We start from the raw sequence: 144,179 nt of genomic DNA, 5'->3' as shown, positions 1-144,179 counted from the left end.
AAAATGGGGGTGTTCTGAGGACGCTGTCCGTATTGTTCTCTTGCAAGTTGAATGTGTTCTAAGAACACTTGTGGTGTCCTGAAATGTTCGTAAAATAAACAAAATGGGGGTGTTCTGAGGACACTGTCCGTATTGTTTGTTGTCAAGTTGAAAGTGTTCTAAGAACACTTGCGGTGTCCTGAAATGCTCGTAGGGGGTGTCCTGAAGACGCTGTCCGTATTGTTCTCTGGCAAGTTGAATGTGTTCTAAGAACACTTGTGGTGTCCTGAAATGTTCGTAAATAAACAAAATGGGGGTGTCCTGAGGACGCTGTCCGTATTGTTCTCTGGCAAGTTGAATGTGTTCTAAGAACACTTGCAGTGTCCTGAAATGTTCACAAATAAAAAAATGGGGGTGTTCTGAGGACGCTGTCTGTATTGTTCTCTTGCAAGTTGAATGTGTTCTAAGAACACTTGTGGTGTCCTGAACTGTTCATCCTGAAATATGTACATGGCGCACAGGCCATTGGACCAGCATACAGCCCCCCAACCACGAAAACGCAGTTAAAACTCCCTGCGCACCCCTCCGAATACATGTACACCCCGGCGCGGGGAGTTTCACATGCGATTGGCCCTGTACGAGCGGGGTACTTGTATTACTGGGGTGCGCGGGATGTTTCACACGCGGTTGGCCCTGTGTGAGCGGGGTACATGTATTACTGGGGTTCGCGGGAAGTTTCACACGCGATTGGCCCTGTGTTAGCGGGGTACGTGTATTACTGGGGTGCACAGGAAGTTTCACATGCGATTGGCCCTGTGCGAGTGGTGTACGTGTATTACTGTGGTTCGCGGGGAGTTTCACACGCGATTGGCCCTGTTCGAGCGGGGTATGTGTATTTCGGGGGTCGGTGGGAAGTTTCACATGCGATTGGCCCTGTACGAGCGGGGTACGTGTATTACTGCGGTGCGCGGGAAGTTCCACACGCGATTGGCCCTGTGCGAGCGGGGTACGTGCATTACTGGAGTTTGCGGGAAGTTTCATACGCGATTGGCCCTGTGCGAGCGGGGTACGTGTATTACTGCGGTGCGCGGGAAGTTCCACACGCGATTGGCCCTGTGCAAACGGTGTACGTGTATTACTGGGGTTCGCGGGGAGTTTCACATGCGATTTGCCCAGTATATTTCGAGGGTGCGCATGAAGTTTCATACACGATTTCGCGATCAGAGCGGGTTACATGTATCCAGTGGGGTGCGCGGGGAGTCCCACACGTGAATTGGCAGTGTGGGTCCTCCCAGGTGTCCCCTCTATCCCCTCTACAGCCCCTGCAGGCAGCCCACACCACAAGGGACTCCCTTGCACCCCTGGTCATGTCCCGTAGGCAGCCCATCCACCATGGGCATGCCCTCCAGCAAAGCCACATGTCACCCTGCAATATGATCACCAACTCATGTCCCCTAGCACCCCCACCCCCCAGTAGTGAGGAGCACCTGCCAGGAGGCCCCCACTCATGTCCCACTCATGTCCCCCAGCAACCCACCCCCCAGCAGTGAGGGGCACCTGCCAGCAGGCCCCCACTCATGTCCCCCTGCACCCCCAACCCACAGCAGTGAGGGGCACCTGCCAGCAGGCCCCCACTCATGTCCCACTCATGTCCCCCAGCACTCCCACCCCCCAGCAGTGAGGGGCACCTGCCAGCAGGCCCCCACTCATGTCCCCCAGCGCCCCCACCCCCCAGCAGTGAGGGGCACCTGCCAGCAGGCCCCCACTCATGTCCCCCAGCAACCCCACCCCCAGCAGTGAGGGGCACCTGCCAGCAGGCCCCCACTCATGTCCCCCTGCACCCACATCCCCCAGCAGTAAGGGGCACCTGCCAGCAGGCCCCCACTCATATCCCCCCCGACACGTCTACATGACCCACAATCATGACCCTCATGGCCACCCAAATCCCACGTTACGCCACCCCTGCCCAAATAACCAACCAAGCATAACATACACCCCACATTGAAATGCCCATTACATGAAACAACCCAAATGGCATGTATGTACATCAACACATGTCCGTCACACACACACAATGGGTGCCAGTGAATGTGAAAACCCACATCGTGACATGCATGAAACCAATGAGAGAATACCACACATTGAAGTACGGGAAAAAATGTATTGAACAAAAAATGTGGTGAAAGAAATTCAAAGACCAAACAATGGACATAAGAAAACCAATGCAGAATTTCACATAATGATAAAAAAGGAAATCAGAATCCAAAATATATGAAATCAAAAATGTGTCCAAAGTCTCCTTCCAACAAAGCAAATCCAAACAGAAATGAAAAAGTAAAATCCATTTCTTCATGGAAAAATAAAAAAAGAAAATGCCGACAAATCCACACTCCAACTATTTACAAGGATGAAATCCTGGGTCCATGAGCCCAACTGTCCAAATGAAACCTACAAAAATACACTAACTAATGAAGAACTATATACAAAAATGTGGGGTATTGTCCAAGTGCCCCAAAAAAAAAATGAAAACAAAAATGAAACCTAACACTAACTAACTAACATTTACAATGGCAGCGGGCTAGTCCGACGGCTCACTTTTTGATGTCCCGGCCCAGGGCATCATCGAACGCCTGCTCAATGTCCCCTCCCTGAAAATGGGTCTGGGCGTAGGCATCCCTGCTGGTGTCAGATGATGCAGTCACAGGATCAGGGACAGGATTACACACAGGCTACTCCGCGGCAGCCTGTTCTGCCTCCTGTCCCTGCCCCTGCATTGTACCACTGGCACCAGTGGAATCCCCACCTCCAGACCCTGTGTGTGTCCCTTCCACGGCCTCCTCCTCCTCCAAACCCCCACCAACCTGGATGACTCCATGCCATCTTCCTCCGTTGGACCCTGTGGGGTCTCATCTGCCCCTTCTGCTGCCGAGGAGTCCATCTCCAACCTGCGCCTCTTGGACCTACCCTCGGCAGCTGCGGCCTGGGACGCGGCACCAGACTCCTCACTCCCCAAAGAGATGACAATCTGGGAGGGGAGCCGGGCCTTGCGTCTACGGCTGGTGGTGCGATCCCTGCCGCTTTGCTCCACAGCACCCTCTCCGCCCTCTTCATCAGCTGACGCTGCAGACAGGGAGAGATAGACACAGGCATCAAGGCACTGTACAATGGACTGATACACACATGACAGTTGTACATGAGTGGCAGTGTCAAACTTCAGACATGGCATCACACTCCCTAACTCACATGTCATTTCTACTAACACACATGAGCAATTCCACAGCAATATTTCACCAGGCAGCACCATCCATACACATACAACAGCATCAGCATCCGAAGGTGAGCCTGATGTCACATGAAACACGGGGAGTACACAACACATGCACACACACCAACACACTTACATGCATGTGTACATGTCCACCAACTTTCAGAGTGATGAGATCGCCATCCATGTCACATCTGGCATTCAGCCTTCTACATGTCAGTGCCACATGCATCCATGTTGCATCACAGTTGCTCACTTGTCAAATACACACATGTGCACATGTACACAGTGCAGATACATGCAGCTGGAACCAACATCCATGTGTGACACCACAACCATGCCAACGTACATACACAGTAATACAAACATGTGTGCTCCCACATCTGCATTTGGCCTGCATGCTTACCCACACATACACCATCCATGTGTCTCACACATGAGAGGACTCGCATGTGTCAGCCTCACGCCCCTGTACAAGCACATCCATACGTGGCCCTACAGAAACACATGTGTAACCTGCAAACTACTGGCACACCACGACACACACAGCGTCCAACCAGTATGCATGTACACTTACCGCTCGATTCCAGATGGGTCTGCCTCTCAAGGACCTGGACGTGGAGCACTGGGCTTATGTGTTCCAGGACCCTCATTTGGTGGTCGGACAGGTGGCCCCTGCACCCCTTGGCATCCGCTGCCTTCAAGAGGCGCCGGGCCTTGTCGAGGATTCTGGACCTGAAGTCCTCCCAGCGCTTCTTGACATGTTTGATGTTGCGGACTGCCACCCTCTCCTCGGTGATGGCAGTCACGATGTCCATCCAGATCCTGGTGCGTCCTTCATAGTCGGCGTGCGAACTTCCAAAGAGGACATCATACTGCCCCAGGACTTGCTCCACCAGGACACCAACTTCCCTGGCACTGAAGCTGGTGGCCCTCTGCCTATCAGGCTGGGGGTTGCCAGTGGTGCCAGATGGTGTTGTGCCCGACATGGCAACCCCAGAGGCAGGTGTGGGTGGGCAACTGGGTCCTGGGGCTAGGCTGTGGAGCGATGGTATCCCAATCGGGAGTCTTCAGTTCCAGCAGGGGTGGTCACAGCAACTGCACCCCTGGCTGACGTGCAGGCAGCAAATAGCAGGGCACGTGGGCAGCAGGCAGGCAGGCAGCAGCAGATGGCAGGTGGGAGCATGCTCAGGGCTCTTGGGGGCAGTAATTAAGCCTTCTGGGCAGGAGCGTGGTCTTCTGTGTGTTGTCGCGTGGCCAGCTTGATACGGAGTGATTTGGCACGTGAAAAAATTGCACGCGTAAGTGACGTTGTACGTGTGGGCCGATTGAAAAGGTACGTGTAGCACGCCATTTTCTTGTACGTGCTTTTCGTGGAGAGCGAGTGGGTGAATTTTGTACTTCTAGTCAGTTCACACGCGACTACTTTACAACGGTTCAAGTTCGTACTCCCTGTTACCTCTGACAGCGTTCAATTCTTATTTTGGCCTGTTTCCTCAAACAACGTTCACTTCTTATTTTGTCCTGTTTCCTCAGACAGCGTACAATTCTTCTTTTGGCGGGGGTGTTGCCAACGTGAACATGTGCGTCTTTTTCACATTCTTTTTCCAGGCATACGGTGAGTCACGCACGTATTTATCAACTGTGCGTGCCCTGTATGTTGCGTACCCCTTCAGAGGTCAGTGTAGGCTGTGTGTATTACGTGTATGCTTATTTTTGTGTTTCTGGGTACCACAGCGTAGTGCGGGTTAATTTTTCCACGCACGTGGTCTACGAGGGGTTCCGTGCACGTTCATTTTTGTTTTCGGGGTGCCTGTGCGTTGCTTGACCCGTCATCTTCCCCCAGGGGTCACAGACAGCCTTGCTAGAGCACTAGGGTACGAATCCCATCTAGTACCCTACCCCTTTCACCCCCAATTGCCCAGGACAATTGTTTACTGCTACTCCCATACGCACAACAACATCAGTGCCATGGTTGGGAGGCGACCAAGTGAAAGGGAGGCAAAGGTGGCCGACCTCCAAAAGGTGGACATGGTGTGCGCGGTAGGGAATGTGGCCAGGATTTGCAGGGTGCCCCTAGACCCCCGTGTGTGGAGGACCAATCAGGGACACCCATGCCCCCCCCATGGTTGTGGGAAACATAGCTCACACCATCCCAGCTCAGCCCTTGTTGGACCAGCCCGTTTTGGCACCAGAACCGGCACAGGATGACTCCCCGGGTGACTTCCAGGTCAGCAAGTCTAAGCCACGTGTGGTGGTGCGAGTTGCTGTCACCAGGCCACGTGGATCTGGGGCAGCAATGTCATCTGCTGCCCCAAGTAGGCAGGGTGGGGAGGCTGCAGAGGCAGCTGCAGCTCTATCCACCCCAGCTCTGAGTTTCCCAGCCGGGACAGTGTCGGTCCAGGTCCATCAAACCGACGTTGGCCCTGCCAACATCACCCTGCAGCCAATGCCTGCACCAAGACCTATGGTCATTGTGCATTCGCACACTCCTAGTAACCAGTCCACTGGTGCTTCTGCCCCTACTGACCAGAACGGCATAAGCCACTCAGGATCCGCACCACCTTTGAAAAAGAAGAAGAAGGGTGCTCTGGCAGTACAGGCTGAGACCCCAGACACGGCTACACACTCCGGCACGTCAAGGAAGCCTAGCTTTAATGACGCCAAACTTGATGCACTTGTGGCCTATGTGTCAGCAGATAGCCGCGAAATGGTGGTGACTGCAGGGTGCAAGATCACACCTGGTCAACGTAAGGCACACTGGCAGACCATCGCCGACATCATTAGTGCCCTTGGATTTGTGAGGCGCACAGCTGATGATTGCTACAAGCGGTGGAATGACCTGAAACGCAGAGCAAAGAACAAGCTGGCCTCAAATCATGCCTCTACTCTGGTGACTGGCGGTGGGTCTCCACCAGAGGACAACAAACTCAGTGAACATGAGTCTGTTGCTGGAACCTTCATCACAGAGGAACAGATCCAAGGCGTGGGAGACCTACCAGATTACGACGCATTGTCCGGTGAGTGCCCATGCATGTGTGTGTAATCCATGTGTATGTTGTTTGGGTGACGGGTTCTGATTGAGTGCCAGGTGATGGTGTGTACTCCTGAGTGGTATGGGTCACCCATGTGCTTCCTCCAAAACATTCACCGGCCTTGAATTTGGGTATGACAGTATCCCTTCTGCCCACAGTAGCCAATTAGCACAACATTACTGCAGTTGCCCTTGAACTGTCATCTTGCAACAGCATTGTTCAGATTTTTTCAGGATTCATTCATGCGGATTGTTTCAATTCTCCAATTTTTGCAACAAATTGAACATCCCTAATGCCACATATGTGATATGCTTCTGTCATTGATTACACCCCACATTGGGCCACATTTGTTACCTTGTCATGTGAATGGTTAGACCATTCAGGCTGATTGAGTATTGGCCTGCTCACATTGATTTTTGGTGCCTGTTTGAATTTGGTACATGATAGTTGTTTCCTGTCATGTTGAAGTGACCAACCATTGATGTGTACATCTGCCTGCCATCACTGTATTATTGTACACTGGATGTGTTGCAGTGTGTGGCACATGCATATTTTGTCACACTATTTTGCATTTTTCATCTCATCATGCCCATCTCACATGGATGGGTGACAGTACTCATTCACTGACATATGGCTGTACTTGTCAAATGTACCATGGCTTTGCTACATGGCACACTATGTGCTGGCTTGTGTCATGTATGTGTATTGGACATGCCACTCAAGGCTAATGTGTGATGCAGTGCTACCCAGCATGCAGCAAATGTGTTGCTTTTCCATCTTGGTGTCATCAGCATCTGCTTTTTGCCTCCCCTTCTAGGTCATTGACAGTGCATGCATGCCAGAGTTATAATCATGTGGGACATGCGTAAATCATGTACTGGATCTCTGGCTTGTCAGGCCTATGTGTGTGCTATGGTGCTAATGCCTGTTTCCATATTTTGTCTTTCATGTTTTTGCAGGTGATGACGCACTTGATGCTGTTGAGGTTGAGGAGATGGTGCAGACCCAGGAGGAACCTCAGCCACGACCGGGCACCAGTGGGGGACGTGATGTGGTGGTGGGTGAAAACCCAATCTTACTGCTGACCATTCTGTCCAGGGGTGTCTCTGGGTGCACCTCCCCAGACCTCTATTCAGGTGCTGAATCAGATGATGAGACATGTGTGCCATCGCAGGTGAGTGTTTCTCGCAGGGATTCTGTTCTGTCCAACCCACCTGCACCAGGGGTAGAACCCTCTATGGGGATGTCAGTGTTGGTAAGTCCGCCTTTGGCAGTTACGGATGCAGGGTCACACTCAACAACATCTGATCCTGTTCCTGGGCCAGCAGATCAGAGGGGGAATGCAGTCCTGCAGCCTCAGGCAGTGCCAGCACAGCAAGGTGCAGATCGCCTTGCCCCAAACAGGTGTGGTGCCTGCCGACGCGGTGGCCGTACGCCACCAGGCAATACTGTATGGGAAAACTCCATGTACAGTATAGCAGCCCAACAGGGAGCATCGTTTGAATTTGATGGCTCAGGCAATGGAGAGGATGGCCACTTCCATTCTCCCACCTGAAAGGCAGATGGAGCAACAACAGCAGGCAACAGACTCCATTTGCCAATCACACAGGGAAGACATGTTGGTGTCCAACAGGTTCGATGGGCGGCACTGGAGACTCTGCGCAAAGCCATATCTATAGAGTCACTGGGCTACAGAGAAGCCCTGAGGGTAGAACTCCATAACCTCAGGTAGACTCTGGGTGAACTTGAGGCTTCCTGAATTTTAAGGTCAGAACAGCAGCTGGAGCAGCTCACACGTTCGCTCTCAGCTGAGCTGCAGGCAACTCGGGAGGAGATCCGGGCATCATGGGAGGCCATGCATGCAGAAATGCAGGCAACCCGTCAGGTGCTGCATGGGGATCTTGTACAATCACCCTCCAGAATGAGACCTTCCACACCTGCATGCTTGCTGCCATGGAGGACCATACCAGGGCTTTATGTGGGCTGCCTCCCATAGCACCACCACCTCCTGATGCAGCAGCAGAGGGTGATGAGAGCGACAGCAGCACTCCTCCCACACTAGCGTAGCCGTGCAGGCCATGAGCCCATGGAGGTATTTTTTTTTCACAACATCCACACAGGTGGCTGTTGGTGTGCACCCTGTCCTCGAAACTCCTGCCCCCTCCCCCCACCGTTCCCCACATGGCCATTTTTGTTTTTTTTTGTTTTACAGTGTATTGCCTTGTGTGGCTCCCGTGGGCATCCACTGTGTATTCCAGCTGGGCACATGCAGGCTTGTCCTGTGTTTGAGTTAGATGCTTGGGTTCCTGACACACACACCCCTCCTGCTTCCCTTTCCATGGGCTTTCAAAGGGTGTGACCAAGTGACAGTGACTTACACAGTGACATTGGGCTCCCATGAGCTGTGTGGGCAGTCTTTAGTCAAAATTGTGTGTACATCCCTAGTGGGGATTGTTGTTGTATTGAACACTGCATGGTGTATTGATATGTGCTTATGCATCCATGTCTTCCTCCTTATTCACAGGTACCTTCTTCATGTCTTCACAAGGCCGTCTCCTTTGCGGAGGCAGTTCATGTTGTATGCAGTACACTGACACATTTGCCTGACGTCAACACTCTGCAGTTGGAAGGGGTGGTTGTGCTGGCTTATTCAGGTTGTAAAACTTGCACTACTTTAGTTTGGTACTGTCATATTTTGGCAATGTTTCATCCTGTGTTGCTGTATTGTGTTGCTGGTGAGTATTTGGTCATGTGTGCTGTTTGTTATTGATTACTGGGAGAATAATGTCTGTGTCCTATTTCCATTTGGGACAGTGCACTTTGTGACATTTGTGTCATGTGTTGTGCATTCCTTTGTTTGCTTTCACATTGCATGACATGCCATGCTGTGTTGGGTAGCGGAGATGGGGAGGGGTTGGGTGACATGGCGCTGTTTTCATGTTGTATTTTGCAAGGGGGTAGTCATTCATGCAGCATGAATGTGTGTCTTTTTGTGACACAGCATTGGTTGTCTTTCGGTAGGTAGGGATGCACACAATGTGACACTTCCAGGTGACCAATCTCAGGCTGGTATGGTTGTGACAGTTGACTGTCCCTTATGTCATCATCATTGATTGTCAGCTGGTATGTACCAGGGCTGTGTGCACTACACAGGGGTGTGATTTTAGTTGAAGTCATTGGCCACCACCTGCGTACGGGCTGCCTCACCACGTGCCCTTTCCCCTCCATGCACAGCGGCCGTGCATGTGGTTGGGGATGTGGGTGCACCACCATGTCCATCGGCAGGCCCCGGCAGGTTGCATCATTGTGCAGGACACATGCTGCCACTATGATCCTGCACACTACTGGGGACGCGTATAGCAGCGGCCCACCAGAGCATTCAAGGGAGCGTAAGCGTGACTTGAGCACTCCAAATGTGCGCTCCACTATGCCCCGGGTTGCAATATGGGCTGTGTTGTATCTTACCTCGGGTGGTGTGGTGGGGTTCCGAATTGGCCTCATCAGGTGGGTGCTCAGAGGGTAGGCCCTGTCTCCTGGGGAGGTGATGATGGGTATCATTAGTGGGGTTGTGACATTACTCAGTATCTGACATGCATGCATGTGCAGTGGCATTTATACTCACCAAGCAACCATGTATCGCCATGCAGCCCAGCTTCTAGGTCCCAGTTTAGGGTTGACATGCTGTAAATGAAACTGTCATGGGTGGACCCTGGATAGTTGGCATATACTGAGGTGATGATTCCATTGGCATCACATACTACCTGCACGTTGATGGAATGCCAGTGCTTGCGGTTTCTGTAGATGTGCTCAGTTGCCCTGGGAGGACGTAGAGCCACATGGGTGCAATCAATGGAACCTAGCACTTTGGGGAAGTGTGCCACCCAGTAAAAATCCTGGACGGCAGCCTGCCTTTCTGCAGGTGTTCTGGGCAGGTGTATGTGCCTGCGGACTGATGTGTGTGCAGTCATGATGGCCAACACCTGGTGTAGGCAGCATGAATGCATGGCCTGTGACCCCCCCACTATGGCACTTGTTGCTTAAATGAACCAGTGGCCAAGAAGTGCAGTACATTGAGCACCTTTTCCAAGGGGCTCAGTGCTAGGGAGCACAGGGTGGGTGATGTGAGGTCATCCTCCCACTCACTCACCAGGTCGAGTATTATGTAAGGTGGAAACCTGTACCTCCCATACACCTGGTCATCAGGCATCCCAAAAAGGCTGGTCATGGTTGTAAAAATTCTGGGCCTGACTATCCTCCTCCTCCTGCGGTGTCCCACAACCACTGCTGCGAGGAACGGTATATTCATCATAGTGTCTGAGCTTGTTTGTTGTTTGCTCACACTTTTATGGTGTGCGGGTCCGCGTATGCCTGCTTCCTGCTGGCGTACGTGTTTCCGGATTAATGCGTCTTTTTTGGTGCACGCATTTGCCCTGTTCGATTCCATGAATATGTGTTGTAGGCGCGTGTGTGGGCGTTCCGAGCATTTGCCTCCTGTACTTCACCCGTAACGCCCACATTTTCACACATTGTTCCCCATTCCAAGTGTTACGCCACGTGTTACGCCTACTTTTGTTGTGTGCGCTGCGCTATGTGCACTTTCGCTGTGCGTGTAGCGCAGGCCGTTTGATGACATGTGCGCCCGCATGCGCCACGCAGAATTTTAGCGCACATTCCAGATTTTACACGCGCATGGACTTCCATGAATCGATGTGCACGGATTTCGCATGCTTGCACTGCGATTTTCGCACTTGCGCTGCGATTCGCACACTTTCGCACGCTTGCGCAGAGATTCTCGGCGCACATTTATTCCTTGAATCGGCCAGTATAAGTTTCCATAGGCCATAGTTGAAATGTTTGACTCTATGGGTGTGATATGCTGCGTTGGTTGTGGCCAGGGCATAGAGTCTTGGGTGCATGGCCATTTGGCCATGCACCCAAGACTCTATGCCCTGGCCACAATCACTGCAGCATATCACACTCATAGTTCCTTATAACTTTGAGTCAAAAACAAATTTATAAGGAACAAAGTTATAAGCCACTATGGGTGTGATATGCTGCGATGTTTGTACTTATTATAATATACTTACTGTTTGGTTTAGTAACTGGAGTACATTCATTTCTTGTTCATTTCTGTGATAAAAGAAAATAGCATGTTAGTATTAGTATTTTGTAATGACTTATTACATTGTATAATCAACCTTTTTTTTGGACCCTCATATTTATTAGATCACAAACCAGAGTACTGTGCAATTTGCTCATTTTCTGTGTTTGTTGCTAAAATCATTGGGTCTGTGGGAGAAAAAAAATCCATGTTGGATTAAAAAAAAACCTTTTTCTGTTATGATACAGTTTATTTTTTTGTTTGTTTTCAGTGTTCACTTGTTGTTTCTGGCTATTACTTTATACATTGGCTTGTTGCAGTTTTTTGGAGCAGTAACATATTTATTTGTTTGGATATTGTAATATTTTGGGACAGTTAGATACCAATTGGTGTATTTTTGCTGTAACTTAGTGGTATTCATTTATCTGATTAGTTGTTGTAGACTTGTTGGGGGGAAATTCTGCCGGGGTCGGCCGGGCCGTCCGCAGACCTCCGGGCAGGGAGGCCCCAACTCCCCCCGTATATCCCAAAAGAGATAGAGTATGAGACACACACAAGAAGCAAGGTGACTCTGCTGTTTATTAAACACAAACGGCAGGGATGGGTCAAGGATCATACGCGTCTGACCTGACACACACACAATCGTGGGGCTCGCAGGCCCTTTTTACTGTAGTATGACGCGCTACTTGCGTCACTTTAGAAAGTTAACAAAAAACCTATTGCCACTCTTAATTGGTTGCTCGAGTGGTAGGGTTACTATAGCATACGTATAGAGAATAATATGAGTGGACAAGGGTTAGTCAGGTGATATATCTGGGTTGTCCCTACAATTAGATACATGAGAATTGTTACATGAAGACTCCTAATGATTGGTTAATGTTAATGGCGTCAGTGATAAGAGCCCCATGTTCTGATTGGTGCGCCCGTGAGCTTCCCAGCCTGGGACCATCGCTGTTCCCAGCTCTCGGTGTACCTGCAATTTGCAACAATGTTTCACTATGGGTACATGCAGACAATGTGAAGACTTATTCATGAGCTGGACGGCCGACTACTCCCATTGTCGCAGATGTCCATTGATCCTTTCAAGTGTATCTGCCTGTGTCTTGTAACGAGGGATCCAGACGCCTCCTTCCTCCTGAGCTTGGCATCTTGTCAGGTTCGGCTTGGTCACGTGAGGTGGGACCGTGTTTGAGGCAGAATTCTGCACAATTAATATTGTTTTTCCACTGTGTGCCTGGTTTAATTTGCAGGTGCGACTTTGATGTTGGTGCACGGCGTGTGAGGTTGCAACATCGTGCCCTTGATGGTCTGCTTTTGGAATGTGGGTTTGCAACATTACGACCTTGGCTGTCTGCTTTTGCCAGGCTCATTCTGCAGGATTAGCAACCTGACTCTTGTTCTGTTAACGTCCGCGGGAGCTCTTGCTTGCGGCCTACTTAGGCCTGGTGTATAGGTGGAACCGTTTGGTGCACAGGCGCTTTAGGTTATAGTCTCATATGGTCTTATGACCAGTATCGTGTCTTCGTTATAATTCTCATTATGGCACCTAGGTTTAGAAGAAGCATAAGCAAGCTCTTAAGATGAGTTCATGGTGCGTCTTGCGTTTCTGCATTTTGAGAGCCTATGTGGAAAATAATAAAGATGCACGTCCGTGAGTATGTCTGTCGCCTACGTCATAGCACTGAGTATATTCTTCGTGTAGATTGGTGCGGGAGTGTCCAGTGTGTATATTGGCACAGGTGTGCTATCTGTTGGCTAGGTCGTCATGGCATCTCTAACAACGTATAGGTTTTAGTCTAGTTGATCCATGCCGCAGGCATCGGCATGGGCAGGGCGGGCTGATGGGCAGGCAGATGGACACATCCTTATGTTCCTGTACCAGGGTATCTGGTCGTCTGGTAGATTGGCAAACTCTTCTCGTGGCGGGTGCTTGGGCCGTGAACCTTTAGGCCAAGCGCGAGAGGGGGAAGATGGGAGCCTGTTTTTCCATTTTCCCACTTCAGTCCCCCCTCTGGTCGACTTGTCGACCACAAACATATCCTTTTCGTTATCTCCTCTTACTCTCCATATTTTAGTTATTCCTCCTAAATGTCCATAATGGTTAACATGATCTTCAAATGACCAATACATATATTCACAGGTTCCTCCAGGAGTACAGTATACCCATTTCCCTATGTAACTCCTGGGGTTTCTTGGGTTCTCGACCTTCACCGATGGTGGGTCCAGGTGGTTGGTGATGATCTGGTTGCGTAATTTCTCTCTCTCTTGTATGATTATGCCTGTGTGTTGGCCGTCATCTGCTGGCACCAGTGGGTGCATACCGACCATTTCAAGCAACTCGTCAGTGGTGCGTGCCTTCCGGGCTTTCCAAAATCTTATTATGATCAATGTAGCTCCAGCCAAAATAATACAACCAACTATAATTTTCAGTCCATCTGACAGCCAAGATGACATCCATGACCATAATAGCGAAAACCAGCTCTCATCCTTTTTCACACCTTTACTTTCATCCACCATTTTGGAGTGCAACTGGGCCAATTGTAAAACTGCTTCTGTCAGTGTACCGTTGTCAGCATCGTTGGCAGGAATGAATGTGCAGCATGATTGTCCTATCTTTGCGCAAACTCCTCCTTCCATGGCAGTGAGGAGGTCCAATACATATCTGTTCTGCAGTGCTACCATCCTTATTGCTCGCAGCTCCTCTTTTATCGCGTTGAATCCGTTTACTGTAGAATTGATGGTCATCATAAGTTCCCATCTAGTTATCTGGAGCCATTTTGCGTTTGTGTAAGCCTGTAGTCCTGGATGGATTATTGAGGAGAAGAACATTGCTGCTCTGCTGAATAATCTGTGTTCTGGCGGGATTGAAGTGAGTGCTGTTTCCGACCTTCCCCATAGGTAATTTCCTGTCAGAGGTTCTCCTTGTCTTTTCCGTCTATTTAGGACAGTATCATTGCCGCTGGTCCTGTTCCCTGGCCCCTCCTGAGGTGGTGCAGATCTCTTATTTCTCTTGTCCCCTTCATCCATTTTGGGAAAGTTCGCCACATTCACATGCTTCTGGGGTACCACTAGCGATGGTACATTGACGTGCACCATCGTGCATACACCATTCCACAGAGGGGGCAGTGTGTGATATGCCTTTTCTCCACAGGCTCAGTAATGGTCCATTATCACTGCTGTTCCTGCTCCCCCCTCAGGTAACTCCATCACGCTTCCACAATTGGTGTTGTATCCTACGTCCACCTCTCCTTTATGTTGGTAGCAAAGTTTAGGCGCAGTCAGCGGCAGTATTGTTATCGGGTCTTCATCCGTTTCTATCCATGTGAGCATAGGCACGTATTTGATCCAAGTCGTCCAACATCTGTGGTTGTGTGCATCAATAGTTGAAATAGTTTCTTTTGTTACCATGTTGCTGCCAACCACTCCTATCTCCCATTTGTTGTCCGAGTACACTTTCCCCGTTATCGTCACCAGTGGCCTCTCCCAGCATCCTAGTTTACCAGGAACTTCAGTGGCGTACCAATCACATGATAAATACTGCAGTGTTACTTTCTTTGTTTCTCCTTTTGCAGGACCACTTGTTATGTATCTGAATGCTTCAGCATGTAAACTGCTCTTGTGGTAACTCAAATAAGTCTTGAGGAAGTTGTTTTCGTATGGGTATGAGTCTCGTGTTTTCCACGTCATATGCACCACTGTTCCTTGAAATCTTCCTTTCGTTTGGAACAGTGCCAAGTATATTATGCATCGTGCTGTTTTTTCGTCTATTTCTGTGCTAACAAATGTTCGAGAAGCGCTCATGGCGTATGGTTTTAATGAGCAAACGTAGCAGCTGTCTTCTGTTGTCTGTTTACCAATGCGGGTCATGTGTTGATACCATATGTTTGAGACGTGTGCTGAATCTTGTATATAATTGTCAATACCTTTATTATCTGAGTATGTGCTGCGTTGAACTCTATTTTGCTTGTGCGCAATTTTACTAATATCATCTGACGTAACACCTGTTGCAGCTGGGGATGGGGGTGTGTTAGGTTTGGGTACAGCAATAATATTGATAGCACAGCTGTACTGCCATACAGAGGCAGCTACGAACCCGGTGATTATCAAAATCCCTATTACTTTTATTACATATGCTAATTTCACCGGCATTTTGCTCTTACCTTGCTGCAGTCCGGCAGCGTATACTTGCGACGTTAGAGTTGCCCGCCTGAAAACTCTCAATATGCTGGTTATTAAATGTTAGTTGTTGTTTTTTAAGCTCTCCCTATCAAATAATCATTCAGTGCCCAGGCGAAGAGCTGTTCCCACGCTAATCTAAGCGATCTATATCTTAGGGCAGGCAAGTATGGGTGGAGGTGGGGCATCGATTATTCTATGGCCAAAAGGAACGCTGTGTAGTAGACAAGTACCCTTTTCCTTTTCAGGTACATTGGCCTTTTTATTTCATATACAAATTGGTGTGGCAATTCTTCTGGGTAATTATCGTCTGAGGGTACCATCTACTCCTGGGCAGTGAATTTGTTAGTTATCTACTTTCTTAGCAATACAATAATACGCGGTTCCTGCATGTGCGAGAGAAAAGAAAAAGAGAGCATTCACGTGTTTACATGTGTATTTGTGTAAGGCAATGTCCCTCAGTTCAGTTACTACTGTAATGGGGACAGGGGTCAGTGGATGGTGGGCAGGGGGTTTTTGGGCTCAACTGGTGGGCATGGCTTTTACTCTTTGAGCGTGTGATCATGGGGTGGGCTGTATGGGGATCACCCCTTTCTTCTTCAGTTATTGTCTCTGGGGAGTCTGGGGAGTGACAAGGTATGGCTGTGGTCGAACTTTCTTCCTCCGTTGTCGATGTTGTTGCTGTTCTCTCAATGGACCTGTCGATGGCGCTGGGGCGGGTCTGTAGTTTGTAGATCTTTACGTCGTGTAGGTGGTTCCAGGCACGCTTGTCCTGTAGCTTTACTGCTCTTGTTGATACCTCCTCTACCAGATGGGGACCGGTAAAGCGTGGGCTGTTCCACTTCCTATTGAAGTTGCGAAGTAGTACGTGGTCACCTTTAGCAATCTTACACAGTCCTTCCTTTTCCAGTTCTTTATCCGCGTCTTCTTGTTGGCTTCAATTAGACCCGCCCCGTGTGCGCTCGAGCTGTTGAGACACAAACACTACACTAGTAATCAAAGAAGACACATATTGGTACATTTCATCACCAAGGACACTTGCTGTGCTTTCGTGGTAAATGCTCTTGACGTTGGCGTTAGGGGAAGGCGCATTTGACGTCCGGTAACCACCTCATGGGGAGTGAGGTGGTGGTTGGACCCTGGCCTATTCCTTAGCTCAAATAGGGCTAATGGAAGGCAATATAACCAACTCCTCTTTGTTGTTTGCTGTATCTTTGCAATTGCCTCCTTTAATAGGCCATTCAGGCGTTCACATACACCGTTGGCCTGTGGGTGGTATGCACATGCAAATTTATGTTTAATGTTCAGCAGTGATGTAATGTGCTGAAACATCTCGTTTGCGAAATGTGGGCCATTGTCTGACCTTAACACCTCGCACACTCCCCACCTGGGGAAGACCTCCCTCACTAGGAATTTAGCTGCTCTAAATGCATCTGGGTGTGAACAGGGCCCTGCCTCAATCCACCTAGAAAATGGGCATACTACTACAATCATATACCTATTTCCTTGACATATATTGATCATATCAACATAGTCAATATGGAGATGCCGGAAAGGTCCCTCTGGCTGGGGTATAGTACCTCTTATCACCTTTAGAGTGTGGCCGGCCGTAAACTGTTGACATGTGAGACAATTACTGATAAAATTTGACACATGCGAATTTAACTCAGGGCAGAACCAGTCTTCCCTAATTCGTGCTGCAATTACTTCCTTGCCTGTGTGGGCTGGATGATGTAGTTGGTTCAGGGCGGTGTTCAAAAGTGCCAATGGTATTACAACCTTTCCAGTGCCACCCTGGCGCCATAGTGCGTCGGTTGGTGACATTGTACATCCTCTTTTTACCCATATTTCTTTTTCGGCCATTGGTGCAGCCGCTTGTAACTCCATTATCTGTGTGGCTGGGAGATGGGTATACCCTTCTCTTATCAACATCTCCTTAGCCATTCCCCTCCCTCTCCCTCTCTGTGACTCTGGGGGGTTCCATATCTCACCAAAGTATGCAGCATACTTCGCATGTGCGTCCGCTGCTGCATTTCCCTTCGAGACGTGGTCCTCACCATTGGTGTGTGCGGTGCATTTTACTAAAGCTAATTCTTGGGGGTCATTAATTACTTCAATTAATTCAGCCAATAAGAGGACATGTTGCACTGGAGTGCCATCAGCTCTCCTAAACCCTCTTCTTCTCCATTTCGACAGCCCTGAGTGTACAGTGGATGTAACATATGCGCTGTCGGAATATATGGTCACCCGTTTGTCAAAGCTTTCCTTCAACGCCAAGATCAGTGCGACCAGTTCAGCTGCTTGAGCGGAGTAATGCTGTGGTAATTGTACACATTTCATTGCAACACACACCGGTACCTCCATCATTTTTACCACCGCAGCCCCAGTTCTCCTCACACCATCCTTCTGATCGATAGTTGATGACCCATCAATAAATAAGAGCTCACCCCCATCTAGTGCATTTTCCTCAACTTTTCTAGTACATGAGTACATTTCAGTTATTTGTGTACAGTCATGGGCATAATCTCCCTCCTCAATTACTTCTGCTAGGAACCTTGCAGGGTTGACCGTGCTGCATCTAACAAGTGATAGTTCGGGTCTGGATAGAATGATCTCATAACCTGATGCTCTTTGCGTGGTTAGGGTGGATTTAGGTTTATTTAATATCGCAAAAAGTGCATGTTCCACAAATAGTGTAGTCGGGCACCCCATGGTGATTGCTGATGCTTTTTCCACCGCAAAAGCAGCTGCGGCGAGACCTTGTTCGCAGGGGAAGTGGCCTAACATTACAGGATCTAAGTGGCCACTGTAAAATGCTACTGGTTTGTAGCCCATGCTTGTTTTTTGAGCCAACACTGCTTTCATTACTGCTGAGTCGCAATGTGAAAATATAAAAAATTGCCGCTCATAGTCTGGGGATGCCAGTACCGGAGCAGTTGATATCGCATCTTTTAATTCATCAAAAGCTTCTTTCATTTCCATCGTCCACCCCAGTTTTTTCTCCCCTTTATTAGCTTCCCGTAACGCCTCAAGCAGGGGTCCTATGTACGAACTGTAATCAAATACCCAAGCTCTACAGTAGTTGCAGAGCCCCAGGAACTGCTGCAGTTCCCTTACAGTTTGTGGCATTGGAGTGGTCGAAATAGCTTGTGCTCTTTGTGGTGCGATCTTTCTTCCATGTTGGGATATAAGCTGACCAATGTAAAGTACCTGTTCTTGACAGTACTGTATCTTTTCCATGTCTACCTTGTAACCTTTGTCAGCCAATATTGTCAACATCTTTAAGGAGTCCTCTCTGCATGTTTTTTCGTTTTTACTGCACATTATTATGTCATCCACATACTGCAACACCGTGCTTTCTACTTCAATGTTACGCAAATCCATCTGTATCACTCTATTGAAAATTGAAGGTGATTCACAATACCCTTGAGGCAATCTGGTGTGCTTCCACTTAGTGTTTCTGTAAGTGAAGCTCGTCAGATCTTGTGAGTCTGGGTGTAATGGTATTGAGAAAAAAGCATTTTTAAGGTCGATCACTGTAAATCGTGATGCTTCTACTGGAATGCTACACAAGATTGTGGCCGGGTTTGCAGCTACGGGATATTCCGCTTCTACTATGTTGTTCAAGGGCCTGAGATCCTGTATAAAGCGCCAAGACCCCCTTTAGCCTTGCACACTGGGTACACAGCCGTATTACATGGTGATTCTGAGGGGACCAATATACCATTATTTATAAGGGCCGTTATGGTTTCATATATGCCCTCATCTGCCTCTTTTGATAGTGGGTACTGTTTTACTCTGGGGAGTATTGCACCTTTTTTCAATTTTATTTTTACTCCCCCTATACATTTTATGCAGCCCACGTCATAGGGGCCAGTAGTCCACAATGATTTGGGTACTTTTGACATATCGTCCTTAAAGAAAGGGACCGGGGTGCATGCAGGTGCCTCAAGTGCCATTGCAATTTTCTGTGCTACTTGTTTGTAGGCCACTCTTAGCCATATTTCCACACTCATCATAAACACCATTTCACCTTCCTCCTTTTCATCTGAAAACAGCTCCTCATCTGACACCTGGGTGAGCCTACATCCTTCTGCTAATGCTATCACTGCCCTCCATGCTCTTCCTTCTCTGTCTTGGGCATGTACAGCAATATAATCAGCTGTTGCAATAATGCTCTCAATATCCATTGAAACCACCTTCCCTTCTTGTTCATTAACAGGTGTTTCTGGTCTGAGCAGATAGGCTGCTGGCCTTCTCCATGTTTTCCCTTCTATCCCTGGCATCCATGCAATTGTCATGTCCGTTCCATACTGGAAGAGTTCACCATCTACTGGCTCCGCCCTAATCGCTGTCTGTCCACAGTATGCTTGCATAATCTGTCGTGCTGTGAGCATGTTAATCCCCGGAGTAGAGCAAATTATGCCGTTCTCAGTAAAGGAGATCGTCATATTCAACCTGTTCATTATATCTCTGCCCAGTATATTTACTGGTGAGGCACTATAATATAAAAGTGGAACTGACAGATCGTAATCTCCAATAGATAAGGGAATGTTATCAGTAAAGGGAACCAACCCTCTAGCCCCAGAGAATCCTTGGGTGTTCATGGTCTCGCCTGACATCTTAAATTTACCTTCCTTTATGCAAGACCGGGTCGCCCCGGTGTCAACAAGGAATGATAATTTTTTGTCACCTATCGTTACCTCTATGCGTGGTTCCTCCGCACTATTAGGTGTTACTGACAGGATGGGACACACCAAGGCCGTCTGTGGGCTGTCCTATTGGGGGTACAACGACTGGCCATTTCGGGTATAAGGGTTGTGTCCCAAAACCGTCACCCTACCCAGTTGTGTTTGTGGTATTTGGGGTTGTTGTGTCATCGCTACCTGTTGTTGTGGCAGTGTTTGGGGCTGTTGTTGTGTTAATTGTTGTTGTTCATTTCCTTGTTGCAACATTTGCTGTTGTGGTATGCCCTGCTGTACCTGTGAGGGCCTTGGTTGTCCCTGATCACTCCATGATGGTGTTCCTGGTCTAACTCTACACGTGCGTGACATGTGCCCCAATAGTGCACAGCTCCAACACACCGGTGGTTCCCTATTCTGCCATGGAAAGCTCCCTGTGTTGTCCTGGTATACTGGTTGCCCTGTGGGGTAGGAATTTCTAAGTCCTCCCACCTGCGGTTGGGTGCCATATACGTACCCTCTCCCTCTCATAATTCCTCCTCTCCCCCTGTAGTAATTATAATACCCAGCTCCTGGCATTGGGTACCCTCCTCCCATGTTGGGCGTGTATGGTTGGAGTGGCGGCACCTGTTGTGTTGTAGTCTGTGAAGGTGGTATTTGGGAGGAATCTTGTGCAGCCACTACTTGTGTGGGGCTTTGGGTCATTGTTGTAGGTGTAGTTATTAGTGCCCCTTCCATTGTGTATTTAGTAAGCTTTTTCTGTACTAATTTAGCCTCTTCCGTTTTCCTGTCCTCTTCCTTTTGTTTCATTTTTCCTTGCCATGTCCTACAATGATGCACTATAGTCAGTTGTATTTCGGGCCATGGTTTTGCTTCCATTCCCACTACTTTCTTTAGTTGTTTCTGAACTCCTTCTGGGAGCCCTTGTACCAGTATATGGTAAAATATTGCTGGTGTTTTATCCCATTGTTCTCTAGTTTCCATGCGCCACTTCTCTTGGATTTCCTGGATATAATCAACAGGATCTTCGTTCTCATGCATCTTGCGGGATGTAATTGCTCCTATATCTGATGTGTCTGGGTACTGTACCCTCAGTGCCTGCCATAGTGCATGTCTGCAGTTTGCAAACGGTGCCCCATCATGCGATGTATTTGTTATTGTTACCCCATGGAATCCCGCTCTCTTCCAGATGTCATCCGCTCTATCCCCTAATATTGATATTAAAAGGCCCTTTAGATCTCCTACTGACAGCGTCTGTCCTGCGGTGTGTTTTTCCATTTCATATATCCATTTACCCGCACCTCCACCTAATGATGGGAGCCTACATTTTATATTTTCTTTATCGGTATGCTTCCAAGGAACATACTGTGGTCTAACCCCACCTCTCTCCAAAAGTGGCATTAAATTATGTTTCGTTTCACCCTTTGTGTTCCATAATATTGAGTCCTCACACCCTTCCTCCTCTTCCCTTTCTTCCACATTTTCACTTTCGTTTGTATTTCCCCTGCTCATACCTCTTTCTTCTCCATCTTTTCCCCTTCTTCCATCTTTCTCTGTATTTAATGTGGGCATGTGTATACCTCTTTCTTGCCTGCGACTAGGGAGGTCTCTAAGCCGCCATGTATAGGGTGTCAGTTTGTCGGTGAAGGGCGCTAGTTTTATTTTGCGTAACGAACGTGAGGTGGTTGAGCATGTAGGGTGCGATAGGGGAGGGCGTGATGGGGATGTTGTGGCCTCATGTGCCTGTCTTTCCTCTATTCCTTGCTTTCCCTCCTCACTTCTCTCCATCTCATCCTTTCTCCTACTGATCCATGGTGAGTCTAGGTTGGTCCGGGTGATGTATAGTTTATCTAAGCTTTCCCTTTCACTGTTTCTTCCTTCATTTTCCGCTCCCTCTTCCTCACTACAAAAGCTAGTCATAAACGGAACCCCCCACTCGGTCTTTTTCCCCTTGATCGTTACTGTTTGTAAATCTATTAGGTCCAGTTCTCTTCTTTCTCCTTTATCAACCGCTCCCCTTTGTGCTGATGTTGTTGCTACTTCTGTGCCATCATATACATCCCCCCATGCTCCACTCTCCCTTCCCATATCTCCTCTTTCTCCTTCATACCTTTCCTCCATCTCCTTACTATTTTCCTCCCTTTTCCTTTTCAATTCCTCCATCACTTCACTTCTCATCTGTTCTAATATTCTTTCATCCTTTTTCTTCCTTTCCCATTTCGCCCTTTCTTTTTCTACTATACTCTCCATCACCCTCCCTTCTTCATATTTCTTAGTTGATTCTGATAGTAACCTTCTCCTCCATATTGCCATTTCTTTTTCTTTTTCTTCTTCTTCCCTTTTCTTTTCCCGCAGTACTACTCTTGATACCCTTTCTGCTGCTGCTTTTACCCTGTCAGCTTCTCTCCTTTGCTCCTCAGTTCGCTCCCTTATTTTTTCCAATTCGTTCTTACCTTCTTTCCTTTTCCTCGCTCTCTCTCTCTCCTCCCTCTCAAGCTGCTTGATCAATTCATTCTGTTCATCCCTTAATTTTGCTAATCGTTCCTCCAAAATCTCTTCGTTTTGTCTTAACAGCTCTTCCCCCCTCAATTCACTCTCCCTGGCATTATCCTTGTCTGTTTTCTTTACTACCTCCTTCTCTTCTCCTGTTAATGAACCTCGTAATTTTAATAATATCTGTGCAGCTACCCATTCATCATTTCCTATTTCCACAGTCTGGTCTTCTCCAGTCCTCCCCTCCCATGCTGGCATTTTCCTATGAGCAACATATGGTGGAGGGCTGTATGCCGGGTTCGAGTATCCCTCAGCCGCCCTTAACTGTCCTCTTTCTATTTCTCCCAATTCTCTTAAAGGGTACAACCCCCCTCCCTCTGTTTTTACTCCAGTTGCTAGGGGTATATCATTGCTCGGTTCCTTTTTTATTTCATCTGCTTTATTATTCTTTTCTCCTCCCTCACCTCTGTTTCCCGTGTTCTTTGGGTCCTCATTCCCCTGTTTCCCATCCTCTCCTTCCTCCTTAATCTCTGTTTCTTCTTGTATTTCCCCCATAGTGAATATTCCATTTGGTCCTGGTCGGGACACCTGGAACATCCTCCATAAGTTAAACACCTCCACGTGGTTTGCCAACTTCTTCCCTTTATATGTATTGTGCAGATGATTTAATAGTGAATGTTGGGCATATGGATCGAAGCTACCGTTAGGCTGCCACGGTGTTAGCATTTTGTTATCCGTCCCCTGGGTCCATTCTATGCTATACTTAATCAGTTTCTCCCTATGGGGTGGCAGTGTTGTGCATATGTATTGTAGTGGCGTGGTGAGGGTGTTCCCCCACCCTCCCAATCCTGTTCCGTATGACATAGTAGCGCTCCACTTGCTACCCTTCCCTAATCTGGTATCAGTTTATCCCATTAATAGTTTACAATATGCAGCCTTATATCGTTACCTGGCCCCGTAAGTTTGGGGACTTACGATAGTCCGCTTAAGGAAAATTATAAAAATATAGTATGTTACATTTGTAGATTTTCCTCTGCCTTTCTTCCTTTATACAATACCCTTACGGCCCCCTGCGGCCGAGGCGTACGCAGCCCCCTGCGGCTGCGTACCCCTTATTACGTTCTTATACAGTCGTCCTGTTTTCACGTGCTCCTCCCCCTCCTACACTTGCCGTGGCCGGCGTTCTCCGTGCGCAGCCACGTTCCCTGTTTCGCCTTTCCTCGATCAACTCGTTTACCGTTTATCTCCGTTTCCACTCCCTTACCACAGTTCTCTTCCCCACCACTCTCAAAACGAGGATGCCTCGTGCTTGCGATATTCTATTAAAACCCTACTGGTGACGTCAACGATCTCTTAGAGCTACTGGTAAGTTCTTCATATATTCTTTAAATCCAAAATACACCTCCAATCTACCCCCGTTAACCCCACAGCTGTCTTCCTGTCACTCCTGGAACAAGGTAATCAAATCAACAATATAATCGGACTGCGCACGCTGCGTCGCCTCGCGTGTGATACGCCCCTCGACAGGAGGGCTTAACCAGCCAATTATCTTCCGTATTGGGCAACTAACTAGCTACCGCCTACAGGGAAACGTCATCTACCTATCGAGTGTCTTGCTCGAACAATAGGGATCCTCATCTACTCATTGATCAATAAATGCCAAATCGTAGGAAACCACACACACACACACCCTTACACGTAGTCGCGACCTAGGCCAATCAGTTTCTACGAGCGGCCACACGTGATGTTTTCATGCTCCGCCCCCTTCCCTCGCGTTACGTAACCAACTGCTCTCGCGCTTGTTCAACTACCATTCATTCTATTTCTAACACTAAATTGTCAAACCTTCGCCGTTCACCTGTGCAACACCTCCCGCCTCCCGTATTTAATTCCTCCCCCCTCCCTCACAATTTCACAATGTTTGTTGTGCGTGGCATGCTCACCAAGTTCTCTTGATGCGGGGCCGCTCGACTGCGTGCACCCCTCCGAGCGGCTCGTCACCTCCCCTCGTCTGAACCACTCTGGACACTCGCCAACCGCGGGCGGGATACTTCTCAACCGGCTCCCGAGGGCCAATATCCGGATTGCGCTGTCCGGTCTTCTCGCAGTTCCGCGATGGTCCTGTAGTCCTCAGAAGGGGGCGACGGCAGAGGGGGCCGCGCCGCCGGGCCTCTTCGCAACTGGAGTGCCTGGAAAAAGTAAAAATAAAAATGCCGTTCTTAAACAGATCTCATCAGTGCCTCCAACTTGTCGGGGGGAAATTCTGCCGGGGTCGGCCGGGCCGTCCGCAGACCTCCGGGCAGGGAGGCCCCAACTCCTCCCGTATATCCCAAAAGAGATAGAGTATGAGACACACACAAGAAGCAAGGTGACTCTGCTGTTTATTAAACACAAACGGCAGGGATGGGTCAAGGATCATACGCGTCTGACCTGACACACACACAATCGTGGGGCTCGCAGGCCCTTTTTACTGTAGTATGACGCGCTACTTGCGTCACTTTAGAAAGTTAACAAAAAACCTATCGCCACTCTTAATTGGTTGCTCGAGTGGTAGGGTTAGTATAGCATACGTATAGAGGAATAATATGAGTGGACAAGGGTTAGTCAGGTGATATATCTGGGTTGTCCCTACAATTAGATACATGAGAATTGTTACATGAAGACTCCTAATGATTGGTTAATGTTAATGGCGTCAGTGATAAGAGCCCCATGTTCTGATTGGTGCGCCCGTGAGCTTCCAAGCCTGGGACCATCGCTGTTCCCAGCTCTCGGTGTACCTGCAATTTGCAACAATTTTTCACTATGGGTACATGCAGACAATGTGAAGACTTATTCATGAGCTGGACGGCCGACTACTCCCACTGTCGCAGATGTCCATTGATCCTTTCAAGTGTATCTGCCTGTGTCTTGTAACGAGGGATCCAGACGCCTCCTTCCTCCTGAGCTTGGCATCTTGTCAGGTTCGGCTTGGTCACGTGAGGTGGGACCGTGTTTGAGGCAGAATTCTGCACAATTAATATTGTTTTTCCACTGTGTGCCTGGTTTAATTTGCAGGTGCGACTTTGATGTTGGTGCACGGCGTGCGAGGTTGCAACATCGTGCCCTTGATGGTCTGCTTTTGGAATGTGGGTTTGCAACATTACGACCTTGGCTGTCTGCTTTCGCCAGGCTCATTCTGCAGGATCAGCAACCTGACTCTTGTTCTGTTAACGTCCACGGGAGCTCTTGCTTGCGGCCTACTTAGGCCTGGTGTATAGGTGGAACCGTTTGGTGCACAGGCGCTTTAGGTTATAGTCTCATATTGTCTTATGACCAGTATCGTGTCTTCGTTATAATTCTCATTATGGCACCTAGGTTTAGAAGAAGCATAAGCAAGCTCTTTAGATGAGTTCATGGTGCGTCTTGCGTTTCTGCATTTTGAGAGCCTATGTGGAAAATAATAAAGATGCACGTCCGTGAGTATGTCTGTCGCCTACGTCATAGCACTGAGTATATTCTTCGTGTAGATTGGTGCAGGAGTGTCCAGTGTGTATATTGGCACAGGTGTGCTATCTGTTGGCTAGGTCGTCATGGCATCTCTAACGACGTATAGGTTTTAGTCTAGTTGATCCATGCCGCAGGCATCGGCATGGGCAGGGCGGGCTGCTGGGCAGGCAGATGGACACATCCTTATGTTCCTGTGCCAGGGTATCTGGTTGTCTGGTAGATGGGCAAACTCTTCTCGTGGCGGGTGCTTGGGCCGTGAACCTTTAGGCCAAGCGCGAGAGGGGGAAGATGGGAGCCTGTTTTTCCATTTTCCCACTTCAGAATCCTTGGGCAGTTAGATAGCTTTTGGAATATTCTAACAGTTTATATTTTTTTACTATAAGTTTACTTAAGGTTTAAGTACAGTTTAGTTATCAAATTTTGGTTTTAAGAACATTAAATAAGCATTTGTAAGATTTGCTGGTAATCTCTGCTTTAGAGTAATGGTACTATCATTACATTCAAACCATCCACATTTCTTTTTTATATATGCAGTGTAGAGCCCTGAATTGGTTGTGGCTCCTGCGTGGTGGATTATACCTATTGTTGTGAAGGTTTTCTTACCAAGTGATATTTGACCATGTGTGAATCCAGTCAGCTTGCAGTTGTTTTTGTTACCATCTGCATTGTAACGTAGAAGCATTAGTATTACGTATTTACTATGTGTTTGTATTACTTACGTGGAGCGATTATCCGAATTGCAGGTAGTACATAATCTACCATGGTTTGCATTTTGTACAGGTTGCTGAAATGTAAGGGATTCACAATTAGGTATTGATATATATATATGAAGCGTTCATTGGGGATTTCTTCTTGTGTCAAATTGTTGCAGACAGTGCATGTATGTTTCCACATGTATGAAATCTGCAAGATTTCATTTAGAGGTATGTTTTTATTTTCCAGTACTTGTAGTAAGTACATTAGAAATTCTTGTGGATCTTCATGTGAGTTTATAGTGAATTTAACAATTCCAGCACAGTAGTCCAATTGTTGTCTTATTCCATAAACACTATACGTGTTATCAGGATTGTTTGTTGCATTTCTTTGAAGTACTAACATTTGCAAACACAATTGGTCTGTACTGTGTAAGTAAATGTTGTCAACAATTGGTGGCAATTGAAATAGGATATTCATTGCTACATTTGCGTAGAAACTTACTCCAACTATATCTGAGAGTTTAAATGGACCAGGTAGTTCTGTATCTGATTGATTTATTTTTAGTTTGTCTTCCTTCTTTGATGAAGTACCTGGTTTACTTTCCCTAATGGGTTCTTTTATGTTTGTGGTACTTGATGAAGTTTTAGTTTCTTTTACTCTCTTTGGAGGATTTGCAGTGACATCCTGTTGCATTTCTGTTTGATTTATTTTTCTTTTACAACGTTTAACTTTTTGTGGTACAGAAAATGTGTTTAGATCGGGGGTGTATAGTGAGCGAAGTCTTTGTGTGCTAAAATGCAAGGAATATCAGCGTTTACTTTACTTACATCAAAGTTGATTAGAAATAGACCGTCAAGTGTACGTAAGCATGATAGTGCTACGTAGCTCATGCCTTCTTTAAAGACTATGTTACCAATGTCTATCATTGCTTTGTCTAGGGTAAGAACTTGTGATTTATGAATGGTGACTGCGTATGCAAGAGTTAGAGAAAATTGTTCGCTGCGTACATACATGTCTTTGAAGAGAAGGAATCGAGCTGTTGAGTGTCCTATCCTTTTTACTTCTGAAAGTTTGCCACAGAGAATATTGACAAACTGAATTTTGTTGTCACGTGGGTATGTTTGAAAGCCAACAACTGTACCCAGTGCTCCATTAACTAGTCCTTGGTCCACGTCAAGGTTACTTTTAAGCATTACTCTGCAATTTAAGGATAATTTTAATCTTTTCCAAGCCTGCTGTGTTTGAGATTGATTTTTCTAAACTATTTAGTCTTGTTGTGGCTTGGTCACACATGGGTAGTGTCATACCATGTACATCTGGTTTGTCTGTGGCGCTAATTTCCATTATTGGTTGCATTTCTTTACTTAACATTATTTCATTGAATTTGAAACAGCTTGTAAGAGTTGGCATTAAGGCCATAAAATTGACATTTTGGTGGGCTAATTGTTCCATAACATCTGTAGCACATGCATTATTACCATACAGTGTATGAATGTGCCAGGTTTTCAATATTGCTTCTGCTTCTTTAGAAAGTATACCAACTCTGATACTTTTTCAGATGTTGTCATAAGTGAGATCTGCAGATTGCCGCATGTTTTCTGTTAATTCTCTGTATTGGAAATGTTGCCAAAGGTTGACATTTCCAATGCTGCCAACAGTTTTACGGCAGAGTTTGTGTCCTAATGTTTTAAAAAAAGGCTCACCTTTTACTGGTGTCAATTGGAGAAGATCTCCAAAATCAATAATGTGGTTTCCTGCAAAGTGCTCTTCATGGTTTGTTTTGAGTACTTCTTGTAATCTGAGGTGAATCAAATCCAACATTAGGTTGGACACCATGCTCACTTCATCTATTAGAAGCATTTTCATTTGTTCCAATACTCTGCGTAGTTCCACTGCAGCTTCTGTAGAAAGTTTGTAATAGTCTAATTTATTTGTTGTTCTACTGGCAGGAGTAGTAATCGGTGTAATGTGACACCACCTATGTTGTAAGCAGCTAAACCTGTGGGGGCAGTGACAACAGCTGACAATTTGTTGTTTGTCAATTGTTGAAGGAACTTACTGATGATTTTGATTAGGAATGTTTTGCCAGAACCAGCTTCACCACTGACATACAATAGTATAGGTTTGTAATTTTGGCAGGTGCATTCTTTGTTTTCATGTTGTACACCATGCACAATTTCTTTTGTTACTTCTTGAAAAATGCTACGTTGCTCATTGTTTAGTTTTGATTGTAGTATAGTTAAGTCTTCTTTATCTTCATACTACCACATGGTGTTTTCTACTTCTATCATAGCTAATTCTGCCTCATTTGTTATTAGTGGCTCTCCCAGTGGTTCTTGGCTTCCTGTTACAGAAGGTTGACTACTGTCAGGAGTGTCCTTATCTAGTTGGGCCTGGAGTTCTTCTTCGTGTTGCTGTTCATTGTGCAACATTGTTTTGTATTGTGTAACGTTTACATCAGTTACAGTGCTTCATTTGCTTTGAAAGCGTCTTCATATGAGTCATAGTTTTCTAGTATTTCTTCTTCTTTTCTCCATGATTTGAAGAGTTGTAGCAGGGACATGTAATATACTTCTTTATGTTGAGGAGTCTTTAATGACAATTTGATATGATTAATTAAGTTTGGTGAGTTTTACTAAGCTGCCTTCACAGTTTGTCACTCTGTATTTACCGTTTTTTTCCTCAGGTTTTATATTATTTTTGTATGTGTAGTTTTGGGCTATGTGGTATAGACACATGGTTTCCAATGTGGTACTCCTGTTTGGGTAGTATGTGTCCAATAAATTATTTTTAAAATGTCTTGGCTGTTGGGATTATGTTTGGCTATTGTTTCTATATCTTCAAATGATTTTAGAACTCTTTTTCTAGATTTAGCTGGACCAAGACTTAGCCATACTATATTTTCAGATTTACCATACAGTGCAGTACCAGTTAAACGATCAGCTGATTCATAGGATCCACATTCTCCATGGGACAGCATTTTTATGCCCAAGCTGTATAATTTTTGAGACACTGTTTTATCTGATGACAGGTCATTCCAGAGGTCTTGCAGCTCTGTCTTTTCTGCTTTGGTTAAGTATGCTGTGACATATCGTGCAAATGCAGTAGAAGTGTCTGCAATGTACTGCACATCTATGTTTGCATTCCATAAGTGGGCAATTATTGCATTGTAATCAGTGATATATTTGTCTTCTTCTTTTCTTTTTATGTAATATGTATTTTTAGGTGACTTACCTTTAACACTATGTCTAACTGAAGACATGAGGTTGTTCACTTGACCTGCATTTTTAACTGGTCTAGGGAAACCAAATCGGCATTTGGTGTAGTATTTCCCTTTGTTTTTGTATTTGCGACGACAATATTTGCCACATTTGTGTCTTTGAAATTGTAAAATGTGTGCATGAAGATCACTATTTTTGGATTCCGATGGAATTTCACAAGTGACATATTTTTCAATAAACTGTAAAACAGTGGCATCACTTCTTGACCACATTTAGGAGCATCTTTAATCCATAAAAGCGTGTGGATTTGTGGTGCTCCTCTGGCTTGGTATTCTTTTCTCCAAAAGAAGTGTTGCACTTCTCCAAGGGGAGGAACAGTTTTATTACAAATAAAATGTAGCATAGCAATGAAGCAATAATGAAAATATCTTGAAACATTAACAGGATCCAGAGAACAAAGTTCTCTAGGTGTTAGTATATCTATGTTTGTTTTGTTTTTGTTTTATATGCGTAGGAAATCATGTAAATTTTCCCATGCATATTTTGCACAACTTAATGTAACAAACCAAGTGGGTGGGCCAAGGTGTCTTATCATACAACGTACATCTCTGTGACGTCGAAACCAGTACTCTTTAGTACCACGCATATTTGCTAATAGATTTGTAATATTTGATTGTAAAACCTCATCTTTTTGTTGCACTTTTTGTAATAATTGTGTAGCTGTCATATTTTGAAAGTGTGATCCTGATTCCACATTTTGTCTAAATCTGGGATCTTCAGAATACATCCGTAATGAGCGGTATTCTGATGCTGATATTTGAATAGGTCTATCATCGTACCTTCCTCCTTTGCCAGTAGGAAAGAGTAGAGGAAAAGCATGTGCTTCTATACTTTTTTCCCATATGCTGATTGGTGATCCTTTTGTTTGACGCATTTGGTACGTTTCCAGTGCATCTTCTATGGTGTCATTAGAGTGCAATGCATGAATTGTATAATGGTCTAAAGTGTTTGATATTGTAGCAGGATCTAGGAGCTCAAATTGACCAGCTTCTTGTGTCTCTTGAATTATTTCAGTTGTATCCTTCAAGTTTTCTTCAATATTAATTTCTTTGTAATATTCATTATTTTCTTTAAGATATTGCAAGGCTTCTCTAACTTTATGTAAATCTACCAGCTGTTGCCAAATGTTTTTGTCTTTTGTAGGTACTCCATTTACCAAGATAATTAAAGATTGTTGCATTGGACGTTGCACTCCTAGAGTGTGCACATTTTCTTTTAGATCTAATGGTAAATACACTACTTTGCCACAAATACCTTTCACTAATTCAGAGTGAGGTAATTTTGCAGTTTTTGGTTGAAGGCGTATTATTGCTTGAAATGGGTGCACTGTTTGAATTATGATGCTCTCATATAAATTAAGTTGTTGAAGGGGTTTTGGTAGTGGATATAATACAAAATTATGTTTGATAGCACGTGAAGGAGTTTGGTTGTTGTCAAGTTTTGTAGTGCAGTAACTACAAAGTATTACGGGGTCAGTTATTTCGTATTTGTTTTCTGCTATAAGGTAGAGAGCTAATTCAAACCATTTAGAATCTTCATTGTCTTCTATTTTCTATGATAGGTCTACAGTTTTTGTGTTACTTTTATAGAAAGTTCTGCGGCAACATACACACACATGGTTTGGTACTTCAGCTGATGTACTTTAAAATTTTAGTATTTCTTTTTTGTATGTGTTTAGTAAAAGGTTGCCATGTGTAGAATTGTTACTAATTTGGTTTACAGCTATTTCATTCTGTAAGTGTGTTTCACTTCCAAAATATTTTTTCATGTTATAATCGATTTTTTCTAGTAGGTATTTTGCTGTACCATGTAGAAGAATGTTATTTAAATTGGCTAGTGCTAAAGCAGGACTTTTAGCATAGTACAGTTTATTAACTAGATTTCTTATAGTTGAATGATGTGTTGATATCCTTTTGATATTATGGAAGGTGGTTTTGCAAGTAGGTCCTGTAATGCAGGCCAATGAATGTCCTTGTAGTCCTGTGTATTTGCGTACTGGACAGGTATCCATATTTTGCAGTAGTTTAATTTTGATTTTGTCTTTGCTTTTCACATATTGATTGAGGAATTGGCGTAAAGACTTGAAAAATTGTTTGGGAATGTTACACATTGACGTGCATGGCCATTTGTACACTAGACGTTCTGATTCAGTTGAATGGATGGGTAATTCTAAGTTTTCAGGACATATTTCTTTAAGGAGTACTTCTTGTTCCATTATGGTATTATTAACTTTTTCATAACCTCGACCACTGCTATGTATGGCAATTGTATTTGTTTGCTTTTGTTTGTAAGCTTCTTCACTAAAGTATGGTTCTGTGCTCGTAGTGTGACTCCATTCACCTCCGCAGATACTTAAGAAGTTCTTTCTGTTGACATTTCATTTATTGAGAAGTCTTTTTTGTAATTTAGTTGTTAGTTTTGTTATTGGTTTCATTTTGTTTAACACTAAAATAAATAACTTTCTTTTGAGAAGAATTGCACTGTCTATCAACGTTTCTAAGATGAATTTCTTACGATAGGTTTTAAGCATTGAACCTGGTTTCTCTCCTGTTTTTATAAGATTTTGAAGGACTTTGTCACGGAACATTTTGGCTAAAATACTTTTCTTGGTATGCTTTCTTTGAACTATATCAAGATTTAAAGAAGCAGTTTTATCTGTAGTGATAGCTGATTTCTGCTAATTGTTTTTTGGTTTGATTTACATTTTGATAGAGGAGGCAACGTTTTTTTGTACTTGAAACTTCTTTTGTTTCACTAAATGACTGTATTAGCTGTTTTGTTTCAACTTTTTTTTTACAAATTGTGCTAGAGATGGATGCTTATGTTGGACACTTTATTTTCATTTGCTCTACTTCTGCGTTGCTTTCTGCGGACTTGATTTTTGGTCTGTTGAAAAAAATAAAGAAGGTATGGGTTGGGGTGTGTAGGGTATTTTGTATAGATTTGGGGCCTAGCAGTATTTTCTTACCGCCAAAATGAAAATAATTCAGTAATAATCACTCTTTGCATTCAGATTAGATTTGGTATATAGTACTACAGTATACATACATTATTTCAGCACACAGATATATTTAGTGGTATACATTATGTTGGTACGCGTTATTGGTGGTATTTCTGGTGAGCATAATTCCTTTGTTTTATATGTGGCCCCAATATCCAGAACCCCTTATTTTTGCTTAGTTTGTTCGTGTGATCACTATAGAGGCCTCAGGCTTACATTTCAGCAACACCACATTTTCAATTGGATTGCCACCATGGGCTGTCCTCACTGGCTTATCTACGGCAGCGAGCTAACATGTGGTATTCATCACCAACTTATCTACATCGGTGAACTATGTCCAGGGCCTCTCTTTCTGCTGACTCATGTACCTACAGCAGCAGTCTATTTCATTATGTTATTATTATGTTCCGTTCAGAAAACATACACTTATATACTGAATGGAATCATGCACACAGCTACCGCTAAGTCCTATTTTTAGCTAGCTTAAAAATGACAATTGCACTGTCTAAACCTCTCCCCATATTATCAGTACTGTAATGGTAGATGCACAAATAAAAGAGAAAAATAAAACACACTATCCGTCTGCTTTCAGATATTTTTTGTGTATTATAAAAAATTGCATTTCAACACAATCTTACTCTTTTTACAGAAATAAATGGAAATTGCACAGTAACAACCTTATCTGTAACAAAATGAGAAGAGAGCGGCGAGAACATATTCAATTCGCAACACTAAACATGTTGATAAAACACTGGAGTTCCCTCTTCCACGCTGACTGAATAGTTTCGCACACATACACACTGCCCCCACACTCTGTAATATAATTACCAGGCCTGTCCAGCATGTGAAATTAGTCGGCTGGTCGCCTTCTGGAAGTGGTTCAATGAATTCTTCTTAAAACACCCCAGCAAGGACGAGCATCTGCCGTCACTGAAACCGGGGCTTATTGACTGAAATTCCCAGTCTCTGCAGCAGTGCACTGGGATCTGCTTTTTCAATCAGGAAAATCCCCAGCCACCAGCCAGGTCTTTCTTCCAGCTGTGTAAAATGTCTTCTCCTCTCTTCTTCCCCGAGATTCATTAGCAAAGCTCTGTTACAGCCTGCCAAACGAGTTCAACCAATGAAATTCTATCATGTCTTACCCTCCTTCTTTTGAACAATGGCTTGGCTTATACAGTTGCAACTGTAACCAAACTGATTTCCTGCTTATTCGAGTCTTTGCTTCCTGCAAATACTGTGGACAGAGCGCAGATAGAAGCAAAGAAAAAAAAAATCTGGATGCGCGTTTAAAATGACTTTCAGAGCCTGTCATTTTCCATCTCATTTTGCACTGGAGAACACATTATATTATTAATGAGTTCGAATCATTAGTATTGTTAATAAGGTTAGTTCATTAATCCTCAAATGTGTCTCCTGCAACAGAGGAATTTCAGGTGGAAAAAAAACAAATATTTTCAGGTGGAAAAAAAAACAAATATGCTTTTAACTGTGAAAAAATATTATTTGAATTTTAGATGTAGAAATCGTTTTTTTACTGAATAGCCTGTTTTCATTTACATGTCCATGTTACACTGGCAACACATGCCTTGCTGTACCGCATTATAGCAATGCACCAAACCCATGCAGTGGTGCTGCATGAAAACAAAAATGCTAAATACTCTTACAGGTGTTCTGCAATGTATGTGTGCTGTGTGCATGAGTGTTTGAGTAAGATAATAAAGATGTATGTAATGGTGTGTGATTGTGCATTGGGAACTACAACTAGTAGGGATGGGTATTCTTGAATTAATGTGTTACTAAACTGGGGTTCAGATGACAGAATAAAGTAAGCTATTGGTGTCGAGAAGTGTCGAGAAGTATACATAGTATATCTAATGCTATACAATTAAAACAGTTGTTTGTTCTATAACATCTGAATTCCAGCGGTTGAGTTGGGTAATTTGTGTGTCGAAAAATAGGAATTTGTGGGCCATTCTGGCTGTAAATCGCTGTTTAAGACATGGGGATTTTTGGACAAAATGGTGCAGAATCTCTATTTTTAAGCACAGAAATAGCATTAATTAACCATACAGTGTGTTTGAGCAATAATACAAATATTATGGTGATATTCTTCTTACTTTTTTTCTAAAATTAGCAGATTACTTCTTAGTTGTTCTTTGTACTTCAAATTCAGCTGCTTCTTTTCAGGAGAATGGTCTTCACTACAATTGTAAAAGAAGCAAATTAGTAATGTTGTTTGTATATAGCACTGTTTTTAATTTAGACAACGATTTTTTTAATTGAAATCCTCAGCTCCTTCCTCAAAACCATTAAAACTATCTTATTTACATAAGATATGTCGCACCAGTTGCATACATATGATATGTTCTTAATGAACAAATTGTATTGCAATGACTAAGTGTAGCAAACAAAATATCTTTACTATGTCTTGTGAAATTCATAATGTACCACTGAATACCATTATTCCTGTAACTAAGCTCTTCCAAGTAATAGTGCCTCAATGTCATGGGCTGCTTGTATTATTGTTTGAGATTTGAACATAGAGTGTGCATGCAATTTTGTTTGACTATATGTAATCTATATATTTCATTTCAAAAATGTTATTTTAACATGATTTGAGTGTGTGTGTATAAAGAAATTAAATAGTATAAAGATTTGTAAGTGACAGTTGATTTTAGGTGATTGAAAAAAGACAGTAGATTCATTTTTCAGATTATACAAGCTAAAAGTCAGTTAGAAAATGTGTTCATGTACTTTACAGAAAATATGAATACCTGTAGTTTGTGTTCATGCATATGGATATGCATGGAGCTGCAAGTAGAAATCTTGGAGACTTGTACAGTGTTTGTTGTAGATGGTGCTTGCCAATGATATGACACTTGTACTCAGAGAGATTCACAGTACATTTGCAGTGCTGATCTATGATGATGCAGTTAGATGTAGAGGTGTTGAATGTGATTGGTGAATGGTCATGTGACTTCTTAGCTACATCCAATGAGGGAATGGCACAGAGAGTGAAGTGGAAATGGTAGAATGGCTGTTCATTTTACCATATGTCTGCGGACATGGCGGTAGTTCGCGGACATCGGGTGTTACATCCAGGGATTTATGGGTTCAGAAGTCATGCAAATGAGAATGAACACTGAAAGGGATTGGTCAGGAAAGTTTAGTGGGTGTGTTGTGCCAGGAGAGAGTTTCTCAGATACTCTTTTAGCTGAGAGAAGAACAGATAGCTGTGGCTGTGTATTTCAGAAAACAGATTGTTTGGATTTTGGGAGACTCGTGGATACATTGGTTGAAGGTGCATGCAGAAACCTGTGGAGTAGCTGTAGATCTTGGATTCCCACATGTGGAAGTACACTGGCATGGAGTACGTGGAATTAAGTGGTTGGACTTGTTACCTCTCTGTGCTACTTTGGAGACAGAGCAACATCCAGATATAAGGACTTGGGAAGGTCATGGACATGTTTCCAAAATCTCAAGTAATTTTTTCACGGATTGCGCAGAGACAAATGTGGCTTCGTTCTTCTTCATTTGGTCCTCAAATGGAGAAAGCAAGGTGCAATGTCAATAAGGCTGTTTGTGCCTTTCTAAGAGATTTTGCCATGTCCTCTTTTCACAATGAAAATATTATGTTTTGAGGTACATACATTTTTCGCAAAGATGGAGTACATCTAACTTATGTTGGCAATCAGATTTTTCTAAGAAACATACAAAATGCATTACGACCTTTTTTAGAATTACAGCATCCATTTTGAAGTAGGTGTTGAGTATTTATAATTTTTGAAACACAAACACCTCCCAAAGGCTCTTTTCAGAGCTACCACTTTCTCCCAGAGAAAATTGCAATGGTTATGATAGGGTAGCACCCCAAAAATTTAGATGTCCGCGGACTGTCCGCGGACTTCTAAAAAATACAAAGGGCCCTGCTTCATTTATTTTCACTTCTATTTTTTAACTGTGAAAGGCGGCTCTAAAAACAGCCTTATTTTTTTGGGATTTTTGTTATTTTATATTTTTTGGGTTTTTTTATACACGACACACTAGGAGAGGAGGGGAAAGGAGGGTAAAGGGGGGACACCAACCACAGGAATAAGAAAGGGCGAGCTGAGAGAGGAAGATGTGGGTTTTATTTGGGTAGTGAGCAGGTCTTCTCGTGCTCTGAGACGATAAAGCACTACAAAGTCGCTCTCCCCTGCAGAGTACTGTGTTGCAGTACATACACACAACTGTGACCCTCGAAAGGTAAGGGTCATCAGCATTATGTGTGGCCTGTGAGGCAGTTTGACAAAGACGCTGTCCCACAGAGGTGTTCCTTGTGGTGACAGGATCAGAAACAGAGGATGAAGTAGAGGAAATCAACCTACTACGCTCCTCGCAAGGTACAACCTTGTGAATGGCCCCAGAGTAAAATGACCTTAGGTGTCGCTTCATGGTAGTAGTCCCAAAGCTGTACGAACCATGCCTCCCATGACTGAGTACCATTTTACACTCATTGCAGGTGGCGCAGTTCGCACGAGCCTTAGGACCATTCCCATGAATGGTAAATAACCGCCACACCCAAGACTCACGCCGAGTGCGTGTAGTAGGGATTTCCACTACCTCATTCTCGTCATCCTCTTCTTCCTCCTCTGCATCCTCACTCCTGTTCCCCTCTTCAGGCCCTTGGGGAGGTGATGGTGGTGGAGGGGGTGAGGGTGGTGCTGAAGCAGGTGCAGCACCAGGTGGCAGTAGTGCAGCCATGGATGCCATCTCGATGATGGTGTCAACTGCAAGTTGCAGGAAAAATAGCTGTGCTCTGAAGAATAGCCAGAAACACAATGAGAATAAGCTCTAGGGCGTGGTCTTTTATAGGGGTGCTTGTACGCGGTTCACGGACAATGGCGCTGTCCGCGGACAGATCAAACACAAAAAAAGGTTCAAAAACTTTCAAAAAGTATGTAGAAACTCAGGATTAGTATGTGGGACTTGTGCTATGGTGAGTTATTATTGAGCAATATTGTGGATTACTTGAAAATGTACTTTTAAATTGTTCGGGGACATGAACACTGTCCGCATTCAAAACACGCAATCAGCATGGGTGCGGTCACATGATCACCATGTGGCCTAGATATGTCAGCAAAAGAAAAAAGAGTGAGCCAGATATGTGATGTCATCAGTGATGTCATCAATGACATTTGTGATGTCTTCTTTGATGTCATGGGTGTTAGTTTTAGCAGTGCACGGTGGTGGCGCGAGGTATGGTCGCTTAGCTTACCATAACTGGAGAATTTCAGGGGTTTTTCAGTTTTACTTGGAACCATAACATCCCTTTAACAAAGTTTTTTCACTGAATTTCATAGGTTTTTAGTAGCGCAACTTAACCATAACGTCCCTTTAACAAAGTTTTTTTCACTGATATATATATATATATATATATATTTTTTTTTTTAACAGACCATACAAACAATGAAAACAATACACAACAAGATATTTTAGAACAAACTCTCCAGCGCATGGAAGAAAAAATGAACATGCTCATGACAAATTTCCATCTTTTGAAAGATTTTGTGGAGGACCATATAAAAGAAAAAATCAGATACCATTGTGCAACATGTACCTGTCCCCCCTCTCCATATCCCAGATTTCCATCCCTTCATCTCCTCCTATCCATCCTCTTGAAAACCCCAATTCCCCTGTGTTTGTGTAAGTTTCTGCTACCCCTTCTCTATCATAAAATGTAAATATACATAATATAATGGAAAAATAAATGTTATGTGTGTGTTAATTTAGTCTTTTCTGTTTTTTTTTTAAAAGCCAGTTTTGGTGTCTGCACACAACACGGGTGTCCTGAAAGGTTCGTAAATAAACGAAATAGGGGTGTCCTGAGGACACTATACCTGTCCGTACTGTTCGTAGGCAGGTTGAAACTGTCCCGGGATGTTCGTAAATAAACGAAATGGGGTGTCCTCAGGACGCTATGCCTGTCCGTATTGTTCGCAGGCAAGTTGAAACTGTTCTAAGAACACAGGCGGTGTCCTGAAATGTTCGTAAATAAACAAAATGGGGGTGTCCTGAGGACACTATACCTGTCAGTACTGTTCGTAGGCGGGTTGAAACTGTTCTGAGAACACATCAAGGGGGTAATTCATAGAATTCAGCGGACAAGTGGTGCACGCGGCTGGCGCACAGTGTGCGCGTGCGAATCCCTGCGCCAGCCGCGTGCGCTAAAATCCATTTCCGCGCACAGCGTATTCATGGATTTCAACCACCAAAACCAGCCGTGGCGCACAGTGACGCAGCGACCCTGCAGCAGCGCCAGTTACGGCCCCAATAACGCCTCTCGCGCAGGGAAAAGCCATCAAAATCCCCAATCCAGCGCAAAGGGCTGCGCTAACCCTGTACCAGCACGGCAAACAGGCTACGTGCATCACTGGGGTGCGTGGGAAGTACCTCACGCGGTTGGCCCCGTGCGAGCAGGGTACGCGTATTTCAGGGGTGCGCGGGAAGTTCCACACGCAAATTCCGCAGGGTACGTGTATTTCAGGGGTGCGCGGGAAGTTCCACACGCGATTTCAGCAGGGTACGTGTATTTCAGGGGTGCGCGGGAAGTACCTCACGAGATTGGTCCCGTGCGAGCAGGGTACGCGTATTTCATGGGTGCGCGGGAAGTTCCACACGCGATTTCCGCAGGGTACGTGTATTTCAGGGGTGCGCGGGAAGTTCCACACGAGATTTCAGCAGGGTACATGTATTTCAGGGGTGCGCGGGAAGTTCCACACGCGATTGGCCCCGTACGAGCAGGGTACGCGTATTTCAGGGGTGCGTGGGAAGTTCCACACGCGATTTCCGCAGGGTACGTGTATTTCAGGGGTGCGCGGGAAGTTCCACACGCGATTTCAGCAGGGTACATGTATTTCAGGGGTGCGCGGGAAGTTCCACACGCGATTTCATCAGGGTACGTGTATTTCGGGGTGCGGGGGAAGTTTCACACGCGACATCAGCAGGGTACGTGTATTCCAGGGGTGCGCGGGAAGTTCTACACGCGATTCCATCAGGGCACGTGTATTACAGGGGTGCGCAGGAAGTTCCACACGCGATTTCATCAGTGGTGGGAGACATGTCCTGCAGGCACCCCATCCACCATGGCCATGCCCCCCAGCCAACCCACATGTCAACTTGCACTACTGCCCACCAACGCATGTCCTCCTGCACCCCCAGCCACCAGGGGAACCCTCTACCAGGCCCCCACCCATGTCTCCCACCCCCCCCACCCCCCAGCACTGTGGGGCACCTGCCAGCAGGCCCCCACCCATGTATCCCACCCCCCCACCCCCCAGCACTGTGGGGCACCTGCCAGCAGGCCCCCACCCATGTCCAACTCATGTTCCCCACCACCCCGACCCCCCAGCAGTGCAGGGTCACCCTCCACCAGGCCCCCACCCATGTCTCCCACCACCCCCACCCCCCAGCAGTGCAGGGTCACCCTCCACCAGGGCCCCACCCATGTCTCCCATGTCTCCCACCACCCCCACCCCCCAGCAGTGGAGGGTCACCCTCCACCAGGCCCCCACCCATGTCTCCCACCCCCCCTAACCCCCCAGCACTGTGGGTCACCTGCCAGCAGGCCCCCACCCATGTCTCCCACCACCCCCACCCCCCAGCACTGTGGGGCACCTGCCAGCAGGCCCCCACCCATGTATCCCACCACCCCCACCCCCCAGCACTGTGGGGCACCTGCCAGCAGGCCCCCACCCATGTCCAACTCATGTTCCCCACCACCCCCACCCCCCAGCAGTGCAGGGTCGCCCTCCACCAGGCACCCACCCATGTCTCCCACCCCCAACCCCCAGCACTGTGGGGCACCTGCCAGCAGACCCCACCCATGTCTCCCACCACCCCCACCCCCCAGCAGTGCAGGGTCACCCTCCACCAGGCCCCCACCCATGTCTCCCACCACCCCCACCCCCCAGCAGTGCAGGGTCACCCTCCACTAGGCCCCCACCCATGTCTCCCACCACCCCCACCCCCAGCACTGTGGGGCACCTGCCAGCAGGCCCCCACCCATGTCTCCCACCACCCCCACCCCCCCAGCACTGTGGGGCACCTGCCAGCAAGCCCCCACCCATGTCCAACTCATGTTCCCCACCACCCCCACCCCCCAGCACTGTGGGGCACCTGCCAGCAGGCCCCCACCCATGTCCAACTCATGTTCCCCACCCCCCCACCCCCCAGCACTGTGGGGCACCTGCCTGCAGGCCCCCACACATGTCCAACTCATGTTCCCCACCACCCCCACCCCCCAGCACTGTGGGGCACCTGCCAGCAGGCCCCCACCCATGTCCAACTCATGTTCCCCACCCCCCCACCCCCAGCACTGTGGGGCACCTGCCAGCAGGCCCCCACACATGTCCAAATCATGTTCCCCACCCCCACCCCCACCCCCAGCACTGTGGGGCACCTGCCAGCAGGCCCCCACCCATGTCTCCCATCACCCCCCAGCACTGTGGGGCACCTGCTAGCAGGCCCCCACCCATGTCTCCCAACACCCCCACCCCCCAGCACTGTGGGGCACCTGCCAGCAGGCCCCCACCCATGTCCAACTCATGTTCCCCACCCCCCAGCACTGTGGGGCACCTGCCAGCAGGCCCCCACCCATGTCCAACTCATGTTCCCCACCACCCCGAACCCCCAGCAGTGCAGGGTCACCCTCCACCAGGCCCCCACCCATGTCTCCCACCCCCCACCCCCCAGCAGTGCAGGGTCACCCTCCACCAGGCCCCCACCCATGTCTCCCACCCCCCCACCCACCAGCAGTGCAGGGTCACCCTCCACCAGGCCCCCACCCATGTCTCCCACCCCCCCACCCCCCAGCAGTGCAGGGTCACCCTCCACCAGGCCCCCACCCATGTCTCCCACCCCCCACCCCCCAGCAGTGCAGGGTCACCCTCCACCAGGCCCCCACCCATGTCTCCCACCACCTCCACCCCCCAGCAGTGCAGGGTCACCCTCCACCAGGCCCCCACCCATGTCTCCCATCACCCCCACCCCCCAGCACTGTGGGGCACCTGCCAGCAGGCCCCCACCCATGTCTCCCACCACCCCCACCCCCAGCACTGTGGGGCACCTGCCAGCAGGCCCCCACCCATGTCCAACTCATGTTCCCCACCACCCCCACCTCCCAGCACTGTGGGGCACCTGCCAGCAGGCCGCCACCCATGTCCAACTCATGTTCCCCACCACCCCCACCCCCCAGCACTGTGGGGCACCTGCCAGCAGGCCCCCACCCATGTCCAACTCATGTTCCCCACCACCCCCACACCCCAGCAGTGCAGGGTCATCCTCCACCAGGCCCCCACCCATGTCTCCCCCCCCCCACCCCCCAGCAGTGCAGGGTCACCCTCCACCAGGCCCCCACCCATGTCTCCCACCACCCCCACCCCCCAGCAGTGCAGGGTCACCCTCCACCAGGCCCCCACCAATGTCTAACCACCCCCCCACCCCCAAACACTGTGGGGCACCTGCCAGCAGGCCCCCACCCATGTCTCCCACCACCCCCACCCCCAAGAACTGTGGGGCACCTGACAGCAGGCCCCCACCCATGTCCAACTCATGTTACCCAAGAGCACTGTGGGGCACCTGCCAGCAGGCCCCCACCCATGTCCAACTCATGTTCCCCACCTCCCCACCCCCCAGCACTGTGGGGCACCTGCCAGCAGGCCCCCACCCATGTCCAACACATGTTCCCCACCCCCCACCCCCCAGCACTGTGGGGCACCTGCCAGCAGGCCCCCACCCATGTCTCCCACCACCCCCACCCCCCAGCAGTGAAGGGTCACCCTCCACCAGGCCCCCACCCATGACTCCCACCACCCCCACCCCCCAGCAGTGCAGGGTCACCCTCCACCAGGCCCCCACCCATGTCTCCCACCACCCCCACCCCCCAGCAGTGCAGGGTCACCCTCCACCAGGCCCCCACCCATGTCTCCCACCACCCCCCACCCCCCAGCACATTGGGGCACCTGCCAGCAGGCCCCCACCCATGTCTCCCACCACCCCCACCCCCCAGCACTGTGGGGCACCTGCCAGCAGGCTCCCACCCATGTCCAACTCATGTTCCCTACCACCCCCACCCCCCAGCACTGTGGGGCACCTGCCAGCAGGCCCCCACCCATGTCTCCCACCACCCCCACCCCCCAGCACTGTGGGGCACTTGCCAGCAGGCGCCCACCCGTGTCCAACTCATGTTCCCCACCCCCCCCCACCCCCCAGCACTGCGGGGCACCTGCCAGCAGGCCCCCACCCATGTCTCCCACCACCCCCACCCCCCAGCACTGTGGGGCACTTGCCAGCAGGCCCCCACCCATGTCCAACTCATGTTCCCCACCACCCCCACCCCCCAGCAGTGCAGGGTCACCCTCCACCAGGCCCCCACCCATGTCTCCCACCCCCCCACCCCCCAGCAGTGCAGGGTCATCCTCCACCAGGCCCCCACCCATGTCTCCCACCACCCCCACCCCCCAGCACTGTGGGGCACCTGCCAGCAGGCCCCCACCCATGTCTCCCACCCCCCACCCCCCAGCAGTGCAGGGTCACCCTCCACCAGGCCCCCACCCATGTCTCCCACACCCCCCAACCCCCAGCAGTGCAGGGTCACCCTCCACCAGGCCCCCATCCATGTCTCCCACCCCCCACCCCCCAGCAGTGCAGGGTCACCCTCCACCAGGCCCCCACCCATGTCTCCCACCACCCCCACCCCCCAGCAGTGCAGGGTCATCCTCCACCAGTCCCCCACCCATGTCTCCCACCACCCCCACCCCCCAGTACTGTGGGGCACCTGCCAGCAGGCCCCACCCATGTCTCCCACCCCCCCACCCCCCAGCAGTGCAGGGTCACCCTCCACCAGGCACCCACCCATGTCTCCCACCCCCCCCCACCCCCCAGCAGTGCAGGGTCACCCTCCACCAGGCCCCCACCCTTGTCTCCCACCACCCCCACCCCCCAGCAGTGCAGGGTCACCCTCCACCAGGCCACCACCCATGTCTCCCACCACCCCCACCGCCCAGCACTGTGGGGCACCTGCCAGCAGGCCCCCACCCATGTCTCCCACCACCCCCACCTCCCAGCACTGTGGGGCACCTGCCAGCAGGCCCCCACCCATGTCCAACTCATGTTCCCCACCAACCCCACCCCCCAGCAGTGCAGTGTCACCCTCCACCAGGCCCCCACCCATGTCTCCCACCCCCCCACACCCCAGCAATGCAGGGTCACCCTCCACCAGGCCCCCACCCATGTCTCCCACCACCCCCACCCCCCAGCAGTGCAGGGTCACCCTCCACCAGGCCCCCACCCATGTCTCCCACCACCCCCACCCCCCAGCACTGTGGGGCACCTGCCAGCAGGCCCCCACCCATGTCTCCCACCCCCCAGCAGTGCAGGGTCACCCTCCACCAGGCCCCCACCCATGTCTCCCACCCTCTCGCCCCCCCACCCCCCAGCAGTGCAGGGTCACCCTCCACCAGGCCCCCACCCATGTCTCCCACCACCCCCACCCCCCAGCACTGTGAGGCACCTGCCAGCAGGCCCCCACCCATGTCTCCCACCACCCCCACCCCCCAGTACTGTGGGGCACCTGCCAGCAGGCCGCCACCCATGTCTCCCACCACCCTCACCCCCCAGCACTGTGGGGCACCTGCCAGCAGGCCCCCACCCATGTCCAACTCATGTTCCCCACCCCCCCACCCCCAGCACTGTGGGGCACCTGCCAGCAGGCCCCCACCCATGTCCCACTCATGTTCCCCAACCCCCCACCCCCCAGCAGTGCAGGGTCACCATCCACCAGGCCCCCACCCATGTCTCCCACCCCCCAGCAGTGCAGGGTCACCCTCCACCAGGCCCCCACCCATGTCTCCCACCACCCCCACCCCACAGCAGTGCAGGGTCACCCTCCACCAGGCCCTCACCCATGTCTCCCACCCTCCCACCCCCCAGCACTGTGGGGCACCTGCCAGCAGGCCCCCACCCATGTCCAACTCATGTTCCCCACCACCCCCACCCCCCAGCAGTGCAGGGTCACCCTCCACCGGGCCCCCACCCATGTCTCCCACCCCCCTCACCCCCCAGCAGTGCAGGGTCACCCTCCACCAGGCCCCCACCCATGTCTCCCACCACCCCCACCCCCCGCACTGTGGGGCACCTGCCAGCAGGCCCCCACTCATGTTCCCCACCCCCCAGCACTGTGGGGCACCTGCCAGCAGGCCCCCACCCATGTCTCCCACCACCCCCACCCCCCAGCACTGTGGGGCACCTGCCAGCAGGCCCCTACCCATTTCTAACACATGTTCCCCACCACCCCCACCCCCCAGCACTGTGGGGCACCTGCCAGCAGGCCCCCACCCATGTCCAACTCATGTTCCCCAGCCCCTCCACCCCAGCACTGTGGGGCACCTGCCAGCAGGCCCCCACCCATGTATCCCACCACCAACACCCCTCAGCAGTGCAGGGTCACCCTCCACCAGGCCCCCACCCATGTCTCCCACCACCCCCACCTCACAGCAGTGCAGGGTCACCCTCCACCAGGCCCCCACCCATATCTACCACCCCCCCACCCCCCAGCACTGTGGGGCACCTGCCAGCAGGCCCCCACCCATGTCTCCCACCACCCCCACCCCCCAGCACTGTGGGGCACCTGCCAGCAGGCCCCCACCCATGTCCAACTCATGTTCCCTAGACAACATGTCATCACAATCTAGATCCCTGGTCCCTATGGTCAGCCTCCAAATGCAAAACACCCACCCGAGTATTACATCCACCCACTCATAATTGGCAATTACATGACAGAACACCAATTGCAAGTTCCGAAACAAACACATTTCCCTAACATACACCCAATGGGTGTCAGTGATTCTCAAAACCCATATCATGATATGCATGAAACCAATGAGATACTACACATTGAAATTCATCAAAAAAAATATGTATTAAAGGAAACATAAATAGAATCAAAAATAAAGAAACAGAAATGGGAATGTACAAAAATGAAAAGAAGCATGTCCGTGAAAAAAAGCAAAACCAAAAATCATAATCCAAAGTAATGGTGTCCAAAGTCACTGTCCACAAAACAAAATCCAATGGGAAATAAAATTGAAAGCCATTGCTCCATGGTTAAAATGTGAAAGAAAAATACAATCCAACAGTGAACTATGTATATACGAACAAGCCACGGTCCATTATCCCAACAAAAGAAATGAAACCTATCTAACTACACTAACTAATAAAATAAACTATATACAAAAATGTGGCCAATGTCCAAAAGGGCCAAAATAAATCCCAAAAAAAAGGAAACCTAACACTACCTACATAACTATGTACAAGGGCAGCGGGCTAGTTTGACGGCTCACTTTTGGATGTCCCGGGCCAGGGCATCATCGAACTCCTGCTCAATGTCCCGGAGGCTGTCCTCCTCCATGGCCCCGAGGGTCCGCAGGGCCGTCGACGTGTCCACCTCCAAACCCCTGCGGATTGCCTCGAGGCACTTGGCCCGCCTCAGGGCCCTCCGCATGGAGTTCTCCGCCCTGACCATTGTGAGCCGTGCCTCTTCCGCCCGCAGCCGCTCCGCATCTATGGCGTGGCCCAACCGCTGCCACACGGAAGACACTCTCTGTCCTGGGTCCTCCTGCCCTCCGGCTGATGCCTGCCCCTCCGATGTTGAAGGCCCCGAGCCTTCATGGCTCCGACCACGTTGCTGCTGCTGCTGTGCCTCTGCCCGTGCACTGCCTCCTGCTGCCTGCACATCCTCTGCCGGCTGGGGTGCAGTCGTTGATGTGGCCACCCCTGCTGGACGTCCGACCCCCGACTGTGGCAGGGATGCCTCCTGCACCAGCCTGGCCGCAGCGTCAGAGGCAGCTCCACAGGACACCCAGGTGACTGATGGGTGGGAAGATGGCACGGAGGATGACTGCCGCATAGGGGGTTCAGTTGAGGAGGGGGTCGTAGCAAGCCCCATCATACGGAGGAATCCGGCCTGGGTGACCTGTCCCAGCAGGCTGACGTGGTCAACGAGCCATTCGAGATGACGTGCAGTCTCCTCATGAAAAGACTGCAGGTTACCTCGCATGGCCCGTTGACGCAACGCCACACCAGTCAGAACAGGCTCAACCCGGACCCGGATAGCCACGTCCGCAGGCAGAGGAAGGCCAGTTGTCGTGAGCTCATCCCCTGCCTGAAAACGGGTCTGGACGTAGGCATCCCTGCTGGTGCAAGATGATGCAGGGACAGGATCAGGGACAGGATTGCACACAGGCACCTCCGCGGCGGCCTGTGCTGCCTCCTGTCCATGGTCCTGCACTGCACCACTAGCACCAGTGGGATCCCCACCTCCAGACCCCGTCTCTGGTGCTTGCACGGCCTCCTCCTCCACCAAACCCCCAACCAACCTGGATGACTCCGTGTCATCTTCCCCCGTTGGGCCCTGTGGGGTCCCAGCTGCCCCTTCTGCTGCCAAGGAGTCCAACTCCAACCTCCGCCTCTTGGACCTCCCCCCGGCAGCTGCGGCCTGGGACGCGGCACCGGACTCCTCACTCCCCGACGAGATGACAACATGGGAGGGGAGCCGGGCCTTGCGTCTCCGGCTGGCGGTGGGATCCCCGCCGCTGTGCTCCACAGTACCTTCTCCGCCCTCTTCATCAGTTGACGCTGCAGACAGGGAGAAATAAAACACAGGCATCAGGGCACTGTACAATGGACACATACACACATGACAGTTGTACATGAGTGGCATTGGCAAACCTCAGACATGCCATCACAATCCCCAACACACATGTCATTTCAACTCGCACACATGAGCCATACCATAGCCATATCGCAACTGCCAGCACCATCCATACACATACAACAGCATGAGCAGGCAAAGGTGAGCCAGACATCACATGCAACACAGGAAGTGCACCACACATGTACACACACCACCACACTTGCATGCATGTGTACATCTCTGCCAAGTGTCGCAGTGTTCAGATGGGCATCCATGTCACATCTGCCAATCAGGCTTCCACATACCGCTGTCACATGCATCCATGTTGCATCACTGTTGCACCTTTGTCAAATACATACAGATGCACATGTACACAGTGCTGATACATGCAGCTGAAAACAACATACATGCGTGACATCACGGACATGTCTACTTACATACACATTCATCCAAACATGTGTGCCCACACAACTGCATTTGGCATGCAAGCCTACACACACAAGCACCATCCATGTCTCACAAATTCCATCCCTTGCATGTGTTAGCCCCACGGCCCTGTACACCCCCACCCATACTCGACCACATACAAACAGATGCGCAACCTGCACACTACTGAAAAATCACCACACGCACAGCTCACAATCAGGATGCATGTACACTTGCCGCTCGACTCCAGACGGGTCTGCCTCTCAAGGACCTGGACGTGGAGCGCTGGGGATATGCGTTCCAGGACCCTCATCTGTTCTTCCGACAAGTGGCCCCAGCTCCCCTTGGCATCTGCTGCCTTCAAGAGGTGCCGGGCCTTGTTCCGGGTCCTGGACCTGAAGTCCTCCCAGCGCTTCTTGACATGTTGGAAGTCGCGGACTGCCACCCCCTCCGCGTTGATGGCAGTCACGATGTCAGTCCAGATCCGAATCCGTCCTTCCTTGTCGGCGCGGGAACTTCCGAAGAGGGCATCATACTGCCCCAGGACTTGATCCACCGGGACACCAACTTCGGTGGCACTGAAGCTGGTGCCCCTCTGCCTCTCTGGCCGGGGGTTGTCAGTGGTCTCAGATGGTGTTTGCCCCGACATGACAACCCCAGAGGCAGGAGTGGGTGGGCAACTGGGTCCTGGGGCTGGGCTGTGGGGGGATGGAATCCCAGTCGGGAGTCTTCGGTTCCAGCAGGGGTGGTCACAGCAACTGCACCCCTGGCTGATGTGCAGGCAGCAAATGGCAGGGCACATGGGCAGCAGGCAGCAGCAGATGGCAGGTGGGAGCGTGCTCGGGGCTATGGGGGGCAGTAGTTTGGCCTTCTGGGCAGGAGCGTGGTCTTCCGTGTGCTTACGCCTGGCCAGCTTGATACGGAGTGATTTGGCATGTGAAAATTCGGCACGTCAGCGTGTAATTCGAGGAAAGGCCCTTAGCGCGTAAGCGCGTCTACACGCATACGCAATTTCATTGGAAAGAAGGCCCCTGAAGCACAAGCGCCCCTGTGACGTGACGCGTACATGCGTGCATGGACATTTCAGTGCGCGTGAAAAAATGCACGTCCGCGTGTAATACGAGGAAAGGGCCCATGCGCGTAAGTGACGTGACGCGCGCGTGCGTTTCCCTCAGCACGGGTTAAAGGTGAGCGGGCCCAACAGTTCGCTGTACGTGCCTTTCGTGGAGACCGACGTGTGTTGCTGCTTCCTGTTGTTTTGCGCGCCATCACAACTTCACAGCTATCAAGGACGTATCTCTTCTTTTGGCAGGGGTATTGGCTACGCATCACGCTAGTCAGACGGTGAGTCGCACACACTCTTTTTCCCACTGCGGGTGCCCCTGTGTATCACACCAATTTTCGATGTCATAGTAGCCTGCGTGTCCCACGCGTACGCGTTATTCGTGTTACTGGGTGCCACCGCATACTGCGGGAGGTTGAATCCACGCACGTAGGCTCCAGGGTTGCGTGCACGGTTTTACTGCAGTTTTGGGGTGCCTGAGCGTTGCGTGACCTGTCACCACATCACCGGGGTCACATACAGCCTTGCAGGTGCAGGGGGGCTGTTAACATCTTGCTTCCCACCCCCTTCATCCCAATTGCCCAGGTCAATTGTGGTGTACACCTCCCATTGGCACCACTCCATCTGTGCCAGCACTACTACATCAGTGCCATGGTTGGGAGGCCACCAAAGGTGAGGGGCGCCTCAGCTGGGCGTCGTCCTCATGGCGGGCATGGTCGGGGACGTGGCCGTGGTGACCAGGGAGTAGGGGGACTCCAGGGTGTCCAGGGCAGCCACAGAGGGGGAAGAGGCAGGGGTGCGCCACTTGAGCACAATGTTGTGCCATGTGTCGGTGCAGTCATGCCACCACCCCCTGTGGTTCCGGGGGATGCAGCTCCTGCATCTGGCACTCGCACCCGTTTGACCCGGCAGTCCGTTCCATCGACTGCCATGGGCCCAAGGGTAGTGGTAGCTGCAGGTGCAGCTGTGGACACCGCCACCCAGGCTCAGGGTCTGCCAGCGCAGGCTGCGTTGGCACTTGAAGAGCTCTTGGTAGATCTCCAACAGGCCAGGGGGGAAACCATAGGGGCAGGACGGGCTGCTCAGACAAAGACACGTGTCCCTGGGGCAGTCATGTCATCTGCTGCCCCGAACAGCCGGGTGTTGGCAAGTGCAGGGGCAGATGCACCCAACAGCACCCCGGTTGTGAGTCTGCCAACCAGGACCATTGCGGTCAATGACCCTGGCACCGCTGATGTTGCTGCGCAGGGTCCATTAGTGGGCACCCAGCTGCCACTGACACAAGTCAGGCCTTTGGTCATCCCTCCACCTGCCACTCCCTTGGCTCAATCCACCGAACCCACTGGCCATACTGGTCAGGGCGGCATTAGGCAGCCAGGGTCTGCGCCACAGTCCAAGAGGATGAAGGTTGCACCTGCAGCACAGACTGGGGCCCCACACACAGCCACGACCTCCTGAACGTCCAGGAAGAAGCCTTTCTGTAAGCAGGAACTGGACTTCCTCGTGGACTACGTGCGGGCCACAGCCGTGACATGCTAGTGGGTGTCAATAGTCAGACTACGGCTGCCCAACGTGACACCCACTGGAAGCATGTTGCGGAACATGTCAGTTCATTCGGCCATGAGGTGCGCACGGCGCAAGAGTGCAAAAAGCGTTGGAATGACATCAAGCGCAGCACTAAGGCTAAGCGTGCCTCTAATTACAACTTGACTCTGGTGACTGGCGGTGGGCCTGCACCAGAGGAGGAAGAGCTCACTCCGCATGAGGCTCTCGTTGCGGAGTTCATACCACCTGAATTGGTCGAAGGAGTGGGAGAGATGCTGGACTTTGATGCGCAGTCCAGTGAGTGTTGAAGCGTGTTTGTTGAGGACGTGTGTGTTTCACTTGTGGGATGTGTTGTGCATGATTGCTGCTACATGTGACGTGTACATGGTTCTGATGTGTAAGTAATGCAATGCTTCCGTCATGCATGTCTCCTCTGTCTGCATGCAGGACTCCATGTAGGCATGCTCCCTTGTCCCTCCTCCGCCACTCTGCACCCCAGTTCCACCTTTGCACTGGTCTGCTTCAATCTTGCCAATGTGTACTTTCTTGTTCATGTGTCCTGTGTAGATGCTAACTTCCAGCGTAGAATCTGCCAGACATATGCCGTGTGGTACAGCCTTAGTACTCGATGCAGGGTATCTCACTTGTACTGTGCATGAGTCAGATGTCCCGCAGGGACATGAGTGCCCATTCATGCTCCATGTGCATTGCACGCATGCCCCTATGTGTCCTTGACTGGATGATCACTGTAATACAAGTCCTTGGTTACATACATTGCCTGCCATCTCATCAGCCTTCCCATGTCAACTGTGGCTCAGTCCTGCGTTGCACACATGTTTAGGCTCTGACAATCTGTGTGGCTCACAGGCCTCAGCCTGTTCAATGGCCAATGACTCTGTCCAACTCTTGTTGTGTCTTCTTCACACGTGGGCGGCCTCCAGAGTTTTCATCATGTGTCCTGCCTACTGTCCCAGCATCATTTGCAGTGTTGTCACTTGAATCACATTCAGCTGTTGATGCCAGTTAACACTGCCTGTCAATACACAGGTGTATGATCAGCCTTTTGATACCATGCTAGGCATCTCTGCTTTGGTACTGCGGTGGAGGGGTGCTTGGCTTCTAGATATGGTACACATTGAATGCACAATGCACGTGATGTATGAATTTGACATTGCACTGCCTTCACATTTCCTGGCACACACCATGGAGTCCTTGTACATGTAGGTAGTGAGTGGGGTACACATTTTCTGCACTGCATAGACCCACTTCCATGGAAACTGCCACCTTTCAACAGGTCTGATCACAGAAGCTATTCAAAGTTGACCCAGCATGCATGCCAGGTTATATGTTGTGTGTCACATGTCTGCCGGATGCGTTTGCTGTCGGTGTGTGTGTGTGTTGTGTGCTTCTGACATGTGTAGTGAACTTTTTTCTATTTTTCAGGTGATGACGCAATGGAGGCGGAGGATGGTGTTGTCATTCCAGACACAGGGTTGGTAACACCACATCAACCCGGCACTAGTGGGGGTCGTGGGGTGGTAGGCCACGAAAACCCCCAAGTGCTGCAGTCCATCTTGTCTCTGGCTGCCTATGAGTCCAGCCTTGATGACGACTCTGACCTCCATGTTGAGTTGGATGAGCATCAAGTCCATGTGTCAGGGGTGAGTGATTCTGATGTGGCCACTCCTCTGTCTGCGACCCCTGCACTGAGGGATCAGACAGTCTTGGTTCCTCCGCCCGTGGTGGATCGGGACGCAGGGTCACCCTCCACACCAGTCACTGATGTGCCTGGGACATCACGTCGACGGGGGCATGTAGTCGTGCAGCCGCGGGCGGTGCCAACACAGCGAGGACCCCCGGTCCTTGGGTCCTGCAGGGGTCAAGCCCGGCAACACGGTCGCCGCGCGCAACCGCAGTATACTGAGTGGGAGCAAGACATGACTGCCAATTCCGAACGGCAGGGGGCAGCAATGGAGAACATCGCTGAGAGCATGGAGCGTGTGGCCCGATCTGTGCTCCCCTCTGCTAGACAGGTGCTTCTCCAGCAGCAGGCGGCACGGTCCACGGCCCGCTCGCTCAGGCTGGGCATGGCGGCCTCAGACAGGGCACGCCAGGCTGAAATGGCGTCTCTGCGTCAAGCAATTGCTGCTCACGCAGAGGCGCACATGGATGCCCTGAGGGAGGAGTATGCTTCCCTCAGATCCAATCTGGGTGTCCTTATGATGTCACAGAGGCAGCAGGCAGAGGAGAGGTTTGCACAGCTTGAGCGTACCATCTCGGCTGAGCTACAGGCTTGCCGGGAGGTGCAGCGGTTGTCCAGCCAGGCCTTGCAGGAGGAACTCCGTGTTACACGTGCTACCTTGCAAGAGGAAGCACGTGTATCACGTGAGGTTCTGCATGCAGACCTACGTCACATCGCCACACAGAACCAGGCTCACCTGTCCGGCAGACTTGCTGCCGACGAGGGGCAAGCTGCGGCTAGGCGTGGCCAGGCTACTGTGCCACGTCCTCCTTTACAGGATGAGCCAGACTCGGACGACCATCTATCTCCCACATAGGTCGGGCTGTGCAGGCGTTGAGCCCATGGAGAGTTTTTTTTTCTGGCTCAGCATCATCGCATGTGGATGTTCAGCAGCACCCTGTACCTCCCCCCTCCTGGGTGCCTCCCCTCCCCCCCGGGTCGTATGTGGCCATTTTTGATTTTTCTTTTAGTTTAGTTAGTTAACTTTCTGTTTGATAGTTAGTTTAATTAGGTAATGTAGGTTTTCCATTGTTAGTGTAATTAGTTAATAGTTGATTTAGTTTAAAATTGCTAGTCTATTGTGCTTTCATGTGACATTGCGGTGCTTTGTGTCTTTTCAAGGCATCCACTGTCTGTTCCAGCTGGGCCCTTCAGGCTTGTCTTGTGTATGTGTTTGCTGCTTGGGGTCCTTGACTCACATATGCCACTCCTGCCTCCCTTATCCATGGACTCGCAAGGATGGTTCAGTGTTACAGAATTTTACACAAGGGCTTTGGACTGTCATATCTGTGGCATGTCTGGTGCTGTGTGACTTGTGTTGACACCCCTAGTGGGGATGATTTTGGTGTTATTGTCCACTGTTCAGCTTTTGCTAGATGGGGTGTGTCATGATTAATGTGTGTACACGTGCTTGTTGCAATTCATGCTGTAGATAGTGTTCCACACTTTGGATGTGAAAGACGGACTGATGGTGTGATTTGTGATGTGACTCTCTGACATGGTCAAGTAATGAGATGCCTGATGAGACACACACAGATGACTTTGAAGCATTAATCATGTGTTTCATGCTTTTTCTGCAGGGGGATGAGCCTCCAGAGCACCTTTGCCAGCAGACATGGCCCATTGGACGACGGAATTCTGGACACGTTTGTTGTTGCACACATGCACATGTGTGCACAAGCAGAGGCACAGGGATTGCAGACCCACATCCTAGAACTGCTGATATGTTCCAAGGAACTCCAGGCAAGGTGAGCAGCACAGGGGGGCCACGTCACAGCAAAGCTTGCACCAGGCGAGTTGCACATGCAGGTTTAGTCACAGCACTGAGGGTGAGTTTAGACGAATATTGGTGTTGAAGCACACAATGCAGCTCAGATGTGTTGGTGGACTGATGGCTGTTGATTGTAAGGTTGTCTGGGACACATGCAGGGGCAGTGGCACATACCCTCCGGTACACCAAGGTCCATTGAAGCACTTGTATCAGCCATGTAGCCTTCCGAGACATGGAAAGGGGCAGCTCACAGGGACATACAGCAAGGGACATACTCGGGTGCAGTGCATGTCTTTTCCATGTACTTTATGATAAATGCACTGCCAACTTTGTTTCGGTCATGGTGGTACGCAACTTGCTCAGAAGTCATGGCTTGCTATATGGGTCTGTCTGCTTACCCAGGGAATATTGCATGTTGTGTGAATTGTGACACATTGGTGTTCCATTTGCCACGCACCCACCGGCGGCTGACTTACTGCATTGACTGTGTATGACCCGTCACAGGGGTGATGTTATATATGGGTACGAAGCATCTACACCAGATTGTCTGTTTGTAGAGTAGTTTGTTGCTATGGGGCATGTTTGGTGTTGTGTTTTTGTGTAATTGGCACATACAGGTTGTTGACTGTGGCTCTCTTTGCAGCATTGCAGTGCTCCTGTAACCGGACCTGAGAGTGCGCAGGCAGGAGGCCAGCACTCAAAACCAGAGCTAAGTGTCTTGTTGTTTTTCTTTCAAACTGCTCTGCATAGGCTTGCTGGGGAGTGTACTAATGCATGGATGTATGTGTGGTTCAATTTGGTATGTTTTTTCTCCCTAATCACCCGTAATCCTATGCAATTTTGAACCCTGTACCCTCTACCCGGTGTTCCTGCTTCCCGTACCTATCCAAGCAACGTTCCCTGACCCTCTTTCCCCGCTGGGGTTGCGGATGCCTGTGTAAGCCCCGAACTTGCAGGCGCTAAAACCCTAAAGGGGGTGGTTGGTTCGTACCACTCCTGAGCCTGGACTACAGAAGGCCATGACAATGATGTCCAAGTTTGTTTGGATTGTGTATGTGTTCATACAGGTAGTACATTTTCGTGCATTCCCTAGTTTCATGTGTCATTCCTCCTCCCCTCTCCTGCCACTCATTCCAGTCATCCAGTGTGTCAACACCTGTCCCGACTGCATATCCCTGAACCTCCTTCCCCACCAGGGTCTCAGGGGCCTGTGTGAGTTTGACCTTGCAGGCACCCGGGACATGGTGGGGGAGGTTGTTTCGTGACACTCCTGCGCCTGTACATGGGACCTGTGACAGTACACATCCGTTCATGGTGGATCATCCTATGTCATGTACCACAGATGTTTCACATCCTGTTGTGACATTGTTTTACTGTGCTACCTTGGTTGTTGCATCATTGTGGTAGTACTTGGCCTTTGTGAGGTACTGCTACGTCAAGTCATCTACTGGAGGGTGTTCTGGTTCGTTTTTCTGGCTTAGATTTTGTGATTTTGGACATGAGTGTGGATTCTGAGGGTGCAGGCACCTTTTTACACACAAGGTGGGAGATGGTGACGAAGGGTAAAGGTGATCCTGTGGCCAGGTGGAATTGAGGTTTGAAGGCTCCATGACCCAGGTGCAGTTGTTCAGTGGGTCATGGTCATTTGTGAGGGAGGGGGGGTTGTTGTTGATAGTTGCCTTGCCCTGCAGTGTGATGGGAACTCTGACATTGTAATGGTGGTATCCTATGTACATGTTGTGTTCTGCTGATCAATGCCTGTTCATGTGTTGTGTTTACCTTTCAGGTGCGAGGGGATAGTTGTGGTTTGACATGCTGGGGTGTACACATGGTGAATGTTCACATGTGATGTGTAGAGAACACTAATGGTCACTTGAGTGCACATGCATATGTGGAGTGCATGTCCCTGCAGAACCACACACTTGCACTCTGATGCACTACATGTACTCCCACCCTTGCATATCCACGTGTACACTGTTTGCCTTCTGGTGCCCACTGTGTCCCTGCAGCACATGTTCTGTGACCGATTATGGATCCTGTACATGCCTAATTTGCTGTTTGATGTGGTCTGTCACTTAGATGTGATGCTCAGGGTGTGCATCACACACAATGGCTGTTCACTGTGCTGTGCGCTGAGCAGTGTGTTGCAGGAGTAGGACACAGCACACATGAGCTGCAGTGTTGATTTTGCAATGCACAATGTGCATGTATACAAGCATTCATTGTTATGTTACGTCTACAACTCTTGTAATGCATTTGGAAATGACTTATTTTGGGTGGGAGATTTTGTTGGTCTGTCATTTCATCTGATTCTGGGTCAGCCATCATTGTCTGATGCCACTGTACATTTAGGACATGGCAATGTGTACCTTATCGTTACTGTGTTGGTGTATGGGTATTGCTTGCCATGTCATGTTGTGGTTTGGGAGGGTTTGAGTGACATGACAGTGATGGCCATGGCCTGTTTTGCAGGTGTGTGTGATGCACACCTTGCATGTCAGGGTCATCCGCTTCTCAGAGCAACTAGCTGGGGGTAGATCTCTCTCCGCGGCAGGGCCCTCCCTCTGGAACAGCCTTCCTGCCTCACTTGAACTTGAGGGGAACCATCTCCAGTTCTGGAAGCACCTCAAGACCTTCCTCTTTGATTCTGCTTTCTCTCTGCCTCTCCCTTGCGGAATTCTTCACTGGAACTGCACTGGAGCTGCAACTGGGCCACTGTCACCGACCTCGGTCCCTGGCCCAGCCACTCTCCACTTGCACTGCCTCCCTGGCAACCCCTGCACTGCGGTACTGTCTCTCTATCCCTACAGCCCACCCTTCCCAGCACTTGTCTGCACTTACCTTTACAGTTGCCACCAGCCGACCTATGTATTTGTTTTTTGGTCTACTTCCCCTGTACGGCACTCCCCCCCTTCCCCTTGCACTTTTCCCTTCCTCCTACCCCTGCACTTGCACAATCTAAATGACACCTGGCCTAGTAGTACCGTTGTCTGTCTTCCCTTGTTCCCCCCTCCCTGCCTCATCACACCTTGAAATACTTGTGCGTAGGCCATATCATGTCATATGTCATATGTGTGCCTTTTGGTCACACGGGATAGCTTGTGTTTAAGTAGCTAGGGATGCAGACGATGTGGCACTTCCATGGCAACTATCTCAGGGTGGTAGGGTTGTGACAGTTGACTGTCTCTTTGTCATCATCGATTGTCACCTGGTATGTGCCAGGCCTGTGTGCACTCCGCAGGGGTTGGAGTTTAGGTGAAAAATGTGGCCACAAGCTGGGTCCGGGCTTCCTCGCCACGTGCCCTGTCCCCTCCCATGGGCAGCGCCTGTGCCTGTGGTTGGGGATGTGGGGGCACCACAATGTCCACCGGGACGCCCTGCCGTGTTGCAACATTGTGCAGGACACATGCTGCCACAATGATCCTGCACACTACTGGTGGTGCATAGAGTCGTTGCCCGCCAGAGCGGTCAAGGGAGCGGAAACGTGACTTGAGCACTCCGAATGTGCGCTCCACTATGGCCCTGGTTGCCATATGGGCGGCGTTGTATCTTACCTGGGGTGGTGTGGTGGGGTTCCGGATTGGCGTCATCATGTGGTTGCTCAGAGGGTAGGCACTGTCCCCTGGGGAGGTGATAATAGTTGAGATTATTAGGGTTTGGATATTTGTCTGTGTGTGACTTGCATGCATGTGCAAGGGCATTTGTACTGACCTAGGAGCCATGTGTCGCCATGCTGCCCAGCTTCCAGGGCCCGGCTCAGGGCGGACATTCTGTATATGAAACTGTCATGGGTGGAGCCAGGGTAGTTTGCATAGACAGAGGTGATGATTCCCTTTGCATCGCATACCACCTGTACATTGATGGAATGCCAGTGCTTGCGGTTTCGGTAGATGTGCTCAGTGGCCCTAGGTGGACGTAGGGCCACATGGGTGCAATCTATGGCACCGAGCACTTTGGGGAAGTGTGCCACCCTGAAGAAATCCAGGACAACGGCCTGCCTTTCTGCGGGTGTTCTGGGCATGTATATGTGCCTGCGGACTGAGGGGCGCGCTATCATGATTGCCAGTACCTGGTGTAGGCAGCGTGACTGCGTGGCCTGTGAGACCCCCCCCACTATGGCAGTGGTCTGCTGAAATGACCCAATGGCCAAAAAATGCAGGACATTGAGCAGCTTCTCCAAGGGGCTCAATGCTTGGGAGCAAAGGGTGGGGAATGTAAGGTCATCTTCCGACTCCCTGTCCAGGTCTAGGATGATATGGGGTGGAAACCTATACCTGCCATAGACCTGGTCGTCAGGCATCCCAAAAAGGCTTGTCCGTGGTGTGAAAATGCGTGCCCTGGCTATTCTCCTCCTCCTGCGGTGTCCCACGATCAGTGCTGCGACAAATGGGGCATTCATCGTAGCTGTATATACGCGTTTGTTGTTTGTGCGCACTTTTATACTGTGCGCGGGGACGCTTCCGCCTGCCTTCGTGTGGTGGACGCGTTGACGCCTGTGCGCGTCTTTTGCCGTGCGCGGGTTTCCCGTATTCGGATCCATGAATACGGGTTGTTCGCGTGCGTGTGGGCGTTCCATGTAGTTCCCTGCAGTACTTCCCCAGTTATGCCTTCTTTTTCACGCGTTGTTCCCCATTCCGCGTGTTAGGCCCACTGTTCCGCCCACTTTGGTTGTGTGCGCCGCGCTATGTGCGCTTTTGCTGTGCCGTGTGTGCCTGCGTGCGCCATGGCTGGATTAGGCGCAAGGACAGCGGGAAACACGCGCAGCGTCTTCCTTGAATCGCACGCGTGGGCGTGCGCTGCGTTTCTCACGCTTGCGCTCCCTTGCGCCTGCTTGCGCATGGATTTTCGGCGCACGTTTGTTCCTTGAATCGGCCCCCAAGTGTCCTGGGATGTTCATAAATGAACAAAATGTGGGTGTCCTGAGGACACTATACCTGTCCGTACTCTTTGTAGGCAGGTTCAAACTGTTCTAAGAACACATCAAGTGCCCCGGGATGTTCGTAAATAAACAAAATGGGGGTGTCCTCAGGACGCTATGCCTGTTCGTACTGTTCGCACGCCAGTTGAAACTGTTCTAAGAACACGCACGGTGTCCTGAAATGTTTGTAAATAAACAAAATGTGGGTGTCCTGAGGACACTATACCTGTCCGTACTGTTCATAGGAAGGTTGAAACTGTTCTAAGAACACATTAAGTGTCCCGGGATGTTCGTAAATAAACAAAATGGGGGTGTCCTCAGGACGCTATGCCTGTCCGTATTGTTCGCACGCCAGTTGAATCTGTTCTAAGAACACCCGCAGTGTCCTGAAATATTTGTAAATAATCGAAATGGGGGTGTCCTGAGGATACTACGCCTGTCCGTATGGTTCGTAGGCAAGTTGAAACTGTTCTAAGAACACATCAAGTGTCCCGGGATGTTTGTAAATAAACAAAATGGGGGTGTCCTCAGGACGCTCAGGACGCTATGCCTGTCTGTAATGTCCGCAGGCAAGTTGAAACTGTTCTAAGAAAACATGCGGTGTCCAGAAATGTTTGTAAATAAACAAAATGGGGTGTCCTGACGACGCTATACCTGTCCGTACTGTTCGTAGTCGGGTTGAAACTGTTCTGAGAACACATCAAGTGTCCTGGGATGTTCGTAAATAAACAAAATGTGGGTGTCCATACTGTTCGTAGGCAGGTTGAAACTGTTCTAAGAAGAAACACCTGTGCGTAACTGTTCATTTCACTTGTGTCACACTTTTAATTAGTTTCAGGACCCGAACACTGTCCATAGAATAACAACACGCAAGCGCAAAACAGTTTCAGTGCATTTGGTGTCCTGCGGAAACCCATTCCCTTCGCGGACATGTTTGCGACGCCATCATGAGACCGCACCCAAGCTGAGCGTGTGTTCTGACTGCGGACACTCTTAATGTCCGCGAACAATTTAACACTACTTTTTCAGGCAATCCACAATATTTTATAATAATAAATCACCATAGCACAAGTCCCAGACAATAATCCTGTCTTCTACATACTTTTTGGGACTTTTTGAGCTTTTTTTTGGTGTTCGATTTGTCCGCGAACAGAGCGGGTGTCCGCAGACCGGGCACCAGCACCCCTATAAAGGGCCACACCCCAGAACTCATCCTCATTGTGTTTCTGGCTACCTTACAGAACACAGTGCCTTTTGCTGCCAACTTTCCAGATTTTAATCTGAAACCTGATGGTATCCGGGGCTCCTCCACTGCCACCTGGTGCTACATCTGCTTCAGCACCACCCCACCTCCTCCACCACCACCACCTCCCCAAGGGCTTGAAGAGGGGAACAAGAGTGAGGATGTAGACGAGGATGAAGAGGATGAGGTAGTGGAAATCCCTACTACCAGCACTCGCCGTGACTCTTGGGTGTGGTAGTTATTTACCATTCATGGTAACGTACCCAAGGCACGTGCGAACAAAGTCATCTGCAACGAGTGCAAAATGGTCCTCAGTCGCGGGAGACCTGGTTTGTACAGCTTTGGTACTACAACTATGAAGCAACACCTAAAGTCGCTCCACGGTGGGGCCAATCGCAAGGTTCTACCTTGCAAGGTGTGTAGTAAGTTGACTTCCTCTACTACTTACTCTGTTTCTGCTCCTCTCACCACAAGGGACACTCCTGTGGAAGAGTGCATCCCTCCAGCTGCCTCACAGCCCATTCACAATGCTGATGACCCTTACCTTTCGAGGGTCAGAGTTTTGTGTATGTATTGCGACGCAGTACTCTGCAGGGGGAGAGACTTCGTAGTGCTTTGAAGACTGTAGTCAAGGAGCACAAGAAGACCTTCTACCTGCCTAAGTAAGGCCCACCCTAGATCTTCCTCTCTCCACCTGCCTTTTCTTATCCCCGTGGTTGGTGTCCCCCGTTACCCTCCTTTCCCCTCCTCTCCTAGTGTGTCATGTGTAAAAAACACAAAAAAATATAAAACAACAATTTTTTTTTTAAAAAGGCTCTTTTCAGAGCCGCCTTTTACAGTTTAAAAATAGAAGTGGCAAAAAAATGGAGCAGGGCCCTGTGTATTTTTTAGAAGTCCGCGGACAGTTCACGGACATCTAAAATTTTGGTGTGCTGCTCTATCATAACCATTGCACTTTTCTCTGGGAGGAAGTGGTGGCTCTGAAAAGAGCCTTTTGGTGGTGTTTGTTTGTGTTTGAAAAACTTGAAATGGTCCTACTGCACAATGGATGGCTGAAATTCCCAAAAAGGTCGCAATGCATTTGGTACATTTCTCAGAAAAATCTGATTTCCAGCATAAGTAAGATGGACTCCATTTCTGTGAAAAATGTATGTGCTACGAAACATAATATTTTCATTGTGAAAAGAGGACATGCCAACATCTCTTAGAAAGGCACAAACAGCCTTATTGACATTCCACCTCGCTTTCTCCATTTGTGGACCAAATGAAGAAGAACGCAGCCACATTTGTCTCTGCGCAATCCGAGAAAGAATTACTTGAGAATTTGGAAACATGTCCATGACCTTCCCAAGTCCTTCTTCCATTGCAAATTGCAAGGAAATTCCAGACACATGTCCTAAACTATTCCCTCCACAATGAATTATCATTATGTCTGGATGATGCTCTGTCTCCAAAGTAGCACAGAGAGGTAGCATGTGCAGCCACTTCATTCCACGCACTCCATGCCAGTGCACTTCCACATGTGGGAATCCAAGATCTACAGCTACTCCACAGCTTTCTGCATGCACCTTCAACCAATGTATCCACGACTCTCCCAAAATCATGACAATCTGTTTTCTGAAACACTCAGCTATAGCTATCTGTTGTTCTCTCAGGAAAAAGACTATCTGACAACCTCTCTCCTGACACAACCCACCCACTAAACTTTACTGACCAATCCCTTGCTCTGCTCATTCTCATTTGCATGCCTCCCCACCCCAAAATCCCTGTATGTAACTTGCGATGTCCGCGGACTACCCCCTTGTCCGCTGACATATTGTAACATGGACAGCCCTTCTATCATTTCCACTTCACTCTCTGTGCCATTCCCTCATTGGATACAGCTAAGCAGTCACACAACCATCCACCAATCACATCCAAGACCTCTACATCTAACTCCATCATAATAGAACAGCAAATGTACTGTTAATCACTCTGAGTACAAGTGTCATATCATTGGAAAGCACCTACTACAAGAACTACTGTACAAGTCTCCACGATTTCTACTTGCAGCTGCATGCATATCCATATGCATGAACACAAACTACAGGTATGCATATTTTCTGTGTAGTACATGTACAATTCTTATAAATGCATGTGAACAGATTAAATGTCTTTTAACCTGTATAACCTATAAAATGAACTTACTGTCATTTTCCCATCTGCTATAATCAATTGTCACTTCCAAACCTATCTACTATTTAAATCATTTTTACACACACATTTGCAAAGCATGTTGAACTAACATATTTAAAGTAAAATATAAAGACTGCACATTGTCAAATGAAATTGCATGCACACACTATGTTCAGATATCAAACAACAATACTTGTACAAAAACATAAAAATCAATGTCTAAATTAACATCAGTGCTATAAATACACAAAATTACTAATTTCTTTCCTTTACAATTGCATTGAAGACCACTCTCCTCACAAGCAGCAACAGAATATGAAGGACAAACAACAACTCAGAAGAAACCTGCTCATTCCACAAACAAAAGTAAGTTAAATACCACCATAATATTTTTACTTTTACTGAAACACACTGTGGGGTTCATTCATAGTGCCTAAAAACAGAGATTGTGCACCATTCTGTCCACAAATTCCCTTTTTTTGTTAAACAGGGATTTGCAGGCAGAATGGCACACAAATCCCCATTTTTCGGTGCACAAATGACATAACTCAGCCCGTAGAATTTTAATATTATAGAACAAAGAACTGTTTTAATTCTATACCATTAGATTTACTATTTGTGCTTCTCCTCACCACTAGCTTACTTTCTACTGTCATTTGAATCCCAGTTTAGTAGCACATAAATTCAAGAATACCCATGCCACCTAGTTGTAGTTGCCCAATGCACAATCACACACCATCACATACATCTTTATCATCATACTCAAACATTCATGCACACTGCACACATACATTGCAGAACACCCCAACACATACCTTCTTTATTTTTTTCAACAGATCCTAAAGAATGCCTCCTCCTTTCCTACTGGCAAAGGAGGAAGGTACGATGAAAGACCTATTCAAATAACAGCATCAGAATACCGCTCGTTACGGATGTATTCTGAAGATCCCAGATTTAGACATAATGTGGAATACATATTCCACCTACTCTTTGAAAGTGAACTAGCAACTTTATGTTACGGAGTTGCACACACATTAAAATCAGGAACCCACTTTCAAAATATGTCAGCTACACAATTATTACAAAAAGAGCAAGAAAAAGATGAGCTTTTACAATCAAGTATTACAAATCTATTAGCAAACATGAGTGGTACTAAAGAGTACTGGTTCCGACGTCATGGAGATGTAGGTTGTATGATAAGAAACCTTGGCCCACCCACTTGGTTTGTTACATTAAGTTGTGCAGAATATGCATGGGAAGATTTACATGATTTCCTATGCATATCAAACAAAAACAAAACAAACATAGATATACTAACTCCTGGAGAACTTTGTTCTCTAGATCCTGTTAATGTTTCAAGATATTTTCATCATTGCTTCATTGCTATGCTACACTTTATTTGTAATAAAACTATTCCTCCCCTCGGAGAAGTGCAACACTTCTTTTGGAGAAAAGAATACCAAGCCAGAGGAGCACCACATATCCACATGCCTTTATGGATTAACGATGCTCCTAAATTTGGTCAAGACAATGATGCCACTGTGTTACAGTTTATCGAAAAATATGTCACTTGTGAAATTCCATCTGAAGCAACAAATAGTGATCTTCATGCACACATTTTATAATTTCAAAGACACAAATGTGGCAAATATTGTTGTCGCAAATACAAAAACAAAGGGAAATACTACACCAAATGCCGCTTTGGTTTCCCTAGACCAGTTACAAAAACAGGTCAAGTAAACAACTACATGTCTGCAGTTAGACATAGTGTTAAAGGTAAATCACCTAAAAATACATATTATATAAAAAGAACAGAAGAAGGAAAATATATCAATGATTAAAATGCAATCATTGCCCTCTTATGGAATGCAAACATAGATATGCAGTACATTGCAGACAATTCCACTGCAGTTGCACGATATGTTACAGTATACTTAACCGAAGCATAAAAAACAGAGCTTCAAGACCTCTGGAATGACCTGTCATCAGACAAAACACTGTCTCAGAAATTGTACAGCTTGGGCATAAAAAGGCTCTCCCATAGAGAATGTGGCTCCTATGAAGCAGCAGATTCTTTAACCGGTACTGCTTTGTATGGAAAATCTGAAAATATAGTATGGCTAAGTCTTGGTCCTGCTAAATTTAGAAAAAGAGTTCTCAAATCATACGCCGACATAGAAACAATAGCCAAAAATGATCCCAACAGCCAAGACATTTTGAAAAAAATTTGCTGGACACATACTACCCAAACAGAAGTACCACTTTGGAAACCATGTGTCTATACCACATAGCCCAAAACTTCACATACAAAAATAATATAAAACCCAAAGGAAAAAAAGTTAGGTACAGAGTGACAAATTGTGAAGGCAGCTTAGTAAAACTCACCAAACCAAGTTTAATTAATCATATGAAATTGTCATTAAAGACTCCTCAACATAAAGAACTATACTACATGTCCCTGCTATAACTCTTTAAACCATGGAGAAAAGAAGAAGACATACTAGATAACTATGACTCCTACGAAGATGGTTTCAAAGCAAATGAAAGCATATAACCGATGTAAACTTTACACACTACAAAACAATGTTGCACAATGAACAGGAACACGAAGAAGAACTCCAGGCCCAACTAGATAAGGACACTCCTGACAGTAGTCAACCTTCTGTAACAGGAAGACAAGAACCACTGGGACAGCCATTAATAGCAAATGAGGCAGAATTAGCTATGACAGAAGTAGAAAACACCATGTGTCAATATGAAGATAAAGAAGACTTAACTATACTACAATCAAAACTAAACAATGAGCAGCGTAGCATTTTTCAAGAAGTAACAAAAGAAATTGCACATGGTGTACAACAAGAAAATAAAAATAAAGAATGCACCTGCCAAAATTACAAACCTATACTACTGTACGTCAGTGGTGAAGCTGGTTCTGGCAAAACATTCTTAATCAAAATCATCAGCAAATCCCTTCAACAATTGACAAACAACAAACTGTCAGCTGTTGTCACTGCCCCCACAGGTTTAGATGCCTACAACATAGGCAGTGTCACTTTACACCGATTACTACTCCTGCCAGTAGAACACCAAAACAAATTAGACTATTACAAACTTTCTACAGAAGCTGCAATGGAACTATGCAGAGTATTAAAACAAATGAAAAGGCTACTAATAGATGAAGTGAGCATGGTCTCCAACCTAATGTTGGCTTTGGTTCACCTCAGTTTACAAGAAGTACTCAAAACAAACTACGAAGAGCTCTTCGGAGGAAAACACATTATTGTTTTCTGAGATCTTCTTCAATTGACACCAGTGAAAGGTGAGCCTATTTTTAAAACCTTAGGACACAAACTCTGCCGTAAAACTGTTGACAGCATAGGAAATGTCAACCTTTGGCAACATTTCCAATACAGAGAATTAACATAAAACATGCGGCAATCTGCAGATCTCACTTATGCCAACATCTTAAAAAGTATTAGAGTTGATATACTATCTCAAGAAGCACAAACAATATTGAAAACCCAGCACATTCATGCACTTTATGGCGATAATGCATGTGCAACGGATGTTATGGAACAATTAGCACACAAAAATATCAATTGTATGGCCTTAATGCCAACTCTTGCAAGCTGTTCCAAATTCAATTAAACAATGTTGAAAAAAGAAATGCAACCAATAATTGAAATTAGTGCCACAGACAAACTAGACGTACATGGGATGACACTACCCAGGTGTGAGCAAGCCACAACAAGACTAAATAGTTTAGAAAATTCAATCTCCAACACAGCTGTTGGAAAAAGATTAAAATGATCCTTAAACTGTAGAGTAATGCTTAAACGTAACCTTCACGTGGAGCAAGGACTATTTAATGGAGCACTGGGTACAGTTGTTGGCTTTCAAACATACCCACGTGACAACAACATTCAGTTTGTCAATATTCTCTTTGACAAACTTTCAGAAGTGAAAAGGATAGGACGCTCAACAGCTCGATTCCTTCTCTTCAAAGACATGTATGTACACAGAGAACAATTTTCTCTTACTCTTGCATACGCAGTCACCATTCATAAATCACAAGGTCTCACCCTAGACAAAGCAATGATAGACATTGGTAACACAGTCTTTAAAGAAGGCATGAGCTACGTAGCACTATCACGCTTACGTACACTTGACGGTCTATTTCTAATCAACTTTGATGCAAGTAAAGTAAACGCTGATATTCCATGCATTTTAGCACACAATAGACTTCGCTCACTATACACCCCCCATCTAAACACATATTCTGTACCACAAAAAGTTAAACGTTGTAAAAGAAAAATAAATCAAACAGAAATGCAACAGGATGTCACTGCAAATCCTCCAAAGAGAGTAAAAGAAACTAAAACTTCATCAAGTACCACAAACATAAAAGAACCCATTAGGGAAAGTAAACCAGGTACTTCATCAAAGAAGGAAGACAAACTAAAAAGAAATCAATCAGATACAGAACTACCTGGTCCATTTAAACTCTCAAATATAGTTGGAGTAAGTAGCTACGCAAATGTAGCAATGAATATTCTATTTCAATTACCACCAATTGTTGACAACATTTGCTTACACAGTACAGACCAATTGTGTTTGCAAATGTTAGTACTTCATAGAAACGCAACAAACAATCCTGACAAAAAGTATAGTGTTCATGGAATAAGACAACAATTGGACTACTGTGCTGAAATGGTTAAATTCACTATAAACTCACAGGAAGATCCACAAGAATTTCTAATGTACCTACTACAAGCACTGGAACACAAAAACATACCCATAAATGAAATCTTCCAGATTTCATACATGTGGAAACATACATGCACTCTCTGCAATAATGTGACACAGGAACAAATCCCCAATGAGCGCTTTGTGTATGTATCCATACCCAATTGTGAATCCGTTACATTTCAGCAACTTGTACAAAATGCAAACCATGGTAGATTATGTACTCCCTGCAATTCGGATAATCGCTCCACCTTACTAATACAAACACATAGTAAATACGTAATACTAATGCTTCTACGCTACAATGCATATGGTACCAAAAACAACTGCAAGCTGACTGGATTCACACATGGTCAAGTATCACTTGGTAAGAAAACCTTCACAACAATAGGTATAATCTGCCACATAGGAGCCACAACCAATGCAGGTCACTATACTGCATATATAAAAAAAATGTGGGTGGTTCGAATGATAGTACCATTACTCTAAAGCAGAGATTACCAGCAAATCTTACAAACGCTTATTTAATCTTCTTAAAACCAAAATTTATTAACTAATCAGTACTTAAACATTAACAAAACTTCAGTTCTGTTAGAATATGCCAACAAGTATCCAACTGCCCCAAGATTCTACAACAACTAAACAGATAAATGAATACCACTAAATTATATAAAAAAATAAACAGTTAGAATACTCCAACTGGTATCTAACTGACCCAAGATTTTGCAATAACCAAACAGATATATCAATACCACTACATTATAACAGAAAATAGACAGTTAGAACACAGCAACTGGTATCTAACTGCTCCAAGATTTTACAATATCCAAACAGATAAATCAATACCACTTTATTATAACAAATAATAGACAGTTACACCATGCCAACAGGTATCTAACTGACCCAAGATTCTACAACAACTAAATAGATAAATGAATACAACTAAATTATATAAAAAAAATAAACAGAATACGCCAACTGGTATCTAACTGCCCCAAGATTTTCAATAACCAACAGATAAATAAATACCACTACATTATAACAAAACAATAGACAGTTAGAATATGCCAACTGGTATCTAACTGACCCAAGATTCTACAACAACTAAATAGATAAATGAGTACAACTAAATTATATAAAAAAAATAAACAGTTAGAATACGCCAACTGGTATCTAACTGCCCCAACATTTTCAATAACCAAACAGATAAATCAATACCACTACATTATAACAAAAAATAGACAGTTAGAATACGCCAACTGGTATCTAACTGCCCCAAGATTTTACAATATCCAAACAGATAAATCAATACCACTTCATTATAACAAAAAATACACAGTTAGAATATGCCAAGAGTTATCTAACTGCTCCAAAAATCTGCAACAAGCCAACATAGAGAACATTAGCCAGAAACAACAAGTGAACACTGGAAACAAACAAATAGACAGTAGCATAACAAAAAAAGGTTTTCATTAATCCAACACAGATTTTCTTTTCCACAGACCCAATGATTTTAGCAACAAACACAGAAAATGAGCAAATTGCACAGTACACTGGTTTGTAATCTACTAAATATGAGGGTCAAAAAAATAAAAATGTCGATTTGCATGGCCGTATGGCCGTAGGCCCTGGCCACAACCACTACAGCATATCACAGCGTCCTCATGGCCATATGGCCATGCACCCAAGACTCTAGGCCCTGGCCACAAACACAGCAGCAAATCACACCCATAATGGCTTAGATATCACTAATTTTTTGTGACCTACTTTTTGGTCATTTTAAAAAAAAACTACTGTACAGATTTTCACCAAATTTGCAAAAGCACGCTTTCGGGACCAAGCCGCTGCTCCTGGTCCAAATTTGGTGAAAATCCATCCAGGGGTTTGGGCTGTAGACGTGAGCAAAGTTTTTTCCCCATTCAGTCTATGGGAAAAAAAGAAGTTTTGGGACCCCCCTATAACTTTGCCCCCCCTGGACCAAATCTCACCAGACTTTGCAAATGAATTCAGAGTGACCCATAAACCTTTTTTGCAAAGTTTGGTGAGGATCCATCCAGGGAGAGCGAAGGTATAATCCACCCAAAAAGAGCTGTTCCTATGGAAACAGCAATTTAACCATAACTACACAGCACTAACGTGGCTGTGTAATATAATAATAATTTAGCAGCTATATAGCGCTGCGAACCTTCAGGCATCTGAGCACTGCTTAATATTACCCACGGTGTGTGGTGCTCATTTATCGACCTTGGAAGGATGAAAGGCTGAGTTTGGCCCTGCCGGGATTCTAACCTGTGTCAGCAGGCTCTGCATAGATGTCAAAGAGAGTGCTTTACTCGCTGTGCTATCGGACCGGCTATATACATGTTTATGTATATTCCCTCTCTTTTTGGACACGCATAGGGACAATTAGTATCTCTAGAGGGACGTTTATACCAGGCTTTCCAGTATATACAGTAAGTGGATTTTCCTCTCTCTCTTGTGTTGCCATATCCCAAAAAGGCCCTGTGGAATATAGCATATTTAGAGGATTCAGGGAATTCCAAACAGGGATTTAAGCGGTCCAGGGCAAAGCTCCCACTGTCTCCAAAAAGTACCGCTATTCTGGGACTCTGTCAGGGCTCCCTCAACTAGCGCTGACCCATGCAGACAGCACTTTCACTGCGCACACAGTGAAAGGGTTGCCTTCAAGGTTTCCAATGCAAATTAAGAAACAAAGTAAGAGGCAGTGTCATATTGACTGTTATATACTGGTTTATTTCACTAAGAGGCACCCCTAATGTAATGCCCCCTTACATACAGTCCCACAGCATAATTCTGGGAATCAGGCCAATTTAAGAATCAATCATTTTTAAAGTAAAATCAATGCAAAGGTGGTCCCCAGGCTTTATGCAGGGGAAGTCACCACAATATTACACAATCTCAGGCAGCTTCTCTACAAACCCTGATTCATGGAACTGTGCAAAGTGTATTTTTGCAGTGCAAAGTCATTTTGTACTGCAAAAATTACTATCCACTGACTCACAAACATACATTTTGCACAGTATCATGAATCAGGGTTTGTGTCGGTAGTGCAAAGTCACTTTTGAACAGTGCAAAGTCACTTTAAACCATGCAAGAAAATCCATGAATCAGGCCCTTGGTCGCATAAGCATTCAGCAGCTTTTGGGCTATGGATGCAGTGTTATTGATTCAATAATTCAACAAGCATAGAATGTTGGTTTACGCACCCAATTTAGGAGAATAGTTTTAGGATATTCTTTTTCACTACATATCAAAAGCCAAGAGGGAGGAGTTGCACTGGGTTTACATTTACATCATTGTGTAGGGGAGTAGAAAGTACACAATGGAGCTTGCTCTCATTCATGAATTCAATGTATACCTATGGCATTCACAGATTACATTTTATCAAGCTCATCTGCATTAGGCTATGGTACGAATGTCTTCAAACCATAGCTCAATGTTAACTGTATATGTGAACATGCTTTGGGTACAATTTAATGATACTACTATTTATAAAGAGCTTCATGCAGGCTACAGAGAAGTGCTGTCTGTAAAACATTGTGCACAAATCTCATAAATATATTATGGGTTGGATTAAAATGACATCTCACATGATTTTTAAGTGCAATGAGAATGCAATGTTTATTTCCAATTATATCATCAATGTATTTTAGTAACACCCTTTCTAGAGCACCCTCTTCTGAAGGGCATATATCATTTCATTTGGGGAATTCTCATACTCACTGTGAAATTATCCTTTCAGTTTTTGGGATCAGCATGGCCCTTCTCATCTGCTTCCAAGAAGTTAGGACTGCCTCAGGTTTGCTTCTCTGCAGCTTCCCTTGAGGTCAAGACTCCTCCCCTTAGAACAGGCATCCTCCCTTATGCAGGCCTCAAATGCATTTCTGTGATTAATCCATCTGTAATCATAATAATATTCTGTGTATTTCTATTGGTTGCTCAACAGTCAGACAGTCCTAGAGAATGCACACCTCCAATCTCCATTGGATGTTCATATGTCTGAATATGAAATAGATGCAGGGTGGTTTGTCCAAAGTAATATCAAAGGTGAGATACATATGTTTGCAATTCACCAGCTAAATGTGATCCCTGGAAGCTCCTTCTCCTGCCCTGTATTAACCTTGATTTATGGTGATGCATACAGCCCATTGTATCTGAACACTTGCAGGACATTGTCTGAATTGATGCTCTAGCTGGGGGATATCAGGTCGCACACCTGTGTCCTCAATGAACTCCAGCTGATGCATGGATTTGAGGGAGACTGTTAGGAACAAAACTGCTCTCAGTGCACAACATAATGTGGGTTCTATAAAATGTGCCACTTGGGCTTTCAAAAACCACTCACCCCATCTGTGAACCTGCCTGTCCACATTGCTGTATTTCCATGTGTCAAGGTAACCCACCAGTTTTCCCTGTGGATGTGCCGCAATGCCACGCCGCTCAGTGCCTGAACATGTTCTGGTGGCCTACTACAGGCATTCCAGACATCCAGAGTCCGGGTAAAGGGGGTGACCTGCCAGGACAAAGGACTTTTCCATGGACGTGACATTAACTGGAACAGACAACTTGACTGTTCTTGGCTGAAGCCATGACCAATAGCATTGTGGGTGACATCTGTGAGGGGAGGTGGAGTGGCATTATGAGGAGTCTAAAATGGAATATAGATCTTATTTTTCCTGACTGCTTTGGGGGAGACAGCTCCGAATGGCCCACTTTCAGAACCCATTCAGGTGGTTGGGTTAAAGTACTGGAGCATTGCTGAAAATCTACAGGTTATGGCGATAGAGGGTTTAAAACAATTGGTTGTGCAACCGTCAAGTAAGTCCCCTAATCTGAAGAGCAGCAAAGGCTATCCTTGCTCTCTTGAGGTTAAGTGTGTCTCCGGATCACAGCTGACACTGAGGCCTGGCTTTAGAGAGATGCAGTGTGACTTCCATGAAAAAAGTAGCAGGTTGATATTGCATTAAAGGGCATCATGACTTGCGAACATTGCCACCTAAGAACCCCCAGACCTTGGATACATGCCTCTGATGCTGTAGCCTCATTGGTAACCCCACTCATCTGCTCCAGTCGAGCGGCACCCCTCAGATGCCAGTGGGAGAAATTCCTCTATCCTCTATCTGATTATAAGTCATAGAATGCGCACAATGTTGAGGAACAGTTTTTGTGCCCTGGATCAGGGAAGAACAACAGAGGCGCAGCCAGGATTGTCTAACAAGTGGGGCCTGAAGCTAATATAGTTAGGCCCACCGCAGTGATATTAACATATGTAAATGCCCACATAGCGCTGCAGATTGGGCATTTACAGATTGTGGGTGGGCCTTGCCGGTCCAGGCCCTACCCTGTCTATGCCTCTGAAGAGCAATGTGACATACTGGGTTCAGCTGTCCTGCAGAAGACCCCCACATGTGACGCCCTTCCTTCACTCACAATGGCAATGTTTAAACCCAAAAGAAATGATAGTAAATAATGACTACTACTTCAAAAATGCACCGCATATTAACATCAAAGGCCAAAGAGAACACACTGAAAAATGCTAGTGAGTCCTCCACATGACAGTCCCATACCCTACATGTCGATCTGCCCTACAAAATATATATGAAGCACCTTGTGAAGGAATCCCCTCTAGAGATCAAAGCCAACATCTACTGTGTAGGCATCATGAAGCAAGATACAGACAACAGATTCAATGCTCAAATAAAAACACTTTTATTAAATTAAATGTCATAATGGTGTAAGGCCTAACCTGCCCTATCCTAAGGTGGGATTTCCCCACATATAGAAACTAAGGATAGAGTGAGTCAGTAAGTTCACCTTAAAAGTCAGTGGGCCTCATTACGAGTCCGGCGGTAACCACGGCGGTAAAACTGCCTGGTTACCGCCGGACTCGTATTACCATTCCGCCTCCGTGATTCCCGGAATTACCGGGGCAGTACAACCCCGGTTTTCCGGGAATCACGGAGGCGGAATCGTGTTAATCCCCATTACCATTGAGTCCTATGTGACTCGATGGGAATGGGGATCATGGAAACACCGGCAGCATCTCGTAATGCTGCCGGTGTTTCCTCGTCCGCCTTCAGGCGGGCGGTGTTAAACCATCCAGGTCAGACCTGGCGGGAACATCACCTCCCGCCTGCAGGAGTTGTGATCGACCCGGCATGGAAACAACGGTGGCGGCGGGTTTAGCGCCACCGTTGTTTCCATACCGGGCGATTTGTAATGAGGCCCAGTGTGTCAAAAACATATACTTGCCCTCACAACTAACACTAAACAATGTGTAGAGATGTCAGCACCAAAGGAAATAGTGTTCCAAATAAAGTTCTGAGGCTCTTCCAGGCCCGGTTCGAAGTTCAACACAGTTCCAATAGGCCTCAGGATTCCCTTCCCCAAGTTTAACCCAGTTGAAAAGGGTCTCAGGGTTCCCTTACCCAAGTTCAACACACTCAGTTCTCTTGACTTTCAATAAATGTTCCAAACCAACTTTGCAACCTTTCATGCTTTTCAGCGGTTCACTTAGCTTGTTCTTTTCAATACTTGTTAGGCACAACAGCTTCAATCATTTGACTTTCCTTGATTCACATCAGGCAGAGATTACTCAGTCAAGAGGTAATTTTTGGACGAGACAGTCCACCCACTTTAGGTCATGCAATTGATAACCCTTAGCACTGTTTTATATTAATTTGCTCTCATTGGACTTCCATGCTAACAAAGACTCCCTCTTTCAACCTGTGTCAATTGTCCACTTGCAGTTCTTTTTATCCTTGACAGCTTCTTGCTTCAACCACAATTTGACTTTCACATGATTTGCTTTGTGGGGTGCTTTCCTTTTCACCACCTTGCTTTCAGACTTCACAGCAGGGCTTACCATTTGCTTTTCACTTGTTTTGTAAGCCCATGTTACTGGCTTTTATTCGGTCCATACTTTCACATTGTATGTTAGTGCCTTTTTACTTGCTTTCTCTGTATTTGAAAACGCACCTTACTTTCATTTCGCTTGTTGCTTTCATATACGTTGCATACGTTTTCCTTAGTTCGGTATTCAATAGTGTATGAAACACTTTGCAGCTCGTCCAGCATTCATAAAACTTTCCTTAGCCCTCCCGACCCTCTTATCATGAGTTTTCATCTGATCGGTATCTCTTTGTGCCCAAACCCAGCCCCTGGAGCGCCCTGGCAAGACTATTCTCTTTCCATCACTCAACGGTCTCTGGCAGCTCCTGAGGGTGCTTTTGGCTTTCTCGTCTGTGGCATCCACAACGAACAGCAGTTGTTGCTTCCAAACCTTCCTGCTGCTTTTATCGGCTCCCTGGAGTCCTCAATGTTCCCCAGCTCCAGCGGGGACCACACAGCACTGGATTCTGCAGGGCTCTCTGCATCCTCACAGCCCACTCAGGCTGCTGCGTCCCTCTTGCTCTCCTGCAGCACCCGGCAACCCTTCCAGCCTGCTTCTTATGGGCTTGCTGTGTTTTATTCCCCAAGGCTTCTCTTTCTCCAGGTGGGTCTATCACTCCAGGCAGTTCTCTTGCCCCATGCAAACCTCTTGCCCTAGGCAGATTTCTCTTTGCCATTTGTTGGCCTCTCCTTATATACACCTGTAGACTTTCAACTGGCTGCACATGTAAGTCTTCTGCCTGACCCCAGTTGCTGGGATATGCCTGACCATAGTATCAGTGTTACACAGTCCTCTTCTTAGTCTCAGTACTAGAGTGGTGTGCACCAATAGAAGTGTGCATTACTCCTAGTTGCCTCTTCCTCATCCCAGTCCCAAAGCAATATGAATGTGGGAGTGTGTGTGTGTGTGTGTGTGTGTGTGTGTGTGTGTGTGTGTGTGTGTGTGTGTGTGTGTGTGTGTGTGTGTGTGTGTGTGTGTGTGTGTGTTTTTTTCTCTGGCCACCTGAGAAAAGGGTCAACGGGGAGTAGATGAGAGGATGCCCTCAGGTTCCGCACACTACCCATTAGGAATGATATAGTGTCCTAGATAGGGGATCCCCAAACAGGATGCCACTTTTAAGGAGCAAAGAATAGATGACTCAGAAAACAGGCTAAATTGACACTCTATTGATATAGAGGAACTTTGGTTAAGCATGAGAGAATTAGAAGAACAGATAACTGTGCTATGGAACAGAGAGGACGACAGAGAGAACCATCAGAGATATAACAGTATTCACATTAGAAGGGCTAGACAATCTGATTGACTATGTCCAATTGCTTTTTCATGAGATACTGAAGGGCATGCAAAATACTGAAATTCTACTGGACCACACTCCCAGAATACTCACACGTAATTTACAGGAGAAGGATTTCTACCTACAAGACCTCAAAGGGCTACACCTCTACAGTTAGAAAGATAATATAATGCAAAAAGTCTGACAATGTAAGAAAAGCCTATTAAAGCGACATAAGCTACACCTATTCTCAGACCCAATAGCTACCATAATGTGGAAAAAGAGAGTGATGGCATAAGTTATACAACATCTAAGACAGAAAGGCCTCTCTTACAAACTTGGTTTTCCATTCAGACTCATTGTCGAAATTGATGGGAAGATGGTGCACCACAAACCATCCTGGTAGTGTAGAATCTGCTGGGACTTACACCCATTTCAGATTTAGAGGCTTCATGTAGCCAGGATATGCAGACACCAAAACCGTACTTGAAAAGAAGAAAGAAAAGTGTCAGAACAACAAGAAAGAAGCAGGTATTTGTAAGTGGTTTATATGATACTCGTCATGAGTGATACTTGTAAAACTCTACAAACACTCTTATAAAGGAACTCATAACCTTTGTGGAGGTTGCTGGATTCAAAATATATTATCAAAAATCAGTGGAGTTAAATATCACAGAATCAATTGAGGTCATTTCATATCTACGAAAGGTGATGATATTTACATGGGATGACTTGTAAGTTAAATACCTAAGGGGCATATTTCCATGTGCTTGCTCATTCTTTTTAAATATATCATATCACCGTTAATCCAGAACCTCTTACATGATCTTAACAGAAACTTTCCTGGAAAGGTAGCATGACCTTCTTGAAGATGATCACATTGATTAATGTATTAGATATATGGCAAGCGCTTCCACACCAGATATATAGAAGAGCCAAATCCAGGAGAGGTTCCTATCCTTAATCTTGTTTACTAAGCACCCACTAACTCCTAGGAAGGTTTAACTTTGATCAAAGGTGAAAGAGAAGTTTGCCCTCTTGGACATGGTACATATTTTCTATCTTCTCAGGAAAGAGCACTACTGGAGTGGTGCATGACCAACCCCAGAAATTATCAGGTGATTTTTTGAGAAGCTATTGATTTAGAATTGCATAGATTGCCTTGGATAAGACCACAACTGAAGATTTCACCTTGTTCCAAACTTAACTCTGTAAACACCACTCTTTGGAATTGGCAATGGGTCTTGCAGAATTGTTCACTCATCTCATAAAATTGGGCCCCTAAGCCTAGAGAGAAAGAAAAAAAAGATTTTCCCTCAGAGTTAGCTGACTTGGGCTATATTTCACGGTAAAGAGACCTCCTCTCCCACCCTGACATGTATATTGTAATATAACCAGAAATGTAAATAATGTAACTATTGTACCTTGTATATATATTGCTCATGACTATGTAACTAAGACTGTACTGTAACAAGTGCCACGATGTCCCCGGACTGATGTGCGCTATATAAATGTTAATAAAACAAACAAAACAAAACATCCTGTGGGTAGTATATTTTCCATTATACCTTCCTGTATGACATTTGAAGAGGGCAGAGATAAGTTCCCGTTAGAAGAACAGGAGAGATTTAAAAACAGATTTAGCTGCATCACTGGATCTCAGAAAGTGGAAAATTAGAATCAGATGAATCTTTTAATAATTGTGTATGGTTAAGCAAATATCAACCTTTTACAAATAGTATCAAATAAAATTAAACAATTTTAAAAATACCAATGGCCACCTGACTAACATTTAAAATCTAAAACATACATCCTTCAGAAGTTTTCATTGTGCGCAGAGTCTAAGTACATATAAGGCTAGTGAGACGTGATGGCCCCACAATAAACGTTGCCATAGATGTTCCACTTCTATAAAATCCAGACTGTGTACAAAATGTTTAAAGTGCAAGATGCGCAATGCAAGTAGATCTGTGTATTTCATGCTCAGATGTTTAAGATTCTCAATCTAGTTTTCATTACTACAGAAATGGCAATAGGACATCTCTTTTGGAAGCTGTTTTCGAACACTTAGTATGTTTCTAGTAGTTAGATGGTTAAATCTAAACCACATGAAGCTTCCACGTAACTGAGTATTGGAAAACCTCCTGAAATAAGGCGCCAAAACTCCTACCTTTTTATGTTCTTTCTTTATTTGATCAAACAGACTATAATTGTGGATTGTGTTACATGCCTCGATCCAGTCCTTATGATTGATAGCCGATTTCACATCATGGGGATTCTGTACAAGTACTTCACTAGAGGTTTCAGCCTCCTGAAGGATGTTAGAGCATAACTGGGAAAAGCTCTTGACAAAGTTATTTTTGGGATATTTTATCAGAGACTGAAAATCCTTAAATGAAGACTCCCTAGGTGGATCAAGAAATGTATGCTATAACAACAGTTTCTTCCATTTGTTTTGTATTCTCAGCAATAAAAGGCAGAGTTCGAGACAAATAACCGCTGCCGTAACACAATTGGGGAGCCTCAATGTTTTGCACCATATCATGGAATCGATACAATCCAATTTATCCATAATCCAGGGTTGCATGATTTCAACACTGTAAAGTTAATTTAGAGACAACCTTTCCCTCATAAAATGTGATTAAAGGTATTAATGAAAATGTGCAATATGTCTTGCTTATTTTGCTCATTTGACCAGCTAACAATATCGCCTTGTAATATAAATAGTTCCAAATATAGACTCTATTGGGTCTAGCCATAATTGGAACCCCAGATAGATCAAATGATGAATTGCTTCTAGTCTTGTATTGTTCATGAACCATCTAAACCCTGAGGATGCTGTTGTTGTAGTCTCATGTTTTTGTAGGGTTTATCTTGAGGCAATTGTCTTTAGTAAAAACATTTAAAGCATTGATTAAGCACTGTTACCCAATGTGTGTGCAGTCAAAAAGTAGGAAGTCACCTTCGGATGCCAACCAAGACAATTTAAAAGTGACAAGTTTTAGTGATATAAAAGAGAGATTTTCAGATATTCCACTATGTCAGACAAATACAAATTAAAAAAGGCTCTTGATGCTGACATACCTAATTTTGATAGGTTTATCGAGTTTATGTATTTACAAATTCTGTTGCCTGTGATTTGTTCCATTATTTTTAATCCTAGTGATCTTTTGCCTCAGAGCTTTCTTCTGTTCAAAGACCTGCATAATCAATGCGTGCGGGTGTTTTTTATTTAATATTCTAATGTTTGTGTTTATGGTTAAAGAGTGTCACCCTCGAATTATTTTGGATAAAAGAATAAATACGATCGCAATTGAACTTTTAATATTTGCAGTCAAGATGTGTTATAGATGGTACCTCATTGATATCAACGGAGTTCTCGAGGGGAAGTGGAAATTGGGGAGACATGTTCCATATATAGTGGGAGTGCCCAAAAATGACGGTATACCCTAGGAATGTCATCTCTGAAAAAAGCGACATAAATAGTTTGCTGCCAGACTATCCAATGGAAGTCCTTCCAAGGGCAAGGGATTACCCATGAAGATTACAATGGGCCGGTTGCTTACGCAAACATTACTGGTGTCATAGATAACAATTGCACTCAGGTGGAGACAGCAGTGAAATCGGTATTTGGGGTATAGGTATGGGAGAGCTATACATTACACCATTAAAGCATTAGAATTATGTAAATTACAACATTAAACCAAGGTGAATACTAAGGTATTAGGAAATCTTGTCAGGCTTATGTAGAAAGGGAAAATGCTGTAAAATCTAATGCTGATAGACACTTGCCTCTAGGTTTATGCATGTCAGCTGTCAGCCTGTCATGGAAATATATGGTCCAGAGGAGACAGCAGAAGACATCAATATAGTTATTTATTTATGTATTTATTGTGAAGTTGTAAGGTGCTTATACATCAAGTAAATTGTGTTTCAAAGTGCCCTTGGACCACAGTGTCAGCCCACAACAGTAAGCCATACTTATCATGCCTGATCTTGCTCATTTGTTCTCTCTTTCTTGAATTTATATAATCCTTTTGTGAATTCTGCTATCCATTCCATCCCATGCAACATTTGTTGGCGAGGCTATCTACAAACACAATATGGGAAGGATAACAATTAAGCTTGCTAAAAATATAGAGTGCAAAGTGGAAGCTGTTATTCGAATATAGGCAATTCAAATAAAGAGAACTTTAAAAAAGAAATAAACTGCAAGATTATTAGTAGCTGTGCATCACCCCTTACACAATGGTTTCTGGTATAATCACTTCTGAGTCGGATGCATGATGCTGTGAGGTAATGATTGTTGTCATTCATATGAGATGAATTCTGGGGGAATATTGTGAGGGTGCTTTGCTGACTTGTTCTAGGGTGGCAATTGGGATGGGGCTGGCATAGGTGGTCTATCTGCTTAATCTCTTCGGTTCTTTTCTACATTTAAGAAGAATAAAAGAAATCCTTTTGTGATGTGGCTCTGGACATCATCACTGTTGCCAGGGACTTTCATCATGCTACACGTTTCCATGTCTTAACAGAAGAATATCACATTCCATAGTCGCACAAACTTCGTAGATTTACTCTGTGACTTTTGGAGCTGCTGCAGTGCTGTTTGTAAAAATGTCTGTCACTGTGGCCACTTGGCCCGCCTTCTGCGTCCACGCATATCATAATATGATGCAATCTAATGTTTCAGTGGGATCATTTTGTTGACTGGCATGGGAAATAGCCAGAAAAATGGCTGTGCTCGGGTATTTCTATGACCTTGCACTCTGCTATTCCAAGTTAGCTAGGATACATCTTCTAAACTTTGCTAGAAACTAGAAACATCAGGAGAACTGTGGCGTCCCCATAACAACAGGGCTACTGCCTGGATTCGCCAAGGCACGGCAGGCATGGCAGTGTTGCGGGCGGCCTCCCTAGGCCACAGGGCCACCCAAAAGATTGAAAAGTGGCCGTAGATCACAGAAGTGAAGTCAGGCGCCCCCACCCCCGCAAAGGGGGATGCAAGAGAACAGTTGCTAGGGGGCAGTTTGTGGTGGTGGTCATGGGCCGCCCGCCAAGAAATGGGACCACCTAAAAAGATAAGGACAGGTGCGGTTTGCGGCAGTGAGTAGGACAAGCCCCATCCTGGCCATGGGGCCACCCATGGACACTTTAGGTGTGTAGCCACGTGTGGTGAGAAAGGGGTGCCCCACATGTTGGATGGGGCCACCCAGAAGAACCAATGATGAGGAAGATGCCCCTAATGACATTAGGGACAACTCCCCCATGTTCACCAACACATCACCAAATAAGTCTCTGCAATGAGGGAGGGGCTGACTGCAGCTGTCACTCCTATGGTATATAATGTAATATAGGTGTTGTATGTTATTATTGGTTATGTGTATGTTTATTTTGTATAGATAAGTGCATGTTTATAGTTATAGTAATGTGTGTATACAATGTTAGAGGCGATGTAGAGGGTTTGTGGTATGTAGGGAAGGTTATGTAGTTTGGGGTTATAGTAAGTAGAAGGTACAGAGGTGGTTAGAATCCTGGCGTGAGGTAGCAGAGGAGAGTAGTGGCCTGATTTAGGCTGCCTAGTTTCTATTTTGGTTAATGTGGTTAATGTGACTCCTACTTTGTTATGTACACTACCTGTCCCTGAGTATTTGCCAAAAGTTCAAGTGCTACATGAGCTTTTCAGTGGTCCCAGTTTAATTATTCCTGCAGAAGGGTGTACTCCTCTAAGGATAAATAATGGATATTGATTCAACACAGGACCTGGGTAATACTCATAACCAGACAGATGTTATGTTTCGGTCTAGAGGAAGATATACTGTAGGTGGATGAGGTATCGATGGCCAGGTAGGTGCCAGGGCACCCACTATTAGCCACTACCTCATTAGCAGAGCCTTATAACCAGTGGAGAGGAAAACAGTTGGAAAATCTTAGAACTATTATCGAAGGGTTTAGGAAGGATTCTTAGAAATAAGAATAAAGATCAAGGAAGAGTTCTTAGAAAAGATGATCATGGAGATACAAAAGCTCAAATTCATGAGAATAAGACCGCGGATAACATTATCTTGAATGACTCATGTACTTAAAAGCCATTATGAATAGATCCAAGCATGGGCAAAATTTGAATGACAGTTTAATGAACAAAAAGCTAGTATTAATTCAGTATTTCTTACAGTTAACCTAGTAGCAGATGAACATATGGTTCATAACCTTCCCCGGTAGGAATATAAATAATAATTGAGGCCATCCAACTGGCTCCAACTGCCCAGATTAAAAGGTGGATTTGGAGAAAGGAATCACGTTTTTTAAAACAAATGTAACCATTGTTTAAAGCATGTAAATGGGTATTTCTCTATTGCATGTGACAATATATCGAAAGCAGCTCCTTTCAGATCCCCTTGTAAGTCAAATTGTGAAGACATGTATATTATGCTACTAGATGAATGTTTAGATGCGAGAATGTTGTCAATTGAATACCAGGCTCTTCCACACAGGGGGTCTTCTATTCAATTAAGAGGTTCTAGAAATAAATCAATAAACCTGCCTCTTAATGGTATACATTTACAGAGATTTGATAATGTTAAGCGGTATCAATCTCATTGCCTATAGTTGAGATTTCCTCTAAATCTGAACAAGGAATTTCAGTATCTCGTGTGGTTGGTAACCACAATAGAGTAAGCTACACTGTATGAAATGTTTTGGTATCAAAAGCCGATGAATACATCCCCAACCTGAATGAAAATGACTGAGTGGTGGAATCCTCCAGTGGCACTACCCTACCTCACACAGATGAGCAGATAAAGGGTATGGGATATGGCAAAATATACATGCTATCCTGGAATATTGCTATCAAAGAGAAAAATGTAATTGGCCTAATTTGAGCTCTTTTATTAAGGACTCTGATATCGTTTGTGTTCAAGAAACATGGGCTCTAGAATAGTTTGCACAGAGGGATTCATCAAAAGGATGTCCCACTGGAGGATTAGTGATCCGGATAAATGTAAATCTAAATGTGAACACATCTAATTTGGTGACATGACCATAGACATGTTCCTGCTCTTTAATTAGAATTTCTGACAACATTTAACATTCTGTTGTTGCATGTTTATAATAGGCCATATGGTAAACATGGCATGTCAGTCATATCTCGGCTTGAAGCACTGTTGGGTGAATGGGATACAATGTTGAAGAGGTGAGCAAGGCTTGTAAAGGTTCCTGTTGGTGATATCAACCTCCAATTAGCAGCATTGAGCATGATAAATGGGCCTAGCAATGTGACTCCGAGTTGGGGTATCCCATGGCTCAAGGCAAGTAAGCCGCAAAGACAGCACCAGAATACCATGTTGACCGAGGACATTCTTTTTAAATCAGACTGGAGAGCTTGGACGTAGGGACAAATATAAGTGAAAACAAGCATTGTTAGATAGATTACACACTAATTAGTTTCAGAGATTGGCCAAGAGCACTAGATCTACACTTTTAATCCAGAATTGAAAGTGATCATAAACCAATGCTTCCACATTAGATAAAGGCTCTACAATCACTAATTGTAGCAGTTGTAATGAAAGAGGTATTTTGCTAAGAAGTACTAACAACCAAAGACAAATTAGTTAGGACATATGATATCATGCGTCCTTTGTCAGACGCATTGCCAGGGGATATGGTTGTAGAGCACACTGTTAGGTGGGAATCATAGGAGAGCAGCACGCATATTATTAAACCTTGTACTACCAAGGCAGTCAATATCTTGAGGGATCAGACCCTTAGAAAACAATCCTGGTTTGATGAGTAATGTAGAAACGGCACAAGGTGGTACAGTAGGCTGGAATCAGTCAGAGAGTATGTCTGATCGCTCCAAGTAAGATTCTAAGCCTTTTAGCAGGTAGTGTCTGGGAGAAATCGTCCGATTTCCAACTGATTTCACTTCTTGATTTTCAGGAAGATGTAGGGTAAAGTGTTGTTAAACCTTCAAGAGGAAAGGCTAGAGGAGATGGAAGGGATTAGACATAGACAAGCAGGAGTCCAAAAAGACATCAGGTGTACAGATCAGGTGTTCAGATTGTTGTTGCTTAGAACCCAAAGGAGAGGCTCCAGCCAACTAAGTGGACAAGAATTCAGTCTTTACCCTATGGAAAATCTTGCCTTCCAGGCACGAGTAGCATTGCTTTCCCATGCCCTCATTTTCTCCCCACCACACTGCGCCCTGCACTGGTGCCCGGATGGCCTGCTCAATACCACTCAGGGATGCTACTGGCAGTCATTTCAAGGTCCTTTTAGAAAGAGGGTGAAAATATATAATCAGTCACCTCTTGTAAATTATCGGGCTCACCAGCCAATGTATCCCCACCCACGATTTTGAATTGATCACAAATGATGATGAGGGGACAAGACATCCGTAAGGCTTACAATATTGCTGATGAAACACCTCAATTCATGAAACCTCAGGCTGATCCCACAGACCTGCAACCAGAGAATGTTTCTTGGCTATTGAACACTGTTATGTTTTTAGATATTTGTATAGCACAGACTACCATTGTTATGGCTTCGAAATGCTGTGGGTTGGAAGTCCCTATCGAGCACCGTAATCTATGCAAACATGAAAGTAAAAAGAGAATTACATTTCATGCAACTAGTAACTAGAATTAGGGGACTATTCCAGTACAAACTGTGATGACTAGTTTAAAATTATAAAAAAGCATTGTAAAAAACATGCAGAAATATTGGGGCTCATTACGAGGCTGGCACCGTTCTTTCCGAGGCTGCCACATTACGAGTTTGCTCGCGGGTGGTGGAAGGCACGTCTGGGCAAGTCCAGACGTGTATACCGCCACCCGTGAGCAGACCAGGATGCTAACAACGGTCCCGTCATTAACGGGTCCGTTGTTAGCATCCTCCCCATTCCCATCCCGGCCACGGGTTTGGAGGCAGCCATGCCGCTAAGAACGGCATGGCTACCTCCAAACTCGTAATGAGGCCCATTGTGTTTAGGAGAAGAGATGACTGCTAAGTCAGTGTTTGTGTGACAGCTGGACAGCATCTTTTGCGGCACTCAGCGGTATTCTATGGAGGAACATAGCCTAAAAATTAACTTCACAAAAATGGAGGTTCTGTTGGTAAGTGCCCAATCTCACTTGGTTTACCTTGGAGCCAGTCTAAGCACAAGGACGGTACTTAATAACCTAGAAGTGACATTCAATAACACCCTCTCAATCACTGCTCAAGCTGCACTGAGGAGTTATATAATCCGAGCCATCAAAATGTGATAGTTCCAGCTCTATGTCTATGCTGAGCATTTCCCTCATGGGCTTTCGATGCATGTAAGACATCCGTGTTTTGTTTGCAAGATTCCGAAGATGACATGTTCTCTGCTCTGACAAGCATGTACAACAATAGAAAATGATTTTTAATAAGGTTTCAACCACAATACAGGATAATGTACGTTGCAGCTATTCTCCAAACATAAAACTGTACACTACTGACCTCGCAAGGTGCCACATTCCATGCACGAGTAGGTTACCCAGTCCTTTATTCTATGAGACTTATAGTCCGAAATGTAAATAAGGAAAAGATAAACTACACGTTCCAGAACACAGACAATGTAATCATCGTCATCTCAACTTTTGTTCAGATTCCTCCATTAACAACAGGTTATTAAGTCAATACATTTCACGTTTAAAACAGTTGAAATAGATAAACGGAGAAATGTAACCCAGTCCTAAACCAACATCCACGTATTCCATATATTAAGAATGTCAAACACACCCTTCTTTGTAATCCTCTACCTGGATTTACTTTAAATATCCTCATCTTTTAGGCCTGATACAGTACAATTAAAAATTAAAACCATCGCATCCTTACAAGTTCTAATATTTTGTGCTTGGAAATGAAATGTAAGCCACCTCACCCTCTCCTTTCTGTACGATGGACACATCAGAATGAAATCAACCGAATCTTCATCTACGTCCATGTCACAGTGGCATTTTGGTGAGGCCTTTAGGCAGGTAGTTCTTTTCACCAGTGGCAATAAGTTTAACCTGTTCTTAATTGAACGTTTTCTTCCCTCCAGGGAGTCAAGGCCAGGGATCAGGCCCATAGCAGCAAGATATACCACTTGCACTCCACATAAGCTGAGACTGATGGCAAAGATTGACGTTTTTTTACATCCCCTTCCAACGATCTTTCCCTGGACCAGTTCTTAATTTCTAATTGACATTGATCAGAATGAACCCTTCCTCTTTCAGCTGAGAACAAGTCCCAGGGCCTCCGTCCTGACTCATACCAGATCAACTAGCTGCACATTTGGAATTTTTATATCGGCCATTTTCATTTTAGTGAAATAAGCCAATTGTCTAGCTTGTGCCAAATATGTAATGCTCTGAATCCCCATTTCTATTCTCAGGGCACTACTCGGGCAACTAGGAGGAAGCCCTACAATTGTCACCATAAATGCAGCTGGACAAGCTCAAGAGGCTGGCAGGAACGGTAACTCCAAATCTCACTACTGTACAATCTGGGTCAACACTTTGCATTTAAAAACCTCTATACACTTGTCCAGTCTGTGAGCACCATATTTAAAATAAAACCTATGTAAACCCTAAACGCTAATTTTAGCCCTGTCCACCTGATGTTTGATATGTGCCGTCTAATGACAATCTTTCGAAAATGTAATTCCCAAATAGACAATGAGTCAACTACTTCTAATGGGGCCCCTTTTAACTGAAACTTTGCTAGCTTCTCCGCCCCCCCATCACAACCTTAGTTTTCTCTTTGTTCTTCTTGATTTTTTTAACTTGCAAATAGTCTACAGCATAGTTAAGCCCTTGCTTCATACATTCTGAGGCAAGTGCCAAGATAACTTTATGGTCAACATAAAGCAAAGCGCTGTACCCCCTGTTGCCCAGCCTTGGTGTGCATACCCTATTAGTACGTTTTACAGGATCAAAATCTACCATAAAAACTATTAAAAAAAAGCAATGGTGCAAGCGGGCAACTCTGTTTTACCCCCCTGCTTGTCTCAAAAAAATCAGAATTGTCCCCCATTCCACCATATTTAACCGCCAACTTAGTTTGATTAAAACAAAGTTGAACCAGCCTTAATAAACTAGACGGAATCCCCAATGATGTCAATTTCTTCCATAAAATACCTCTGTTGATTCCATCAAGGGCCTTTTCCAGGTCTAGGAAGGTGGTTCATACTACTCCACCTCGAAGTTTACAGTTTTTATAAAATAATTTGTGACAAGATGAAGCAATGGTCTATTGTTACAAAGCCACTTCTAAAGCTTGCTTGGAGATGGTTCAGTATGTCATCCTGCTGGACCCAATCTTTCAGTCTACCCAGAATGCATTTTGCATAGATCTTTGCCAAAATGTCCAGAAGTGTAATAAGTCTATAGCAGTTGGATTGTCTATATCCCCCGTCTTACATATCAGGACTATAATTCTGCCCATCAATTACCACAAAGAGTTTTACAAAAACAGGGGCCCACCAATCACCATGTCCTACGAGTACTTCTGAGGGTGGCGCATCAGGGCCTGCAGCCTTTCCTGATTTTACTTGCTCAATGGTCCTCAGGACCTCCATCTCGGTAAACCACATTTTATTGTCAGGGCCATCCAATTGCAATTGTGGTATCTCAGCCCCGTCTGTATACATTTGTCACGCATGTGTTCTTTCCAATAAGACCACCCTTTTGATTTCCCGACTTTTCCCAACCTTTGGATATTCATTTCCAAGATAAACTATAATCTTTTGTGGATATTGTATCTGCAAGTATATCCCATTGATTCTCACTGGCCTTCTGCTTCTTCCTCTTTAGGAGCTTCTTATATTCCCTTTCTAGGAGGTACCTCTCACCCACAGGAATGGTATTATTTTTAAGTGCTGCATATAAACAGCTCTTTCCAGCCCTGCACTCCTGGCCAAACCAGGGTGTGTACTTTTTTCTCACAAGACCTGGACTGCGATGTCTATGAACCTTCTCATATATTTACTTATGAAGTGCATGTGTGAGAGATTCAAAAACTGCCAATATTTCAGCTACTGTGTCCCCTTTGCCCCGAAACCAGGAGTGCTGTTTAAGTACTTCTTCAGAGCTAAAACAACCAGATATTTTTGATCTGTTCGGCCATTCCGGCGGAGGGGCCCTCAATCCCTGGTTTTTCACAGTGTGGATTCCCCTTAGGTTTAGATGTAGGACTAACGGAAAGTGGTCACTTTCCCTTCTATCTTTCACCCTAAAACTCAACACCCGATTAAAAGAATGCCGGTCTATAATCAGGACTGGCTGGCATAGGCATGGAATGGGGAAACCCATATTAAAGATTTCTTCAGTGTATTCAAACGATAATGTTTCACAATTGTTATTCGTTGCAGTGAGACATGCTATGAAATTCACCCAAAAATGCTACTTATTCCAAAAAAGAAACCTTATTCTTTATTTAAACTCAAAACTAGACTCTCAAACTTTCGTAGCAAAGATTTACCAAGTCACTAGTCACTATCACTTTTCATTTCGGCATGTTTCTTTATTAATATACATTTCACTGTGCAAGCTTGCAATCTCATGGCCACACTGAAGAGCTGTGGAGCCACCATTTCGGATGGCAAAGGGAGTCGATGATTAAATTGGTCTTTCACTGGAGGTTTGCGTCAGCGGGTTTTTAAAGATTGGGTAAAGTTCGGTCATTTCAAACACCACAACAAGGATGTTGGTCCTGTTTCTATTTTGAGCCACCTGGATATTGGGATTGTTTTACAGTTGAGTGGGGTAGTCCCACTGGTTTATAGTCACAAAGCAAATGTACCATCTAGCGAGTTATTGACATAATGAGTACCGTATCTATCACTTAAATCTAAACATGTAAACTTTGTTAAACATACAGTACACTTAGGTTCCCAACATGCTAATGGGTAAAGTACGTTTGCAAATGTTTGAGCCTTTTTGGTTCCCCCTTGCATCTGTTAATGAGGCTCTTTGCATCCGTAAATGGAAATACTACACAGTATTTCTCTGCTGTCAGACCTTCATGGGAAACATATGTTTTTGTAAATTGATGCTGAAAGTTATTTTAAGGCCCCTTGCATCGATTCGTGATTGAAATCTCTAATACGTCCCAGGCATGCTGGAGTCATTGCTTTCTCATGTATGCATGAACATGTGGTAGGAAAACATGTGGCAAAACGCAGCCTGCACTGATGGTTATCCAGCTGCCATCTCATGATTCATGTCTGTGATATTGTTACTCCTTCAGTTTCATATCTAGAAAACTCTTTTATGGATCTTGTTCACACTAGCTTGAAATGCTACAACAGACCACACTGTTTCAATAACCACCTATAGCGTCAAATAGAAAATGTTGTGGCGTGCGCTGCCCCAGCACATTGATGTGGAGCTCGAATTGTTGTGGGAACTGATCCTGGTTCAAACATTCAATTGGCCATATCCCTAGTCTCTAATGTGGGACCTTGCCTGTTGAGTTATGCTCAAAATCTCTGATAAGGTGTTGCTGACTGTGATTTCCCTAATCGTCTTCTGACCTGCACCTGACTCTGAAACCTACATTAGTGGCGGGTGATTCACGAATTTGCTGAATTGACTGATGACTTGGGTTGGCAAAGTATATCTCTCTAGCCTTGGAATCAAAATAAGAAGTTTGCCAGGAACCTGGGCCCCGTTTCCGTGTGTTGCTGCCTGTGTTTTTTCTCATGATCTCCTGACCTGGGTACAGCCTCGTACCTTGTGCCAGGGACAATTGGTGTAATCACTGGAACAGCTCATGGCTCCAGGGTGACAGGTGCAAGGCTTTCTTTGCTCTTGCAGCCATCCACAAGGCAGCCACATCATGGACATGTGTCCTGGCTAGCAATGGATGAGTAAAGAGGCCCTCTAAAATCAATATATGTGGTATAACCATGGAAATGTGGACTGTCAATGGAAGTATGTGAATACATGCTTGATTAGGGTACTGTTTTAGGAGTCATTTTCACAGACAAGTCAACTTAAGGATGGGATACATGGTTCTCTGTAAATTGTTTGGTTCCTGTTGCTTTGTTCCTTGTACCTTAAGTTTAGAGTAGACTGCCTGCAGGTGGGAACAATGACACATAGATGGACAAGAGCCCATGCTACTTCCACCAAGTGTGTGAATGATCTTGGGCATCTACCGAGTATCAGATGCCCATTTTATTATTTTCTTCCCATTTCATAATGATAGAAAGCTATTTTGATTCAGGTGTTAGGAAAGGCAGGCCTACCATGAACAAACAAGGCTGTAGAGATGTACCTTTGCTTCAGGTTGCCACAGGGCACTAGACCTGGAGACAATGGGGTGAAGAGGGAACCCTACACCCAAATTCAACAAACCCCAATGATGAATCGGCAGCTTTGCAAGGCTTCTTTACCCTCCTGGCATTGTTTCCACTGTTGGTAAACTGAACCCTATATTAGTTTAGTTTAGTTTAGTTTATTCATTTGTATTGCGCGCCAGACCCGAGAGTATGAGGGTGCATGAGCAGCAGATTATTCAACGCTTGGTTACAGGTTGCTTATACATATCTTATACATATCACTTACAGTGTTACAGTGAGGTAGCTTATACATATCATATACCTATCACTTACAGCTTATACATATCTTATACCTACATTGCAGATATATTAGGGAGTTTGCAGATAAGCATTCATTCTAGGTTGGCGGCAGTGTGGTGTTGGGTTAGACGAATTAGAGCTCTTTGTTCTTTATCCATTGGATATAATTACGTCTGAAGTGAGTAAAGGTTTGAGGTGACCTAAGGGATGGTGGTAGGGCGTTCCAAAGTTGGGGTGCCTTCACCTGGAAGCTGTTGCCGCCCATTTTAGTGCCTTTGTACCTAGGGACTATGAGTAGGTTTGCGTTAGAGGTTCTGGTGGTGGGTCTGTTGGGGGTGTATTTGCATATTCTGTCTGCAAGGTAGCATGGGGCAGCGTTGTTCAGACATTTGTGCGTTAGCGATGCTACTTTGAGCAAGATTTTGTCTGAGGTGTTGAGCCAGTTATGGGATTTCCGGATGTTGGAGATGTGGGCTCTCTTGGGGATGTTAAGCGCAGCTCTGAGAGCGTTGTTTTGGAGCGTCTGAATTTTGTTTGTGATTTGCTTGCTGGCTCTGACGTAGAGGGCATTACAGTAATCCAGTTTGGATAATACCAAGGCTCTGGCTAGTGTAATGCAACTCTGGGGAGATAGGAAGGGTTTGGCAGCTCTTATAAGCTTACATGTGTAGGCCGTGGAAGATGCCATGGAACTAACCTGTTTATGGAAGGTAAGGGCGGAGTCGAGGTATATTCCTAAAGTTTTCACTTCTCTGGCAACCTTGATCGGGTTCCCGTCTTTGATGAAGTTGGTATAGTTTTGGTCTAATATGGTTGTGTTTGTAGAGGACCCAAGGATGATGAGTTCCGTCTTGTCATCATTCAGGCATAGACTGTGCGAAGCCATCCATGCCTGGATGATGAGGTACACCTTGTTCACCAAGGCCAAATCCTGGTTGTAGTCTCCCGTCAGCGGGATGAGGATCTGTGTATCATCAGCGTAATTAGTATAGGTGATACCCAGGCCATCTAGATCATCAAACAGGGGCTTTGTGAACACGTTGTACAGAGTAGGGGAGACGCAGGAGCCCTGAGGGACTCCGCATGTGATGGGGATGGGGTCGGCAGCGGCAGTGGTGGAGAAGACACGCATGGATCTGTTGCTGAGGAATGACTCGATCCATCTGATGGCTTCTTGGGAGAAGTGCGCAGCTGAATCTAGATGATTGCAAAGGATTTTGTGGTGAACTAGGTCGAATGCCGCGGAGAGGTCTAGTAAGAGAAGTAGTGCAGTTTTACCGTTGTCTCTGATAGTGTCTATCTGGGCTTTCAGATCAATGAGGGCTGTTTCAGTCCCGTGTAGGGGTCTAAAGCCTGATTGTTGCGTACCTAGGAGGTGGTTAGTTTCCAGGTGTTTTTGGATTTGTTGGTATGCTGTCTTGTCTAGTATCTTAAGCAGGAAGGGGACGGTGGTAATGGATCTGTAGTTGGTCGGGATAGAGGGGTCAAGGGAAGGTTATTTAAGGAGGGGGAGGACCCAGGACTCTTTGAGGTTGCTGGGGACTGTTCCTGAGGCAAATGAGGCTTTGATGAGTCTGGTGATGAATGGCGATAGGTCTCTTGCCGCATCTTTAATGATTTGTGGGGGGCAGAGGTCGCCTTTACAGTTGGAAGGTTTGAGGCTAAGAATTATTTTTTCCACTTCTAGGGTAGTGACTTTGGAGAAGCTAAAGTGAGTACTGTTGGGTGGGATGTGAGTGGGTGGAGTACTAGTGGGGGTATTAATGGGGTTGGTTGATTTGGAGAGGGAATCTTTCTTATTTTTAATTTTGGTTTGAAGGCCTAGGACTTTGTTGTTAAGTGCATTTTGGACACTAGTGCACCATTGTTTGTTCTTCACGCAAGTATCTGGGACAGGCACTGGTGTTTCCAATTCTTTGATAATTGTAAACAATTCTTTGGTGCTAGAGTTGGAATGTGCGATCCTCTGGTTATAGGATTCTTGTTTGGCAGCTATAATTTCTTTTTTGTAATTGGCCTTGATTTTGTTTAGTAATAACTTGTTGTGGTCTGTGGGAGACTGTCTCCAGATTTGTTCCATTTTACTTTTTTCTAGTCGAAGCGCTTTAAGGTGGCTGGAGAACCATTGGTTAAGGTGCTTTTTTGGTTTGCTTTTTCTGAGCTTAAGGGGTGCGATGGAGTCTAAGGCTGTGCGCATGGTATTATTGTATCCTTCTACGAGGTCGTAAGGGTTGGAAGCAGGGAGTCGGTTGAGCGTGGGGAGGATGAGTGGGACCAGTTTTTCCGCTGTGATATTTTTCTTGCTTCTCGTGGGGATGGCTTTGGCTAATGTTGAGTTGGTTATGGGGCTTGAGGCTTCAAGCGAGAAGAAGAGGAGAAGATGGTCAGACCAAGATTGAGGTGAGTTATTGGTGATGAGTGCAGCGCAGTTATGGTCTGCTACCCAGTCAAGGGTTCTTCCTTTGTTGTGGGTAGGGCTGGATACTTTTTGTGTGAAACCTAGTTCGGACAAGGTGTTGTTAATGAGGGTGGCCTGGTGGTCTTTGGGGTCTTTGTAGCCTAGGTTAAAATCTCCTAGGAGGAGGCATTGCGAGGAATGTTTTAGGTTATCGGTGAGGATAGCACTGAGGTCTTCCTCGAAGGATCCCAGGAGTCCAGGCGGTCTATAAAGTAGGTGAATGGATATCGTTTGCGAGTTAGCAGTGGGTAGCTTGGCTGTGAGTGCTTCGCATGATGGAAGGTGTGTAGCGGAGTCTAGTCTGATGTTGAGGTAGGTTTTGGCGATGATGGCCAGGCCTCCGCCTCTAGATTCAGTTCTATCTGCTCGGATGATGGTATAGTCATTGGGGATGGCTAGCGATAGGGCAGGGCCTGCAGCTGCATGGATCCAGGACTCTGTTATGGCTAGGAAGTCTAGGTCTTCGGCTATGATGAGGTCTGCGATGTCCGTGGCATGGGCAATTATGGAACGTGCATTGATGAGGGCCCCTTTAATCGGAGGTGTGGTGGTTTTTGTAGGGGTGGGGGTAGTCGCTGTAATGCATGCTTTGTTTTTGCTAGTAATAGCGTTGAGTGATTAAGGTTTGAGTTTTTTTAGTGTGCGGTTGGCGCATGTGCTAATGGTGGTTCGGTTGGTGGGTTTGGGTTGGGTGGAATCTCTGGCTCGGGGCTCGTGTAGCCTAGGTAGTCTGGACCGTAATCTAGTGAGCCTATCTGATAGGCTTGGAGGAAAGAATCGTGGAAGCATGAAGGTGTTGCTGGGCTCTATGAGGTGGGGTAGGGTGTAGTCTGGGCAGACAGTGCTGGGGGCAGAGCTATGCGGGCATGCGGATTTGAAGAGGTGGAGAATGATTCTCAGCAGAATTGAATAGATGCCTGGGAGGAACATTTTGTTAACTCAGTGAGGAGGTCATAAAAAAGGGTACAGAGCAGTGTGTAGGTGGATTGAGGCAGCTATTGCGGCTTACCTGGGTTTGAAAATCCAACAATGGGGCAAAAAACAGTGAACAAAAAACAGTGTGCGGGCAGGCAGAACTGCTTCAGAGAGTAAACAGGTTGCCCCTAAGTTCAAATCTCAGGGCAGCCAAAGTGGCGTTGAATCACAGTACATGCAAGGCACATCTAAGTTCAAATCTCAGTGTATGCAGGGTACATCTAAATTCAAATCTAGCAAGGCATTCAAATCTAGCAAGGCAACCAAAGTGGCGTTGAATCACAGTATTACAGTATATGCAGGGCACATCTGAGTTCAAGACTAGCAGGGCAACCTACAGTATATACAGGGCACATCTGAGTTCAGGACTAGCAGGGCAGCCAAAGTGGCGTTGAATCACAGTATCACAGTATATGCAAGGCACATCTAAGTTCAAATCTCAGTGTATGCAGGGTACATCTAAATTCAAATCTAGCAAGGCAACCAAAGTGGCGTTGAATCACAATATCACAGTATATGCAGGGCACGTCTCAGTTCAGGGTTGCCAAGGCAGCCAGAGTGGCACTGAATCACAATTTAACATTGCATTTGAAAATCAGAATTTTGCATTTGGAGACAGACTGGTTAGTGAACAGGTACTTTGTGACATATGGCTAGGGCGGGGCAACGTGGCTTCCGTATGGAGGGGTAGCAATGGGGTCTAGTAGGCTGACTGGTGTGGAAGCTTGGCTTTGCATAACAGTCAGGCAATGTAGCACACGTGATAGCCCGCAATTGCAGCAACAAACGAGTCTTGCATTATCTTGATGCATGTACCTGTGGGAGGTCAGGTTGAAGGCAGGTTGCAGGGCTTAGGGACAGGGCACAGACCGCAGCACGTTCAGCTCAGTCAGCTCAGTCAGGTGCCTTGGTTCCTGTGCCTTGGTTCCTGTGCCTTGGTTCCTGTGCCTTGGTTCCTGTGCCTTGGTTCCTGTGCCTTCGTTCGTGGGCCGGCGCTCGCCTGCCGGCGGTGTGGATTGGCTAGTTGTGGAGACTAGCAGCCAATCCGGGAGCTACCCGGCTCAATGGCACCAGTGGGGAGGGTGCAGGAGGCAGGGGCGGCCATGATGAAGTGTGGGGAGTCCTCGTGGCATTCAATGGCGGCGAACACTCGTTTTTAGCAAAAGTGGCATGAAAACCATGTTTTTGGCATGATTCTGTATTAAAGGTTGCACTGCGGCCAGGGGGAGTAAAGCAGAGTGGAATGGGCGCGGAATGCAATTTCAGCCGAAATAATGGCTTGGGCTCCGTAAAATGCCCCAGGCCTTACCTTAACACCCGGCAGGGGTTTTTATAGTTATATACACAGCGCCTACCAAACGGACAACCCTGTGCAGCCTCCTCCTCCCTCCCCAAAGCAAGTGACCAGAACAGGTGTATCCCTATTCGGTGTGTGGGCATATCTGGTTAGTCCAAAATCACACGATGTAGGCAGAAAAAAATATATCCTTAATCTTATGAAATAATGGTCCTTTCCAGCTCTACGCACATTTGATTCACAGACTTAAAGGAAATGGACAGTGGCATAAATTCCAACTCCCAAATCAACCAACCCCCCCCCCCCCAACTCCCCCTGGGGTTCCAGTATAGCTAGAAACATATGGAGATGTTGTCTCCTAGTAAACATCGCACTAACAGCAAAGTGTGTTCAAAGAATATAGAACCACTTTGCAGACTATTTAAGTCCTAACTTGCAAAACCGATTTGAATGGGGAAACAAATATTGATAACATTATGGTACATTTTCTTACAAGGGGCATGGCAAAATCATATTTTCGGCAGTAGGTGATGGGGCTGAGGCTCTCAGAGGGGCATGTGCCCCATGTCCCAACTACAATTTATAGCCCAGAATAGCAAAAGGGTGGAACCCCAGGCTTCACAGCCCAACATCAGCCCACGGAATAATACATTCCTGCCCAAGCATACGGAATGCCAAGAAGTAGGATCCCAGGAAATTGAAATAAGAATAGGAATAGAAAATAGGAATACAATAGGAAATAGAAATCCCAAGAAATGAGATCCACACTAAAGGAAGGAAACTGGACAAGAGAAATTGCTCATTGACCATAGTACATGGGATACACCTTTGAGCTGGGGACAATCCCCAGGTTACTGCTTGCACCTGGTTGCCTCTCCTAAAACCTATGACCCTCATGACCGGAAAAAAGTCTTCCTGTTCCTTTACAAAACCCATAGCCTCACCCACTATCTTAATTTCCCTAGATGCCCAAAGTTGTGTTGTCCTCAAAAGGTCCACAAGAGTCGCTATGCCCCTTTTTACAATGCATGCCTCCAATGCAATGGCCCGGTCTTGCATATCAATCACCAATCCATGACTGCTTAGGACCTTGAAAAGCAGGACATTTGCATTCACTGAATATTCAACACTAGTTTAATGAGAGATCATGAATTACTTTGTGAGAGGAATGCAAGCAGTGGTGGGAGAGCTATGTGCAGGGGGCCAGTGAGCAGGTCCTACAGAGCAGAACAAAGGTAAAGAGAGAGACCAGCAGAAGTCGGGAGACTAAGAAAACAAGAGAACAACATGGGAGGAGAAAGAGAACAGATAGACCTGGAGAGGCAAGGAAAGATGAAAGAGGAAGAAAAGAGAAATAGCATTGGAGAAGGGACGAATGAGTAAACGAGGTGGAGCAGACTTTCAGAGATGAGGTGAGATTTAACGAGTTGGACTAGACCAGAATGTTGTAAAATATATTAAACGAGATGGAACAGACCAGAGGAGGAGAGTAGAGAGCAGAGGAGGAGATACAGGGTTGGGGGAATCACAGAGTGGGAGTAGAGTGTGAAAGTGAAACAAAAGAACTGAGCGTTTTGAGAACCAGTGAGAAGGTAGGAGAAGGAGAAACATCAGAATGAGAAGTTAAGATCACTTAGGGGAAAAGAAGAAAGGCAAGGAAGGGTGGTGACAAGGACACCATTGTTGTGAAGTATCAAGGAGTTGAAGGAGCATGAGAGAAACATAGATAGTGGTTTAGATCAGGACAGTGCAGAGAAGAAAGAGGTTCTATAGACGAATTTCCTGTCCATTTTCCGCTGGCAACCACTGGTCTAAAGTTGTGCAACTGTATTCCAGGGCACACGACTAATGTTTTCTGGACACAGTCACAACACTAATGTTTTCTGGACACAGTCACAACTGGCGAAGTGTAACCCAAGTGTCCCAAATTCTGACTCAAATCTGGACCCCACATAGCTGGGAGGTGGGGAGAACAATCAAGAAGTAGGGAAGGGATGCTTAAGACCCCATTAACCATGAATAGCATTTTGTTTGATCATCAGGAGGGTTAGCCCCAGGGAAGTGAGGCATGGACTGAGGGAATTCAGTCCTCAATCAAACTTAAATTGCTCCCTTGGATATCTTTGAGAACCCTGCATGTATTTACTTGTCTAATCCATGGCAGGCCTATGTATGTGGTATAATTACATCTTTTAACATTTGATTTCATGAATCCTTAGTTGTCTATTAATCTCTTGTTCTTCTCATACTCCATAGGTAGAGTTCACAACAAATGAAAACTGAAAATGCCTACTGTTTGCATCCAGGTTCCCACTAAAGGGGTCACTGAGCAATGCATTGTGGATGAGTTGATACTGAATGTGTGTGCTTGTTTCCCCTTGACTAAAATGATTCAGAAGATCATATACAAGTTGGAAGAATCAACTCCCACTCTAAAAATCATTGAGCTGACAGGGTTGTAAGGATGTCAGTAGCACCATAGTTAAATGGTTAAATAGTTAAATGGTGGATCAACCAATGGTGTATCAAAACATTGATTAAAACTTGGCTCTTTGACAAATGTGACTAAGACTGTAACCACCCTGTCACTGTTCTTAACATACTGCAACCGAATATATGTATGTAACCTTATCGATGTCTATAATAAGTGAAGGTTCTAAGTAACCAATGCCGTGATACCTTCGGGTTTGGCCGTGTAACACATGCAATAAATAAATAAATAAATAAATAAATAAGCAATCCTGGCCAGTGCCAGTGAAGAATTACTCTCCACAAACAACAAACTGTGTTTTGCAGCTTGAGTCCTTTGGCCATAGTTCGGTCTCTTAAACCTCTCACAAAGATGTATCATAAAAATAAAATACAAATGTCTGTTATAGCACCTAGAATCAATTTGTTGCATAGTCTGCATAGCAAGCTATCATTCCTTTGGAGTGGTGTGAGAGATGTAATTAAATATTGACTTCACTTACTAGACATTGGCCTGTCTTAAAATTGGCTAGAGGTGCACATTTCTGCATGGGCAGCATACACTTTATCATGACCCAAATGTACACTATAGAAGGTACATGTAGAAAATGTCTTAAAGGAAGGAACAAATAGTAATAATGAAAAAAATCAGGGGTGGAGATCAAAACAGCAGGAATTTGGATCAATTTATTTAATCTCAAAATGGTAGCATACTGATAAGCATTTACTTTATCACAAAATGACAGTGAACGGACAGGTTTAGCACTTTAACAATGGGGGGTAGTTCTGAGTACCAACCTCTTCAATATTGAGGTTATTTACCTCGTATTAGTGCACATTCTCTAGCAAACAATTGGACATTTCAATACAAAAATGAGTAAGTGCTGCCCAGGACCACAAGTGGTCCATGGGTTTTTGAAAAACATAACGCACAACAATATGTACAAACAGAAAAGTGGGACAAGGCGTTGTGTCAAAGATTGACACTGTAATGTTTCGGCCTACTGTAGCGGTTGATTGGAGCTAGCTGTTGTGGTGGCCTTCTTCAGGATAGGGGTGAAGGGTAACCCTGTCCGTATGGTATCTGTCAGAGTATATTAAAGATGTGAAAAGGCTGTTATGATTGTGTTTGGTCTCAGTGATGTGTTATTTATACTTTTAATACATGTTAGGGGCTGGTTGGTGCCAACAAATACACTGGAATGTGTATTCATGTAGGGCTTACCGTCAAACAAAGATGCGGCGGTAGAGCTTCTACGAATGGTCCCTCAGTATTTCATGGTGGAGACTGGTGTGGCAGTGTACTGAATACACTGCTTTGGAGAATCGAGAGTGTAAGAATCACTCTGGAGATCCTGGGCACAATGAGTTTGCCAGGATGTGGCAGTGCCTGTGAGTGGCATGTAGAATCCACAGGTCTGGGAGAGAAGGGACGGAAAAATAACATATATTCTGTCAATTTAAAATAAATGAAAGTTGTCAGAACAAGGGTGATGCCGAGTGTTGGAGCATGCGTAATGACAGTAAAATAATTGGTGCCGGGTGGCATGCCGCAATTAATAAACTGTGCATATCGTTATCACTTTGGAGTAGGTGACCCATCAGGTGGTAAACTTGCATGGTATTGGGGCACGGTGTTGGGTTCTGTGTGCACCGTATATGGATAGTGCATGTGTTTATGTCTGTACCCGTGATGTGGTGGGGACGTGCACAAAAAAAATTACTTTTCCCAGCTTCTAAAACTCACTGCATGCACATTCACTCTCGTAGGTGTCACCTGGTCCATAGTGACAACGCAGCGAGTATCCGAAGCTGGGAAAAGTCTTTTTTTTCATCCATTCAGTCTATGGGAAAAAATTACATTTTGGGACCACCCCTATAACTTTTCCCCCCCTGGACCAAACCTCACCAAACTTTGCAAAAAAATCCAGAGTGGGCCATATACTATTCGTCCAGGGAGAGTGAAGTTATAAACCGCGCAAAAAGTGCTCTTTCTATGGGATTAGCAACTTAACCATAGCCAAACTTTGCAGAAAGTGTGATATGGGTGGGCCCATATAGACAGTTAAAATGTTTGATTCTATGGGTGTGATCTATGAGTGTGATATGCTGCGGTGGTTGTGGCCAGGGCCTAGAGTCTGCGTACTCTAGGCCCTGGCCACAACACCCGCACCATATCACACCCATAGAATCTAATATCTATCAAATGTTTGAAATCTACAGTTTCTGTACTGTTTGATTTGTATAGTTTGTATGTGAAGTTTTGGCTACGTCATGTCATTAAGATTGTAGAGTTTGGTAACAAGCACTGTAGTATAACATATCCATGGAGGTGAACATTTTGTATTGTGGTGTATGGTTAGATGTTTGCTTCAATGGTTCTGTTATGCAGCAGTATTTATGCGTTGTATTAGAATATACTTACTGTTTGATTTTTGAGATTGGATCTATTTTTTTCATGAGATTGGTAACTGGAGTAAATATTCTTTTTCAATTTTTGTGATTAAAAAAAAAGAGCATGTTAGTGTATGTATTTTATAAAGACTTATTACATTGCATAATAGACATTTCAGCTTTTTTCGACTCTCATATTTAGTATTTTACAAACCAGTGTAATGTGCAAATTGCTCAGTTCCTGTGTTTGTTTTTCAAATCATTGGGTTTGTGGGAAAAAAATCCATGTCGGATTAAAAAAAAAACTTTTTGTGTTATGCTACAGTCTATTTGATTGTTTGTTTTCAGTGTTCACTTGTTGTTTCTGGCTAATGTTCTATCTGTTGGCTTGTTGCAGATTTTTGGAGCAGTTAGATGCCTGTTGGTGTATTCTAACTGTCTATTTTTTGTTATAATTTAGTGGTATTCATTTACCTGTTTGTTTGTTATAGAATCTTGGGGCAGTTAGATACCTGTTGGCATATTCTAACAGATTATAGTTTTTTAATTGAAGTTTTGTTAATGTTTAAGTACAGATTAGTTATTAAATCTTGGTTTTAAGAAGATTAAATAAGCGTTTGCAAGATTTGCTGTTAATCTCTGCTTTAGAGTAATGGTACTATCATTACATTCGAACCATCCACATTTCTTTTTATATATGCAGTGTAGTGACCTGCATTGGTTGTGGCTCCTGCGTGGTAGATTATACCTATTGTTGTGAAGGTTTTCTTACCTAGTGATACTTCACCATGTGTGAATCCAGTCAGCTTGCAGTTGTTTTTGGTACCATCTGCATTGTAACGTAGAAGCATTAGTATTACATATTTACTATGGGGGTCATTACGACCCAGGCGGTAAGTACGCCAACTTTACCACCATGGTGTAAACTACGTTTACACCATGGTGGATGGCAGATTTACCGCCCCATTCCAAGGTGAGTGGGGCGGTAAATCCCCATTTCCCATTTTACCCTTCCCCATTCCCATTTTTGCTCCATAGGGCATAATGGGAGTGGGGAAGGCGCTAATTACGCCACCGTAAATTACGGTGGCGTAATTAGCACCAAGGCGGTTTAGCGCCATGGATTTTAACGGCTGCTAAAAGCAGCCGTTAAAATCGGAATCAGGCGTTAAGGGTTAACGACGGCGTTAACCCTTAACGCCTGAGTTGTAATGAGGCCCAATGTGTTTGTATTAGTAAGGTGGAGCGATTATCTGAATTGCGGGTAGTACATAATCTACCATGGTTTGCATTTTGTACAAGTTGCTGAAATGGAACAGATTCACAATTAGGTATGAATACATACACGAAGCGCTCATTAGGGATTTGTTCCTGTGTCACATTGTTGCAGAGAGTGCATGTATGTTTCCTGGAAGATTTCATTTATAGGTATGTTTTTGTTTTCCAGTACTTGTATTAAGTACATTAGACATTCTTGTGGATCTTCTTGTGAGTTTGGAGTGAATTTCACCATTCCAGCACAGTAGTCCAATTCTTGTCTTATTCCATGACCACTATACGTGTTGTCAGGATTGTTTGTTGCGTTTCTATGAAGGACTAACATTTGCAAACACAATTGGTCTGTACTGTGTAAGTAAATGTTGTTAACAATTGGTGGCAATTGAACCAGAATATTCATTGCTACATTTGCGTAGCAACTTACACCAGTTATATTTGAAAATTTGAATGGACCAGATAGTTATGTGTCCACGTCATATTTTTGGAGTGTGTGTTGCTTCTTTGAAGAAGTACCTGAGTTACTTTGAGTAATAGTATCTTCTTTGGTTGTGGTAATTGATGAAGTATTAGCTTATTTTACTCTCTTTGGAGGATCTGCAGTGAGATCCTGTTGCATTTCTGTTTGAATTAGTTTTCTTTTACAAGGTTTTCCTTTTTGTGGAACAGGATATGTTTTTAGATGGGGGTGTATAGTGAACGTAGTCTATTGTATTCTATAATGCAAGAAATATCAGCGTTTACTTTACTTGCATCAAAGTTGATTAGAAATAGACCGTCAAGTGTACGTAAGCGTGATAGTGCTACGTAGCTCATGCCTTGTTTAAAGATTGTGTTACCAATATCTATCAATGCTTTGTCTAGGGTAAGAACTTGTGATTTATGAATGGTGACTGCATATGCTAGAGTTAGGGAATTGTTCTCTGCGAACATACATGTCTTTGAAGAGAAGGAATCGAGCTGTTGAGCGCCCTATCCTTTTTACTTCTGAAAGTTTGTCAAAGAGAATATTGACAACCTGAATGTTGTTGTCACTTGGGTATGTTTGAAAGCGAACAACTGTAACCCAGTGCTCCATTAACTAGTCCTTGCTCCACGCCAAGGTTACGTTTAAGCATTACTCTACAGTTTAAGGATAATTTTAATATTTTATCCAAACCAGCTGTGTTGGAGATAGAATTTTCTAAGGTATTCAGTCTTGTTGTGGCTTGTTGACACATGCGTAGTGTCATACAATGTAGTCCAGTTTGTCTGTGGAGCAAATTTCAATTATTAGTTTCATTTCTTTTTTCAACATTGTTTCATTGAATTTCGAACAGCTTGCAAGAATTGGCATTAAGGACATACAATTGACATTTTTGTGCGCTAATTGTTCCATAACATCAGTAGCACATGAGTTATATGCACATTCATATAAAGTGCATGGATGTGCCTAGTTTTTAATATTGCTTGTGCTTCTTGAGATAGTACACCAACTCTAATACTTTTTAAAATGTTGGCGTAAGTGAGGTCTGCAGATTGGCACATGTTTTCTGTTAATTCTCTGTATTGGAAATATTGCCAAAGGTTGAAATTTCCTATGCTGCCAACAGTTTTACGGCAGAGTTTGTGTCCTAAGGTTTTAAAAATAGGTTCACCGTTCATGGTGTCAATTGAAGAAGATCTCCGAAAACAATAATCTGTTTTCCTCCAAAGAGCTCTTTGTAGTTTGTTTTAAGTACTTCTTGCAATCTGAGGTGAATCAAAGCCAAAATTAGGTTGGAGACCATGCTCACTTCATCTATTAGTAGCATTTTCATTTGTTTTAACACTCTCCGTAGTTTCAGTGCAGCTTCTGTAGAAAGTTTGTAATAGTCTAATTTGTTTTGGTGTTTTACTGGAAGGAGTAGTAAGCGGTGTAAAGTGACACCGCCTATGTTGTAGGCAGCTAAACCTGTGAGTGCAGTTACAACAGCTGACAGTTTGTTGTTTGTCAATTGTTGAAGGAACTTGCTGATGATTTTGATTAAAAATGTTTTGCCTGAACCAGCTTCACCACTGACGTATAGTGGTATAGGTTTGTAATTTTGGCAGGTATATTCTTTATTTTCATGTTGTACACCATGTGCAATTTCTTTTGTTACTTCTTGAAAAATTGTGCGTTGCTCTTTGTTCAGTTTTGATTGTAGTACAGTTAAGTCTTCTATATCTTCTTCATAGTGACACATGGTGTTTTCTACTTCTGTCATAGCTAATTCTGGCTCATATGCTATTAGTGGCTGTCCCAGTGGTTTTTGGCTTCCTGTTACAGAAGGTTGACTACTGTCGGGAGTGTCCTTATCTAGTTGTGCCTGGAGTTCTTCTTCGTGTTGCTGTTCATTGTGCAACATTGTTTTGTACTGTGTAAAGTTTACATCGGTGATAGGGCTTTCATTTGCTTTGAAAGCGTCTTCATAGGAGTTATAGTTATCTAGTATCTCTTCTTTTCTCCATGGTTTAAAAAGTTGTAGCAGGGACATGTAATATAGTTCTTTCTGTTGAGGAGTTTTTAATGACAATTTGATATGATTAATTAAGCTTTGTTTGGTAAGTTTCACTAAACTGCCTTCACAATCTGTCACTCTATATCTACCTTTATTTTCATCAGGTTTTATATTATTTTTGTATGCAAAGTTTCGGGCTATGTGGTATCGACACTTGGTTTCCAAAGTGGTACTCCTGTTCGGGTAGTATGTGTCTAGTAAATTGTTTTTCAAAATGTCTTGGCTGTTGGGATTATTTTTGGCTATGTTTTCTATGTCGTCATATGATTTGAGAATACCTTTTCTAGATTTAGCAGGACCAAGACATAGCCATACTATATTTTCAGATTTTCCATACAAAGCAGTACCGGTTAAACGATCTGCAGCTTCATAGGAGCCACATTATCTATGAAAGAGCATTTTTATGCCTAAACTGTACAATTTCTGAAATAGTGTTTTGTCTGATGATAGGTCATTCCAGAGGTCTTGAAGCTCTGTTGTTTCTGCTTTTGTTAAGGAGGCTGTAGCATATCATGCAACTGCACATCTATGTTTGCATTCCATAAGAGGGCAATGATTGCATTGTAATCATTGATATATTTTGATTCTTCTGTTCTTTTTATGTAATACGTGTTCTTAGGTGATTTACCTTTAACACTATGTCTAACTGGAGACATGAAGTTGTTCACTTCACCTGTTACTGTAACTGGTCTAGGGAAACCAAAGCAGCATTTGCTGGAGTATTTCCCTTTGTTTTTGTATTTGTGACAACAATATTTGCCACATTTGTGTCTTTGAAATTGTAATATTTGTGCATGAAAATCACTATTTGTGGTTTTTGATGGAATTTCACAAGTGACATATTTTTCGATAAACTGTAAAACAGTGGAATCACTGTCTTGACCAAATTTAGGAGCATTTTTAATCCATAAAAGCATGTGGATATTTGGTGCTCCTCTAGCTTGGTATTCTTTTCTCCAAAATAAGTGTTGCACTTCTCCGAGGGGAGAAACAGTTTTATTACAAATAAAGTGTAGCATGGTAATGAAACGATGATGGAAATATCTTGAAACATTAACAGGATCTAGAGAGCAAAGTTCTCCAGGTGTTAGTATATCTATGTTTGTTTTGTTTTTGTTTGATATGCGTAGGAAATCATGTAAATCTTCCCATGCATATTCTGCACAACTTAATGTAACAAACCAAATGGGTGGCCAAGGTTTCTTATCATACAACGTACGTCTATGTGACGTCGGAACCAGTACTCTTTTGTACCACGCATGTTTGCTAACAGATTTGTAATGCTCGATTGTAAAACCTTATCTTTTTCTTGCACTTTTTGTATTAATTGCGTAGCTGACATATTTTGAAAGTGGGTTCCTGATTTCAATATGTGTGCAACTCCGTAACATAGAGTTGCTAGTTCACTTTCAAAGAGTAGGTGGAATATGTATTCCACATTTTGTCTAAATCTTGAATCTTCAGAATACATTCGTAACAAGCGGTATTCTGATGCTGTTCTCTGAGTGGATCTATCATCGTACCTTCCTCCTTTGCCAGTCGGAAAGAGTAGAGGAAAAGCACGTGCTTCTATACTTATTTCCCATATGCTGATTTGTGATCTTTTGGTTTGTCGCATTTGGTACGTTTCTAGTGCATCATCTATGGTGTCATTAGAGTGTAATGGATGAATTGTATAATGGTCTAAAATATTGAATACTGTAGCAGGATCTAGAAGTTCAAATTGACCAGTTTCTGGTGACTCTTGAATTATTTCAGTTGTTACCCTTAAGTTTTCTTCAATATTTATTTCTTTGTAGTATTCATTATTGTCTTTTAGATATTGCTTGTCTAACTTTATGTAAGTCTACGAGTTGTTGCCAAATTTGTTTGTCTTTTGTTGGTACAAAATTTACTAAGACAATTAAAGATTGCTCTAGTGGACAATTAAAGATTGCTCTATTGGACATTGCACTCCCAGAGTGTGCACATTTTCTTTCAGATCTAATGGTAAATAAACTACTTTGCCACAAATGCCTTCAACCAATTCAGAGGGAGGTAATTTTGCTGTTTTTGGTTGAAGGCGTATTATTGCTTAAAAAGGGTGCACTGTTTGAATTATGATGCTCTCATATAAATTGAGTTGTTGCAGGGGTTTTGGTAGTGGGAATAATTCCAAGTTATTTGTGATAGCACGTGAAGGAGTTTGGTTGTTGTCAAGTTTTGTAATGCAGTAACTGCAAAGTATTAAGGGGTCAGTTATTTTGTATTTGTTTTCTGCTATAAGGTAGAGAGCTAATTCAAACCATTTGGAATCTTCATTGTCTTCTATTTTGTATGTTACATCTATAGTTTTTGTGTTACTTTTATAAAAAGTTCTGCGGCAACACACACACACATGGTTTTGTACTTCAGCGGATGTACTTTTAAATTTTAGGATTTCTTTTTTGTATGTTTGTAGTAGAATGTTGCTATGTGCAGAATTGTTGCTAATCTGTTGTAAAGCTATTGCATTTTGTAAGTGGCTTTCACTTCCAAAATATTTTCTCTGGAAATGGTTGATTTCTTCGAATAGGTCTTTGGGTGTACCATGTAGAAGGGTGTTATTTAAATTGGCTAGGCTAAAGCAGGACTTTTAGCATAGTACAGTTTATAGACTAGATTTCTTATAGTTGAATGATGTGTTGATATCATTTTGATATGATGGAGGGTGCTTTTGCAAATAGGTCCTGAAATTCAGGCTAATGAATGTCCATGTAGTCCTGTGTATGTGCGCACTGGACAGGTATCCATATTTGCAGCACTTTCATTTTGATTTTGTCTTTGCCTTTCACATACTGACTGAGGAACTGGCATAAAGATTTGAAAGATTTTTTGGGAATGTTACACATTGACGTGCATGGCCATTTGTATACTGGACGTTCTGGTTCAGTCGAATGGAGAGGTAATTCTGAGTTTTCTGGGGATATTTTTGTAAGCAGTATTTCTTGTTCCATTATGGTATTATTAATATTTTCATAACCTTGTCCACTGCTATGGATGGCAATCGTGTTTGTTTGGTTTTGTTTGTATGCTTCTTCATTAAATATGGTTCTGTGCTTGTGGTGTGACTCCATTCACCTCCACAGATATTTAAGAAGTTATTTTTGTTGACATTTCGTTTATTGAGAATTTTTTTTGTTGTAATTTAGTAGTTAGTTTTGTTAGTGCTTTCATTCTGTTTAACACTGAAATGAATAACTTTTTTTTTAGAAGGATTGCAGTGTCTATTAAAGCTTCGAAGATTAATTTTCTACGGTAGGTTTGAAGGGTTGTGCATGATTTGTCTCCTGTTTTTATAAGATTGCGAAGGACTTTGTGGCAGAACATTTTTGCTAAAATACTTTTTTTGGTATGGTTACTTGCTAGTATATCAAGATTTATAGGAGCAGTTTTAGCAGTAGTGTTAGCCAAATTCTTGTTTTACATTTTGATAAAGGAGGCAAAGTTTCTGTACTGGAAACTTTTTTTGTTTCGCTAAATGACTGTATTGGCTTTTTTGTTTGAACCTTTTGTACAAACTCTGGTAGAGATGGTTGCTTATTTTGGACACTTTTATTTTCATTTGCTCTTTTTCTGCGCTGCTTTCTGCAGACTTGCTTTTTGGTAGGCTTTCTTTGGAGTCTGTTGAAAAAAAAATAGAAGGTATGGGTTGGGCCGTTCTGCAATTTGTGTGTGCTGTGTGAATGAGTGTCTGAGTATGATGGGAAAGATGTATGTGGTGGTGTGTGATTGTGCATTGGGCAGTTACAATTAGTTGGGAAGGCTATTCTTCTATTTGTGTGTTACTAAACTGCGGTTCAGATGAGAGTAGAAAGTGAGCTAGTGGTGAGGAGAAGCATTAATAGTTAATCTAATGGTATACAATTAAAACAGTTCTTTGTTTTGTAGTACTAACATTCTACGGGTTGAGTATGTTATTTGTGTTCCAAAAAAACAAAAAAACGAGGATTTGTGTGCCATTCTGCCTGCTAATCTTTGTTTAATAAATGGGGATTTGTGGGAAGAATGGTTCAGAAATTGCTGTTTTGTTTGGTGCGCAAATTACATGAATGAACCACACAGTGTGTTTGAGGAACAGTAAGAATAGTAAGGTAGTATGGTACTTACTCTTTTTTGTGCAATGAGTAGGTCTCTTCGGATATGTTGTTTCTAGTTAAGATGCTACTGATTTTCAGGAGAGTGGTCCTCACTGCAATTGTAAAAGAAAGAAGTTAGTCATTTTGTGTATTTATAGCACTGATGTTAATGTAGACGTTGATTTTTATGTTTTTGTGGTAGTATTCCTGTTTGATATCTGAACATAGTGTATGCATGCATTTCATTTGACTATGTGCAGCGTTTATATTTTATTTACAATATGTTAGTTCAACATGCTTTGCAAGTGAGTAGAATTTTAAGTGCATGAAAATCACTTGGTTTTTTTAAAGGTGTGTTGTAGATAGCAGACAGGTTTGGAAGTGACAGTTGATTATAGTAGATGGGAAAAATGTCAATAAGTTCATTTTATAGGTAGACATGCCAACAATCGTGATGTCATCTTTGATGTCCTGGGTGTTAGTCTTAACAGTGCACGGTGGTGGCGCGAGTTATGGTTGCTTAGCTTACCATAACTGGCGAATTTCAGGGGGTTTTCGGTTTTACTTGGAACCATAAGGTCCGTTTAACAAAGTTGTTTTTACTGAATTTCATAGGTTTTTAGTAGCACAACTTAACCATAACGTCCCTTTAACAACGTTTTTTTACTGAATCTAGATATAGCTAGTGTCAAAGTTGGCTCACAGATTACTCAGACTCTAACAGAAGGTTCATGGGTATTTATTAAGGCTTTGTGTGCCTTAGCGCAATCCCTCTCTATCTCACCTGGGGGGATTTCCCCTCCATAGCCTAGATGTCCATAGACCCCAGTTTAGTGCTAGTTAATGGTAAACCCTACTGCCTGGTTTGGGCTTCTGGCTAAAGATGGTTTCCCTAAATGTCAGTTCACTGATTCTCTCAGGGACTTTCTAGCTCTGCCTACTCTCATCCCGCTTAGTATTCTAGAGGGAGCTCGGGACAGTGCCTTGTATTCACTCTGTTGGAACTGTCTCACCCACTCACCCTCAGACTCACCTCCCCTTCTACATTAACTTTTTCTCTACCCTCCTCCTCCCATCCAACCGTCTGTCTCACCAATGGTTCATTCTGCCTTCCTGCCTCATTTCTTCTTTCCTTCCTCCGCTGCTACTACCACTTTTCTCCTTCCACCATTACTAAAACTCTCCTCTCACTGGACACAGCACTTTTGGAAGTCAGTGGGAGACATTAGACTGCTCTCTGCTGCCTCTTGCACACCAAGAAACAGGTTCCCTATCTGAATAAAAACTGACATTACCAAATCGGCACTGGACATAAAACTCTTGCTAAATCATCCCATTGCAAGAGTACTGGAAAAAGTAATATGCCATCAAAAGGAGTGCCAACATTGCCCTAGAATTGTATTACAATATATTTTTTTATTGGGATTTACAGGCCGATTCATGGAATAATTAGCACGGCGCAAGTGGGCAAAAACGTGCAAATCGCAGTGGAATAGCGAAAATCGCAGTGCAATTGCGAAAATCGCACGAAAAGCAGCGCACGTCGATTCATGGAAGGCCGTGCGCGAGAAAACCAGCGGATGTGCGATAAAAAAGTGCGCGGCGCACGTTGGCGCACAGGCCATCTAACAGCGTGCGCCAGGTCACAGCGAAAATCGCACAGGCCACAGCGAAATTCGCACATAGCGCGGCGCACGCAACAAAAGTAGGCGGAACACGGGCGTAACACTCGGAATGGGGAACAACTTGCCAAAACGTGGGCGTCACGGGGGAAGTACAGGGAACAAGTGCGCGGATCGCCCACACGCTCGCCTACAACACGTATTCATGGAATAGAATAGGGGAAAAAAGCGCACGCTCAAACCAGCGCACAGGCACAAAACACGACCGCCACAAGAAAGCAGGCGGTAGCGTCTCTGCGGCTGTAAGAAATGTGCGCCAAAAGGTGCGCCAACAAATAGCACCTATATACTGCCATGATGAATGTCCCATACTGTGGCCCTCCAGGAAAAATGACGTGCAAAGGGGTACCCACAAACACGGACACCCGCTGACAAAAAATACGTGTGCGTGTATACCGGGGTGCGCGGGAAGTCTCACACGCGATTTTAGCAGGGTACGTGCATCACAGGGGTTCGCGTGAAGTTATTCACACGATCGGGCCTGGGGGAGCGGGCTACGTGTATTTCAGGGTTTCGCGTGAAGTTTCTCACGCGATCGGGCCTGGGGGAGCGTGCTACGTGTATTTCAGGGGTTCGCGTGAAGTTTCACACGCGATCGGGCCTGGGGGAGCGGGCTACGTGTATTACAGGGGTTCGCGTGAAGTTCCTCACGCGATCGGGCCTGGGGGAGCGTGCTACGTGTATTTCAGGGGTTCGCGTGAAGTTTCACACGCGATCGGGCCTGGGGGAGCGGGCTACGTGTATTACAGGGGTTCGCGTGAAGTTCCTCACGCGATCGGGCCTGGGGGAGCGGGCTACGTGTATTCCAGGGGTGCGTGAGAAGTTCCACACGCAAATAGCCTGGGCGCGTGTATTTCAGGGGTGCGCGGGAAGTTCCACACGCGAATAGCCTGGGCGCGTGTATTTCAGGGGTGCGCGGGAAGTTCCACACGTGAATAGCCTGGGCGCGTGTATTTCAGGGGTGCGCGGGAAGTTCCACACGCGAATAGCCTGGGCGCGTGTATTTCAGGGGTGCGCGGGAAGTTCCACACGCGAATAGCCTGGGCGCGTGTATTTCAGGGGTGCGCGGGAAGTTCCACACGCGAATAGCCTGGGCGCATGTATTTCAGGGGTGCGCGGGAAGTTTTACACGCGAATAGCCTGGGCGCGTGTATTTCAGGGGTGCGCGGGAAGTTCCACACGCGAATAGCCTGGGCGCGTGTATTTCAGGGGTGCGCGGGAAGTTTTACACGCGAATAGCCTGGGCGCGTGTATTTCAGGGGTGCGCGGGAAGTACCACACGCGAATAGCCTGGGCGCGTGTATTTCAGGGGTGCGCGGGAAGTTTTACACGCGAATAGCCTGGGCGCGTGTATTTCAGGGGTGCGCGGGAAGTTCCACACGCGAATAGCCTGGGCGCGTGTATTTCAGGGCTGCGCGGGAAGTTTTACACGCGATTTCTGCCCGGTACGTGTATTTCAGGGGTGCCGGGGAGTCCCACATGTGATTTGACAGTGTGGGTCCTCCCAGGTGTACCCTGTACACCCTCCACGGCCCCTGCAGGCAGCCCACACTACAGGGGACTACCCTGCATCCCTGGTCATGTCCCGCAGGCAGCCCACCCAACATGGGCATGCCCCCCAGCAAAGGCACATGTCTCCTTGAACTAATGAACACCAACTCATGTCCCCTTGCACCCCCACCCCCCAGCACTGTGGGGCACCTGCCAGCAGGCCCCCACCCATGTCCAACTCATGTCCCCCACCACCCCCACCCCCCAGCACTGTGGGGCACCTGCCAGCAGGCCCCCACTCATGTCTCCCACCACCCCCACTCCCCAGCAGTGCAGGGTCACCCTCCACCAGGCCCCCACTCATGTCTCCCACCACCCCCACACCCCAGCAGTGCAGGGGCAACCTCCACCAGGCCCCCACTCATGTCACCCACCACCCCCACCCCCCAGCCACCAGGGTCACCCTCCACCAGGCCCCCACTCATGTCTCCCACCACCCCCACACCCCAGCAGTGCAGGGGCACCCTCCACCAGGCCCCCACTCATGTCTCCCACCACCCCCACACCCCAGCAGTGCAGGGGCACCCTCCACCAGGCCCCCACTCATGTCTCCCACCACCCCCACACCCCAGCCACCAGGGGCACCCTCCACCAGGCCCCCACTCATGTCTCCCACCACCCCCACACCCCAGCAGTGCAGGGGCACCCTCCACCAGGCCCCCACTCATGTCTACCACCACCCCCACCCCCCCAGCCACCAGGGGCACCCTCCACCAGGCCCCCACCCATGTCTCCCACAACCCCCACCCCCCAGCCACCAGGGTCACCCTCCACCAGGCCCCCACTCATGTCTCCCACCACCCCCACACCCCAGCAGTGCAGGGGCACCCTCCACCAGGCCCCCACTCATGTCTACCACCACCCCCACCCCCCCAGCCACCAGGGGCACCCTCCACCAGGCCCCCACCCATGTCTCCCACCACCCCCACCCCCCAGCCACCAGGGTCACCCTCCACCAGGCCCCCACTCATGTCACCCACCACCCCCACCCCCCAGCCACCAGGGGCACCCTCCACCAGGCCCCCACTCATGTCTACCACCACCCCCACCCCCCCAGCCACCAGGGGCACCCTCCACCAGGCCCCCACCCATGTCTCCCACCACCCCCACCCCCCAGCCACCAGGGTTACCCTCCACCAGGCCCCCACTCATGTCACCCACCACCCCCACCCCCCAGCCACCAGGGTCACCCTCCACCAGGCCCCCACTCATGTCTCCCACCACCCCCACACCCCAGCAGTGCAGGGGCACCCTCCACCAGGCCCCCACTCATGTCTACCACCACCCCCACACCCCAGCAGTGCAGGGGCACCCTCCACCAGGCCCCCACTCATGTCTCCCACCACCCCCACACCCCAGCCACCAGGGGCACCCTCCACCAGGCCCCCACTCATGTCTCCCACCACCCCCACACCCCAGCAGTGCAGGGGCACCCTCCACCAGGCCCCCACTCATGTCTACCACCACCCCCACCCCCCCAGCCACCAGGGGCACCCTCCACCAGGCCCCCACCCATGTCTCCCACCACCCCCACCCCCCAGCCACCAGGGTCACCCTCCACCAGGCCCCCACTCATGTCTCCCACCACCCCCACACCCCAGCCACCAGGGGCACCCTCCACCAGGCCCCCACTCATGTCTCCCACCACCCCCACACCCCAGCAGTGCAGGGGCAGCCTCCACCAGGCCCCCACTCATGTCACCCACCACCCCCACCCCCCAGCCACCAGGGTCACCCTCCACCAGGCCCCCACTCATGTCTCCCACCACCCCCACCCCCCAGCCACCAGGGGCACCCTCCACCAGGCCCCCACTCATGTCTCCCACCACCCCCACACCCCAGCCACCAGGGGCACCCTCCACCAGGCACCCACACATGTCCCCCTGCCCCCAGGTCCTGACGATACTCAATCATGGCAGTAATGGGCAGCATACCCAGCACAAACACCCAGGCAAGGATTGCATCCACCCACATAGTGAATGCAATTACATGATACAACCCCAATGGCAAGTCTGTAAATGAACACATGTCCGTCACACACACATACACAATGGGTGCAAGTGAATGTCAAAACCCATATCATGACATGTATGAAACCAATGAGAAAATACCACAAGTGAAAGTTAAAAAAACATGTATTAAAGATGAAAAATAAGTAAAAAAATCAAACATACAACAATGGGGATAACAAAATAAATGGTCCATGTCCGAGAACAAATGTAAAAATAAAAAAAGCAAAGTAATCCAAAAACAAATGTTGTCCAAAGCAAAATCATGTGGAAGTAAAATAATGAAAAACCATTTCCTCATGGTGAACACAATAATTAATAAAAAAAATGTTTCTTCAAAAAGCAAACTATATACACGAAAATTCCAGGGTCCATGAGCCCAACACCATAAATGAAACCTACTACTACCTAATGAAAATAATATATACAAAAAAGTGGCCATTGTCCGAGCAAAGGCAGCGGGCAAGTCCTGCGGCTCACTCGGTGATGTTGCTGGCCAGGGCATCATCGAACTCCATGTCGATGTCCTGGAGGCGGGACTCTGTCCTGGCCCCGAGGTCTTGCAGGGATAACCCCATGTCCAGCTCAAACTCCCTAAAATTTGCGCACTTTAACAATAACAAGCTCAGACGCCAGGATGAACATACCGTTCCTAGCAGCAGTGGCAGTGGGCTACCAAAGGAGGAGGAGGAGGATAGTCAGGGCCAGAATATTCACACCCAGAACCAGCCTTTTCGGGATGCCTGATGACCAGGTGTATGGGAGGTACAGGTTTCCACCACACATTATACTGGACCTGGTGAGTGAGTGGGAGGATGACCTCACATCACCCACCCTGTGCTCCCAAGCACTCAGCCCCCTGGAGAAGGTCCTCAATGTACTGCACTTCTTAGCCACTGGATCATTTCAGCGGACAAGTGCCATAGTGGGTGGGGTGTCACAGGCCACCCAGTCACGCTGCCTACACCAGGTCTTGAACATCATCACTGCACGCCCATCAGTCCGCAGGCACATATACCTGCCCAGAACACCTGCAGAAAGGCATGCTGCCGCCCTGGATTTTTACGGTGTGGCACGATTCCCCAAAGTGCTAGGTGCCATCGACTGCACCCATGTGGCTCTACGTCTCCCCAGGGCATCTGAGCACATCTATAGGAACCGCAAGCACTGGCATTCCATCAACGTTCAGGTAGCATGTAATGCCAAGGGAATCATCACCTCAGTATATGCCAACTATCCCGGCTCCACCCACGACAGCTTCATTTACCGAATGTCCACCCTAAGCCGGGACCTAGAAGCTGGGCGGCATGGCGATACATGGCTGCTTGGTGAGTATGTATGCCACTGCACATGCATGCATGTTGGATACTGAGCAAGGTCACAACCCCACCAATTATACCAATCACCACCTCCACAGGGGACAGTGCCTACCCTCTCAGCCCCCACATGATGACGCCAATTCGGAACCCCACCACGCCACCCGAGGTAAGATATAACACAGCCCACATTACGACCCGGGGCATAGTGGAGCGCACATTCGGAGTGCTAAAGTCACGCTTCCGCTCCCTTGACCGTTCTGGCGGCCAGCTGTTATACGCTCCCCCAGTAGTGTGCAGGATCATAGTGGCAGCATGTGTCCTGCACAATGTTGCAACACGCCGGGGCCTGGCCGTGGACATGGTGGTGGCCCCACATCCCCAACCACATGCACAGCCGCTGCGCATGAAAGGGGAAAGGGCACGGGGGGAGGCAGCCCGTACACAGCTAGTGGCTAATTACTTCACATAGAAATCACACCCCTGTGGAGTGCACACTGCCCTGGCACATTCCATCTGACAATCAATGATGACTCAACCTGACACTGATCCTGTATGTCTGGAGAATGAACCGTGAATACCATATCAGCCTGAGATTGTTCACCTGGAAGTGTCACAATGTGTGCATCCCTACCCACACAGACACCACCAATGCAGTTTTGTGAAGCTACACATTCAAGCAGCTAAAATGAATACCCACTTGCAAAATGCAACAAGAGGACAGTGCCATGTCAGCCAACCCAACCCCAGCACCGCCACACGACACACCGTGCCATGTCATGCTAATTGCAGGTAAACAAAGTAATCCCCACAACATGACACTAGTGTCACTATGTACAGTGTCCCTATTAGAAACCTGCAACACCTGAAATGCTCACAGCAATGCCGGACCAACAACATACTTGAGCACGTACTACCATTAACATGACATCACAAATGTTACATATTAGTAGTCTCACCACCTGGAAATGCCTGCACTCCCACCACTACCAACTGTGCAGTGTTGGCGCCATGTAGAGTTGTAGGTGCACTGCTGCCAACATGGACCCCATCTCCAGACTAGAGGTCCTTGTGTAGACATGAGGAAGGGACCTGCAAATTGGGAGGTAGACACAGAAGAAGAGTTACACATCAATGCAACATGCAGTGTACAACACAACAGCAATATGCACTAGGAATGTATACACAGTATTGACTACAGACTGCCCACACAGCTCATGGGAGTCCAACGTCACTGTGTAATTCACTGTCACTTGGGCACACCCTTTGCAAGCCCATGGAAACGGGAAGCAGGAGGGGTGTGTGTGACTCAAACCCAAGCATCTGAACCAAATACATTACAAGCCTGCATGTGCCCAGCCACAATGCAGCGTATGCCCACAGGAACCACGGAAGCCAACAAATCGTCCCAAAAAAATTGGGAATAAAAGAAATCAAAATCAAAATAAAAATAAGAAACAATCAAAAATGGCCATTGATGGGCCCGGGGGGGTTGGGGAGGCCACCCATGAGGTCCGAGGACAGGATGCACACCAGAACCCACCTGCGTGGATCCTGGGAAGATAAAACACCTCCATGGGCTCATGTCCCACACGGCTACCCTATTGTGGGAGTATCACTGCTGTCGCTATTATCACCCTGTGCAGCTGCATCCGGAGGTGGTTGCACTATGGGAGGCAGCCCACGCAAGGCCCTAGTCTGCTCCTCCATGGCTGCAAGCATGCGGGTGTGGTAGGTCTGGTTCTGGAGGATGAGTGTACGGAGGTCCCCATGCAACAACTCACGGGATGCCCGGACCTCAGCCCTCGTTGCCTGCATCTCAGCTGAGAGCGTACGGGTGAGACGCTCCAGCTGCTGTTCTGTCCTTTGGTGTGTTGAAGCCTCAAGCTCAACAAGAGTCGTCCTGAGGTGAAGGAGCTCCTGCCTCAGGGCTTCCCTGTGGCCCTGGGACTCAATGGAGATGGCCTCCTGCAGAGTCGCCAGTGCCGCCCGCCTGTCTCTGTTGGACCCCAACATGTCCTCCCTGTGTGACTGGCAGATGGAGTCGGTTGCCTGCTCTAGTCGCTCCATCAGCCTTTCTGGGGGGACAATGGAAGTGGCCACCCTATCCATGGCCTGAGCCATCATCTCGGATGATGCAGCCTGTTGGGTTGCCATACCGTAAATGGATTGCTCCCATGCGGTATTGCCGGGTGGCGTACGGCCACCACGTCGGCGGGCACCACACCTGTCTGGGGCAAGGCGAACTGCGCCTTGCTGTGCCGGCACTGCCTGAGGCTGCAGGACTGCATTCCCCCTCTGATCTGCTGGCCCAGGAACAGGATCAGATGTCGCGGAGTGTGACCCTGCATCCGTAACCACCGAAGGCGTAGCTGCCAACACTGACATCCCCATGGAGGGTTCTGACCCTGGTGCAGGTGGGTGGGACAGAACAGAATCCCTACCTGGAACACTCACCTGTGACGGCACGTAGGTCTCATCCGAATCAACACCTGAGTACAGCTCGGGGGAGGTGCAGCCAGAGACACCCCTTGAGAGCACGACCTGCAGCACTTGTGGGTTCTCCCCCACCACCACACCACGTCCCTCACTGGTGGTTGGTCGGCCCTCGGACCCCTCCTGGGTCTGCACCATCTCCACAACCCCAGCAGTATCAGGTGCGTCTTCCCCTGCAAAGACATGAAAACAAAGAAATGGAAACAGGCCTTAGCACCATGGCACACAATGAGGGCTGAGAAGCAAGAGAACCAGTACTTGATTGACACATGTCCCACATGACTAAAACCCTCCCATGCATGCACCTTCACTGCATATGAAGTGCAGGCAAATGGCACACACTGATGACACCAAGATGGAAGATGAACACATTTTCTGCATGCTGCCTGGCAGTGCCATCACACATTGGCCTGTGATTGCCAGGTGATACACACATGCCATCACACAGATGGCATGTACCATTGCTATTGAGTGAAGATGGAGAGGAGGGCAGCACCTATTCATTCAGTCCAGTTCCCGCATGTAATCGCTTTTCTAATTCTAACAGGTCAGATTTTTCACCTGGAGCTGCCAGTCTGAAATGGTCCAATTGCACAGGGACATGTGTGTACAAATGATATCCAGGTAACAAAGTCACTCCACTTTACCATAGCCATGTCAGACATGTGACTAGTGGACAGCGACATGCCTAGTGAAAGTGGTGGAATGCAAACAAACTGACTGAATGAACAGTGAAAAATAAGCAACTATGTTGTGGCAAGGTGACACTTCAAGGGCAACTGGTGTGCAGTTGGGCTAGATGTCTACTGTTGGCAGAAGGGATACTGCTATGGCCAAATGCAGCTGCGCAGGAAGTATTGCATGAAGCACATGGCTGACCCATACAACTCAGGCGCACACACTCTCACCTGGCACACAAACAGAAGCCCTCACACACACACCATGCACATGGATGACACACACATGCATGTGCACTCACCGGACAATGCCTCGTAATCAGCCAGATCTCCCACGCCTTGGATCTGTTCCTCCGTGACGTAGGTCCCAGCGACTGACTCATGTGGAGTGAGTTCCATGTCTACTACTGGAGACCCACCTCCAGTCACTAGAGTTGCGGCATGACTTGAGGCCAGATTACTCTTTGCCCTGCGCTTTAGGTCATTCCAGCGCTTATAGCAATCATTGGCTGTGCGCCTCACGATTCCAAGGGCACTTACGATGTCCGCAACGGTCTGCCAGTGTGCCTGGCGTTGTGCAGGTGTGGTCTTGGATCCTGCAACAATGACCATCTCGTTGTCATGTCCGGACACATACTCGACAAGTGCATTCAGTTCGTCATCCGTGAAGCTGGGCTTCCTGGATGGGCCGGACTGTGTAGCCGTGTCTGGGGCATCAGCCTGTGCCGGACGAGCACTCTTCCTCTTCCGCTTGGAAGGTGGTGGTGATCCCGAGTGTCCTGCGCCGCTCTGGACACTAGGGGCAGGAGCCCTGGTGGACTCTGTATCAGGAGTGTGGGATTGCACACTCAGCATGGGAGTTGGTGCAGGCATTGGCTCTAGTGTGATGGTGTCAGGGGGAATGTCAGCAGCATGGACTAGGACCGACACTGTCCTGTCTGGGTGTGTGAGGGCTGGGGTGGATGGAGCCGCAGCTGCCCCTGCAGCCTCTCCGCCCTGCCTCCTTGGTGCAGCAGATGACCTTGCTGGCCCAGATGCACGTGGCATGGTGACATCAACGTGCACCAGCGCACGTGTCATAGGCCTGCTGACCTGGAAGTCAGCCATGGAGTCAGCCAGATCTGGTGCCACAATGGGCTGGTCCAACAAGGGCTGAGCATGGATGGTGTCAGCCACATCAGCCTCAACGGGAGGGGGGGGGGAATTATGGGTGCCCTTGACTGGTCCTCCACACATGGGGGACAGGCTCACCCTGCAAGTAACGACCACGTCCCCTACCGGATCCACCACGGCCACCACTTGTGGCTCTTCCACCTTTGCCACCCTTACGGAATCCTCGCCTCCCAGCCATGGCACTGATGTAAATGTGCGTATGGGAGTGGCTGGAAACTATTGTCCTGGGCAATTGGGGGTCAAAGGGGTTGGGTACCAGATGGTAATTGTACCCTAGTGCTCTTGCAAGGCTGATTGTAACCCCTGGGGAAAGATGACGGGTCACGCTACGCACAGGAGCCCCAAAAAAGGGAGATGACGTGCACGCAACCCCTCCTAGACCACGTGTGCAGAAAGAAAAACCTGCACTACGCTGTGGCACCCAGTAACACAAGAATGAACGTATGCATGTCACACGCAGCCTAGAATGACCTCTGAAGGGGTAGGCTACACACGGGGCAAGCACAGATGTTAGATACGTGCGTGACTCACCGTCTGCCTGGTAAACGAGCGTGTAAAAGGAGCAAGTTTGGTTGGCAACACCCCCGCCAAAAGAAGATTTGTACGCTGTCTGAGGAGACAGGACAATAGTAGAAGGGAACACTGTTTGAGGGAACAGGCCCAGGTAAACCAGTAAAAGCGAAAAAAGAGAAAAAGCTGTCAGAGGTAACAGGGAATACGAACTTGAAACGCCGTGAAGTAAATCGCGTGTGAAACGACAAGAAGTACAGAATTCACCCACTCGCTCTCCATGAAAAGCACGTACAAGGAAAACGTGTTCTACACATACCTTTTATACAGGGACACACGTCCAGCGTCACTTACGCGGCGTGTACGCGCTAGGGCCATTTCCACCAATTACACGCTTTGTCACTTCTGCGTGTAGGGACATTTCCACCAATTACACGCTTTGTCACTTCTGCGTGTAGGGCCATTTCCACCAATCACACGCAATTACACTCTGACGTGCAGTCTTTCCACGTGTGCTCTGTCATCACGTGCTGTGTGGGAAACACCCGTGCGGGTCAGGTCACAGACGCGCTTACGCGCTGAGGGCCTTTCCTCGGTTTTCACGCTGACGTGCAGGATTTTCACGTGCAAAATCACTCTGTACCAAGCTGGCCACGCCTACGCTCACGGAATACCACGCTCCTGCCCGGAAGGCCGAACTACTGCCCCCCAGAGCCCCGAGCACGCTCCCACCTGCTGCTGCCTGACTGCCTGCTGCCCCTGCACTGCTGGGGGGTGGGGGTGGTGGGAGACATGGGTGGGGGCCTGGTGGAGGGTGCCCCTGGTAGCTGGGGGGTGGGGGTGATAGGGGACATGAGTGGGGGCCTGGTGGAGGGTGCCCCTGCACTGCTGGGGGGTGGGGGTGGTGGGAGACATGGATGGGGGCCTGGTGGAGGGTGCCCCTGGTGGCTGGGGGGTGGGGGTGGTGGGAGACATGGGTGGGGGCCTGGTGGAGGGTGCCCCTGGATGCTGGGGGGTGGGGGTGGTGGGAGACATGAGTGGGGGCCTGGTGGAGGGTGCCCCTGGATGCTGGGGGGTGGGGGTGGTGGGAGACATGAGTGGGGGCCTGGTGGAGGGTGCCCCTGCACTGCTGGGGGGTGGGGGTGGTGGGAGACATGAGTGGGGGCCTGGTAGAGGGTGCCCCTGGTGGCTGGGGGGTGGGGGTGATAGGGGACATGAGTGGGGGCCTGGTGGAGGGTGCCCCTGGTGGCTGGGGGGTGGGGGTGATAGGGGACATGAGTGGGGGCCTGGTGGAGGGTGCCCCTGCACTGCTGGGGGGTGGGGGTGGTGGGAGACATGGATGGGGGCCTGGTGGAGGGTGCCCCTGGTGGCTGGGGGGTGGGGGTGGTGGGAGACATGGATGGGGGCCTGGTGGAGGGTGCCCCTGGTGGCGGGGGGGTGGGGGTGGTGGGAGACATGAGTGGGGGCCTGGTGGAGGTTGCCCCTGGATGCTGGGGGGTGGGGGTGGTGGGAGACATGAGTGGGGGCCTGGTGGAGGGTGCCCCTGCACTGCTGGGGGGTGGGGGTGGTGGGAGACATGAGTGGGGGCCTGGTGGAGGGTGCCCCTGGTGGCTGGGGGGTGGGGGTGATAGGGGACATGAGTGGGGGCCTGGTGGAGGGTGCCCCTGGTGGCTGGGGGGTGGGGGTGATAGGGGACATGAGTGGGGGCCTGGTGGAGGGTGCCCCTGCACTGCTGGGGGGTGGGGGTGAGGGGAGACATGGATGGGTGCCTGGTGGAGGGTGCCCCTGGTGGCTGGGGGGTGGGGGTGGTGGGAGACATGGATGGGGGCCTGGTGGAGGGTGCCCCTGGTGGCGGGGGGTGGGGGTGATAGGGGACATGGGTGGTGGCCTGGTGGAGGGTGCCCCTGCACTGCTGGGGGGTGGGGGTGGTGGGAGACATGGATGGGGGCCTTGTGAAGGGTGCCCCTGCACTGCTGGGGGTGGGGGTGGTGGGAGACATGAGTGGGGGCCTGGTGGAGGGTGCCCCTGGTGGCTGGGGGGTGGGGGTGGTGGGAGACATGGATGGGGCCTTGTGAAGGGTGCCCCTGCACTGCTGGGGGGTGGGGGTGGTGGGAGACATGAGAGGGGGCCTGGTGGAGGGTGCCCCTGGTGGCTGGGGGGTGGGGGTGGTGGGAGACATGGGTGGGGGCCTGGTGGAGGGTGCCCCTGGATGCTGGGGGGTGGGGGTGGTGGGAGACATGAGTGGGGGCCTGATGGAGGGTGCCCCTGGATGCTGGGGGGTGGGGGTGGTGGGAGACATGAGTGGGGGCCTGGTGGAGGGTGCCCCTGCACTGCTGGGGGGTGGGGGTGGTGGGAGACATGAGTGGGGGCCTGGTGGAGGGTGCCCCTGGTGGCTGGGGGGTGGGGGTGATAGGGGACATGAGTGGGGGCCTGGTGGAGGGTGCCCCTGGATGCTGGGGGGTGGGGGTGGTGGGAGACATGAGTGGGGGCCTGGTGGAGGGTGCCCCTGCACTGCTGGGGGGTGGGGGTGTTGGGAGACATGGGTGGGGGCCTGGTGGAGGCTGCCCCTGCACTGCTGGGGGGTGGGGGTGATAGGGGACATGAGTGGGGGCCTGGTTGAGGGTGCCCCTGCACTGCTGGGGGGTGGGGGTGATAGGGGACATGGGTGGGGGCCTGGTGGAGGGTGCCCCTGGTGGCTGGGGGGTGGTGGTGGTGGGAGACATGGGTGGGGGCCTGGTGGAGGGTGCCCCTGGATGCTGGGGGGTGGGGGTGGTGGGAGACATGAGTGGGGGCCTGGTGGAGGGTGCCCCTGGTGGCTGGGGGGTGGGGGTGATAGGGGACATGAGTGGGGGCCTGGTGGAGGGTGCCCCTGCACTGCTGGGGGGTGGGGGCGATAGGGGACATGGGTGGGGGCCTGGTGGAGGCTGCCCCTGCACTGCTGGGGGGTGGGGGTGTTGGGAGACATGGGTGGTGCCCTTGGTGGCTGGTGGGTGGGGTTGGTGGGAGACATGGATGGGGGCCTGGTGGAGGGTGCCCCTGCACTGCTGGGGGGTGGGGGTGGTGGGAGACATGGGTGGGGGCCTGGTGGAGGCTGCCCCTGCACTGCTGGGGGGTGGGGGTGTTGGGAGACATGGGTGGGGGCCTGGTGGAGGCTGCCCCTGCACTGCTGTGGGGTGGGGGTGCAGGGGGACATGAGCAGGTGTGCAGGGTAGTCCCCTGTTTTGTGGGCTGCCTGCAGGGGCCGTGGAGGGTGTACAGGGAACACCTGTGAGGACCCACCCAGCCTAATTGCGTGTGATAATTCCCGCACACCCCTGTAATACACGTACCTGGCCAAATCGCATGTGAGAATTCCCGCGCACCCCTGTAATACACGTAGCCTGGCCAATCGCGTGTAGAACTTCCCACGCACCCCTGTGATACACGTACCAGGCCAAATCGCGTGTGATAATTCCCACGTACCCCTGTAATACACGTACCCAGCCGAATCGCGTGTAGAACTTCCCGTGTACCCCTGTAATACACGTACCCAGCCAAATCGCGTGTGATAATTCCCACGTACCCCTGTAATACACGTACCCTGGCCAATCGCGTGTAGAACTTCCCACGCACCCCTGTAATACACGTACCAAGCCAAATCTTCCCGCGCACCCCTGTAATACACGTACCTGGCCAAATCGCATGTGGGAATTCCCGCGCACCCCTGTAATACATGTACCCAGCCGAATCGCGTGTAGAACTTCCCGCACACCCCTGTAATACACGTACCTGGCCAAATCGCATGTGAGAATTCCTGCGCACCCCTGTAATACACGTACCCAGCCGAATCGCGTGTGATAATTCCCACGTACCCCTGTAATACACGTACCCTGGCCAATCGCGTGTAGAACTTCCCACGCACCCCTGTAATACACGTACCAAGCCAAATCGCGTGTGATAATTCACGCGCACCCCTGTAATACACGTACCCTGGCCAATCGCGTGTAGAACTTCACGCGTACCCCTGATATGCACGTTACCCGCTTTGCGTTCCTTGTTTGGCAGCCCTGTAGACTGGTCCAGGGTTAGCGCAGCCCTTTGCGATGATTTAGCGATTTTGATGGCTTTTCCTTGCGCGAGGGCGTTCTTGGGGGCGTTACTGGCGCTGCTGCAGGGTCGCTGCGATACTCTGCGCCACGGCTGGTTTGGGAGCCTGAAATCCATGAATACGCGAAATTCTATGAATTACCCTGTTATTACAAACCTTTTTCACATACATAGACGAAAATCCTGACATCACATAATACAGTATCTCCATCCGACTTAAGTCTGAATGTAATTTAAAGGATACTGTTAGGCTGCCGCCCTCCCTAAGAATGGCAAGTGATCTCACAAGGCATTCCTTTGGAAGAAGCAAACACCCTCACCATTAGTGAAAATGGATTCCTCATATGCATGTTGAATCTATTAGTTCCGCACATGTAGTTTTGGCAGTGATAATCATTGTTATGACATATTTGTATTATACTTAGTTTCTTTTTTGTGGTGGCAGCATGGTACCAGACCAACAAATATTCCATGCAATTGATTCAATGTTTGGTGGTAAATGAACCATCACTCCCAAAGCATTCCTATATCCTGCTACCACTCCCCAGGACTTCCCTACCCACACAGCACTCAAGGAAAAGAAATAACATTGTTGCCATTTTCAGTACATGTGGTCTGTAAATAGAACAAAAGGTTTACCCTGCCCCACTAGCGTTATGGAGTCTATCAGGACACAGTCAGGTGGTGGCAATGTTACAGGTCCCGGTGGGGGGTGGCAGACGTTCTCCCTTCCTTACATAGCAATAACTGTTGACCCATGGGCAAACTTAAAATATTTCTAGAGCATTCATTGGAAAAATATGAAAGTTCATGGGTCCAAGAACTACCCGAATTTCGGGAGGTTCGAGAAATCCGTGCACTACTTTGCCTGGTTTATGACAGAGACCTGTTTTAGGTCTATGTCCTTCTGCTGAAGACAATGTTTACACAATACGTGGTAAGCTCTTACTGATTTAAAAAAATGATAGCTTCGTCTTTCTTTTTTCCCACCCTTTTCTGTTGCTTGGGTATTTTACCCCAATCCTACCCTTGCCTTTCCCCAAGACCAAATCCTAAATTGTTAACATAATAAATCTAAACGTTTCAAATATCAGGATCTAGACAATCCCTAATGAAGTTGTGAAATGACACCAGATGTCATTAAAACTGGGAAACCTATTAAAATGTGTGCATGCAATGTTAATGGATTACATAACCCTGATGAAAAGAGTTGGGTAGTCAGTGCAGTCGGTATGTTCTTTCTTTCAGCTCTATCAGTGTTGTCAGCAAAGGAGGAGCCTACCTTCCACAAACTCCAACAGACCACGGAGGGAAGCAGAGTAGGAAGCGAGTTGGGAAGTCAGTACAGTCAGTGTCTGCCGGGACTGTTGGATCTGCCCCAATTCAGAAACCCCCCGTCTCTGAGTGCCATAACCAGGCTTCTTTTCTTCAAGAAAGCACAAAAGGCAAGTAACATGTGTGCTGTTACTTTTACACCTTTACTATAAATGTATTGACTTTTCCCTTGGTTCCGTCTCGTCTGCCCATCGAACAGCGCAGAAGGGCTCCTCTTCCGTCCTTGTAATCATGAGCACCTACCTATAAGGAGAAAGGCTCTTCCTACTCTACACTCATTTTGCCACGTCTTTGTTCAGTGCGTCTTGATATCACTACTATCATCTGTACGCACTCACTCACTGAAGAAAGTGATTATCCCTCTGTTCCCCCCAGGTTCAGTGACTGCGGGCTGCGTGCCTTTGAGCTGGGAGGGTTACGGAGCAGTAGTGGATTAATCCCCTCTCAAACTTGCTCAGAGCATCGGACATCCCTGACAGTGTGCTGTGCAATGCTGAGTCGCACCACCGTCCTCTCTTATACGCGAGTCATCTTTACAGTTTCGTATCAGACCACCGCTTTCATTTTCAAACAATCCTTTTTGAGCTTGCTTGCTTGTGTGGTGCCTAATCCCTGCTCTTTTGGCATGTCTGAGGTCGGCGACTGCGTGCCTCGTGTTCCTTTGAGCCGTCCCAGGGTGCATCACTAAAATAGCAGAGATAGCCAGAAAATATAAAGTAAATCATGCCTTACTCGTATAACTTGCATAGTGGCTCGCTACAAGACGAGTTAAGGGCTCCAGAATTGGACTATTCCTCTCCTGTGAAAAGCTGGGTCGATACCCCCATAAAATCCAGCAAATTGGAGACTTCAAGCAAACCGTTTATGGGAAAATTCTAGCGCTCAGACACAATGGCAAACTCGGAAAACATCAGACTACAGGATCAAGCTTTGCAGATGGCAGAGGATACTCACACTTGTAGATAATGTCACCGCAGAAGCAGAATGTACATCTGCGCACCATTTAGAATCAACGTTCACAGCTGCTACTCTGAAAGCAAAAATCGATGACTACTTCCCAAGAAGGAGAAGTTTAAGTCTTGGAGATATGAGTCTGCAGGCCCTGAGACAGCACTGAGGGCAAATTTGGCAGCAGATACAAACACCCCAACAGCTTCAGAGAGAAGAAGGAGAAGATCGGATGTTAGTGAAACTACTTCTGGTCTACCCAGTTTACGCACTACTGAAGCCCCAGCAGAAAACCAAACAATCTTCACACATGGTGAACACACACAAGAATGAAGTCCCTAATACAGGGAAACTAAGAGACACTGCAAGACACTCAAATCCACCCAAGATTAAAAAATTAGAACCCTCGGAAGCTGACAAAGTTAACACCAATACTTTGTCCTGAGTTTCGTTCTCAATTTGTTGGTTAATGTATTTGAGTTAGTCAAGGATGAAGTACAGACCCACTCCAGTGCCTTGATGGAGATGACCCTAGAAATGGCACAATGTAAACTTGCTCTGGATGATATCCAGGCGATTCTAAGTCTCAAAATAATAGAAGCCCTAACAGATTTAAAAACAAAGGCAATTAAAGAGACCTTGAGTGTTAGCGAAATGCACGCATCTATAAAATCAACGTGTCAGCACATAGCACTCTTAGGAGGGAAAATATCCACCTCAGAAGACACATTTATTTCACCCCTATTAGAAGGGGTCAACTGTGCTCCAGAGACAGAAGCTGTCATATACTGTGACCTCGGCGACACCCCGGTGTCAGAATCGTTACTTGAGAAGTTTATGAGGCTTGCCCGAATAGGAGATGATCTTGACAATGGGCTCAAAAATCAAACCGATCATACTGTGTTGCCAATCAACAACACTGAAGAAACATGTCTCCAACAAACATCTTCTACATCTAAACAGGAGCAGGCTCCATCTGAACAAAAAAAAAGAAGAAAAGGAATAAGGGAATCCACGATAACATGATCCCTCTGTGGAAGCAATTATCTCAAACTTCGGCTATTTCATCTAGCGCCTCAGACAAGATTGATAATGTGATACTCCCAAGGAAAAGGAAAAACACGTGAGCGAAAAATATGCACTTCTTCAGCAAAATATCACTACCTCAAAAAGAAGTTTCTTACACTGGCATAAAGAAATCTGCCACAAGAGAAGCCCACAAGAAAGTGAATACAATAGAACATCAATTAAGAACAGCAGTTGACCAAGCTGTGCAAACAGACCATCATGTAATACTGTCCAGAAACGACAATCAGTTAACAGGCAAGTCACATGAGCAGATTGCTAGTACAGGCAGTAATGTCAAAGTTAGAGATATTTCCATGGCACCCATCTTCCGATAAAAAGAAAAAAACATCAAAGCATGAAATGCTTCATAGAGACAATAACATCCAAACTCTACTACAACAGCCTCCGGCAGAAACTGAGGAAAATTCTGCAGCACATGGTCACAAGACAACAGGACTTTGGACTGAAGTTAAAGTGAAAGAAACTGTTCCCTTAGAGCAAGCGAATGGCCCTTGGATGGAGATTACACAACCTGAAGACAAATACATCACAAACACAAGTAGGCACAATCCTTTTGCCATCCCAAGAATCTGGATGACAGGCCCTGTGAATGGAAGGGCTAGTCCAGCCTTGAACAGAAGCACTCTTGTATCTATCTTTAAAAAAATACTGTCATTACATTTTTTCTCCTCAGAAGATCTAGAATATGTACGTTTTCCTCACATAAAACATGTTTATATTGTAGAATTGGGACTAACATCATGCGTGGTTGCAAGAACACTGATGGATGCCAGCCATGACCTAAGTAAGACGGGTATCACGGTCACAGAATCCCTCCTTGAACCTGACCACACTGACTCACGGGAGACACACTGTAGACAGCCAAAGGAGCAGAATTGGAGCCAAACTAAGTATTCTAAAAGTGGTGGTCTACCCAGGATGAAAAGGCTGAGAAAGCAGAGGAATAATCTGCCTTACCAACAAAGATCTGTCCCCTTCTGCCAGAAATCATCACTAAGGTCCTAGCAAAGAGGGGACTGGTTAATGGTTCTCTCTAGCCCAAGATGGGATAAAGGTGGGATGCTGGAACACCTGGGGCACCAGCACATTCATAAATCCTCAGACATGGACCCTAATGTTTGACAATTTTAACCCTGTACTGTTCCAGGAAAAATGGATGATGAGTCATCTAGGATTAGATGACTTCTCAACCTACAGTCAACTCGCACTCAATGAGAGGGGTGGCCATCCAACAGGCAGCATCCTAATTGCTGTTCACAACTCCACCATACCTAGATCCTTTCTAATTAGTAACGAGTTTGCTGGCATCCTGGCCATTGGCATAATAATTGAAAACACCCCTGTGCGGGTCAAGATAGCAGTATATTGGAACCCTGTGTTAAAAACTCTTCATACTATCCTTAATATCAATCGTCCTCTCTGTTGAGAATAAGCATAAAGATTACACATTGCTGATTGCTGGTGATTTAAACTCACAATGTATCCAGAGCAATTCAATTAACTCAAAACGTAAAATAACTCAAATCAACAACAAAGGCAAACTTTGGTCCCTATTCATAAATGACTGGGCACTCACAATGGCAAATGGGAATATTGAGGGTGACATCCCTCCACAATTCACCTGGGAACAGGCAACCAAGGGTTCCTTTATTGATTACATGTTTCTGTCATACACACTTTTTTCCAACTACACCTCCTTTCAAATTCTTTACCAGTCAGCTAATGATCATCACATGCTAGTAGCAAAATGTGCCTTTCCACGGAAAAAATAAATTTGTAAACATCGGAAATTGCCATCAATGAAGGTAGAAATCAGATCAGAAAGTTCAGGAAAAACTACACTGTTCAGAACCAAAAAATGAAACAGTTTTGGGAATCGGCAATTGGCATAGAAATACGAGAACTCTGTTCTCGAAAGTCCTACATGAATTTTCTGCATGACCTAGATCCGCCAAGACCAGGTAAATCAAATGTCTTCTCCAAATGCAATCATGTCTATGACGACAAGAATGCTGAAAACAAAAGTGCTTTAAGAAAAGCTATTTGCTCCCTTAAAGGGGAATGCCACAGCGAGACAGACTATGCAGCCAAACTCAAATCCCGAAAAAACAAATATAGAAACTGGTTGAGGAGCCAAAGAGAGCTCAGCATACAGAATGATGGTAAATTAATGCTCGGGTCCATACATCAAAAAGATTCCAGTAATTTCTGGACCATAGTGAAATATCTGTACACCCCACAAGGCATGATTCATGGCAATACTGTCTGGAGTCCACATGGTGTGACCACTTCACTAACTTGTATAAGAAACCCTCTGATGAGTCATTTGAAATCGATGCAGAAGTCCCTTTTCAAGTTTCTATAATAAAAAAGAGGACATAATAGATCTGATTAAGAAAGCTTCCTCCTCTCAGGCAGTTGGTCCCAATGGATTGTCCAACCACATTATATAACACAACATAGATCCTTCGGCATCCAATCTAGAAAGATTGTTTGGAGAAATTCTCAGGTGCAAAAGCATCCCAGATCCATGGAAATGAGCAGTCATCATTTCTATCTATAGGAGGGAAGATCGGACAGATCCTAAGAACTACCACCCAATCGCCCTTCTGGACGTCGATAGTCATATCTTCTCAAGTCTACTAAAAGACTTGGAGGCATGGGTCGACAGCAAGGAATCCTATCTAAACATCAACTGGGTTTCCGCATGGGCATAGGGACTTCCGTAAATGAGAATGGTATGCAAAAGTTCTTGGAATAAAGGGGGGCCCACCTTGTATGGCGCTTGGGTAGATTTATCTCAGGCATTCGATACTATAAACAGACAGCGCTTGTGGAACAAACTTAAAGCGTGGGGAATCCCCATGAGCCTTCTAGCGATTATAGTCTCTCTTTATGACACATCAAAAATCCAATGAGATTGAATTTAGAAGAACATTTAACCCATGAAATAACTACAGAAAGAGGAGTCCATCAGGGTTGCATAATAGCATCCCTCCTCTTCAATTTATATTTAGCAGATCTGGGAGAGGCTATTGGTCTGCTTGCATTAAATAGTCAGAGAATTGAGGGTTATAGGCTGAACTGGATCGCATATGCGGATGACCTATTACTTTTAGATTACCCTCCAATCGGTATTCATAGAATGTTAAAAACCCTACAGACTTATGCAAAAATGAATGATTTGGCCACCAACCCGGCCAAGTCACAAATAGTCTTCAAAAGGCCCACTAAACATTCCCTGAGTTTCACATGGAAATTGAACAAGCAGACAGTACTGATTGCCAATGAAATCACATACCTGGGCTTCAGAGTGAGGGCCTTTCCCTCTCTTGCTTCATTTGAGCTTACCCTAGATGCCAAGACTGACCATCTATTATGCCAAATGAAGAAACTGATGTCTTCTTTTTGTTGTTTTTCCCTGCTCCTGCTGGTAAAGTTCTATGAATCAAAGGTAATTCCTTCCTTACTCGATGGCGTTGAAGTTAATCCTATGACCAAACATGTAAACTGTGCCCGACTAGAAGGCTGCATTTTGAAAAAAAGCACTTGCTTTACCTTTGAGCCTCCCAGTTTACTGCTTAAGACATGAGTTAGGTATTTCTTCCATGCAAACCCAAGTAGACTGGAAGATTCTCTCTCTGTTCAGATCCATATGTCTGGCCTGTCCAGGCTCTCTCACTGAAAAAATCAATATAGTGCTAAATAACAATTCAAACAATTTCCTAAATGAGCTAGCTGCTGTCGCCCGGGAAATGCTAATGTACATTCACTGCACAGAGGATGAACTTATACATCATCCCCCAAAAATCAGACCGTTGATGCTCAGGAGTGATTGGATAGCCACTTTAAGACAAGCTCAAAACTCCAAAGTTGCCAATCCTCTGTCTGAGCTAGATAAGCCAAGGGGTTACCTCGCAAAATACCTCAGGAGGTTTCCGAACTCCATACGCAGATCACATTTTCTGAGGTTCTGTTTGAACCTTCTGCTCACTGGAGAGTTAAGGTGGCTTAAAAACCAAATAACTCTAGATAACATCTTTTGTCCCCTCTGCAAAGAACCCCTGTTACAAACTCTAAAACATGCCATGATGGAGTGCACCGGCACCCAAGAGCATAGAATTACATTTCTGAAACATTTTGTACGTATGGAGGAATACCTATATGCAAATTAATTCTGGGAGAGATTAATTGCTGGCCATGAAACTCTACTAACCAATGAAGTTCTGAAGCTACTGCACAAGTTAGACTTTTTGACCCTTTAACATTCTTATATCCTGTGTAATTGGATTGTGTTGTGTTGTTTCACTCGAGTTTTTTGTTCTTTCCTTTTTTCTTTTCATGTTTCTGTAGGAAGTATGCAATGAATGTATTGTTTTATGAAAAGTCGATTTGTTTCGGCTGTAAAATAATAAAAATAAATAAATAAATCATTTTAAAAAAAAATAACCCTGATGAAGACTGACTCTTTAGGCGTGGATTGTTGATTTTATAGCAAAGTTAATCAGTCACAAAATGTTCTTGATAGAAAATCATGTTAATTGCAGAGAGTCAACATGTGTTTCACATTTGCTAAATAAACCTATCCAAGTAATTTAACACTGAAGGCCAAACAAGATGTGGTTTTCATGCCATGCCGCTTGGATACATTGTATCAGACTGAAGAAAATATGATACAATACAGCAAAGCGGTCCCATGGCAGCTTATAAGAAAGAAAAAGCAGCTAAAGTACTTGGATAGTTTTATTTTACAAAAATAAGGAATTATGCACCTTGGAACACAAATATGCCAAATGGAGAATAATTAAAGATGTTCAAAGGAAGAAACACAGAACTTGTTTATAGAGTACATGTTTGTGAAATTCAAATTGCCTTGAAGAAGCTCACTAGGGGCCACACAACTATGATGCAGACCACTAAGTGAAAAATGTTGGCAGATATGATGTACTGTTCGCCAACATAGATGTGTTCATTTGTTTGGCAGAGATTTACATAGCTGTCAGCTGACAGCGATTCATTAATATGTTTGTCAAAATAAGAGGTGAAAACCTGATTGTAGTTTTGTAAGCAAGCAAAGATATAGAGCCTCATTACAATAGTGGCGGGACCGGTATGAACGGTGCCGGTAAGGCACTGGCACCGTTCATTGGCGGGTTCCTGACATCCCGCCATGTCTTACCTGGCGGGCTGTGCAGCACCCGCGAGCAGAACTCGTGATTGCACTGGCACGTTATCAACGATGCCGGTGCAACCATGCTCCCCACCCCCATTCTGCCCTTTGCGGCAGAAGGGGGATAGGGAGCCCGGCAATACCGCCACCCGCGAATGGGCAATTACGGCCCATTCATCTCGTAATGGGCCGTTATTGCCCAATCGTGGGAGGCAGTTCTGGGAGCGAGGATGGCAGTAGCCGCGCCTGCCATACAGGCTCTGCTACCGCCATGCTCGTAATGAGGCCCATAGTTTCCTCGGAAGGTGTGCACAGTTTGGCAGAGCAGAGCAAAAAGGTAATGGGGTTCATGTGTCATCTACATGAAAAATAAATGAAACACAATTTCTTTTGGTTTTCAATAACATTGTTTGAGTTTGTTTCATTCAGTGAAGGCACTTAAGGTTTAGTGCCAGACATACCCAGTGCAGCCTATCAAACATAAAATATATTTCTAGCACCTAGAATGTACACAAATAGCCATTGACGAAAAGTGCGCGCAACAAGGATCTGGTAGGTACCTGTTGCAAGTGAGCGCGAATAACATTACATTACATTACATTACATTTATAAGCGCTAAGGCCCAAGAACATTATAGCACCAGCACAGATCAACTAAATGCATACTAAGGATAATTAGCATCATACACACATCGTTTAAAGAGTTTTTAATGAGTGACTGATCTAACGTGCATCCAAAAAATTAGGGAGGTTTGTTCCAAAGGCAAGACCACCATTTTATGAGGGTTAACGTTTTTCCCACAGGAGCCACTTTTTCTGCTAGGGTACTTGTCATTGTTTAGGCTAATATTAGGTAGACGTAATCAGTCCAGGATGAATCCATGTATAGTGTACACATGCACAATGTACAATCAGAAAAATGGGTTAAGATATGTCACCATCATCGTTTGGTCTAATAGGTCATTATAAGGCTAATGCTGAAAAGGAGCCACCAAGGCTGCCTTGTTCTGAATGCAAGCGAGGAAGACATTGCAGCATTATTTGTCAGTTATGATGAGAAACCCCAGTAAAGTATGGATTTGAGAATAAAGTGACCAAATGTGACTAGAGTAAGTCATACCAATAGGCTAATGTAGCTGACATCAATCACCAATAGAAACATGCATTTCAGTGTCCTGGAGGAATCCCTATTCATTTCCTCTCAGAAACAGAATCTCTTTAGCATCTTGCTGGCAGAGAACAAGGGTGTGCATAGCACCCCAATGTAATGGGATAACATGGTTGATTCCCACGAATTTAATAATTTCAGTATCATGTTGAAAGTGCAAATCGTTCCCATATGATGGAAGAGGTTTCGGTATGTCACAGTTCTTTTTTGTTTTCAGGTTTTCTTCTAATTTAGTTTTAAGTAGCAGATGGTGCTGACAACATAGAATGTATTGCAGTCAATGAAATGTTTGATACTTTGAATTGTGACATTTGCATAATGTGTGATCTTGTTTTCAAGTGGAAGCCTGTGGGGAAAATGTGGACATCGTTTTTCCATATGTTAAGAACATTATCACAGGTGATCTGTGGTTTGGGACCAATAAATGGGGCTTCATCCTTGTGCATTATTCACATTTGGCAGTTGTGTTTATAATTGTATGAAATGGATGGCACTGCTGATTTAAAGTTTGTGGAATCAGAAAGCGTCCAACTTGTTGAAACCGGAAGACCTGTTCAAGAGGTTTTATCATAGTAGCTGGAGAACCATGGTTATTGCTTGAGAAACAACACACTCGCCTTAGTGCTCTCCCTGAGTACATTTAGTCTGCTCTATTATTTGCAGCTTTCCTCCAAAATATGTGTGCGTTTATTGAAAATGCATATTTCAATATCCAGAAAGCATATTTGACTGTGACTCACTTTTCTCATAAGCTGAATGAGGTATTGATTGTTACTGAATTAGTTAGTAAAAGTGTCCAATTTCCTGCAGTTTGCCATTCCAGATTACAAGAATGCCATCAATGAACCTGCTCCAATATTTAATTAGACCTTTAATTCTTGGTGTTCAGTTGGTAAAATAACATGATTCAATCAATTAAAGGCTCAATCATATCAAAAGAAAGAGAAGATTGAAATCAGATTCCTGCAAGAGACTCACCTATGCTGAGAGGAGCTTAATAAACTGGGAAAGGTGTGTGTGCACTTGCCCTTTATACTTCCTTTGCAAGCCATCCCCGAGATATGTGCCTGTACATTTCCCAAAAATGTCAGACTCCAAAAATGATCCAGAAGTACACTGACCAGTAAGAAAGGGTCTTCATTCTAAAAGTGGAGCTGTAAGAAACCAACAGGAATTACTGCCACTTTTCCAGCACCGCCATACTACAGGTATAGGCCTGGAGTGTGGGATTTACCTCCACCATCGTGCTGGAGGTAAATCCTCCCATTGGACTTCATTGCGAGTGTGTAGGTGTGGTAATAAAGTGCCAATATTACTGTATACTGGCACGTTACCACACTGACACACTCCAAGTTTGCCGATAGGGTGGTGGATTTACCTCCAACTCTTAGCTGGAGGTATATTCACCACCCTACTAGCAAATAAATCACTGGCATTGCCAGCCCGGTAATACTGGTGTGGGTAATACCGGCAAAAATCCCCCTGTGGAGTCCTATGGGACTTCATGGAATGGGGATTTACCAGCGTTTCCGCCACTTGGAATCTGCTGGTAATTCCGGCAGATGAAGTGGCGGAAACGGTATTAGAGTTTGCTGGGATACCAGCAAACTTGTAATTAGGCTAACTGCCAAAAAATTTATGAAATTACTGCTGCAGTAATTCTGCTGGTGGTAATTCTGCTGAAAAAGCATCATAGAGTCCAATGGACTCTGATAAAATGGGGATTTACTCTGCTCCAGCCACTTGTAATCCTGCGGTAATTCCACCAGACCAAGCGGCAGTAACGGTAATAACACTGGGTGGTATTCCAGTAGATGTACTGCCGGAATATCGCCTATCTCGTAATGAGGCCCCAAATATACAATTGCCTGTTTGTATACCCCAAACACAGAAAATGCTTTGTTTGTCAATGTCCTATCAAAACCTATCTCAGACATTAAGTGGGCAAAAGATTTGATGGCTGGAGACTTTAATCTGATTGTGGTTCCAATATTGGACAGATCTGTGATAGGGGAGCACCCCCCCCCCCCCATGAAAAGCAAAAAAGAAAATGATGGATGTCTTGGCCCTCCAAGATGATTGGCACTTAAAGAGTGCCATAGCTAAAGGTTATTTCATATATTCTAACGCACATACACCTTTCTTATGCATTGACTACTCTCTGGTGTCTAGGCCCCACCTGCTCAATCTATGCAGGAACTGATATGGCATTATTACTTTAGCTGATCATGCTGCTGAGTCTCCTGGCCTTCTCCAACCAAAATGCCCAATCACTGAGGCCGATATTGACATTTACCGGTGCATTTTTTACTGATGCAGATTTTGAGGAAATTATGTCCAAGGGGAGTTCATTAAGCCCAACAAAGGCAGGGTGTTGTATGATAATATGTTGTTGGAATAACTAGATGCATTTAGGAGGAGATGCGTTATCTCATGCTCAGTAGTGAAACAGTGGATCAGAATCGTAACGATTGCCAATTCGTAAAGTAGAATTAAAAACTGACAAGAGAGTATTAGCAGGAGCCTTCAGAAACAAATCTGCAAAACAAATGTCATTGAATATGCCGTAAACTCATTTTAAGTGTTAGGTGAAAAAGCCTTCATGCTTCTACTAAAGATATCAGTGCAGAATTTCTGACATTTTACAACAAAGCCTATACAGAGGGCGTAGAGGCATTGGAAAGAGAAAAATAAAGATTTCTTGAAAAGTTACCTCTCCCTAATCTGGTGAAGAAGGGTACTGCTGCTATGCGATCTCACAAGCCTGCAGGCATAGACAGCTTTACATCAGAATTGTTTGCCTGATTTCAGAGCCAACTTGGCAAACTACAGTTGAAAGAATAGAGGTACAGCAAGTGAGGCGGCTGTCACTCTGGGACATTGCATCGGGCAATCGTGACCGTACTGCACAAGAGCAGCAAGCCACACAGATAACTGCCTCAGCTACTGCCCTGTCTCGCTAATTCAAACAAACACAAAGATATATGTGACAAAATCAGTGTCACCTGATTGAGTTTGGAAATTCATTCAGAAGGGATTCCTGGGTGGTAGTGAAGGTATACACAACATCTGAAACGGCGTACACAGATTGTCTAAATTACTGCTTAACCCACTTGTGACAATTTCCTTGAATGCTGAAAAGCTGTAGTAGTGGACTTATTCCGACTCGCGGCATGCTCTTCTCGCTGTGCGGGCATACTCGTGCCATGGAACCTTGAGGACGTGAGGAACTCAAGATGAAGGTAGCAGTTGGAGCGGGCGAGGATAAAGACGGAGTCTTCTGGGGCTCACCATCCTTTTATCTTATTTTATAAACCCATTTCGTCAGTTAATAATAACACCCCCCCCTGTTACTTTCATACCTCGTCCTCACAATCATTATGCTACAAAAGCAAAGCTTGATTGTGTTGGTTATAAATGTATTAGAAAGGCATCAGTGGTGGAATCATAAGTGCCATCTGTACCCAAAATATCAAAAAACGATCTAGAATTCTCTCTATCTCTTTCTCTCTCTCCCGACTTGATCTCCCTCCTTCAATGGTGTACTTCCCCTCTCTCTCTATTTCTCTTTCTCTTTCTACATGGGTGCCAGTCGTGTACTCAGGTGCCTGTTTGCTAGAGCCACTAGTGACCAGAGGGAAAACAACATAAGGTTTCCCAGTAAAGGGTACAAAGAAAGGACATGATTTCATCAGACTAAATTTATGAACAGTCTTTTTTTAAATTGTACAATGCTCATTTCTACAAACAGCACAAATAAGGTTTCTAGCCTATGCTGCTGAATGAAAACTGGGCTTGGTGCTCCTGTCAGGTTTCACAACACTCTTCCTAACATTAGAATGATTTTAACATTGAAGTATGCGTAATGATTTGGCCAGCCTCTATTACTAGATATAAGGATAAAAGGGCTGCTAGATGTGCTTCTCCACTGGTGTGCTAGGGCCGTCTGGATATAATGGGCCTCATTCTGAGGTGGGCGCAAAGGGATACCGGGCACCGTTAAGGACATTGGTGCTGGTAATCTCTTTGCACCCTATTCCGAGGTCCCTTAGATGGTCCTGCTATGGGCACCTGGTTTTACCAGGCGCCCTTAGCAGGAGCCGCAAAGGGACCAGGGAGCAAATAACGGTACCGTTATGGGGGCTCAAATGGGAATGGGGATTGCCTTTTTCAATGGGGACTTACCGGTCCCTCCTAGGTTGGAATGGACCGGTAAATTCCCATTGAATCAGGTTGGAGTCGGTACCGGTATTGGAGGCAGCCATGGTGCTAATAGCACCATGGCAACCTCCAAACTCGGAATGATGCCCAATGTGTTCTGGCTGGGCACATGCTCTGCTCTTAATGCACTCACATCAGAGGATTTTACACACATTTAATAATAAAGCTTCTATACACTGCACCAGAAGCATATGCCTTAGTCAATGGTGTGTGATCAGTACTTTTCGAGACAGAAAAGTTGCCTGAGTACCGGACAAGGATGCCCTGTGTCTTTGCTAGTGTTTACCTTGGACCAGTAGCCCATGGCCGATGTGGAGTGACAGAATAATTAAATAAAAGGAATGTATCTAAATGTACCTGAATACAAGATAATGACGTGACAATTTGGTCAAAAATAAGGGGGATGTAAAGCCTGTTAGGCAGAAACCTGTGCAGTTCCCTCTGGGACCACTGCAAAAGATTTAAGACCACAGGTGTTTGGCAGTAAACCCACTTGGTAGCAGTCTGTACCACACAGATTCACTTGGTAGCTGTGGCTGAGCAGTCAGACCTCCCTCAATAACAGTTAGGCAGTATACAGAGTATTCACAATAGGTCAAAAGAACACAGTAGAACAAGTAAACACTGACCAGAGCTTGGTGTAAAAGAGATATAATTATTTATTTAAAACCACACCTAGAAAAACGCACAGGCACTAATAGTAAGCAATTCAAAAACACGGTCACTAAAAGATATACACTCCCTTAAAAGAATATTAGACAAGTCTTAAGTAAAGCCCCACTTATTTTCAGACAGCGGTGAGCGCTTAACGTAGATGGCACTCTAATAGTTCGTTTTAAAAAGGGAGAGAAAAGCAGAGAACAAATTGAAACAGATCCCAACACTTTTACAAGAACATAACAAGAGAGGAAGGCAAAGTAAAACCGTGAAGTTAGAGTTCAGTAGGCCGGATCCACTTTAAGAGGATCAGAACGAAATGTGTCCAAGGTCACACGGATGAAGTGCACAAGAGTCTTGCAAAGGTTCAAAAAGAGTTGGACCAAAAGAAAGGGACCAGTTAGAGGTTCAAGGCGGCCAGCCCAGTCCAGAAGGTTAAGGGGTTATTATTACCTTGTAGCAATCTTTAGAAAAGGAGGCCTGGCGGACACGGTACCTTAAAGTGGTGAGAATACTCCAGCGGGGGCAGTTGTTCCTGGCAGTGGGTGCAAGTCGGTGCTTCGTCCGGGGGAAGAGAGGATCTCGTCAGGGAGGGAGACAGAAGTCCATTGCACTGCCAGGGAAGAAACCAGCCGTGGAGTTCTTAGGTAAAAGGAGCGGTCCATTTATTTGCGGTCCAGTGGTAAGTGGCTATTCGGTTGCCGGGGTGCTTGGCACCGCCAACTCGACCACAAGACATCCTGGGATGCGAAGAGAAGAAGGTAAACTGGTTATGCCCACCAGTCAGGGGAAGAAGCCTCTCCAGCCGGGAGATCTTCTCTGTCATCGGGAAGTGGTGAGTTGGTTCCGCAGGGCTCCACCGGTGGTGTCGTTGTGGTAGGTCGGCTCATCTTCTCCCTCGTCGGATCCTCAGGTCCTGTGGCGACTTCTGAAGTTCCAGTCCCCAAAGCCCTGCCTTTATGCAGCACACCCCCATTCACTCAGCCTAGCTGTCAATCAAACATGCTAAGTGGTGAGCCGGCCAGCTCACCACTTGGGCCAATCACACAAGAGTGCGACTTGAGTTATCAAGGTAACTTGGTCCAGGGTGCCTAAACCCCCTCCCACACCCCCTGTGGTACCCAGACTTCTGTGGAGAAGCCCGCCAAAAAGTGGAACAAAGGGCTCGACTTGGGTTGGAGTCACAGAAGAGAACACAAACGCCATTTTTGAATCGAGTCCTGGCAAAAAATACCAACCGGCAAATTAATATTAAATAAATAAACCGGTGGTATGTTCGAGGCTGTAAGAATTAAATAATTAAAGTTGGTAGCCTCGAACAATGGGAAAATCCCATAGAGATATATTCGCGGTCGAATATAAAAAGTAGTATCCACTGCCATCAGCCAAAGCTCGATCAGGGGGGACGGAGACGTGCCCCCTCGAACAACAGACCCCGGGGCAATCGAATTGCGCCGACCAGTACTTCCACAATATGATGGTTTGTACTGGTTTCTGTTCATAATTTGGGACTAGCAAAGCCAATGGTGAATTTACATGCCCTGGGAGACAGTAGTCAGTCCCAGGGTATGGAGTCTATGTTGGGGGGTCGCTACGACACCCCTGGGTTACGGCACGGAGGGTGCTGTGTAACCCACATCAAAAAAACACATGAGACCCTATGGAGTAAAAGACCCCATAGCCCATAAAACACATGGAAAGGACCACCTCAAATCATGTCTAAGAGTGGGAGCAAAAGAATCTCACTCTTAGCAGGAGAGAAAAAAAATAAACCCCAAAAAATCCAGCAAAGCTGCTGGGGGACTCACTAGGTTTGGGAAATTGGCCTTACAGAGAATTCTCCCTAACAATCCGCCACCCAAAAGCAGGCGTACAGACACTTGCACATAGGAATCACCACACAGAGGTAAGTCCTGATGTTGGATTTAGGGGTGCGTGCATGCAGTCGAGGCTCCGATTTGACTTGTGGGTGCGTGTAAGCTGTGTAGTGTGGTGCAGGGACGATTTATGGGGTTTTGCACGCATGTGTACCGAGAAATGACGATTTCTACGATACGTGTTACGCATTTGAGGGGGTGCTGGGAATAGTTATGGGCGACCCTATGCACACTTACCGGGGTGCTGGCCTGGTTGTGGGGGTTTGCAGGCAGTTTTTATGAGGTGCAAAGCTCTGTATCCATGGCTGGAATGGCTCTTGGTGTGGACGTGTCGTGGGCATCCCGGCTGCGACTTGCACATAGGGCTAAGCGTGAGCAATTCCGTGAATACGCGTAGCACGCATAGCACTATGCGATGGGCCGTGCAGAGCCGTTCTCAGTGCACAGCTTTGCAGGATCTATGCGCCATTTTCCACTAATCAGGCCCTGCAATGAATTACTGTATTGTGGACATATAACTCTCATTTATGGCTTACCTGCTATATTATTGTATTAAAATGTATGTTTAAAAAAGCCTCTGAACCATGTGACTAGCTAATAGGAGACGTGCTAATGTGAAGGCTGATTTTTCAAAAAATATTTTTTTTCTAAATGTGAAAAAAAGGTTCTGTATGAAAGGTGGGGATTCAAAAGTTAGTAGGAAACAAACCATGCTGCTCTCCAATGGCTGCCCATCTTCCCTTGGCCTGTCTGACTACATCAGAATCTCTATGGCGATACCATTCCTGCCCTTGTATCCTACCCCAGTCTTTATCTCTTGTAAGCAATGTAGTTTGGGGACGTAAGGGTGACGTTCTTGTAGATGGTGAAGCAGTATTTGATGGCGATATGTGCTTGCAGCGATAGAAAGTAGAGTTTAATGAGAGCCAGGCTGATGCGGCTGAGTCCTTTGATGAGTCATGCCGCAGCATGAAGGACACATTTCAGGGCTGCAAGGGTGGTCGCTGGAAGGCCTTCCAGAATAACATTGCGACCATCCAGGTGGTAGAGGACCAAGGCTTGGATAGCAGATCTGAAGTTGTTTGCTGGAATGAAGGGTTTGGTTTTCTACAGGTGGCAAAGTTGGTAACAAGCCATTTGTTTCTTCCTTGCCACATGCTCCTTGAAGAGAGGTGTCTGTTGATTCAGAATCCACGGGACTAGACACTGCTGGATAGCTGGTCTGTGAAACCCTCGAGGTTCACAGTGGAGAGCTAGGCAAGGATGTCAGGTTGTTTGGTGTTGTTGGTCAGTAGCAGGAATTCCATCTTGGATGGATTGAGCTTTAGCTAAGGACTGGACAACCAGGACGGGATCAATACGAGGCAGATCGTGAGCCTGTAAATGGAGGTTCGATAAATCTGCAGAGATTTCTCTGTGACCTAGAGGTCACGTGTTGGAATCCCAGCTGCGTTGTTGTTTACCTTGGTAACTAGCAGCACAATTGTTATAGCAAGTGTTCGATTATTTTGATGCAACATTAGTAAGAATTAGCGTGAGCTTCCGAAACATGTTACGGTAACATCAAGGAGATTTTGCGATAACTTGAGGCTCCATCAAATCCACTGTTTTCACAGAATGCCCATGGGAGTTATGAGGAGCTCCTACTGTGTGCTCTACTTGTATCCCTCATTCATATTGAGAAAAGGAACTGGAAGAAAAAGCAGCACTCAATGAGCCACTCATACTGTGATTGGGAAATGTTGAGATCTCTGTGAGTACATGTGTGCATTTCAGAGTATCTCCGTATGGGCGTGTGTGTCCATGTACATACATTGTCTGGGTCTGCTTCTACATATGCCTTACTATGGTTCTGGCTGTTTGTCCATTTGAGTATTGGAGTATGCCCCTTTGCACTGTTGTAGGGCCGGACACTGCCAGGAGAAAGGCAGTATGTAGATGTTGGATGGTACACTAGCAGGAAGAGGAAGCACAGCAGTTATAGAGAGCAAGTGAGCAGGTAAGTGTAAAGGAAACAGGAGTGGGGGAGATCTGGGGAGGGGCATGTGAGTGTCACATGGAGTGCATGGAGCACAAACAGGTTCTGCCGGAGGACACCCCAAAAAAGAGAGAGGGATGCAAGCAGTGGCATGGGTGAGGCAGGCATAATGCCAGCAGACATATGGCTGAGCAGGTTGAGACAAGTGGTGGGTGGACCCAGATCAGTTTACACTGTATATAAGAGTGGCTTATTTGTATGTGAGTATCTCTATGTATGAATCTGTCCCTCATATTTTAACATGGTGATGCAAATATGAAACATAGCATTTATTCAGGATGGGGGAACCTATAATGAGGCAATAAGCCCTGAGGTGGTGGGCTGACCCTGTAGGTAACAGCCCGCCACCCAAGTTAACGTCCCGAGCGCAGCAAGGGTCTCTTAACGAGGGTGGAGGGCTATCACCTACAGGGTTGGCCCACCTACGAGGGATATATCGCCGTTAGCACGCATGTAGTTTGCTACACGGGTGGTAATGGTTTTAAAAAATGTATTTTCTCTATGTGAACAGCATCCCGTTCTTGGAGAGAAAATACTATATCAACATGGCCTCCATATGCTAGGTACACATGTCACACAAGACTGTGCATAGATACGTGCTTAGCTCTATTTAAAAAAAGTTCATTTTAATCCAGGAGTGAACTCACAATAGATAGTCAGAAAATCAGCCAAGGTTTTGGTTTTAAATCGTTTAATTAAGGTGATGTATGCATTGGTAAACATTTATAATAAAGAAACAAATCTTCACTTTTCCTTTTTAGATATTACCTGATAACAAATTCTTCATCAACCAGTATTTTAGTGCCACATCCTCCCTCCCTCACTCATAATGCATGATTGACTAGAGTACACTGCATTTATAGAAACAAGACACATATCACAAAAGGTGACTTACACATCATTCATATCAAGTTTACTGAGTTCAGCTGGACATGTCAGGGAAAGGCTCAGGGTGGTTACCCATTTGAGGGAAAGATGACTAACGATACCCAGATATCAAGACATTGCTCCATATGTGCAAGGAAAGTCCACCTTCCACACAGAAAGGTGACAAGCACATTTTGCCAACAAATGAGCTTATGGTGATACGTCTTACCTGTGCCCTCCTTGCATCACAGTTCTTTACCATGACGCCTTAACAGTGTCTGTGTTTACAAAGCTGCAAAGGTGGCGTAGGTCGGCTTCGACATCATGACAAGAGGGGGACGTGGAGTGGGTGGAAAGGGGCTCTGCAGGGTTTGGCCGTCAGAAGCAGGAGGTGTGGCAGAAGAGGAAGAGCACGATGAGAGACGTTGGTATGGGTGACAGTAGCGCAACAGGAGGTTAAGGGGGGTGGGAGCAAGATTGGGATGTGGGAAGGAGGGGTGACCCCTTCCAAGAACAAAGAAGTGATGCTTGAGGGTGAACAGGGGAGCTTTGAGGAGCCCTGTTGCTGTGGTACAGGGGCACATAATACCATAAGTCAAACCCTACCAGAGCAGGAACTGGGGACAATAATCAATGTACACACAAAGGTGTTCTGGCCAACATGTTCAAGCAAGTACAATTATTCATATTATTATACAATCAAATATTGAATAATCTTATTCCAAAGACAATCTATCCATAAATAATTCAATACACATATTGATCCTTCCTTCATACAAATAAATACAATTACATCAAAAGAAAGTATCAACATCTTAAATTGAAATGGATAAAAAACAAAAAATCTCATTTGTTGTTTACAAAGAGATCCATAAAGAGGACATTTATTTTTCAAATATGTCTGCATAATAATAATACATTTACAAAACACGAATTCGTTAGTTTCATTAGTCTCCAAATATTGCAACCCTTTTACAAATGACAATTTTGGTCACCAGAGATTTCCAGACCAATCTTGTCCAGCCCTCAAGTTTACAGAACCATATCAGCATTATTTGGCAGTTTAATTCCTTTAATTGTTTAGTCCTAATAGATGTAGCCGTTTTTGGCCAAATCTAATCCAACTCCTTTTTCCCAAAAGCGACTTGTATCTTTGTGTCACCCAGACATGATCGAGAATTGTCTGTGTGCACAAGGGACTCAGAGAGTAATCTATAGATAACACTTGTTAATTTACTCTCTTGTTTATCCAAAAAAGACATCGTTCTAATGAAATGGATATTCTTGATGCCCTTTCATTCATACTGTTACTTGTTATCAACTCTCAGAGATGTAAGTATCTGAATCCTTTGCTTTCAACAAGCCCAAAATACTATTTGGAGTCCACACATGAGTTGATTGAAATCTAACAAATAAAAGGGAGACTCTTTTGCAGCCCCCTGTAATACACTGCAGAAAATCTCTGTTTTTGTTAGCTGGCGAAAAGCCAGGCT

This window comes from Ambystoma mexicanum, chromosome 1q, assembly GCF_040938575.1.
Source record: "Ambystoma mexicanum isolate Mex_15411 chromosome 1q, UKY_AmexF1_1, whole genome shotgun sequence".
Lineage (NCBI taxonomy): Eukaryota > Metazoa > Chordata > Amphibia > Caudata > Ambystomatidae > Ambystoma > Ambystoma mexicanum.
The sequence above is the reverse complement of the archived record's forward strand: the minus strand, read 5'-3'. Positions refer to the sequence as shown.